At 43.3% G+C, this 144,179-nt stretch overlaps 1 protein-coding gene and 1 long non-coding RNA gene across 2 annotated transcripts; both read left to right on the top strand.

The window, feature by feature from the left end:
• The first annotated feature begins 591 nt into the window (after positions 1-591).
• On the top strand, positions 592-8,293 carry LOC132379216 (uncharacterized). The gene is made up of 3 exons (XR_009507335.1): positions 592-650; positions 5,315-5,344; positions 7,974-8,293. It is a non-coding gene; the product is annotated as an uncharacterized LOC132379216 (long non-coding RNA).
• A 60,574-nt stretch (positions 8,294-68,867) lies between these two features.
• Positions 68,868-137,904, top strand: LOC132378912 (polyunsaturated fatty acid 5-lipoxygenase-like). The gene is made up of 14 exons (XM_059946221.1): positions 68,868-69,555; positions 74,627-74,825; positions 89,947-90,028; positions 97,577-97,699; positions 108,161-108,267; positions 113,355-113,527; positions 114,210-114,356; positions 123,522-123,725; positions 126,900-126,986; positions 127,637-127,815; positions 130,780-130,901; positions 132,938-133,038; positions 134,217-134,387; positions 136,452-137,904. The coding sequence occupies exons 1-14, from the start codon at positions 69,115-69,117 to the stop codon at positions 136,629-136,631; spliced, it is 2,316 nt and encodes a 771-aa protein (XP_059802204.1). The 5' UTR covers positions 68,868-69,114; the 3' UTR covers positions 136,632-137,904.
• Positions 137,905-144,179: the final 6,275 nt, after the last annotated feature.

Here is a 144,179-nt window from a genome sequence, read left to right as displayed (position 1 = left end):
TTTCTGAACAGTCCTTGAAATCATGAACACTAAATCAGTATTGTTCTTCTGCACTATTTATTTCAGTTCTTATTGTAATTTTAAAATAATTTATTATGGTTTGCATATACTTCTGCCAAAAAAACAAGAAATTTCACAGCACACCCAAAATGCTGGTGGAACACAACAGGCCAGGCAGCATCTATAGGAAGAAGCACTGTCAACGTTTCGGGCCGAGACCCTTTGTCAGGACTAACTGAAAGAAAAGATAGTAAGAGATTTGAAAGTAGGAGGGGGAGGGGGAAATCCGAAATGATAGGAGAAGACTGGAGGGGGTGAGGTGAAGCTAAGAGCTGGAAAGGTGATTGGCCAAAGGGATACAGAGCTGGAAAAGAAAAAGGATCATGGGACAGGAGCCTTAGGGAGAAAGAAAGGGGGAGGCTTCTTCCTATAGTTGCTGCCTGGCCTGCTGCATTCCACCAGCATTTTGGGTTTCTTGAATTTCCAGCATCTGCAGATTTCCTCTTGTTTGCTTAAGAAATTTCACAACATATGTCAGTGATTATAAACCTGATTCTCATTCTGATCTGTTCATTTTTCTGTTTCTTTGATAGAATAAACAGACCACTAGAGATGACCAATTTGCACACTCCAACACTCATCCCAGTCAGGTGAGAATTGGATGGAAAGCTGTTGCTGGCTGCTGTTACTTGTCACTCCTCTCGTGGCCTCATTGCTGAATATCACACCATTTGGGTCTTTATTACCCACAGGTTTCATTCGCAGGCTGAACTGGTATCCACACTGCAGTCATGCACCAGTTCACACCTCGTAGAGATGTTGACCACATCTACTGAAACTAGTAAAGTTAGAAGAAAAGTACTAAATCACTGAAGGGTTATAGCATAGATAAAGGCCATTTGGCCTGTGGTCCAATGGCAGCCCTCTGCAAGTGTGCTCCCATTCTCATCCTCCCATCCTTCTAATTCTTCCCTTTCAAATGCTTATCCAGCTCCCTACATTTGAGCCTGTCTCCCTGCTCCCTCTGGCTGGAATGTTCCAGAGCCAGCCACTCCATCTCCATCTGGGATCTTACCAGTAAGCAGATCTTTCCCTCTCACCTCCCCCCTCCCCTACCACCACTCTCCTCTTTCTGCAGGTATCGCTCCCTATGCAAATCCCTTGTCCATTTGTCCCTCCCCACCGATCTCCCTCCTGGCACTCAACCCTGCAAGAAGGACAAAGTGGTACACCTGCCCATTCAACCCCTCCCTCACCATAAACACAAGAGATTCTGCGGATGCTGGAAATCCAGAACACCACACACTCAAAATGCTGGAGGAACTCCAAGATCAGGCAGCATCCATGAAAAAGAATACAGTTGACATTTCTGTGTGAGAGCCTTCATCGGGACTAGAAAGGAAGTGAGAAGGCGCTGTAATAAAAAGAGGGAGAGGAGAAAGAGGACAAGTTAGAAGGTGATAGGTGAAGCCAGGGGTGGGGGTGGGAAAAGTAAAGGGCTAGAGAAGAAGGAATTTGATAGAAGAGAAGGGTGGATCAAGGGAGAAAGGGAACTAGGAAGGACACTGGGGGAAGTGATAGAGAGGTGAGAAGAGGTAAGAGGCCAGACTGGGGAACAGAAGAGGAAGGAAGAGAGAGAGGAAAAGATAAAAAAAGAGAAAATGGACAAGGGAATCACAGGGAGAGAGATCACTGCAGAAAGGAAGCCAACACATAGTTCACTGCAACTTCACCATCTTCAATGGGATCCTCCCACCAAGCACATCTTTACTTGAAAAAGGATCGAGAGTTTTTCCAGCTTATGTAAAGAATAAACTCTTCTCGGGTTTCCAGCCCGATACAGATAGCGATTTTAACTGACATTTTGATTACAAACTCTTCATCAGGAATGATACCTGGGCATGTCCAGTCTGGTGGTATTTATACCCCTGTTGTCCATCCCTCCTGATTGGTTAGTCCTCATCCAATCAGGTTTCTGCTGTCCCACCTTGTTTACAATCGAATTCCATTTCTTACTTAGAGTGAGACCTTTGTCTTTGTTAAAGACAGTTATTTTATAACTGTTACTGTTATAAGTAACAGTATAATTAAATAATTAGAAACATTAACATTAATTAAAACTCTGCAAGGAGCTGAGCCCTGGTGCTCCATCACCAGAATGGTGAATAGAATGAATAGACATGTGACACACAACGCGTGTTATCCGACACTTGGAGCTGACAGATCCCTCTTCTGTCATGACTGAGCCCTGCCTCCCAGCTGGCACATCTAGCACAAAATGCGTTGCATGTGCCAGCCAACTCGACAGTGCCTACCTGAGCTAATTCCACTTATCTGCATTTGGCCCATATCCTTCTCAGCCTGTCCCATCCATGTTCCCATCCAAATATCTTTTACACCTTAGAGTTGTACCTGCCTCAGCGATTTCCTTTGGCAGCTCATCCACATACCCAACACACTCTGTGTGAATAAATTGTTCTACAGGTCCCTTCTAAATCTTTCTCCTCTCACCTTGAACCTATTGCCTCTAATTTTAGATTCTCCTGCCATAGGAAAAGGCTAACTATCTACCTTACTTGTGCCTCTCCTGGTATAATAAAGCTCTACAAGGTCCCATCCCTGCCTCCTATACTTCAGGGAAAACAGTATCAGCCTATCACATCTCCCCTTATGACTCAAGCAGTCCAATCCTGGCAAAAACACCCATGAATCCTTACTGCACCCTCTCCAGTTTTAATAACATCCTTTCTGGTCAATCAGAACCATGCACAATTGTTCAGGTGGAGTCTCACCAATGGCAGTTGCAACATGACAACCAGCTCCAGTACTGAATGCCCTGACTGATGAAGACAAGGATGCCAAACTCCTCCTTCACCACCCTCCCGACCTATGTCTCCACCTTTAGGGGAACTGTGTACCCTGTACCTCAAGATCGTTCTGCTCTACAACACTCTCCAGGGCCCTGCTATTTACCATAGAAGCCCTGCCCTGGTTTAACTGACCAAATATCAACACTTTTTACTTGTCCAAGTTAAATTCATCTGCTATATCTTGGCCTACTTCCCCAGGTCATTAAGATTCTGTTGTAATCTTAGGTAACCTGCTTCACTTTCCTTTACACTACCAGTCACCCACAAACTTACTAACCATGTAATCAACATTGTAAATCAAACAAGGCAAGGCAATTGTTAATCAAACAATTTGTTGATTACAAATCAACATTGTAATCCAAGCTGTTGATCTAGATAACAAACCACAGTGGATGCAGCACCAATCCCTGTGGCACTCCACTGGTAACAGGTCTCCAGTCTAAATAACAGCCCTCCACTACCACCCTCTGACTCACTCCACCAAGATAATTTTGTACCCAAAATTTTGGGTACAATTTTGTTCGCTCATCCTGGATCTTATGTGATCTGACCTTCTGGACAAGACTACCAGATTGACCAGTGAGGCCACGTGGGCTAAATTTAGGAGGTAGTGATATACCATTGTTGGCAGTATACGCTAAGTCATCAAAGACTCAGGAAGAAACAAAAAACAGAAGTGTGGGCAGGAAAGTTCTGAGGAAAGTCAGTGACATGGGAGATTTAGTACTGTAGTATTTAAGCTTGAGTATAACAAAGCAGAGGGCGTGCAAGGATTAGAATTCTTGAAATGCTTCAAAAGACTACTATAATCAGTCTGTAAAATGCAGCAAATGAAAGGCCAAGGCTCAGCTGTTATAGGGAATGAACAAAGACAAATTAAAGATAGCAACAAACAGAATTGGAATTAGTGTAGTTACAGAAAAGATGAAAGGTTGGGTAGGAATGAACATTCTATGCCAGGAAGGAGTTAAGTTTCACAGGGATGAAAACTTTAAAAAGCTGCAGATACTGGAAATCTGAAACAAATATTGAAGATGCGAGCACAACTCAGCCAATCAAACAGCATCTGTGGAGAGAGATGTTACTGTCAATGTTTTGGATCTAACACCCTTTGCCCCAGCTAGGAAGCAATAAAGTGAGAGAAGGAAGTGTAGAAGGAAGGTGATGTCTGTGATTGAAATGATATAACGGTTGCTGTTACCAGCACATTAAGTGTAAAGAGTTACCAACAAACAGCAGTGTGTCCTGCCTTGCAGAATAGACTTATCGGGGTAGGTTAAGGAACACTGAGCCACTGTGATATTGAACAGAAAATAGAAATTGCTGAGAAAAAACTAATTGTGTCAGGCAGTACCTGTGGAGAGCTGTGGAGAGACCTGTGGTGCTGAAAGAGCTCGGCAGGTCAGGTAGCATCTATGGAGGTGTGGTGAACTATGTGCCTGTCTGGACACGCCCCCTGCTGAATGCTCCTGTGGCTCCTCCCACAGGCCCCTGTATAAAGGCAATCTGAGGCCTGACGCTCGGCCTCAGTCTCCAGGACATTGTATGATAGACACTCACTCCTGGTTCCTTCTTCCAGTCAATAAAAGCCGATATCTCGCCTTACGTCTCAGTGTGAGTTATTGATGGTGCATCAGGAGGGGAATAAACAGTCAACCTTTCAGGTCAAGAGCTTTCAACAGGACTACAGAGGAAGGGCCGGACCTCAGATTAGGAAGGTGGGGAGAGATAGCAAGAGATAAGTAAGACCAGGTGAAAGGGAAGGTGGGTGGTTGTTAAGTAAAAAAGCTGGGAGGGGATAGGTGGAAGAGATAAAAGGCTAAAGAAAAAAGAGGAGGGGACAATGGACTGTGGAATAAAGGGAAAGAGGAGGGGAACCAGAATGAGGTGATGGGCAGGTAATCAGGACAGGGAAGAGTCACAGAATGGTTGAGAGAGTAACCAGAATGGTGAGTGGGAAAAGTGAGGAGGCAGGAGAAATGACCAGAAATGATCAGTGGAGTCTATATCTTTCACTGTTTTTCTGATAGCAGATGTGAATTCCAGAGGCAATTGATGAAAGTTCTATGGAACAGGTCAAGAATTGGAGCTAAGCTTAGGCCTGAGTAGACATTGATTGGAAGTTGGCAGATGAAAGTGTGTGATCTAACCCCCAATATCTGACCCTGGTGATTTCTAGGGATCTCAACTCTTCATCCTAACTGTTTTTAATGTGGGGGATAGATCAGAGGATTATACAGCTAGGTTTCAATGACATAAGGCAATTTATCTAATTGTCTCTCCTTGGAGGGTATAGCAGTTCTCTGTGTTAGGCTGTAACCCCACGATATACAAAGGGCATTTGCTTATTGGTGTTTGATTTAAGCCTGGATTGGTGACATGATGGCTGGGTTTTAATGTTTTGCTTCATATGTAAATATAATCGTCTGCTTTCCATCCACCAGGCTGCCATTTATGAAAATCCAAACCAGCCGGTAAGTTGATACCCAAGCAATTGTTTAATTAAATCTACGTTATTTTAATTCCTGCTGCAGTTTTCTCATTAAACACGTCTGTACAGAGATCCTATCTTTGTCTGAAACTAGATCCACGGTGAACAAGGACTGACCTGGCTCATAGCTGAGAACTCTGCAGGCAACACGGGTCAAAAACCCCACTCCACGATAGGTGATTGGGACTTTGTCAATCTGAGACTGGACCCTGGATTTGGGTGGAATCCAGAAACATTTCAACCTGCTCTGCCAGGCTTTTCTGAAATCCATTGAAACTTGCTACCTCTAACCTTGTTTCCCTTCACTGGGGAAACCTAATTTCCTTATCTACTCTCTAACCCTCCCAGATTACCTATACCCATCTCCTACATTTGTCAGCCTCTCTGCCAAGACATCCTTCCCCATCACTGTATTTCAGCCTCATATAATTTTATACATTGCAATTAAATATCTCCTCAGCCTTCCCATCCAGAAATAAACAGCCTGTCCTCCTCCAGCCCAGGCATTGTCCCAGTAAGTCTCTCTGTGTGCTTTCTGGTGTACACACATCCTTCCTGTACTGTGCTGACCACAGGGTGCTCCAGCTGTGGACAAACAAGTGTTACATCAATGATACCTCATTTACCAGATCCACCGTCGCCAGTATTTAGGAGGTTACCTCTCATCAGAAACTGAACTGATCCAGATAGATAAATACCTTGGCTTCAAGGGTAGCTCAGAGGCAAGTGCCTAATGGCCTGATACCTCCAAGATTTTTCAACATCTACATGGCACAAGTTGAGGATGTAATGGAACACAGGATGCAATGCTGAAGTTGTGTGAGATGTTGGTGAGGCAAATCTGGAATATTATGTGCAAGTTTGGTCACTTACTTACTTACATGACAGATATCAACAACCTTGAAAGAGTGCAGAGAAAAATTACGACAATGTTGCTCACGTTTGAGGACCAGAGTTCCAGGGATAGATTGGTTAGGCTAGGACTTTTTTCCCTGGAGCGCATGAGAATGAAAGCAGATAGAGCTATAGATCTAGATCAGTACTACACAGAAACAGGCTCCTTGGCCCAACTAGTCCGTGCCAAAACTGTTAGTCTGCCTAATCCCATCAACCCGCTCCTAAACCATAGCCCTCTGTGCCCCTCCCTAGAGGTCATAAGTTTAAGGTGTAAGGCAAGTTATTTAAGGGGAACCTGAACTTCACTCAGAGAGTGGTCCAATTGTGGAACAAGTGGAAGTAGTAGATGGGGGTTCAGGTGAACCATGTAAGAGAAGTCTGGTTAAGTACATGGATGAAAGGTGTATGAAGGACTTATGGGCCAGGAGCAGGTAGGTGGGAATAGGCAGGCCAGGACAGAATGGACCAGATGGGCCAAAGTGCTATAGTTCTCTATGACCGTCCATAAGACCCTGGACAAGTGTAGTGTCAACAGCTCTCAAGAAGTCCATTACAATCCAAGACAAAGCAGCCCAATTGCCTAGTACCCCATCTACTACCTCACATGTTAATTTTCTCCACCACAAGCATGCAGTGGGTGCAGTATGTACCTCCTGACAGCAACTCCCAAATGTCACGTTCGTCCTCAAGGGCTGATATAACCGGTGTGTGGGGAAGCCATTCCCTGCAGGTCACACGCCAGTCTAATGTGGAAATTTGGGGCTAGGTTCCGGGCCTCCGTTTCCAACAGCACAGTGGGAATACCTTGAGCAGCTGTATTACAGCTACTCAAGAGCCTTCTCCAGGGCAATTGGATTGACAGCAAACTTTGGTCTCACCAGTGTTACCAAGTCCAGCAAATGAATCTACACCTCTGTTGGTAACTTGGTTTTCTTGATTCCTCTGCCTTAATCAAACATATCTGACCCTGTTTGCCCCATTCTTTTCAGGGATCTGTGAATATGCATTCCAGAGAATGTTGCAAATGTTGCAGACCCAGAAATTCCTGGAGCAATGAGACATCCATATTGGACACTCAGTTGCACCTTGCTGTTGTACCACATGCCTGCAGACACCTCCTTCGACCCTTGTTGATACCTCCTACTGAGCCCTTGCCTTATATTCCATCATGTGAAGGGGTTCAGCCACACCACCACACAACTGAAGGCAAGGAGATTACCCTTGACTTTGCCTGTTGTTAAATGGTCAACAAGATTTTGAATGACAAGAATGTCAAAACCATTCAAAATATTAAAACTGTTACATGACTTTTAACCTAGATCCCCTCTAACTGTCCCTGCCCAATGGCATAAATAGACATAATGCGACACACCAGTTCAAGAGTTGTTTCCCGGTTTGGGTGAGAGGAAAGGCCTGACACTGGACAACATGAGTCCAATTGTCAATGCTATGCAGTGGCAGGTTTGAGGTCCTGTTTGCAACTGGGGACATGCACGGTGTTTGGGACATGAGGGAATTGGCCTGCACTATTCAGTATTGCAAGTATCAGCACACTTGCGCACAGAAAACAAGAAATGCCCCAAGCAAAATCAGAAATCAAACCAAGAATGTTGGGAATACTCAACAGCTCATACAGGATTTGTGGAGGGAGAACCGATAGTGGATTTCCTTTCAGCAGGCAACAGAAATTTAAAGATGGTTCTGCTGTTTTGCAGGTATATGGTAACACAATGAATGAGGCTGTGTATATGAATGTTTCAGAGGAGACATCCCAGAGTCCAGGTCAAGAACTGGATCTCAGCTGGAAAAAGGCTGGTGGCAGTAACAGCAGGAAACCCACATCTCTCCAGGGAGATCCAGAAGCCCAAATTTCATCCTCCCAAGGGAATCAGCAAATCTACGAAACTATGTCAGGTGCAGCCATCTATGAAACCTTATAAAAACATCAGTGGAAGGTTCAACTATTCCAAAATGTTCAAAAACTTCTAAAGGAACTTTATTATCAAAGTACATATATGTATATATGTAACTGTATAGTACCATGATTTCATTTTCTTGTGATTATGCATGTAGATACAAAGAGACACAAAAAAATCAAAGAAAAATCAAAGTTCAAAGAGAATTTATTATCAGAGTTCATTTACGTCAACATGTACAACACTGAGATTTATTTTCTTGTGGCATATTCAATAAATATGTAAAATAATAACCATAACAAAATCAATGAAAGACCACACCAACTTGGGCATTCAACTAGTGTGCAACAGACAACAAACTGTGAAAGTACAAAAAGAAAGAAATAATATTAAATGAGCAATAAATATCAAGAACATGGGAACATATCAATGATGGGAAAAGTGAAGTTGAGTGAAGTTATCCCCTTTGGTTCAGGAGCCAGATGACAGAGGGATAATAACTGTTTCTGAACCTGTGGTGTGAGTCCTGAGGCTCCTGTACCACCTTCCTGATGGCAGCTGCGAGAAGAGAGCATGACGGTAGAGGGGGTCCCTGATGATGGATGCTGTTTTCCTGCAATAGCATTTCATGTAGATGTGCTTAATGGTGGGGAGGGCTTTACTTGTGATGGACTGAGCCTTATCCACTACTTTTTGTAGGATTTTCCATTCAAGGACAGTGGTGTTCCCATACCAGGCTGTGATGTAGCCAGTCAATATAATCTCCACCACACATCTATAGAAATTTGTTAATGTGTTGGATATCATGCCAAATCATCACAAACTCCTACTAAATCAGAATTTCTTTGTAATTGAACTTCCATGTTGGACCTAGGATGGGTCCTCCAAAATAATAACACTGAGGAATTTGAAGTTGCTGTCCTCTCTACCTTGAATCTTCTGATGAGGACTGGCTCATGGACCTCTGGTTTCCTCTCCCTGAAGTCAATATTAATTTTTTTCATCTTGCTGAAATTGAGTAAGAGGTTTTGTAGTTGTGGCACCACTCAGCCAGATTTTCAATCTTCCTCCTATATGCTGATTTGTCACTACGTTTGATTCGACCTACAACAGTGGTGTCATCATCAAACTTGAATATGGCATTGGAGCAGTGCTTAGCCACGCAGTCATAAGTGTAAAGCAAGCAAAGCAGGGAGTTAAATATACAGCCTTGTGGTACATCCATGAGAATGGAGATTATGGAGAAGATGTTGCCAATTGGAACCGATTGGGGTCTGCAAGTGAGGAAATTGAGGATCCAGTTGCATGGGGTGGTGTTGAGGTTAAGGTCTAGGAGCTTACTGATTAGTTTAGAAAGGATGATGGCATTAATGCTGAGCATTCGTCGATGAAGAGCATCCTGACGTATGCATCTTTGCTGCTCAGTTGTTCCTTGGTTGAGTGAAGAGCCAATGAGATGACATCTGCTGTGGACCTGTTGCTCCGGTAGGAAAACTGGAGCAGATCCAACTTGATTCTCAGGCAGGAGTTGCTATGTTTCATTACCAGCCTCTCAAAACACTTTATCACTGTGAATGTAAGTGCTACTGGATGATAATCATTGAGGCAGGTCACCATAACAAACAAAGTCAGACAAACAACCAATGTGCACAAGAAGACAAATGATGCACTTACAAAAAACATAACAATAAATACATAATTAATAAATAATATTGATAAGATGAGTTGTAGGGTCTTTGAAAGTGATTCCATAGGTTATGGAATGGTTCAGCGGTGAGGTGAGTGAAGTTATCCACACTGGTTCAGGATTCTGCTGGTTGAAGGAAAACTGTTCCTGAACCTGGTTGTATGAGGCCTAAGGCTCCTGTACCTCCTTCCTGATAGCAGCAGTGAGAAGAGAGCATGGCCTGAATGGTGGGGCTCCTTGACGGATGCTGCTTTCTTGTAGCAGATCCCTTGTAGATGTGCTTCATGGTGGAGATGGCAGTTCCTATGATGGTCTGTGCTGTATTCACTACTCTTGACTTCCCTTGGGATTTGTGGTAATACAGTGTGGGTCAGTTATGTCAATTCATCAATTGTATTGCAGCACAGAATAAGCCCACTAGGCCTGATCAGTAATGCCATTCAAAGCTCTTCTCGATATCACTCACACGCCGGCTACTTCCACTCACTTCTTTCTGATGCTATTGTTTCCTAGTAAATGCTTCTGCAGTACTACTGAATATCATATTCTGGTCATTCCACAGTCAGAGAAATCGACTCATAGAGTCAGAGTGCACAGCAGCACAGACACTAGCTCTTTGGCCCATCTAGTTCATGCTGAACTGTTACACTGCCTAGTCCCATCGTACCACACCTGGACCATAGCCCTCTATACCCTTCCCATCCATGTACAGTACTTATCCAAACTTTTCACAAATGTTGAAATCCAGCCCGCATCTACCATTTCCACTGGCAGCTCATTCCACACTCTCACCTCCCTATGCGGGAAGAAGTTCCCCTCATGTTCCACTTAAATATTTCACCTTTCACCCTTAACCTGTGACCTCTATTTGTAGTCTCACCCAACCTCAGTGGAAAAATTCCACCGCATTTACTCAAGCTATGCCCCCCATAATTTTGTATACCTCTGACAAATCTCCCTCATCCTCCTATGCTCCACAGAATAAGTAGGAATCTATTTAACATGTCCTATAACTCAGGTCTTCAAGTCTTAGCAATATACTTGTAAATTTTCTCTGTACTCTTTCATTCTTATTAATAGCTTTCTGTAGGTATTTGATCATAACTGCACATAGTACTCCAATGAGGTCTCACAACGCCTTATACAACTCCAAAGTAAGATTTCAACTCCTTTACTCAATACTTTGATTTATGAACGTCAGTGTGCCAAAAACTCTCTTTACGATTCTGTCCATCTGTGATGCCAATTTCAAGGAATTATTTGAACCACAAAAAAGAAAATCTGCAGATGCTGGAAATCCAAGCAACACACACAAAATGTTGGAGGAACTCAGCAGGCCAGGCAGCATTCTACTGCATTCCTCGGTGCCCTATCATTGCTATGTATTTAAGTCCTACCCTGGTTTGTCCTCCTAAAGTGCAACAACTCTCCTTTGTTTGTATTAAATTCCATCCACCCTTCTTCAGCCAATTTGTCCAGCTGGTCCAAGTTCATCTGCAAGCGTTGGTAGACATCCTCACAGTCCACTATGCCTCAGTCTTGGTATCATCTGCAAATTTGCTGATCCAGTTTATGGCATTATCATTCAAATCAAAACAACAACAGATCCAGCATCAATTCCAGCGGCACAGGCCTCCAGTCAATGAGGCAACTGTCTACTACTGCTCTCCAGTTTTTCCCGCAAAGCCAATGTCAAATCTAGTTTACTACCTCATCCTAAGTGCCATGAGAATGAACCTTCTTGACCAACCTCTCATATGAATCCTTGAATTTTCAAAAGGCTTTTGACAAGGTCCCACACAGGAGATCAGTGTGCAAACTTAAAGCACACGGTATTGGGGGTATGGTATTGATGTGGATAGAGAATTGGTTGGCAGACAGGAAGCAAAGAGTGGGAGTAAACAGGACCTTTTCAGAATGGCAGGCAGTGACTTGTGGGGAACCGTAAGGCTCAGTGCTGGGACCCCAGTTGTTTACAATATATATGAATGATTTAGACGAGGGAATTAAATGCAGCATCTCCAAGTTTGCGGATGCCATGAAGCTGGGCGGCGGTGTTAGCTGTGAGGAGGATGCTAGGAGGATGCAGGGTGACTGGGATAGGTTAGGTGAGTGGGCAAATTCATGGCAGATGCAATTTAATGTGGATAAATGTGAGGTTATCCACTTTGGTTGCAAGAACAGGAAAACAGATTATTATCTGAACGGTGGCGGATTAGGAAAAGGGGAGGTGAAATGAGACCTGGGTGGCGTTGTACACCAGTCATTGAAGGTGGGCATGCAGGTACAGCAGGTGGTGAAAAAGGCAAATGGTATGTTGGCATTCATAGCAAAAGGATTTGAGTACAGGAGCAGGGAGGTTCTACTGCAGTTGTACAAGGCCTTGGTGAGATCACACCTAGAATATTGTGTGCAGTTTTGGTCCCCTAATTAGAGGAAAGACATTCTTGGCATAGAGGGAGTACAGAGAAGGTTCACCAGATTGATTCCTGGAATGGCAGGACTTTCATATGAAGAAAGACTGGATCGATTAGGCTTATACTCACTGGAATTTAGAAGATTGAGGGGGGATCTTATTAAAACGTATAAAATTCTAAAGGGATTGGACAGGCTAGATGTAGGAAGATTGTTTCCGATGTTGGGGAAGTCCAGAACGAGGGGTCACAGTTTAAGGATAAAGGGGAAGCCTTTTAGGACCGAGATGAGGAAAAACTTCTTCACACAGTGAGTGGTGAATCTGTGGAATTCTCTGCCACAGGAAACAGTTGAGGCTAGTTCATTGGCTGTATTTAAGACGAAGTTAGATATGGCTCCTGTGGCTAAAGGGATCAGGGGGTATGGAGAGAAAGCAGGTACAGGGTTCTGAGTTGGATGATCAGCCATGACCATACTGAATGGCGGTGCAGGTTCGAAGGGCCGAATGGCCTACTCCTGCACCTATTTTCTATGTTGTTATGCTAAAGTACATGCATACAATACAGTCCTGACGAAGGATCTTGGCCCAAAACGTCGACAGTGCTTCTCCCTATAGATGCTGCCTGGCCTGCTGCGTTCCACCAGCATTTTGTGTGTTGTTTGAATTTCCAGCATCTGCAGATTTCCTTGTACATACATACAATATCTACTGCCTTTCCTTCATCAACTTTCCTTGTTGTCCTTGTTCCTCTCCATGCCTTGCTGTGCATTAGATAGCAATCTTGCTGTTTCTTTAGCATTTGTCTGTTTTTTATGAGGTTGAGTTGCTAGCTCAACATTCAACCTAGCATGGATGGAAAGCATGCAAGGAGCCGGCTGGATTCGAACCCGGGACTGCTTGCCTTGAAGTCCACTGTGGATGCTGCTACACTACACCATAACATGGCATAACTGTTTTTGTAACTTCCTTGAAAATCTCTACAAGATTGGTTAGACATAACCTACTTTGCACAAAGCCATGTTGTCTATCCCTAATCAGGGTCTGTTTATCAAAATACTTGTATGTTCAGTCCCCTAGAATACCTTCCAATAATTACCCACTACTGATATCAGGCTCATTGGCCTATAAAATCCCAATTTATTCTTAGAGCCTCTCTTAAACAACAGAACAACATTAGCTATCCTCTAATCCTCAGGCACCTCACCCATGGCTAAGGACATTATAAATACTTTTGCTAAGGCCCCTGCAACGGTTGCACTAGCCTGCCACAAGGTCTAAGGCAATACCTCCCTAGACCCTGGGGATTCATCAACCCTAATTTGAAACAAGACATCAAGCACCTCCTCCTCTGTAATCTGTATATGGTCCATAATCTCACTTCTATAGACTGTGTTTCCATCTGCTGAGTAAATACGTATGCAAAAAAAAACTCAATTTAAGATCTCCCCCATCTCTGTTGGTTCCATGCTTAAATGACTATGTTGATCTTCAAGAGGACCAATTTTGTCCCTTGCTATCCTTTTTCTCTTAAGATGTCTGTAGAAGCCCTTGGGATACTCCTACACCTTGTCATCTAGAGCAACCCCATGCCTTTGTTTAGCTCTCCTGATTTCACTCAAGTGTCCTCTTACATTTCTTATGCTTCTAAATATTTCATTTATTCCTGGCTGTCAACACCTCCTTCTTCTTCTTCTGAACCAGGGGTTCAACATCTCTTGAAAACCAAGGTTTCCAAACCCTGTTAGCTTTTCCCTTTATTCTGGCAGGAATATATAAGCTCTGTACTCTTGAAATTAAACTGTTGAAGGACCCCGCACCACCCCCCCCCCACACTTTTAAAGCACACCTTTGTCAGAAAACAACCTGTCCCGATCCACACTTGCCAGATCCTTTCTGATACGATCAAAATTGGCCTTTCTCCAATTTAGGAGCTCAAACTAAGGAACTGACCTATTCTTCTCCATAATTATTTTGAAACTAATGAGATTATAATAACAAGATCCAAAATGTTCCCATATGCAAACTTCTGTCACCTTCCCTGTCTTGTTCCTGAATGGGAGATCCAATATCACACCCTCTCTGGTTATGATCTCTATATATTTACTAAGGAAATGTTCTTGAACATATTTGACAGATTTGGTTTCATCCAGCTCTTTCAGAGTATGGGAGTCCCAGTCAATATGTGGTAAGCTAAAATTGCCTGCTTTCACAACCCTATGTTTCTTGCAAATGTCTTCTATCTCCCTACAAATTTACTCCTCTAAATTCCACTGACTTTTGGGCGGTCTATAAAATAATCCCATTAATGTGATCATCCCTTTCTTATTCCTCAATTGCACCCCTCGAACCTCAGTAGGTGAGCTCTGCAGTCCGTCCTATCTGAGCACTACCATGACATTTTCCCTGGTGAGTAATGCCACCTCTCCCCTCTAATCTCTTCCATTCTATAATGTCTACAACAACAGAGCCACAGACACTAAGCTACCAGTCCAGCAACCAAGCCTCACATCCAAGACCACAATGTCATAATTTCATGCTCTAAAGTCATCACCTTGTCTACGTTACTCCTTGCACTGAAATAGACATATCTCACAATGTTATTCCCACCACTCTCAACCTTTCAGTTCCTGTCTGTGTGTGTAGGTGTAACATCTACGTTCCCCACAACCACGCCACTATCAGCCCTGGCACCCTGGTTCCCATCCTCCTGTATCTCCAGTTTAACCCAACAGAGTAGCACTAGCAAACTTTCCAAAAACGATATTAGTTGAGATGCAAACCTTTCCATCTATACTGGTTCCACCTTTTCTGCATGCACAATGATCCAAAAAATCTGAAGCCTTCTCTCCCTCCTGCACCATCTCCTTAGCCACATGTTAAATGTGTTCTTTTTCTGGTCTTGTGTAGAAATCCTGAGAACATAACCCTGGAGGTCCTGTCCTTTAACTTAGCACCTAACTCCCTGAACTCTCTTTGCAGGGAGTCATCACCCTTCCTGACTATGTCACTCATATCAACTTGGACCAAGCCTCTGGCTGCTCACCCTCCCACTTAAGAATGCTATCGACCCAATCTGAGATGTCCCTGACCCTGGTGCCTGAGAGACAACATATCATCTGGCATCTGGAAGGCAACATGACAGGCCTCCTGCCAATTTTCCCAACCAATGAATTCCCTGTAACTACAGCTCAACTCTTCTCCTTCCTAACTTTCTGAGCCACAAACTGGACTCAATGCCAGAGACCTGACTACACTGGCTTTCCTCTGCTTGGTCACCCCCCGCCCCCGCAACAGAATCCAAAGTAGTATCCAAATAGGACATACATAGGGCATTGAAGAATGCAGTAGAACAGAGTGACCTAGGAATAATGGTACACAGTTCCCTGAAGGAGGAATCTCATGTGGATAGGGTGGTGAAGAAAGCTTTTGCTATGCTGGCCTTTATAAATTAGAGCATTGAGTATAGGAGTTGGGATGTAATGTTAAAATTGTACAAGGCATTGGTAAGGTCGAATTTGGAGTATTGTGTACAGTTCTGGTCACCGAATTATAGGAAAGATATCAACAAAATAGAGAGAGTACAGAGAAGATTTACTAGAATGCTACCTGGATTTCAGCACCTAGGTTACAGGGAAAGGCTGAACAAGTTAGGTCTTTATTCTTTGGAGCGTAGAAAGTTGAGGGGGGACTTGATAGAGGTATTTAAAATAATGAGGGGGATAGATTGAGTTGACATGGATAGGCTTTTTCCATTGAGAGTAGGGGAGATTCAAACAAGAGGACATGATTTGAGAGTTAGGGGGCAAAAGTTTAGGGGTAACACGAGGGGGAATTTCTTTACTCAGAGTGGTAGCTGTGTGGAACGAGCTTCCAGTAGAAGTGGTAGAGGCAGGTTCAGTATTGTCATTTAAAGTAAAATTGGATAGGTATATGGACAGGAAAGGAATGGAGGGTTATGGGCTGAGTGCAGGCTAGTGGGACTAGGTGAGTGTAAGCGTTGGCATGGACTAGAAGGGCCGAGATGGCCTGTTTCCGTGCAGTAATTGTTATATGGTTATATGGTATTCTTATTATTGAGGTGAATGGCCACAGGGGTACGTTGCACTGTCTGCACTACCCCTTTCCCTCTCCTGACGGTCACCCAGTAACCTGTGTCCTGCATGTTAGGTGTAATTATCTCCCTGTACTACCTGTCAATCAACCACTCAGCCTCCTGAATGGTCTGCAGTTCATTCAGCTCAAATCTCTAACATGATCTGTAAGTAGTTACAGCTGGATGCACTTCTTGAAGATGAGGTCATTAGGGTCACTAGAAACTTCCCTGCCTTCCCACATTCTGAAAAAGGAGCTTTCCACTATCCTGCCTGGTATTTCCACTATCCTGCCTGGTATTTCCACTATCCTGCCTGGTATTTCCACTATCCTGCCTGGGTATTCCCACTGTGCTGCCTGGTATTCCCACTGCTCTAACTGTGCAATAAGAAAAAAAAACTACCAGAATGCTACCTTGACCACCCCTCTTCTTGCTGAATCGTCTTTTAGCCAAAACCTCATGGACTCCAGTCCAGCACTGTCCCACTCACACAATGGCCCTTGCTTAAACCTAACTTCTTTTATTGGTCCTTGTCTATCTACAAGCATGTCAAATGTCCCGACTGACACTACTCACTTTTTCAAATCTCGCTCCAACAATGCACAAGCCAAAAGCTCCTTGTGATCTCAACCACGCCAGATCAAGATCTCAGCTGTAATAAAATAATAAAGCTGACTTGACACTAATGTTTTCTTCATTGATTTCTAGGGTCTGTGGGCTACTTATGTTGGGCTTGAACTTTGCTCTGAGTTATTTTCACACCAGGGTGGTGATATAGCAAGCCCAGAAGCCTGGCACCTCCTGCCCCCATTTGTGAAACAATCTGCATCTCCCACATAAGCTCACCATTCATCTCTGAACCAGATGGTGTAAGAGGGAGGGAGGATGTTACTTATGACCACATTTAGAAACTGAACCAATGTGTCAGAGACTTCTCACGCAACAAGCTTCAATTCAGAGTTTTTTCACAGACTTTTTCATGTCTTTTTCCAAGGGAAGGGGAACCAAGAACCAGAGGGTACAGGTTCAAGTTTAGAGTGGAAGATTAAAAGTGGTCATGAGGATCAGCTTCTTCACACAGAAGTTGATGGTTATGTGGAACGAGATAGTGGACATGTAGTTGGACAGAAAATGCTTAGAAGGATTATGGGCCAAATGCTGGCCACTGGGACGAGTTTAGAGAGGTATCTTGTTCAGCTTCGACTTGGGCCCAAGGGTCTATTTCCATGCTGTATATTTCTATGTAATCTGGAACTTTAAAAAAATAAAAGTGGCATTATAAACAAATAGTTTTCTTGAGAAATTCACAGCTCAAGAACATCCTGGATTAAGTACCGGGGAATTTCTCTAGAAAGCCTCATGAATGTACAGCTTATAATGAAGCTGTACTTAAATAGACTTTTAATTCCAGATAACAAAGAGGCATAGAGCATGGACACAAGCCCGTTGGCCCAACTTGTCCATGCTGAGCTAGTCTTGTCATTTACACTCACAACCAAATCATTTACATAAATAATGAATAATGGAGGTCCCAATCCTGACTCCTAGGATGCCCCAGTAATCTCCAGTCAGAGTGAGGACCTTCAACCATCACACTCTGTTTCCTATCATTAAGCCGATTCTGAATCCACCTCACTAGCTCCCACCAAGTCCATTGCAATACTAACCCTCCAGAACAGCCTACCATTTGGGACCTTATTGAATATGACCCCTGGAAAGCTACCAGAGATGCTAAGACACCATACTAGTCCAAAATTGAGTCCCAATTCAGCTGTCAGCAATTGGAGAGTTTAAATACCATAACACATTACACTGCAAATTCAAGCAACATTGCCAATAGCACATCCCTTTCCAATGAGAATGTAACACATTCTATAAATGTTTTGAATGGGAGGGAATAGGTAAGTCACCACTCATCTTGACAGCCTCCAGTGAACCTGAGTCTATAGTCAACATTGTGGGCGTAAGATCAGTCTTCTAGATGGTGAACCCACAGAAAGCATTTAGCTCAGATGTTGCCCCTGGCTGTGTCCTTAGACCCTATGTGGATCAGCTGGCGGGGGTACTTGCAGACATTTTGAACATTTCACTTCTTTAAAAAGACCACTATCATCGTGGTGATAATGTACCTTAATGACCACCGCCCAGTGGCTCTGACATCTACCATGAAGTGCTTCAGGAGACTGGTCATGGCACAATCAACTCCAGCTTTCCAGACAACCTTCACCCACTGCAATTTGCTTAATCCCAAAACAGGTCTACATTGAGCACTCATCTGTGAACCACCTGGACAATAAAGGCACCTATGTCAGACTATTGTTTATTGACTGCAGCTCTGCTTTCAGTTTTATAATTCCAAGCAAATTCATTACCAAACCCTAGACTCTGGAAGTCAAGGCCTCCCTCTGCAACTGGATCCTTGATTTCCTGACCAACAGATCACAAACAATAAGGATAGACAATACCTCCGACAAGATTATTCTCAATACTGATGCTCCACAAGGTTGCATCCTTAACCCCCTACTCTACTTCCTGTGCACTCATGAATGCATGGTGAGGTTTTGCTTTAACTGCATCTCCAAGTTTGCAGATGACACCATCCTGATGGGCTTATCTTAAATAATGAAGTGTCAGAGTACAGGAAGGAGATAATGAGCTGAGTGAGATAGTGTCAGATAACCTTTTCCAGAAAGTCAGCAAAACAGAACTGCTCATTGACTTCAGTAAGGGGAGTGATGCACAGGGCCATGTCTATGTCAATGGCGTTGAGGTGGAGAGCTACAAGTTCCAACGAGTGAACATCACCAATTACCAGTCCTGGTCCAACCATGTTGATATCACAGTCAAGAAAGTTCACCAATACCTCGGCTTCCTCAGGAGGCTAAAGGAGTTTTGCATGTTCCCGTCAACCTTCCCCAATTTTTGCTGGTGCACCATAGAAAGCATTCTGTGGCTTGTTATGGTAAATGCTCTGCACGTGTCTCTGTAACTCTTACACCTTATTCTGCATTGTTATTGTTTTACCATGTTTGACCTCAGTGCACTGTGTGATGATCTGATCTGATTGGGCAATATGCAAGACAAGCTTTTCATTGTATCTTAGTACATATGACAATAATAAACCAATACCAGTACCAAGAGTCTCTCCCTAGTCACTGTAGTATTGATGGCATTCATCGTAGCATTGATGGTCAGGAGACACAGTGACTCTGTGGTGTACAAGGTGGCAGTGTTAGTCGGAGTCCAAGGTGGGAAAGATGGGAAGGTTGATGGAGATTTGTGATGGAGTGTGAAGCTGTTCTAATCAGCCTGGCACTCATTTCATCCCACTGTAAACCAACTTCTAAATAAGAGGCAGCTTCCTGTGGCTTTTGCTTCCATCTGAGAGTTCACATGTGGTTGAAACACCCCAACCTGCAACACATCACCTAGCTTGTGTGTTGTAATTAATCTTTTGGAGGGTGGGGAAGAGAGAGAAGGGGGAGAGGGAGAGAGAGGAGAGAGAAAGAGAGCAAGAGAGTAACAGAGAGAGATGCAAGAGGAAGGGATGAATGGGGACCCAGAGAGAGAGAGTATGGAGGGAGGTAAGGGGAGGATAGTGTGGAGAGAGAATTAGCAAGAGTGAGAGTATCAAGAAAGGGAGAGAGAGAGATCTTCACAGGTAATCCTTAGAACAGTCAGTTACAGTGGATCAGGAGAGTGGGGAGAACTTATTCAAAACTATGCTCCCACAGTCTTCATCCTTACCCTTTATCTCTCTGTTCTGCATCCACCTAAAATCAAAATCCTCATCCTTGAGTCATTGTCCTTCTCGTCACTTCTATAACCTCCTCCTTTCCTGCACTCACTGCAGGCACTTAGGCCCTTTCTTCATCAGGAAATTTCTTTGGTCTAGCAGTGCTTCACTGTGGTGGCACACCCTGCAATTCCATCTCCGCACCTCTCCATCTGCGAAAACCCTTCTCCTCCCCCCTGCCCAGTTCTCCTTTTTGATAAAGTTTGTAATCCCATAATATAACATCTTTGCTTGAGGTCAGTGTTTGTCAGAATTTGTGGACCATAGGATAATTTTCTACAAATGCAAGCTGCTGATAAATATCCCTGATAATTTCCCTCTTATTCACCTCCTCCCTGTTCAGGTCTTACCAGCCTTTCCTTAAGCTGTGACAGAGAATGGACTCAGTGCCTCTCTCAACTCCTATAGCACTTGGACTCCTCCTCATAGCAATAAGGAGCAATAAAGATGTGACCTGAGAGGACAAGGTAGAGAGTCAGCATCAAGCGCAGTAATAAACGCCACAAAAGAGGCAAATGCCCTCATAATTCCCACCTTCTGCATTGTTTTACAAGCCTCCTCATTCACATATCATCCTAGGAGTGTGGAAAATTTTGGCACTCCTAGGAGGAGAAAAAAGTCATAGTTTTGAATTTTGATCAGTAACATCAAAGACATCTATAACAGTTTCAGGATTTTTCCTTCCATTTTTCTGCTAGACTAACATTATTTTGCTCCCCAGTACAAATCCTCTAGTTAATTCTTTATGCTCATTTGTTTCCCCTTAATCACTAGTTGTTTCAAGCCTTTATGGCTGTACAGAATTGTGCTCGTTAGGGTTGTCAGTGAGACTGTGCTCACGATCTTCCCCTTCAGAAATTATTTTTGTTCCTCTTAGGTGCTCATTCCATAAAGGTCCCATTAAACTTTTCCAAATGATCCATACTATTTGCAATTCATCCTTAATTTTTTGCATTTATCTTAAATTTATCTTGAACGTGGGTCAAAAAAAATTGTAAGGGGCACAGATAGGCTGAATGCATCCAGTCTTTTTCCCAGGACAGGGGAACTAAGAACAAGGGTGGATGGGTTTAAGGTGAGAAAGGTCCTCAGGGTCTACTTCTCCATGCAGAGGGTGGTCATAGAGTTATAGAAATGGAGAAGTACAGCACAGAAAATGGCCCTTTGACCCATCTAATCTATGCCAAAGCCATTTAAACAGCCTACTCCTAACCCTCCATAGCTCTACTATCTATGTACCAATCCAAACTTGAATGTTGAAATTGAGCTCAGATGCAGCACTTGAACTGACAGCTCATTCCACACACTCATGACCCTCTGAGTGAAAAAGATTCCCCTCATGTACCCCTTAAATCTTTCACCTGTCACCCTTAACCCATGAGCTCTGGTTGTAGTCCCACTCAGCCTCAGTGGAAAAAGCCTGGTTGCATTTATCCTGTCAATACCCCTCATAATTTTGTACACCTCTATCAAATCTCCTCTCAATTTTCTATGTACAGAAGAATACAGTCCTAACTTATTCAATCTTTCCTCATAACTCAGATCCCCCAGTCCCAGCAGCATCCTTGTAAATTTTCTATGTACTCTTTCAACCTTGTTTACATCTTTCCTGCAGGTAGGTGACCAAAACTGCACACAATACTCCAAATTAGGGCTCACCAACATCTTATACAACTTTATCATAACATCCCATCTCCTGTACTCAATCTGCTTTATAAAGACCAATGTGCCAAATGTTTTCTTTATGACCCCATCTACCTTTGATGCCACTTTCAATGAATTATGGACAACTATTCCCAGATCCCATTGTTTTATCACACTCCTCAGTGCCTTACTGTTCACTGTGTAAGACCTACCCCAGTTGGCCCTATCAAAGTGCAACATCTCACACTTGTTTGCATTAAATTCCATCGGCCATTGTTCAGCATGTTTTTCCAGCTGATGCTGATCCCTCTACAAACTATGATAGCCTTCTGCACTGTCCACTACACCCCCAATCTTGGTGTTATCCACAAATTTGCTTACCCAGTTAACCACATTATCATCCAAATCATTGCTATAGATGACAAACAACAAAGGACCCAGCACCTATCCCCGGAGCACACCATGAGTCACAGGCCTCCAATCAGAGAGACAACCAAAACCAATGTCTAATCCAATTTACTACCTCAAACTGAAAGCTGAATCTTCCTGACCGGCCTCCCATGCGAGAACTTGTCAAATGCTTTGGTAAAGCGCATGTAGACAACATCCACTACCTTGCCTTCAATCACTTTCCTAGTAAATTCCTCAAAAATGTTTAGTTAGACATGACCTATCTTTCATGAAGCCATGTTGACTATCCTTAATCAGTCCATATCTATCTAAAAACTTGTATATCCGCTCCCTTAGGATACCTTCCAATAACTTTCCCACAACTGATGGCAGGCTCACTGGCCTATAATTTCCTGGTTTATTTTTCTGGTCAGTATACCAAATGAGCTGCTAGAGGAAGTGGTGAAGCAGGTACATTAAAATATATTTTCATAAAAAGAGGTCATTTTTTTTTTAAAAAGGGTATTTTCTTCACAAACAAGAGCAAACCTGCAGATGCTTGAATTCCAAGCAACACACACAAAATGGTGGAGGATCTCAGCAGGTCAGGCAACATCTATGGAAAAAAGTACAGTCAACATTTTGAGCTGAGACCCTTCATCAGTACTGGAGAATAAAAAGCTGAGGAGTAGATTTAAAAGGTAGGGGGAGGGGAGAGAGAAACACAAGGTGATAGGTGAAACCTAGAGTGGGGGGGGGGGGGGGATGAAGTAAAGAGCTGGGAACTTGATTGATGAAAGAGACACAGGGCTGAACGAAGAGGAGTCTGATAGAAGAGGCCATGGAAGAAAGAAACAGGGGAACAACACCAGAGGGAGGGGATGGGCAGGCAAGGAGATAAGGTGAGAGGGAAAAGGGGATGTGGAATGGTGAAGGGGGGTGGGATGCATTGCAGGAAGTTTGAGAAATCAATGTTCATGCCATCAGGTTGGAGGCTACCCAGACTGGATATAAGGAGTTGTTCCTCCAACCTAAGTATGGCCCCATCACAACAGTGGAGGAGGCCATGGTTAGACATAAAGGAATGGGAATGGGATGTGGAATTAAATTGGGTGGCCACTGGGGAATCCTGCTTTTTCTGACAGATGGGGCATGGTTGCTCAACAAAGTGGTCTCCCAATCTACTTCGGGTCTCACCGATATACAGGAGGCCACACCAGGAGCACCGGACACAGTATGTGGCCCACAACAGGCTCACAGGTGAATTATCGCCTCACCTTGAAGGCCCTTCTGGGGCCCTGAATGGTAGTGAGGGTCGAGGTGTAGGAGCAGGTATAGCACTTGTTCCAATTGCAAGGATGAATGCCAGGAGGGAGATCAGTGGGGAGGGACGAATGGACAAGGGAGCTGCATAGGGAGCGATCTCTATCTCTCTGGAAAACACGAAGTGGGGGGGGGGGGGGGGGGAATGTGTTTGGTGGTGGGATCCCGTAGGAAACGGCGGAAGTTGCGGAGAATTATGTCCTGGGCACATAGGCTGTTAGGGTGGTAGATGAGGACAAGTGGAACCCTATTCCTGGTAGGGCAGCAGGAGGATGGGGTGAGAGCAGACGTGCATGAAATGGGAGAGATATGGTTGAGGGCAGCATTGATGGTAGAGGAAGGAAAACCCTTTCTTTGAAGAAGGAGGACATCGCCTTCATTCTGGAATGAAAAGCCTCATCTTGAGAGCAGATACAGCAGAGACGGAGGAATTGAGAGAAGGGGATGGCGTTTTTACAAGTAACTGAGTGGGAGGAGGTATAGTCCTGGTAGCTGTGAGAGTCTGTGGGTTTATAACAGACATCAGTAGATAAGCTGTCTCCAGAGACAGAGACAGATTGAGAAAGGGGAGGGAAATGCTGGAAATGGACCAGGTAAATTTGAGGGCAGGGTGGAAGATGGAGGCAAATTGGAGGAAGTCAACAAGTTCAGTACGGGTGCAGGAAGCAGCACCAATGCACTAGTCAATGTAGCGTAGGAAAAATGTGGGACTGTCACTAGTGTAGGCTTGGAACATAGACTGTTCCTCATGCCCAACAAACAGGCAGGCATAGCTGGGACCCATGTGAGTGCACTTTTGTTTGAAGGGAGGAATCAAAGGAAAAATTATTTAGAGTGAGGTCAAGTTCCGCTAAGCATAGGAGAGTGGCGGTGGAGGGGAAGAGGTTGGGCCTTGTGTCCAGAAAGAAACGGAGAGCTTTTAGGCCTTTCTGGTGGGGGATGGAGATGTATAGGGACTGGACATCCATAGTAAAAATAATATGATGGGGGCAAGGGAACCTGAAATTATTGAAAAGATCCAGAGTGCATAGGAAGGGATTGAGAGTCAAGATATGCAGATATGAGTTCAGTGGGGCAAGAACAAGCTGAAACAATGGGTCTACGGATAAGCATGTACCCCATCCCCTTTTCCCTCTCTCACTTTATCTCCTTGGTCGCCCATTGTCTCCTTCTGGTGCTCCTCCCCCTTTTCTTTCTTCCATGGCCTTCTGTCCTCTTCTATCAGACTCCCCTTTCTCCAGCCCTGTATCTTTTTCACTATCAACTTCCCAGCTCTTTACTTCACCCCTCCCCCGCAGTTTCAACTATGACCTTGTGTTTCTCCCTCCCCTCCCCCCACCTTTTAACTCGACTCCTCAGCTTCTTTTCCCCAGTCCTGCCGAAGGGTCTCGGCCTGAAGCGTCGACTGTAATTTTTTCCACAGATGCAGCCTGGCCTGCTGAGTTCCTCCACCATTTTGTGTGTGTGTTCCTCCTCCATTACTTTCTTCATTTAGTACGTGGATTGCTTGCATTGTTTACCTTTTATGTCTAATTGTTAGTCTTTGGACTGGCTCTGGGTCTTCACTCTGTGTTGCAGGTGTCTCATTTGGGATCATGGGGACTGTTAAACTCTCTTTGTATTTATCACTTTTATTCAATTGGTGGTAATTAAATCAGCACGGGATTTTCAATGTCTTGCATTGTAGTTGTCGCCTTTGGGGGTTATTGCTTCGTCCAGACAACTGGCTTATCTGATTGGTCCTGAATTCCCATGTACTCCAGGGTATATTTCAGGGCAGCAAGCCAACCCCTCTGAACAGTCCTCCCAGGTGAGGAAAGGGTTCACCTGCACTTACTCTCTCCTTGTCCAGTGCACTCGATTTTCCCAATGTGGTCCTCTTTTCATTGGCAAGTTCATGCATAGACAGGGCAGCACTTAGCAAAGCACCTCTGTTCTGTCCACGACAGCCAACCCAAGCTCCTGGTTACACGCTATTTCAACTCCCCTTCCCCCTCACTTCCCCAATCACACACCAATCCCTCTGTCCTTGACCTAGATGAGGCCAAACACAAACTTTAAAAAAAAACACTTCATATTCTGCCTGGAGAGTCTACGATCCTATGGCAGAGATATTGAATTCTCCTGTTTCAGGTAACGCACACCCTCTCTGTTCCTTTCTCCCTCTGTCTGATTCACCCAGGGTCTCTCACCACCCTCAACTCCTTCCAACCCCCTTCATCAGTCAGGATTGAGTGTAGGATTTGGAACATAATGTGGCATTTGTATAAGTCCTTCTTGAGGCTGCACTTGGAGCACAGTGTACAATTTTGGTCACCCTCTTTAGGAAATATATTGTTAAACTGGAAAGAGTGTGGAAACGATTCATGAGGATATTGTTAGGACTGGAAGACCTGAGTGATAGGGAGAGGTTGGTCAGGCTTGATCTTTAATCCTTGGAATTAAGAAAACTGAAGACTAAGAGTAAGAATTGAACTTTATGCGAAGCATGGATTTAGGTTGAAAATGGCAATTTCTCTACACAGAGGGTGATGAGAATATGGAACAAGCTGCCAGAGGAGTGGTTGATACTGGTATGAGGAGGGGTGGGTCTTAGAGGGATACGGGCCAATCACAGGGAATTGGGACCAGCTGGATGAGCACTGTGGTCTGCATAGACCAGTCAGTCAAAGGGTCTGTATCTTTGCTGTATTGATCTATGTCTCCTTCCATACTTTGGCCAGACTCTGCACCTTGTTACATGGATCTCTTGCTAAAATCAGCTCATATGAAGCAAATGCTCAGATCTCATCCTTACTTTGCTGGACCTCAAGTGGTAGCAGGAAGGAACAATCCATAAACAATAGTTTAGTCTGTCACTTTGCACTTTGATAAGTTAGTTCAGACCAGTACAGATAGATTGTCCAACAGGGCACTATTCACTCACAATGCACCATGCACATAATAATTGTATTCACTGTTCCTTCAGTTAGGCAAGCAGCAGGGAGATGGCCCAGTGACCCCTGACCCATGGCATTAAGCCAGATCAGACTTCTCTGAGAGGGTTTTGGAATGGGTTTGCTCTAATCCAATTGAGGTTGAACAATTCTGCATTAAGCAGGATTGCCATAATGATTGCAACTTGGGCTGCAAGAAGTGCTTAGCAGTGTTAGTGTGGGTTCTGAACTGTAGAAATACACAGTAACATGAATTGTGTGTACAAGAACTCCCAATGTACCACAGAAGCCACCACTTCCCTTCACAGCATTCAGAGAAGGGTCTGAATTCTTAGAAGTACAATTCCCATTGCAGCCAGACAAGAACACATTTGGCCGATACTCCTTTAAACCTTTCTATGCTGTAACCTATTGAAATCCCTTTTTTACCGGGCGTCTCTAGAAACACTATCGAGCTTTTGTCCCTTGCTAACAGCCACGGGGCTCCACAGCAAGGAAACCACCTTCCTCAGGCTGTGTACATCGAGGGGGTATATGACTTTAGTCCCACCAAACCCGTGAGTTCAGGATGTCTCCCCCACCCAAACCCTAGGTTCTGTGAAAATGGTGACTTACTGCCCCATTCAATTGTCCTTTGGCATGAAATAACAAACCTCACACTGTGTATTTATGAATGGTAACTTAACCAAAGAGTTAGTAAAGAAAAGAAAGAAGAAAACTTAAAAGGCCCATTATAATTAATCAGTCAAATGTGCATATGTTGGAGCTCAAATCTTCCAAAAACCATATTCACCAATCCATGGTAGAGCCCTGTGCCTTGTGCCATCAAATCACACATTCCCACCGGACTGAATCCTACGGCTGGTTCTCTTCAGCTTCTTCTCTCCTCAGCTCCTGCTGAAAAGAAAACCTCGACTCACTTTAGTTTCCCTCACAAAACCTCTCCCCAGTGTTCTCTAGAACCTTCTCCCAGTTCCACCACCCTGACTGGATGACGCACATCCCTAAGCATCCCTTATCTTTAACAGTAACCCAAACAGGCAGAAAACAGAACAGTCTGCTCTTACAGAACTGCTAAAATGAAATACCTTCAGCATAGCAGTAGAAATGTGAATCAGGGCCTTACACTCTCATCCCATCAAAAATAGACATGTCCTCATGACACTGCAATTTATCATCCCTTCATTAATAATGCAGTTTTCAAAGGAATTTTGTGAATGGTATTTATCATTTGTAAATGGTAGTGACATATCTCACTAACGTCTTTGAAGGGGGGGTGTCCTCTGTCACTCGGATGATGTGGCAAGTACCCTTGGAACAACCCACACCAAACTCGTCAGCTGAACTTCAGCATCTTCTCTGTCAATCTCCTTTTCCAACCTCCAGGTACTGGGGAGTCTCCAAAGTTGAAAGTCAACTTTCCTTTTCCAGTAGATGGTTTATCTCCTGCTTTTCTCAGGACTAGACATCACAGTCACCGGTAAAAGCTGTGCCATCGGGTTCCCCACCCGAGGGTGAACTCCCTCTCTGGAGTGTTCCTGACCATCACTGTCATCCTGTTTACCAGCTTCTGCAGTTCGGGCTTCACCAATATCCCAGCAGGTAAGTGTGACTCCTCTTCGTGCCCTTCTGGAGCATCAACCAGAGGGCCTCAGCATCAGGCATTCCAGGAAATTTGGGGTTTCCTGTCACTCGGGCTACTTCCTCAGACAATAAAACAACAGGCTTGGACTGGGTGTACTACACAGATCCTCATCTGTGCTCATCATCCAGCCTAGAATGGGCGTGCACTTCCTCAAACACCAGGAGAACAGGCAAGGTTTTCAGAAAGCTCTCTCCAACTCTCTCCTTGCAGGCTTCCACTGGCCTTCTCACGACAGGAATATTTCTTCCCACAAGAACTGAAGCTTCACCCTTCTTGACAGGGTCTGGACAAATCAACACTAATGTATCAAGGACCAATATCTACCTCCAAAAACTCCAGCTTCAACCACAAGTAGCCATCATATGGGTAGCCATCAGTACTAAGGTCCCGGAGCTCCAGGGCACTGAGTGGTGTCAATGGAAAATGCATCAAATACTGGTTGTAGAAGGATCTGTACAGCAGAGTGATCTGAAAACCTGTGTCAAGTATGGCTCTAACATAAATACCCTTGATCAGTAGAGATACACTGGAGCTTAACCCCACTAAGCCTTCGGGTGTAGGGTTTTTCACTTTAGTCCCCCCCTCCTCCCAAGATGCCAGGCTGTTCCCTCACTGGGTCTCTCCGAGATTTCCCCGACTTCCCTTGATGTTTAAGTGGCATTTGGTTCACTTTTTGAAGGTTTTCTCGACCTTCACACACCCACTTGAAGTGTCCCTCCTCATCATAGTTGTACAGACAATACCGCTCGCTATCCTTTTCAAGCAGCCCTGTTCAGTAGCAACCCTCTGTTTAGTACGTCCCACCAGTGGGTTGGGCTCCCTATCGGCTTTGTCATGCTTGGTGGCAGCACCAGCTGATATCAACGGAGATACCTTTCACAAAATCCTGTAAAGCCCCCACCTGTGGGACATCAGGGGTTGCTTCAGCAACAAGGGCTACTCTCGTGGACTGTTCCTTACTGATGGAGGCCTCCTGCTCTTCCATCGCATTTTCCTCCTCTCTTACTTCTCTGATCAACTTAACGAATGAGGGAGGGTGGAAATTCCTACCAGACATTTGGAGGCTTAAAGCAATCTCGTCACGTGACTGCGTGCCCTTTGCCACTTGGTTTATCCTTAATTGATTCACATCAGCCAGTTGAATGGCCCCTTTACGCTGCAAACAAAGCAGACGTCTCTCTAGTTGGAAAATATAGGCAGAAAGTTTCTCCCCTTTCTTCTGAAACATGCGCCTAAATCCTGTCATAAACTCCACTGGGCTGCCCGGCATGCCAAAAATACTTTCTAATACTTGGATGTAGCCCGTGGAATTAGCAAAGGGGTTCTCTGCCTTCTTCAACACCTCAGAAACCAGACCTTTTAGACTCTCTACCAGTCGTCGTCTTTCTGAAATGTTATTATTGTATCTGTCTCGACCACTTCTTCATATACTAGCCTCCCACCCTCTACTTTTGGACTCCCTTACCCTGGGGAAAAGACTGTTGTCATCCCACCTTATCTATGCCACATCGTAACTTTACTCATTTCTATAAGGTTAGTTTTCATCTTCCTACACTCTAAGGAAAAAAGGATCATCAATGGTGTTTGTGCAAAACACTCTGAGTCCACTTGTAGGAATGGGAAATTGTTGCTAGTGTCCTTACGTAGGCCAATGTCCCCAGCATTCAAGATCTGATGAAGCCAGCCCCAAAGGGAAGACCTCCTACTTCACATAAAAACTCTAGGCTCCCAAAGCAGATTGTCCACCCTAAATCCTGTCGTGGCAAGGGATTTTCTAGAAAATGGAAAATTATCCATTGATTACCAAGTGGAGAGAGCAAATTATTCCAGAAAGCTCCCTTGGTGAATCCTTTGGTCATGAAAGCTCAGAGTGAGGAAGAGATAGCTCAATTGACTCAATTGTATAAAAAGCATCTAGAAGCAATAGGGAAGATGCAAAATATTATTCTCAACAACCAAACTGATGCAGTGATCAGGACTGAGACTAGAACTCTGAGAAGACTGAAGAAATTCTGCCAATGTTTTTCAGGACAGTAAAGAGGTTTGACACAGTAGACATAGAGAGACTATTAACCTCTGGCTGGAAGCCAGGAACTAGTTCAGGAGAAATGCCTTTAACCAGAAAGTAATTTGAATGTGGAACTCACTACCACAGGAGCACAGAGGTGAAGAGAAAGGTTGCTTTCAAAGGGAAATCTAAAGAATAATTGTTACTATTCAATGTTCCTTTTCCAATTGCTATAACTTCTCCTTTTTACTAGTTCAAATTTAAATTCTCTGATAACCTAGAAGGATGTAATTCAGTCCATCATATCCATGCTAGCTCTCAGAGCAATGCCATTTGTCCCATTCTTCACTTTACTTCCCTGTACTTGCTCTTTGCCACATGCCTATTGGCTGTAGTCTGCTTTTCCTACCATCCCAGCTACAGTCAGGGTAGTTTATAGTCACCAATTAGCTCCCCTATCAAATAGCTGCTCCACCATTCCTATAATTTTTTTCCCAGTGCCTTTATCATATTTAACACGGAGGCCTGAGCAATCTTCAGTTTAACATCTTCATATCTTTGCATGCAATTTCCCAAAAATCTGAATTCCCATGCTTGTTCTGTATGCATCTTGTTAAGCCATATTACTATATGTAATGCTTTGTGCCACAGATCTCTCAAAGTTCAAAGTATACATACTGTATGTCACCATATTCTACCCTGAGATTCACATTCACAATAGAACAAAGTAATACACCAGAATCAGTGAAAAACTACACACAAAGATTGACAAGCAACCAATATGGAAAATAAGGCAAACTGTGCTAACACAAAATAATAAATAAATAAATACATACATACATACCGAGGACACGAGTTCTAGAGTCCTTGGAAGTGAGTCCATTGGTGGTGTTTAGTGATCACTTCAGTGTTGGGGTGAGAGATGTTATCCACACTGGTTCAGGAGCCTGATGGTTAAAGCTTAGTAACTATTCCTGAATGTGGTGGTGTGAGATCTAAAGCTCCTGTACCTCCTTCCCCATGTCAGCAGTGAGAAGAGAGCATGGCCTGGATGGTGGGCGTCTTTGATGATGGATGCAGCCTTCTTGTGGCAGCACTCCTCGTGCTCAGTGGTGAGGAGGGCTATTCTGGTGGCGGATTGGACCGTATCCTTTCTGTAGGCTTTTCCGTTCTTGGGCATTGGTGTTTCCGTATCAGGCCATGACGTGACCAATCAGAATACCCTCCACTGTGCATAGAGATTTGCCAATGTTTTAGATGAAAAACTCCTAAGAAAGTAGAGACACTGTCGTGCCTTCTGTGAAATGGTTCTTGCATGCTGGTCCCTGGACAGATTCTCCAACACCAAGGAATTTAAAAAATACTTACCCTCTCCACCTTTGATTCCCCAAATGAGAACATGTTTCGTAGATCCTGGATCCTGAATCCTTCCTGCTGTAGTCAATAATCAGTTCTTTGGTTTTGCTGATGTGTTAGTGGCTGTTATGGCATTATTCAACCAGGTTTTCAATCTCTCTCCTATATCCCAATTTCTCACCACCTTTAATTCGGCCAACAACAGTGGTGTCTTCTTCTCTGCCCCAGTGCATTTGCTGCATCCTGGATTCTACTTACCAAAGCCCACCACCTCAAACCTATCAACCCTGAAATTAACTTCTCCACTTACCAATTATATGCCCGTTCTCCAATCCTTCTAATATTCTGCACAACCCGCTTCAGAATCAACAGTACGTTTATTCTTCAGACTGAGCAATCTTTGCTGTGGGCTTTGAAGACTAGGGTTCATTTAATTTAATTTTGAAGCATTCATAATATTTACACCATTGCATCTTTTGGCTCTCGTTTACAAAAGTAACATCGGGAGAGACCTTTACTATCAGATACCTACCAAAGAAGTTAAGTGCAGTTTCCATACCAACACAAGTCTCCTCAGGCTTTGGTGATTGAAAAGCAATTCAAACAACTCACGATTGGTATCAGGAGCAAGATTCCCTCGATTCCAGCTCTCTTCTGTCTCCTACTCTGACATCAGTTTGACCATGAAGTATTACAGTAGGTCAGACATATTTCTGCGCTTGCAATTAAGTGAGTGCAACTTTCAACAGTGGTGGGAGGTGAGACAAGAAGCCAGCTCTTTGGTGAGTATCTGGTTGATATCTATCATGATGAAAAGTCTAAGGTTTAAAGAAGTCTGGAACTGGTGGTCAGGTAACTAATTGCATAACACAATTAAGTGGTTAAGCTAATATGTACCAAGGATGGAAGACAGTTCATGCCTCACAGCCCTGGTGTGCGGGAGCTTCTAGGTGCAAAGTGATCTGGACATATCCTGCAGTATGTGGTCCTGGCTCAAAGGATTTCAGATCGGAGACATTGAGCTAACGACCGAGTTACGAATACATGGTACATCAGAGAAAGGGTAAACCACTGGAGCACTTTCTTACAGGAGCTGGTTGCACCCAAGAAGATAGGGTCTTCTGTATTGATCAGTTGCCAAAGGCAGGTGAAGCAGGCGCCTCAGTGCAACTGAAATATTTACTATCATCCTACATGACCTGTTATATACTTGGAAGCAATTAAGAGATCACCTACATGTTATAGGATAGCACCCTGGTTCCATGTTAGGTCAAGCTCTCCCACAGTCTTCTGCTGTGCCTTGGAAAATGGGCGGACTTTTGTGATTCTAATCTGCCCACCCATGGAGAAAGAAAACCTGGCTCAGGACTTGGGTCTAACAGCAGCCCCCAAAATCCATGTGCACTGTCTAGGTCTGGGTAGATTTTATGTTCCAGAGACAGACTGTTCAGCATCATAGCAGGACTGGCCACATTGCGATGTTTTCATGGGGTGGCCTTGTTGAAATTGGTGCAGTCTATTGTCAACCGATATGATGCATAGTTTCTTTACTAGTCTTGTGTGAGTTAGTGGCTGACCAGATGTCTTCAGAATCAGAATCAGGAAGGCATAAAAATAACAATAAGTTTAAAAACAAGACAGTGCAAAATAAGAATTCATGGGTTCATGGACTGTTCAGAAAGTTGGTGGACAGGAAGAAGCTCAAAGATCAAAATAAATTTATCATCAAGTATATTTATGTCACTATATACTACCCTAAGATACATTTTCTTGTGAGTATTCACAGTACATAAAAAGAAACAAAATAAAATCAATGAAAAACTTCACATAAATAAAGACTGATAAACAACCAATGTCCAAAAGACAAAAAGCTGTGCAATTATAAAAAGAAAAGTAAATATATGAAAAAACAGCCAAACAAATAAATAAGTAGACTGATAAATACATAGATAGAAAGATAAACACATAAATAATAGATAGATAGATGGATAGATAGATAGACAAATAATGAGAACGTGAGTTGTAGAGTAAGTGAGAGTGAGTCCATAGATTTTGGAATCAGTTCAGTGTTGAGATGAGTGAAATTATCCAAGTTAATTCAGGACACTTCCCATGATCGAGGCACGACTGTGCAAGCACAGGGCCGCCAGCCAGTTAAAACAGCGAGAAGAGTTTAAAGGAGACAGCTTTATAGAGCGGGCTGCAGAGGAGCATTGATGGAGTAGAGAGAGACAGAGTAGGAGGGCTTTGGCTCAACGGGGCTTCAGCGACAATGGGTCGAGGCGAGGTACAGCCAGGAAGATCCTGAGAGGCAGGATTTATGAACATTTGGAGAGGCATAATATGAGTAGGAATAGTCAGCATGGCTTTGTCAAAGGCAGGTCGTGCCTTACGAGCCTGATTGAATTTTTTGACGATGAAACTAAACACATTGATGAAGGTAGAGCAGTAGATGTAGTTTATATGGATTTCAGTAAGGCATTTGATAAGGTACCCCTTGCAAAGCTTAGTCAGAAGGTAAGGATGCATGGGATCCAAGGGGTCATTGCTTTGTGGATCCAGAAATGGCTTGCCCACAGAAGGCAAAGAGTGATTGTAGATGGGTCATATTCTGCATGGAAGTTGGTGACCAGTGTTGTGCCTCAGGGATCTGTTCTGGGGCCCTCACTCTTTGTGATTTGTATACATGACCTGGATGAGGAAGTGGAGGGATGGGTAAGTAAACTTACTGATGATGTAAAGGTTGGGCGTGTTGTGGATAATGTGGAGGCTGTCAGAGGTTACAGTGGGACATTGATAGATGCAAAACTGGGCTGAGAAGTAGCAGATGGAGTTCAACCCAGATAAGTGTGAGGTGGTTCATTTTGGTAAGTCAAATATGATGACAGAATATAGTATTAATGGTAAGACTCTTGGCAGTGTGGAGGATCAGAGGGATCTTGGGGTCTGAGTCCATAGGACACTCAAGGCTGCTGCGCAGGTTGACTCTGTGATTAAGAAAGCATATGGTGCTTTGGCCTTCATCAATCGCGGGATTGAGTTTAGCAGCCTAGCAATAATGTTGCAGCTTTATAGGACCCTGGTAAGACCCCACTTGCTCAGTTCTGGTCGCCTCACTACAGAAAGGATGTAGAAACCATAGAAAGGGTGCAGAGGAGATTTACAAGGATGTTGCCTGGATTGAGGAGCATGCCTTATGAGAAAAGGTTGAGTGAACTTGGCCTTTTTTCCCTGGAGCAATGAAGGATGAGAGGTGACCTGACAGAGCTGTATAAGGTGATGAGAGGCATTAATCATGTGGATAGTCAGAGGCTTTTTCCCAGGGCTAAAATGGCTAACATGAGAGGGCACAGTTTTAAGGTGCTTGGAAGTAGGTACAGAGGAGATATCAGGGATAGGTTTTTTAAACTCAGTGAATGGTGAGCGCATGGAATGGGCTGCCAGTGATGGTGGTGGAGGTGGATACGATATGGTCTTTTAAGAGACTTTTGGAAAGGTACAGGGAGCTTAGAAAAATAGAGGGCTATGGGTAACCCTAGATAATTTCTAAAGTAAGGACATGTTCAGCACAGCTTTGTGGGCCGAAGGCCCTCTATTGTGCTGTAGATTTTCTATGTTTCTATGAGTCTGTTGGGGTCATCTACTGTATTCGGTGCTCCCAGCATGGCCTCCTTCATATTCGTGAAACCCGATGTAGATTGGGAGACTGCTTCACCAAGTACCTACGCTCTATCTGCCAGAAAAAGCAGGATTTCTCAGTAATTCTACTTCCAATTACCATTCTGACATGTCAGTCCATGGCCTTCTCTACTGTTGCGATGAGGGCACACTCAGGTTGGAGGGACAACACCTTATACTTCATCTGGGTAGCCTCCAACCTAATGGCATGAACATCAAACTTCTGGTAATGGCCCTCTCCCCTCACCTTCACCATTCCCCATTTCCATCTCCTTCTCTCACCTTATCACCTTACCTTATCACATTATCTCCATCTAGAGCTCCTCCCCCTTCCTTTCCTTCCATGCCCACCACCCTTTCCAGCCTTTTATCTCTTTCACCAATTGACTTCCCAGCTCTTTGCTTCACTCCTCCTTCCACCCCCTCTGGTTTTACTGATCACCTGCTACCTTTTATTTCATCCTCCCCTCCCCCACCTTCATACTCTGACTTCTCACCTTTTTTTTCTCCAGTCCCACTGAAGGGTCTCGGCTCAAAATGTCGACTCTTTACTCTTTTCCATAGATACTGCCTAGCCTGCTGAGTTTCTCCAGCATTCCATGACTGTTGCTTTGGGTTTCAAGCATCTGCAGATTTTCTCTTGTTTGTGATTCTTGAGCTTGATAGTTGAGAGGTGATAGCTGCTTCTGAACCTGGAGGCATGGGACCTAAGCCCCTGTACCTCCTTTCTGATGACAGTGGCAAGAAGAGAGCACAGCCTGTACGGTGGGGGTGAGGGGGGTGGCTCTTTGATGTTTGATGCTGCTTCCTTGTGGCAGTGCTCCCTGTAGACATGCTCGGGGGGATGGGAGGGTTTTTCCTGTGATGAACTGGGCTGGACCCACTACATTTTGTAGGGTTTTCCATTATGGGCATTGGTATTTTCGTACCAGGCCATGATGCAACCAGTCAACTAACCATCTGTAGAAGTTTGCCAAAGTTTTAGATACTCATCCTCTTGGTCACCTGAGGTTACTGGATAACAAACATATCAAGAAGAGCCCTCAAGTATTGTGGAGACTGGAGTTGTAGCTGTAAATGTCTTCTCAGCAGAACAAGCAAGTTCTGGAGCATCCCAATCCCTCTCTCTCAGAAACTCTCCAGAGAATCTCCCCAAACGCAAAGCACATCGAGATTTTATACTCTTAAGAACAAAGACAACCGCAGGTGCTTGAATTCAATTTCAACATCTGCAAAGAAATTGTTTACTTCACTAAGTTCTGAGTGCCAGCCACTGATCCTATGATTTACATGTTGACAATGGAAGCACATTGGACATGACGAGACACTATTTTCCTGCAACACAGTAATTCACATGGAATATCTAAAAGCCTCTGAAGACTGAAACTCACCACATCCAAAATTGGTGTTGTGAGGGCTGACATTCTGTGTACACAGATAGCCCAAACATCAATCGAATGAATCTCCTTTCACCATATCTGATGTGCTAAATGACAACATCAGTCTGGTTTGCAAGCTTCCTTAAACTTTGTCACAATAGCGGAAAATAACTTATCTGAGGATACCCGATTGTTTGATGGAAGCTGACTAACATACACAATTGTGTTACATTTGGTTGACGTTTTCAATGGGATGAGGCAGCATAACAGTTAAGCACAGACTAATGCGCCAAAGGCCTGTTTCTGTGCTACAGTGCTCTATGACTCTATAACAGCTCAAGGTCATCATATTTCCTGAGTGGCATATTGCAGTAAGCCAGAGGTGTTCTGTAGATGGTACTGTTTGTTAACAGAGTTATTCTTCTAGTTTGAAAACTGATCATTGTTTTTAAATTACACTTGAACAAATTTTAATGAGGACTGGTTCTTGCTTGCATTAATGCCTGCTAACCAAATAATTATTGAAAGATATCAAGTAATTTCTAACATGCAGTATTGCATCCATTTCTGGTCACCATGCTACAGGAAGGATGTGATTGCACTTTCGAATGTGCAGAGCAGATTTACCTGGATGTTGCCTGGATTAGAGGGCATTAGATTGGATAGGCTGTGCTTGTTTCTCCTGGAGCAAATGATGTGGAGGCCTGATTGGATAAAAGTGTACAAGATTATAAGAGACATAGATGGGGCAGATAGTTAGAACCTTTTTCTTGTAGCAGCATAACAGGCTTTCGGCATTTTCCCTGCAGCTCAATTGAACTGGGAGCAAGAAAAGAAACAACTCACAGTCCATGAGTGAGGTTTTAGAAAAGGAATGCTCACGGGCTTCTGGAGTTTTCCAGCGGCCCAATCAAATAGCAATCCATTAGCAACAGCAAGTAAAAATAAAGTAGGGACAAGCAGAGCAGCCAGTGTTGCACCGGCCATTTTGTGAGTGGACCAGTGTTAGAGTGGGGAGGCTTTGGCTCAACAGGCTTGGGCGAGATAAGTATCTGGTAGGGTTCTTCTTCATTCTTCGTCTGTCATAGATCATGCAGTGAGGAAGACTCCAGTGGCTATGTTGTGTTCTTTGTGTGAGATGTGGGAAGTCTGGGAGACCTCCAGCCTCCTAGATAACTAACCTGCACCAGGTGCACTGAGCTGCAGCTCCTCAGTAAGAACGTGCCGAAGAACCAGAGCTACAACTCGATGACCTTTGGCTCATACAGGAAACTGAGGAGGTGATAGATAAGAGCTACAGGAAGGTAGTCACCTTTAAGTTGGAAGAAGCAGATAGCTAGGTGACTGTCAGGAGAGGGAAAAGAAATCAGAAGCCAGTGCAGAACATCCCTGTGGCCATAATAAGTACTGTAATACTACTTTGGATACGTTTGGAGGGGGAGGGGCTGCAGCAACTGGCTCTCAGGCACTGAGTTTGACACTGTGGCTCAGAAGGGAAGTTGGGGGGGGTGGTTTGAAGAAAACTGCAATGGTGATAGGGGATTCCATTTTAGAGGAATAGACACGAGATTCTGAGGACAGAATAGAGACACCCGGAAGGGTGCCAGGGTCAGGGTCCACGGCATTCCAAAGGGAAGAATGTGCAGCCTGAAGTCTTCAAGGGAGACTGTGCTTGAGAAGCTGAAAGGTCTGAAGACAGATGAGTCATGTATACGAGATGGACTATACCACAGGGTTCTGAAAGAGGTAGCTGAAGAGATTGTGGAGGCCCTTAGTAATGATTTTTCAAGAATCACTGGATTCTTGCATGGTTCCGGAGGACCGGAAAATTTGCTAATGTCACTCTACTTCTCAAGAAGGGAGGGATGCAGCAGAAAGGAAATTATAGACCAGTTAGCCTGACTCAGTGGTTGGGAAAATGTTGGAGTCAATTGTTAAGGATGAGCTTTCAGGGTACTTGGAGGCAGATGGTAAAATAGCCCAAAGTCAGCATGGTTTCCTCAAGGGAAAAGCTTCTCTGACAGTTCCATTAGAATTCTTTGAGGAAATAACAGGCAGGATAGACAATGGAAAATTGGTGCACGCTATGTACTTGGATTTTCAGGTCTTTGACAAGATGCTGCACATGATATTACAGAAAAGATATTAGCATACATAGAGCATTGGCTGAATGGCAGGAAGCAAGGGAATAAAGGAGGCCTTTTCTGATTGGCTACTAGTGAATGGTGGTACTCACAGAGCTCGGTGTTACTGACTCCTTCTTACATTGTATGTCAATGATGTGAATGACGGAATTGATGGCTTTGTGGCCAAATTTGTGGATGATATGAAGATAGGCGGAGGGGGCAGGTTGTGCTGGGGAAGCAGGGAGTCTGCAGATAGACAGATTGGGAGAATGGGCAAATAAGTGGCAGATTGAATACAGCATTGGGAAATACATGGTCATGCACTTTGGTTAAAAGAATAAAAGCTTAGGCTGTTAACTAAGTGGAGAGAAAATACAAAAATCTGAGATACAGATGGACTTGGGCATCTCCTTGCCGGATTTCCTCCAGGTTAACTTACAGGTTGAGCCTGTGATGAGGAAGAGAAATGCATTGTTAGCATTCATTTTGAGAGAACTAGAATATAAAAGCAAGGATGTAATGCTGAAGCTTTACAAGGCAGGAGTGAGGCCTCAGTTGGAGTATTATGAGCAGTATTTGGCTCCATTTTTAAGAAAGGATGTGCTGACGTTGGAGAGGTTTCAGCAGAGGTTCACTAAAATGGTTCTGGGAATGAAAGGCTTATCATATCAGGAATGTTTGATGGTTCTGGGCTTGTACTTGCTAGAATTTAGGAGAATCAGGGTGGATCTCATTGAAACATATTGAATATTGAAAGGCCCAGGTAGAATGGATGTGGAGAGGGTGTTTCCTATAGCGGGGGAGTCTAGGACCAGAAGACACAACCTCCAAATAGAGGTAAGTGGATTTAAAATGGTGATTAGGAGGAATATCTTTATTCAGAGGGTGGTGAATCTGTGAAATTTGTTGCCACAGGTGGCTGTGGAGGCCAGGTCATTGGGTGTATTTAAGACAGAGATTGATAGGTTCTGGATAAGTCAGGACTTGAAGGGTTACAGGGAGAAGGCAAAAGAATAAGGATGAGAGGGAATTAGATCAGCCACAATCAAATGGCAGAACAGACTCGACTGGCCAAGTTCTGCTCCTCTGCCTTATGGACTTAAAATGGAAATGAGTGGGCACAGGTTAAAGGTGAGAGGAAAGGATCTTGAGGGGAAAGTTTTTCACAGAGAGTGGCTGGTGTCGGAGGAGATGGTGGAATCAGATACAATCACTGCATTGAAGATGCATTCAGACAGCCATTCAAATAAGCAAGGCATAGAAGGATAGACATACCTAATGTGGGCAGATGGGATGGAAAAAAAGTCGACATTGACATTGTGGACTGAAAAGCCACTTTGGTTCTGTACAACTCAATGATTGGATGAGAGCAGATTAAACTGAACAGATAAAATAGGCTAAGGAATTGGTCCAGTGAGATGCAGGAACAGAAATTTAAGGCTGCACAGAATAAATAATTGCACAAGAAAGGAAATTTCCAAGGAGTATACTGGTTACACATAATATAAAACTTTAAAAATTTGTATAAAGATGGGTGGCAGGAAGATTGACTGAACATAGAAACTGAAAAATGCCTAAAAGATGAATAATAAGGGAAAATGAGGGTCTGAAGCAAAACCAGCCAAAAATTTAAAAATACTCAGAGTTTCTGTAGATACTTACAAATTAAAAGTGCAAAACAAGTGAATCTCTTGAATTAATACTGGAGAACAAGGAGACAAATTAAATCAGGACTTTGCATTTGTCTTCACACAGAGAAGATATCCCAGAAATAGATACAAGTTGATCATTGGGAAGGAAGGATAAACTTTTTTTAAAATATCATTTATTTATTACATTTTAGTAAAGACAAAGAATAAATGTAGTGATAAAATAGTAAGAAAAATAATATTAACCGTCCCCCTCCCCTTAACCCAGCCCCCCTTAACCCTTATTTAAAGAAAGAAAAAAAGGAAAGAAAAGAAAGAATGCCTGGATATCAGAGGATCCCCACATGCTCCACGGAGTTCAAAATAATTTTGATATTTATTTTTACTTTCCCCAATTACTATAATTTTATCTTCAAAGGACCTATGTATTTAATCCTATCTTTTGTATGGGAACCAAATTTTCAAAAATATATCATATTCATTTCTTAGATTATACATAATTTTTTCAAGTGGAATACAATTATGTGTTTCATTATTCCAATGATCCATAGTTAAATATAAATCAGATTTCTAAGTAACTGTGATAACTTTTTTGGCTACTGCCAATGCAATTTTTATAAATTTTTTCTGATATTTATTCAATTTAAGTTTTGTTATTGTCCCTTCAATGTCTCCTAATAAAAATAATAGTGGACTATGTGGGAGTTGTACTCCAATAATTTGTTCCAATAAAAGTCTTAAATTTATCCAAAATGGTTGAATTTTAAAACAAGACCAAGTAGAATGTAAAAAAGTACCAATTTCTTGATTACATCGAAAACATTGGTCAGACATATTTGAATTTAATCTATTTATTTTCCATGGTGTTATATATAATTGATGTAGAAAATTATATTGTATTAATCTAAGTCAAACATTTATTGTATTTCTCATACTATCAGAACATAATCTTGACCAGTTTTTTCCATCAATTTTAACATTCAGATCAGGTTCCCATTTTTGTCTTGATTTATGAATTCCTAATTTAATTGTCTATTATAATTACACGTACAAGATGTAAATTTTTTAATTTTTCCTTTCTGAATTAATATTTCTATTTCACTAGGTTTTGGCATCAACATTGTTTGTCCCACCTTTTCTTGTAAATAGGCTTTTAATTGAAAATAACAGAAAAGAGTGTTATTTGATATTTTATATTTATTTTTTAATTGATCAAATGACATCAATATACCTCCTTCAAAACAGTCACCTATATATTTAATCCTCTTTTGAAACCAATTATGTAAAAGTTTATTATCCATTGTAAAAGGAATAAGCCTATTTTGAATTAAAGTTCTTTTTGCTAAGAAAGATTTCTTTATCTCATCATCCATATTTGCCTTATTCCATAAATCAATCAAGTGTCTTAATATAGGAGATTCTTTTTTTTCAGTATCCATTTGGATTCCCATTCATATATAAAATCTTCTGATATATTTTCTCCTATCTTATCTAATTCTATTCTAATCCATGCCGGTTTTTCTTTGTCAAAAAAGACGCAATAAATCTAAGTTGATTTGCTTTATAATAATTCTTAAAATTTGGAAGTTGTAACCCTCCTAAATCAAATTTACATGTCAATTTTTCCAATGATATTCTTGACATCTTTCCTTTCCAAAGAAATTTCCTTATATATTTATTCAGTTCTTGAAAATTTTTTTGAGGTAATTGTATTGGTAAAGTTTGAAATAAATATTGCAATCTAGGAAATATATTCATTTTTACAGCATCAACTCTACCTATTAATGTTATTGGTAACATCATCCATTTATCAAGATCCTCTTTTTTTTTAAATAATGGCAAGTAATTTTGTTTATATAAATTTTTTACATCATTATCAACTCTAATACCTAAATATTTTATCCCATTTATTGACCATCGAAATTGAGTTGCTAATCGACATTGATTATAATTTCCTTTGGTAAGGGGTAAAATTTCACTTTTATCCCAATTTACTTTATAGTCTGATACTTTCCCATATTCTTCCAATCTAAAAGATAATCTTTGCAAAGATTGCAATGGGTTTGTTAAATAAATCAAAACATCATCAGCAAATAAATTAATCTTATTGTAACGTTCTCCTTCGGGTGTAACGAAACGCCGAATTTAACGTCCGGATAAACCACAGCCAATGCAAACCAGATCGCAGTAAGATTAACCATTTACTGTTCACTCTTCACATTAACATATGGTGAAAACTGTTGATAAAACAATACAAGATTGATACAGTATTTGTTCCTTCCTTAATATCACATTTCAAGTGTAAATACTTGCAAAGGTGACTATAACTACATTACACTAAGGTGCAGTATACAGGGAGAGTTTACCTGCTCCATTGACTACTTTAAATACACTTCCATGCAAACTATCCGCGATTCTCTAACTAACGAAAGCATAAACATTATCTACCGTCGTTACTTCTAACAGGATCGGCATTAACATCTTAGTTCAATATATCGATTATCTATTAACTTACAGCGTTGCTCTCACTGTGATTTCTCATGCCTGCAAACAACTTGTGCTCAGGTGAGCCTCGTGGTGAGCCCCCACCCTCGCGCTAATTTCAAACCGGTGTTTTCCCACAAGACGTGGCGAAACCGGATGTGACGTCATCGCATGCCGATATATTTTACATGCAATGAATACACTTTAAACACTTCTAATTCTAACTAGAAAATACTATTGAATGAATTACTAAGCGAAAATATTATAAACTAAATAACTGTCGTAAAGACAGCACACTTATATTCTTCTTGATTAACTCTGAAGCCCCCAATATCTGAATCTGTTCTAATTAATTCAGCTAATGATTCTATTGCCAATACAAATAAAGTAGGTGATAATGGGCAGCCTTGTCTCGTTGACCTCGTTAAGCAAAATGGTGTTGAAATCTGACCATTTGTAGCTACTTTAGCTTGAGGATTAGTATTTAAAATTTTAATCCATTGTATAAAGGATTTTCCTAACTCATATTTTCCCAATACCTTAAATAAAAAATCCCATTCCAATCTATCAAATGCTTTTTCTGAATCCAAAGCAACTGCCACACTCATTTCCTCTCTTTTTTGTGCCAAATGAATTATACTAAGTAACCGGGTTATATTATCCATTGATTGTCTATTTTTAATAAAACCTGTTTGATCCATATGTATTAATTTTGGTAAATATTTAGATATTCTATTAGATAAAATTTTTGCTAGTATTTTATAATCTGTATTCAACAAAGAAATAGGCCTCTATGATGTTGGTTTTAAAGGATCTGTATCTTTTTTTGGCAATACAGTTATGATCGCTGTTAAAAAAGATTGTGGAAGTTTATGCATTCTTTCCACTTGGTAGATTAATTCCATAAAAAGAGGAATTAATAAATCTTTAAATTTTTTATAAAACTCAGGAGGAAAACCATCTTCTCCTGGGGATTTATTACTCTGAAGTGATCCTAAAGCTTCTTCAACCTCTTTTCATGTAAAGGGCATATCTAATCCCTTCTGTTCTTCCAAATTTAATTTTGGAAGGGTTATTTGTGATAAAAATTTATCTATCTCAGCAATCTTATTTTTTGATTCTGATTGACATAGTTCAGTGTAAAATTTTTTAAAAGTTTCATAAATTTCTAAAGGCTTATAAGTAACGTTATTTACACTTGTTCTAATTGCATTTATTGTTTTAGAAACCTGTTCTGTTTTCAACTGCCAAGCAAGAATTTTATGTGATCTTTCACCTAATACATAATATTTCTGTTTAGTTCTCATAATTACTTTTTCTGTACGATATGTCTGGAGTGTATTATATTGTAGTTTTTTATTAACAAGTTGTCTTCGTTTTTCTTCTGTCATATATCTTTGAGATTCTTTTTCCAACTTTATGATATCTTTTTCCAATTGATCTATTTCTGCTGCGTGTTCCTTCTCAATTTTAGAAGTATAACTTATAATCTGACCCCTTAAATATGCTTTCATCGGTTCCCATAATACAATTTTATCCTCAACTGAATGTAGATTTGTATCCAAAAAAATTGAATTTGTTTTTTCATAAAATCACAAAAATCTTGACATTTTAATAGAATTGAATTAAATCTCCATCTATAGATCAATTCCTCCTTATCCATCATTGTCATTGTCATTATCAAGGGGGAATGATCTGACAATAGTCTTGCTTTATATTCCACACTTTTCACTCTATCTTGAATATTTTTTGATAATAAAAAAAAATCAATCCTTGAGTAAGTTTTATGTCTATTTGAATAAAATGAATAATCTCTTTCTCTTGGATTAATTTTTCTCCATATATCAATCAGGTTTAAATCTTTCATTAATGATAAAGTTAGTTTTGTTACTTTTGATTTTGTAGCAACTTTAGTTGACTATCCAAAACTGGATCTAAACAAAAATTAAAATCTCCACCTATTAATATTTTATCATTTGCATCAGCCAATTTCAAAAAAACTTCTTGTATAAATTTTGCATCATTTTCATTTGGTGCATAAATGTTCATAAAAGTCCATAATTCTAAAAAAATTTGACAATGTATAATCACATATCTCCCCCCAGAATCAATTATTACATTTTATATTTTAATTGGTAAAGATTTATTAACCAAAATTGCAACTCCTCTCGATTTTGAATTAAATGAGGCTGCAATGACATTTCCAACCCAATCTCTCTTCAATTTTTTATGTTCTGTTTCTGTTAAATGTGTTTCTTGTAAAAAAGGTATATCTCCTTTCATTTTCTTAATATATGTTAAAATTCTTTTTCTTTTCACAGGTCCATTAATTCCATTAACATTAAAACTTAATAAATTAAGTAAATTAATCATTCGTAGTACCTTGGGAACTCTTTAAAATTCTCCATGTTGCTATGAGTCTCTCCCCAACCATCCAGGCAAAAAAGAAGAAAAATAGAAGAAAGGTAACTAATATAAAAGAGAAAAAATACCCCCCCCCCACTAATGTTGCGAATAAAAAGAACACAACATTACCCCACCCATTTTACCATGATTGTACACATGAAACTCGCAGCCATCGATCAGGAGCTCCTCCAGCTCCCCCGCAAAAAAAAAAGAAAATATATTAGTGAAGAAAAAAAAAGAAAATAATTAAAGTCTCTACTCCCAATTAATACTCCTCGACTATTTTTTTCCCTATAAATGTCCATCAAGTCCAACCTTGTTTCAGTCTTCATCATTAGTCCATTTCATTTCTGTAATTCTTTACTCCTCTTCATGGACATCAGGTAATTCTTGTACAAATTTCTCCGCTTTCCGGTAGTCAACGAAAAAACTTCTTACTCCATTATCCAGGAAAATTATCAATTTTACTGGATAGCTCAATAAAAATTTATAGCCCTTTTCCCATAAAGATTTTTTCACTGGATTAAATTCAGGAAGGAGAAAATTGAGAAAATTACAATCACCAGGGCAGTGGGAATGAGCAAATTGTTGCCGTGGGCAGAGAAATCTCTAGGTTCTGATGGACTTCATCCACGGCACGAAAATAATGAGGGAGATGCTGTGCTGCATTTAATTTTTCAATGTTCCCTAGATTTCAAAAGGTCACTTTAGACTGGAAAATATCAAATGTAACTCATTTATTCAGAAAGTGAGAGAGGAGGTAAGAAACCACAGGCCAGTTATCTTAACAGGGAAGATGTTAGAAGTTATTGGAATAAGTTATTTTAACAGGACACTTAGAGGAAAAAAAATCAAGATAATTGGGCAAAATCAGCATGTTTCTATTTTAGACCAATATTGGAATACTTTGAGAAAGTAGCATGTGTGACTGATAGCGGAGAACCAATGATATATTTGCTGAAGTCATTTGATAAGAAGCCACATGAAAGGTTATTGCAGAAAATAAAAGTTAATGAAGACAAAGTAATACAACACAGAAACAAGCCCTTTGGCCCAACTTTGTGATGCTGACAAAGTTGCCTGCCTAAGCTAGTCCCATTTGCCTGGGGTTGACTCATATCTCTCTAACCAGGGGTTCCCATCCTCGGGTCCCCAGACCCCTTGGTTAGTAGTAAGGCTCCATGGCATAAAAAGGTTGGGGACCCCTGCTCAACTCACATTTATACGAGCAGTTGAAAGCACTGTATCAATGGAAACAGCAGCCAGAGACACAATTGAGTTGCAGTCAGGAATGAAAGTGAGCATGAACAAAGTTGTAGTGTCAAAACAGAAACTGACCTGGCTGAATAAATTGTGTTACCATTGTGGCAGGGGCTCACATACACCAGACCAATGCAGGTTTAAAGACGAAACTTGCAGAAAATGCAACAAATTAGGACACATACAAAGAGCATGCCCTGCAGACAAAAAAAAATGGACAGCATAGAGAAGAGAAAAAGATAAAAAGTCAAGTTGCAATTTCAAAAAGAGCAATAATCTGCATGCTGTTAATGGAAAATCTGATGAGGATGAGAGAGTTACAGTACTGGATTGCCTTGAAACATACAATGTGAAATCTAACAAGATATAAGCTATTTAGCTTAAAACCCTTGGTCTCAGTGCGAAATATCAACTGTTTACTCTTTTCCATGGATGCTACCTGACTTGCTAAGTTGCTCCAGCATTTTGTGTGTGTTGCATTGCACAGAGTAAGTTTGAACAGTATTTTAAAGAATTTGAACTGAAGGCAGCAGGAATCCAACTAAGAACTTGTACTAGAGAAAAGAAAATGCCTGTGGGATTGACATGCCTAACAGTGAAATACAACTAACAAGCCACGTTAGGCTTGTATATGGTAAATTAGGAGGACCAATATTGTGGGGATGTGAGTGGCTGAGACAACTACAACTTGATTGTAGATCCATCCACCAGATGCATGCCATATCCCCTGCAACAGAGTCAAATGGAAGTGAATTAAGGAAGGTACTAGATGGTGCAGTGTTTAAGGCATTGGAAAATTCAAACGTATCAAGGGTAAAATAGTGTCAAATGGAAAGGCCACACCCAAGTTTTATAAAGCTTGTCTAGTTCCTCAGAAGAGTGCCCCCAAAGGATAAATGACAGTTAAATGTTAGAACCCCAAAGTCCTGCCCAGCTCCCCTCCCTCCCATGCATAATTGGCAGCAAGCAACAATCCTCCTTCCCCCACCAGTAAAAAAAAGCATTGGCACCCACCACCGAGCTCTCAAGCATGCAGCAAAGCAACAGCAAAGACACAGGCTTGCGGTACCCCAAAGACTACTCCTTCACCCTGTAATTTGACATACCACAAGCTCTCTCTCTCTCTCTCTCCCTAATAAGGGGTGTCTCCGTTTCACAGCAAGAGGGGAGACATAACAAACAACTCACTGGTTTATTATGTTAAGAGTCCGTTGAACTGCCTTTTCCGAGCTCTGCACCCAGAGAGCTCAGGTCTCCGGGCACACAGTCCTAGATCTTCCGACTTCCACGACACACCAATTCCCTGCCTGGACACCAACCTTCAATCCGCCCTTCTCCAGAGCCACAAAAATCTCGGATCTCCAAAGACAGTTGAAGCTCTTGGGCCACGCCCTTGGCATGCCAAATAACAGCCAGTTGTGAAACCCCGAGAGTGGGTCCTATTCTCGCAATGAACCGTAGGCAGCATATAATTCCAGGTCAAAAGAACCCAAAAAGGGATATGAAAGATAGAAATAGAACTGTTTCTGAAGATGCAAGCAAAGGAGGCACCATTGATTCTCCTAAGCTCCATTTAGGCCACACCCTTTACACTGCTTAGAAAGGCAGGCTAAACCAGATGAGATGGCCAGTGGGCCTTATACTCTGATGAGACAGGGACATGCAAAGTCAGCTCCAGCAGATAGGGTGGATGAGATCTAGAGTGACATCCAAAGGCCAGAAGACATTTCTGCAACACTCCGTGGAGAGCAAAGGGCACGATGAGGTACAGGAGAAATCATTGTCAACCACTACAACCAGTGAACCCAGTTGTAGCGACCTTCATACCACAGGACCTGGACTTCCAAGGTCGAGAAAGAGAAAATGCCCCAGTACAATAGAATTTCCACTTTAAAAACACGTTACACAGTTTTCCTGCCATCATCGGATATGACAAATAATTACCAAACCAACTATTAGAAACTAATTTACAGTTTTATGGTACTGTAGTAGTATTGATAGTCAGAATCAGAATCAGGTTTATTATCACCAGCGTGTGACATGAAATTTGTTAACTTAGCAGCAGCAATTCAATGCAACACATAACCTAGCAGAGGGAGAAAAAATTATAATAATAAATAAAAATAAAACATATAATTTTGGAAGAGGACAGCGAGGCTTTGAGAGGAAGTGCGGCGGCGGCCATTTTCAAATTGCTTCGCAGATCGGAGTTCTGAGAGGCGGGACTGCGCAGGCACGTGAAGGAGGCCTGGGAAGGAGGGAAGATATAAAAAGAACGCAGCCTTAAGCAGCGGGCAGCTTAGTTTGCCGGCAGCGGAGTGCGCCGGGAGCAGAGTGTAGGGCTTGGGCTCAGGGGGCTTAGGCGGAAGAGGGCACAGTAGGCTTATCTTTTAGTTCTTGTTATTTTCAGTTATTCTGGAAGTATGAGTGTGAGGGCAGCTTGTTGTTCTCGGTGTCGGATGTGGGAGATCCTGGAGTCTCCGAGCCTCCCGGACGTCCACATCTGCGCCAGGTGCGCCGAACTGCAGCTCCTGAGGGACCGAGTTAGGGAACTGGAGCTGCAGCTCGATGACCTTCGCCTGGTCAGGGAGAGTGAGGAGGTGATAGAGAGGAGTTACAGGCAGGTGGTCACTCCAGGGCCATGGGAGGCAGATAGGTGGGTCAAGGTCAGGAAGGGGAAGAGGCAGGTACTAGAGAGTACCCCAGTGGCTGTACCCCTTGACAATAAGTACTCATGTTTGAGTACTGTTGTGGGGGACAGCCTACCTGGAGGAAGTGACAGTGGCCGGGCCTCCGGCACAGAGGACGGCCCTGTAGCTCAGAAGGGTAGGGATAGAAGAAAGAGGACCATAGTAATAGGGGTCTCGATAGTCAGGGGTTCAGACAGGCGGTTCTGTGGAGGTGATCGGGAGTCCCGGATGGTAGTTTGCCTCCCTGGTGCCAGGGTTCGGGACGTTTCTGATCGCGTCCAAGATATCCTGAAGTGGGAGGGTGAGGAGCCAGAGGTCGTGGTACATGTAGGTATCAATGACATAGGTAGGAAAGGGGAAGAGGTCCTGAAACGAGAGTATAGGGAGTTAGGAAGGCAGTTAAGAAGAAGGACCGCATAGGTAGTAATCTCGGGATTACTGCCTGTGCCATGCGACAGTGAGAGTAGGAATGGAATTAGGTGGAGGATGAATGCGTGGCTGAGGGATTGGAGCAGGGGGCAGGGATTCAAGTTTCTGGATCATTGGGACCTCTTCTGAGGCAGGCGTGACCTGTTCAAGAAGGACGGGTTACAATTGAATCCTGGGGGGACCAATATCCTAGCGGGGAGATTTGCTAGGGCTACAGGGCAGACTTTAAACTAGTAAGATGGGGAGGGGGTGGGAATCAATTTGAGGAAACTATGGGAGAGGAGGTTAGTTCACCAGTAGAGCAAATAAGTAGACAGTGTGTGAGGGAGGAAAGGCAGGTGATGGAGAAGAGATGCGCTCAGCCCGAAGATGAAGGGGAGAAGAAAGAAAAGGATAATAAATTTGAATGCATTGTTAGGGATGAAAAGAGAGGAGGAGGTGAAGAGTATCTTAAATGTATCTATTTTAATGCTAGGAGCATTGTAAGAAAGGTGGATGAGCTTAAAGCGTGGATTGATACCTGGTATTATGATGTTGTAGCTATTAGTGAAACATGGTTGCAGGAAGGGTGTGATTGGCAACTAAATATTCCTGGATTTAGTTGCTTCAGGTGTGATAGATTAGGAGAGGCCAGAGGAGGAGGTGTTGCATTGCTTGTCCGAGAAAATCTTATGGCGGTGCTTTGGAAGGATAGATTAGAGAGCTCCTCTAGGGAGGCTATTTGGGTGGAATTGAGGAATGGGAAAGGTGTAGTAACACTGATAGGAGTATATTATAGGCCACCTAATGGGGAGCGTGAGTTGGAAGAGCAAATGTGTAAGGAGATAGCAGATATTTGTAGTAAACACAAGGTGGTGATTGTGGGAGATTTTAATTTTCCACACGTAGATTGGGAAGCTCATTCTGTAAAAGGGCTGGATGGTTTAGAGTTTGTGAAATGTGTGCAGGATAGTTCTTTGCAACAATACATAGAAGTACCAACTAGAGATGGGGCAGTGTTGGATCTCCTTATAGGGAATGCGATAGGTCAGCTGACAGATGTATGTGTTGGGGAGCACTTTGGGTCCAGTGATCACAATAGCATTAGTTTCAATATAATTATGGAGAAGGACAGGACTGGACCTAGAGTTGAGATTTTTGATTGGAGAAAGGCTAACTTTGAGGAGATGTGAAGGGATTTAGAGAGAGTGGATTGGGTCAAATTGTTTTATGGGAAGGATGTAATAGAGAAATGGAGGTAATTTAAGGGTGAAATTATGAGGGTACAGAATCTTTATGTTCCTGTTAGGTTGAAAGGAAAGGTTAAAGGTTTGTAAGCACCATGGTTTTCAAGGGATATTAGAAACTTGGTTTGGAAAAAGAGAGATGTCTACAATAGATATAGGCAGCATGGAGTAAAGGAATTGCTCGAGGAATATAAAGAATGTAAAAGGAATCTTAAGAAAGAATTAGAAAAGCTAAAAGAAGATACGAGGTTGGTTTGGCAAATAAGGTGAAAGTAAATCCGAAAGGTTTCTACAGTTATATTAAAAGCAAGAGGATAGTGAGGGATAAAATTGGTCCCTTAGAGAATCAGGGTGGTCAGCTATGTGTGGAGCCGAGGAATATGGGAGAGATTTTGAATGATTTCTTCTCTTCAGTATTCACTAAGGAGAAGGATATTGAATTGTGTAAGGTGTGGGAAACAAGTAAGGAAGTTATGGAACCTATGACAATTAAAGAGGTGGAAGTACTGGCGCTTTTAAGAAAGTTAAAAGTGGATGAATCTCCGGGTCCTGACAGGATTTTCCCCAGGACCTTGAGGGAAGTTTGTGTAGAGATAGCAGGAGCTCTGACGGAGATCTTTCAGATGTCATTAGAAACGGGGATTGTGCCGGAGAATTGGCGTATTGCTCATGTGGTTCCATTGTTTAAAAAGGGTTCTAGAATTAAGCCTAGCAATTATAGACCTGTCAGTTTGACATCAGTGGTGGGTAATTAATGGAAAGTATTCTTAGAGATAGTATTTATAATTATCTGGATAGACAGGATCTGATTAGGAGTAGCCAGCATGGATTTGTGCGTGGAAGGTCGTGTTTGACAAACCTTATTGAATTTTTTGAAGAAGTTACGAGGAATGTTGACGAGGGTAAGGCAGTGGATGTAGTCTATATGGACTTCAGCAAAGCCTTTGACAAAGTTCCACATGGAAGGTTAGTTAAGAAGGGTCAGTCGTTAGGTATTAATGCTGGAGTAATAAAATGGATTCAACAGTGGCTAGATGGGAGATGCCAGAGAATAGTGGTGGATAATTGTTTATCGGGATGGAGGCCGGTGACTAGCGGGGTGCCTCACGGATCTGTTTTGGGCCCAATGTTGTTTGTAATATACATAAATGATCTGGATGATGGGGTGGTTAATTGGATTAGTAAGTATGTCGATGATACTAAGATAGGAGGTGTTGTGGATAATGAGGTGGGTTTTCAAAGCTTGCAGGGAGATTTATGCCGGTTAGAAGAATGGGCTGAACGTTGGCAGATGGAGTTTAATGCTGAGAAGTGTGAGGTTCTACATTTTGGCAGGAATAATCCAAATAGAACATACAGGGTAAATGGTAGGGCATTGAGGACTGCAGTGGAACAGAGAGATCTAGGAATAACAGTGCATAGTTCCCTGAAGGTGGAGTCTCATGTAAATAGGGTGGTGAAGAAGGCTTTTGGAACGCTGGCCTTTATAAATCAGAGCATTGAGTACAGAAGTTGGTACATTGTACAAGGCATTGCTAAGGCCAAATTTGGAATATTGTGTATAGTTCTGGTCACCGAATTATAGGAAAGATATCAATAAATTAGAGAGAGTGCAGAGACGATTTACTAGGATGTTACCTGGGTTTCAGCACTTAAGTTACAGAGAAAGGTTGAACAAGTTAGGTCTCTATTCATTGGAGTGTAGAAGGTTGAGGGGGGATTTGATTGAGGTATTTAAAATTTTGAGAGGGATAGATAGAGTTGACGTGAATAGGCTGTTTCCATTGACAGTAGGGGAGATTCAAACGAGAGGACATGATTTGAGAGTTAGGGGGAAAAAGTTTAAGGGAAACACGAGGGGTTATTTCTTTACTCAGAGAGTGATAGCTGTGTGGAATGAGCTTCCTGTAGAAGTAGTAGAGGCCAGTTCAGTTGTGTCATTTATGGTAAAATTGGATAGGTATATGGACAGGAAAGGAGTGGAGGGTTATGGGCTGAGTGTGGGTAGGTGGGACTAGGTGAGATTAAGAGTTTGGCACAGACTAGGAGGACCGAGATGGCCTGTTTCCATGCTGTGATTGTTATATGGTTATATGGTTAAATAAACAATTAAATTAATTACATATACACATTGAATAGATTTTTTAAAATGTGCAAAAACAGATATACTGTATATGACAAATAATTAGAAACTATTAGAAACTAATTTACAGTTTTATGGTACTGTAGTGTTCAAAGATTCAATGCTTATTTAGGAATCAGATGGCAGAAGGGAAGAAGCTGTTCCCAAATTGCTGAGTGTGTGCCTTCAGGCTTCTGTATCTCCTGCCTGATGGTAACAGTGAGAAAAGGACATGCCCTGGGTGCTGGAGGACCTTAACAATGGATGCTGCCTTTCTGAGACACTGCTCCCTAAAGATGTCCTGGGTACCTTGTAGGCTAGTGTCCAAGATGGTGCTGACTAGATTTACAACCATCTGCAGCTTCTTTCAGTCCTGTGCAGTAGCCCCTTCATACCAGACAGTAATGCAGCTTGTCAGAATGCTCTGCATGATACATCTATATAACTTTTAGAGTGTATTTGTTGACATGCCAAATCTCTTCAAACTCCTAATGAAGTATAGCTACTGTCTTGCCTTCTTTATAACTACATCGATATGTTGGGCAAACACGAGGAAATCTGCAGATGCTGTAAATTCAAACAACACACACAAAATGCTGGTGGAACACAGCAGGCCAGGCAGCGTCTATATGTTTCTCCTTATAGATGCTGCCTGGCCTGCTGTGTTCCACCAGCGTTTTCTGTGTGTTGTTTCGATATGTTGGGATCAGGTTAGATCCTCAGAGATCTTGACACCGAGGAACTTGAAGATGCTCACTCTCTCCACTTCTGATCCCTCTATAAGGATTGGTATAAGTTCCTTCGTCTTACCCTTCCTAAAGTCCACAATCAGCTCTTTTGTCTTACTGACGTTGAGTGCCAGGTTGTTGCTGTGGCACCATTCCACTATTTGGCATTTCTCACTCCTGTAGGCCCTCTCGTCACCACCTGGGATTCTATCAACAATGGTTGTATCATCAGCAAATTTATAGATGATATTTGAGCTATGCCTCATCACACAGTCATGTGTATACAGAGAGTAGAGCAGTGAGCTAAGCACACACCCCTGAGATGCGCCAGTGTTGATGGTCAGTGAGGAGGATATGTTATCGGCAATCCGCACAGACTGTGGTCTCCCGGTTAGGAAGTCAAGGGTCCAATTGTAGAGGGAGGTACAGAGGCCCAGGTTCTGCAATTTCTAAATCAGGATTGTGGGAATGATGGTATTAAATGCTGAGCTATAGTTGATGAACAGCATCCTGATGTAGGTGTTTGTGTTGTCTAGGTGGTCTAAAGCTGTGTGGAGAGCCATTGAGATTGCATCTGCCATTGACCTATTGTGGCGATAGACAAATAGCAATGTGTCCAGGTTCTTGCTGAGGCAGGAGTTCAGTCTAGTCATGACCAACCTCTCAAAGCATTTCATCACTGTCGATGTGAGTACTACTGGGTGATAGTCTTTAAGGCAGCCCACATTATTCTTCTTAGGCACTGGTATAACTGTTACCTTTTTGAAGCAAGTGGGAACTTCTGCCTGTAGCACTGAGAGGTTGAAAATGTCTTTGAATACTCCTGCTAGTTGGTTGGCACAGGTTTTCAGAGTCTTACCAGGTACTCCATCAAGTACTCCATCACCAGGTACTCCATCGGGACCTTCTGATTTGTTCTGTATTTCATTTAAATGCATAATTTGTTACTCAGTTAAATGGTAGTTTGTCTTTGTTATATCTTTTTAACTATTTCTATGAAAATTCAGCTATTTGGGGCAGCTGCTTAATTGGGCCAAAATGCACTGCTCCCAATGTGTCCCAATTAACCAGGATCTACTGTATTACAAATTAAATCAATAGTACAAAAGGAATGAAATAACAGGTAGTGTAACAGGTTCATGGACAGTTTAGAACTCTGATGGTGGAGGGGAAGAAACTTCCTGAATTGTTGAGTGTGTGTCTTCAGAGTGTGGGTCCTCCTCCCCAATAGTAGCGATGAGAAGAGGGCATGTCCCAGGTGGTGTGGATTCTTAATGATGGATGCCACCTTCCTGATGCTTTGCCTCTTGTACATGTCCTCAGTGCTAGTGAGAGTCATACCTGTGATGTTGCTGGTTAAATCTACAACACCCTGCAGCCTCTTTCAATCCTGTGCATTGGAGCCTACATACCAGGTGGTGGTGAAACCGGTCATAATTCTCCCTACTGTACATCTGTGGCATACCAAATCTCCTCAGACTCCTAAATAGGAAGAGGTGTCATCATGCCTTCTTCATGATTGCATGAGCACTTTCTGTCTGAGCGTTTCCTTTATAATTCTGGTCTAACGCTGTAGACAAGTCTGATGTAACACTACAGATGGCATGCACATGAGCACGTTTACTTTATCGCCAATTCTAATCCCCTAACCACTAGTCAGTTCCATATAAAATTACAGGAATGTGTCTGAGCAGCGGAAATGTAATTTCTTTTCTAGAATTCTGAAAAATGCTCTTCTGTTTTTTTGCACTGACTGACTTCTTCTTTTCTGGTTTCCAAATATATAAAAACTCTTTTGAGCAACAGGGACCCATGGTATTGCAACAGCTTCGACAGGCTATGTGACTTTCCACTCTGTGACCCTAATATCCTGCTCTCTGATTTCATCAGACCTGTCTCTTGGCCGTTCTCTTGTACTCTCACTGAGATGTTGTAACGGGTGTCATGCATCACCACTGATTGTGAGTGTCAGGACATCAGGTGTACGGTGACTGAAACGGTCATAACGATTGATGTTATCTTGGAGAATGGGAAATTCTGCCTGGTTCTCCCATACTTTTATTCACATTACGTTTTTGGGGGATTTTGTGTAACATTAGTTCCATATTTCGTATATCAATAGGAGGCCTGTTACCTGTCACCTCATTTCTCCCACGTGCCGACAACTCAGCAGTGACCTGCCTTCTCAATTCTAACCACTCACCTACACTGGAACCAGTTACAAAGGCCAAATAGCACCCCCCTCCCAACCTGCATGACTTTGGGATGTGAGAGGAAACCAGGGCAAAAGCCACCTGATCATAGAATGCACACCTGAGGCCAGGATCGAACCTGGATCACTGGAGAAGGGAAGAAACAGCAACCACCAGCTGCAGCACCACTGTGACACCCAAACATGGCCAGCATTAATTGCTACAACCAGTTGTGCCTCAGTTCACTGAGGCCCTTCTCCTGAAGGTGCTATTATGCATGGAGGCCAACACTGAGATCCAGCATCAATAATGTTTCAAGATCAGGGTCTCAATAGAGATATGTGATTTGTAGAGCAACTTTAAGCTTTGACTCCTTGAGCCTGCTCCTTTTGCTTCTCAGTAGTTAAGCCATGGATTTGGGATGTGCTGTTGAAGACAACTCTAAGTATTGCAAGAGCATCCGGCAGGTGGTACACACTGGCCAGTGATGAAGGGAGCAATTTTTACACTGGGTTCTGATGTCCTGGTTAGTTTCAAGGTTCTTTTTCAGAATGGCTGTGGTCAGAGCATTCATTCTGGCAAATGGGAGCACTGCTTCAAAAAAAAAAGCATTTGGACGGGCTTTTGGACAGCAGGAGTGGTTTGTAGTGAACTCGTTCTCTGGTTAATGGTTGTCCCCTGTATCTCATTGAAATCCATAAAATATTGAAAAGACTGGATTGAGTGAAAGTGGGGGGAATGCTTCCTTTAAGGGGTAAGTCTTGTACCAGAGGGAACAGCCTCAGAATAGGAGAATGTACATTTAGAATGGAAATAAGGAGGAATTTCTTTTGCCAGAAGGTAGTGAACCTGTGGAATTAATTGCCACAGGCGGCTGTGGCAAGTCATTCAGTATATTTAAAGCAGAGGTTGATAGGTTCTTGATTAGTCAGGGTGTCAGGGTGTCAAAGGTTACAGGGAGAAGGCAGGAGAATGAGAATGAGTGGGATAACAAATCAGCCATGATGGAATGGTGCAGCAGACTCAATGGCCTGAAGGGCTTAATTCTGTTCATATGGTCTTATGATCAAAATACTTCCAATCCATGTACCTGTCCAATTATCTTTACAAAGTTGTTATTGTGCCTGCCTCAACAAGTTCCTCTAGCAGCTCGTTCTACATCCTTGGCCATTCTTTGTGTGACAAAAGTTGCCATTGAAGATCCTTAGATTCTCCATGATCTTCTTTGTAATAGCTACCTCATGCCCTCTTTTTGTCTTCCTGATTTTCTTCATGAGTACACTCCTGCAGCCCCAAGTCATCCAGGGATTCATGATCCCAGCTGTCTGTACCTGACCCATGCCCTCTTTTTCCTGACTAGACGCTCAATATTCTTCATTATCCAAGGTTTACTACTCCTGCCAGCCTTGCACTTCATTCTAACATGAACATGCAGATGTTGTGCTCCCACCATCTCACTTTAAAAACCTCACACTTGCCAGACATCATTTTGCCGGCAAACAACCTACTCCATGAGGTGGAAACAGATTTGAATGGAAGATGAATCAGCACAGGAGGGAAGTAATTTACAGGGCCTTGGGAAAGATTGTTCAGTAGAGAAGAATTTACCTAGCTGGCAATGTCTCTCACACTTTGATTCTGTTAGTCTCTGACTTTTTTGTCATGGGGACAGGAAGGTTACATTTACCTGGTGGACTATAAAATTATGGATGGAGTTCCTGCCAATAGCACTGATCCCTGCACCATGCAGTACCTGCGTACACCCATCTGCCTGCTGTACAACAATTCAAAGAGCAAGCTGGTACCGATCGCAATCCAGGTAATCAAGGTGCTAACCCCGAAGAAGACAGCATTGTGCAACAGCAGAGGTTGGACAAGGACAGCCACAAATGAATTGATGCCAGACTTTTAGAGTCTGCGGGTTAATCTGGAGAGCCAGAGGGGGCAAATGATGCAACTGAAAGGTGGTATCACTAGTCTCACTGCGCTGCTCTTTCCCCATTATCCTGGAAAGTTCTTTCTATATCTCAAGTGCTTACTTTGTAAGTTACTACTGAATCTGCTTCTCCTAGTTTTACAATGCATTCAAGATCAGATCAACTCTCTGCTTCTCAGCTATCTCTTTCTTGGCATCTTTAATCTATGCTTCAGTTACCAATTGTTCCCCCACTGGAAAAATATCCCTAACTTGCTTTCAAAATTTTAACCACCTCTATTAAAATTTATTTTGCTTTCTTTTCTCTTCTCCCCACGTTAATGAATTCCTCATCCTTGATATCATGCTAATAAATCTTCCAACCCTCTGCAGAGCCTTGACATCATTCCTTCTTTGGTATAATAATTTAACCCTGATGAAATTGTGGAGCAGACACAATGGGCCAAATGCTTAATTCTGCTCCTATGTCTTATGGTCTTTTGTGTCACAGCAACATAGATGAAACAGCAGTATTTGGATTTCCAGTTTTTTGTACCCCACAAAGGAGGTTGAACAAGGGGCAGCATAGGCATCTGAGGGTTTCCTGGTGTGGACTGAGTGCTGGTTAACAGATTGACTATGAATACTATAAATTAACCTGCTTTTCGCTGGTTACTGGTTTCTGATCAGTGAGTGAGGCATGGATCGGTGCTGGGGTCCAAAAGAAGTGTTCTGCAATTGCTGTTGTCTGGTTTGTCCTTTACCCCTGTGAATGGGGTAAGATCAACCAAGACTTAAAGTAGCACAGCTCAGAAGCCATCCAAAATGTTTATTGATACACAAAACACTGTTACTAAAATAAGTTTGGTACCTGGTTTATTATCGTCACATGTAGCAAGATACAGTGAAAAGCGTTTGTTTGTTTGCCAGACAGATCATTCCATTCATAGGAAGATCAAAGTCGAATAAAAGGACAAACCACAACAGAATATAGTGTTACAGGGACAGTGCAGTACAGCAGGCAGACAATCAGATGCAAAGAACACAATAAGGGAGTTTGAGAGATCCAGAATTCGTATTTATTGTAAAGAGATCTATGCAATAGTCTTATAACTGTGGAAAGAAGTTGTCATTCAACCTGCTCTTTGGCTTTTGTATCTTTTGATGGGAGAAGAGAGGGTGTCTGGGGTGGGAGCAATAATTGATTTTGTTAGCTGCTTTCCCTCGGCAGTGAAAAGTGTAAACAAAATCAATGGAGGGGAAGTAGGTTTTTCTGAAGAACTGGGCTGTGCTTCCAACTCTCTCCAATTTCTTGTGGTTTTGGACAGAGTAATTGCTATATAAGCCATGATGTAGCAAGATAGGGTGCTTTCTATAGTACATTGATAATAATTAATGTGAGTCATTGGGGCATGTCAGATTTCTTTAGCTTTCTGAGGAAGCAGGAGAAATGAACAGTAATAAAATATAGGATACACTGCAGGGAGTTCATGTCGTGGTTAGCTCCCACAACCTGGGTTCAATCCTGACCTCTAGCCCTGCCTGTGAGGGGTTCTCCTTGTGACTGAGTCTCCTCAGTCCCTCATTTTATTATAGAAAACATTTACAGAATGCTTGTGAAAACTGACTGAAGCAAACCCCTCCTTTTACCTTTTATGATCTCTCCTTCTGTGACCAGATTATTCCACACACCTTAACCCAAACGGTCCAGCGGCATTAATTTTCACGTGTTGTAATCAGTAAGATCCACGCACCTGAGGAAGTTGTATTGAGTAGATAGCCGGGCTGTAGGATGTCTGTGGAGGGTACAACTGTTTTAATGGTGTCTTGTGGTTACCCTTGCTTTCGAAAGGGAACAATTTATCTTGGAGGCTCTTTAGCTTACATGAAAATGGTTAATGCAAAGTTGCTTGAAGAAAGGTCACTTGTACCAAGCTGAGATGGAACTTGTAATTATGGAACCACAGAATTTTACAGCACAGAATACCAGGTCCATGTAACCTCTTTGTAGATTTGCCCACATCAGATCTATATCCTTCTATTCAAGTGTCCATCTGAATGCAATTTAGATTTTGCTCAATATTTATCAGTCAGAAGATAATTACATGCTCGACTGAAGACACCTGCCAAAACCACAAATATTCATAATATTGCTGAAGGGACCAAAGTGAACATCACTAAATCCAGCCTAAATCCAGGTGCTACAGGAAGTTGGTGCTGGAATTAGTTATGTTCCCTTTGGTCCATTCAGCAAAACTGCAAATATTTGAGTGAGTGAGTCACAGAGTTAGTGAGTTAGAACAAGTACCCAGAGAAGCACCATCAGCTTTGATTAAATTCAGAAACCCCTGTAGTCACAGGGAGAATGTGCAAATTCCACACTGTCAGTGTTATTGACATATATCACAGAATGTAACTCTTTGACTCATCTGGTCCATACGTACCAAGATTCCCATATAAGCTGGTCCCATCTGTCTGTGTTTAGCCCATATCCCTCTAAACCTTTCCTTTCTGTGTACCTGTCCAAGTAGCTCCTGATGAGGGCTACATCGGTAAGGGTTGACCATGGATGTTGCATCTTAGCTAACTAGATACGCAAGCCAGGGCAGCACAATATGGAGAGTAAGCTGTTGCCCATGTAGCTAGTTTCCCCTTTCCACGCATCTGATGGCAACAGTTTGGCACCAGCAGCGTTGCAGGAGTTGCCGGTCAGCACTGAAATCCACGCAGGACTGCCTCAGGGACTCCAGCTCTGGATTCATCGCTCAGGATTTACTCCTTTGAAACCTTTCCCATGAGTGGGTATAGCTGCAAGGCAATGGAGTTTTGAGATCAGAGTTTCCTTCTCCTAGATGAGTTTCCACCTCAGCTGATGAGCCCCATCTGCCCAAAGCAATTGATTTGAAGGCACCAGTAGCCCGTTTTTGCCCCTTCTCCAGTCAGTAGAAACGGTTCCGCTGGGCTAAGCCAGACAATGTGGCCAGGAGCTGGTCTTGATTGTCAGAGGCTACTTGAGTCGCATGCCATTAAGAGCATTTAATAGGTGGTGGGAGCTTATCCCCACTACCACTTCCAGCAATAACAACCATAAGGAACAAAGTACCTTCTAAATGCTGTTAATGTACATACCTCCACCACTTTCTCTGACAGCTTGCTCCATATACTGAACATTCTCTTGGGGAGAAAGTTGCCCCAATGTTCCTATTAAATCTCTCCCCTCTCAGCTTAAATCATTGCCCTCCAATTCTTGTTTCCCAACGGTGGGAAGAAGACTGTGCTCATTGCTAGGTTGTTTGACTTCCTGAGGTGTCATCTGTCCAGGTCCCTCCACAAATGCTGCCTGATCTGCTGAGTTCCTTCAGATTTTTGTGTGTGGCTCCAGTCTGAACGTTGTGGATAGATCTGAACATTATCCAAAGATTAAGTCAAAACCAACATAAAAGCCAAAGAGAGGGCATATAATAGAGCAAAAATTAGTGGGAAGTTAGAGGATTGGGAAAGTTTTAAAAAACCAACAGAAGGCAACTAAAAAGTGATTAACAAGGTAAAGATGGAATACAAAAGCAAGCTAGCCATTAATATTAAAGAGGATACCAAAAATTTCTTCAGATGCATAAAGTATAAAAGAGAGGAGACAGCGGACATCAGCCCACTGGAAAACAACGCTGGAGAGGTAGTGATGGGAGACAAGCAAATGGTGGACAAACTGAATAACTATTTTGATCAGTTGGTGGAAGACACCAGTGGTGTGGAGGAAGTTCCAGGCGATGCGGTCATGAAGTGTATGAAGTTACCACAATTTGAAAGAAGATTCTTGGAAATCGAAAGGCCTGAAAGTAGATAAGTCAACTGTATCAGATGGCGTACACCTAGAGTTCTGAAAGAGGTGGCTAAAGAGTAATAAGCTTTTGAGAATCACTAGATTCTGGAATGGTTCCGAAGGATTAGGAAATTGCAAGGGTCACTCCACTCTTCAAGAGGAAGAGAGGAAGAAGTTGATTACTAAGAATGAAGTCTCAGGGTACTTGAAGGCACATGATAAATAGGCTGGAGTCAGCATGATCGTCTCAAGGGGAAATCTTGTCTGACAAATCTGTTGGAATTATTTGAAGAAATAACAAGCAAGATGGACAATGGAGAATTGGTTGGTGCTGTGTTCTTGGATTTTCAGAAGCCTTTGACAAGGTGCCTCACATGAGGCTTAACAACCTTTGACCACATGGTATTACAGGAAAGATTACAGCATGGATAAAGCAGAGGTTGATTGGCAGGAGGCAAAGATTGGAAATAAAGGAAGTCTTTCTGGCTGACTGCCGATGGCTAGTGTTGGATCTGATTCTTTTTACAATATATATCAACAACTTGGATGAAGGGATTGAAGGCTTTGTTGCAGTTTGCAGGCGATATGAAGATAGCTGGAGGGGTAGGGAGTTTTGAGGAAGTAGCAAGGCTACAGAAGGACTTAAACAGATTAGGAGAATGAGCAAAGAAATAGCAGATGGGATACAGCGTCGAGATGTGAATAGTCATGCACTTTGGTAGAAGAATTGAATGGAGAGAAAATACAAAAAAACTGAGGTGCAAAGGGACTTAGAAATCCTAATGCAGGGTTCCCTAAAGGTTAATTTGCAGGTTAAGTTTGTGGTGAGGAAGGCAAATGCAGTTAGCATTCATTTCAAGAAGACTAAAAGCAAGGATGTAATGTTAAGACTTTATAAAGCACTGATGAGGCCTCAATTAGAGTATTGTGAACAGTTTTGGGCTGCTTACCTGAGAAAGGATGTGCTAAAACTGGAGTGAGTTTCAAAGGAGGATCATGAATGATTCCAGGATTGAATGGCTTGTCACATGAAGAGCATTTGATAGCTCTGCTCCTGTATTCACAAGAAATCAGAAGAATGAGGGGTGACCGCATTGAAACCTATTGAATGCCAAAAAACCTTGATAGAGTGGATACAGAGGGGATATTTCCTGTGATGGGAGAGTCTAAGACCACAGGACACAGCCTCAGAATAGAGAGGCATCTATTTAGAATGGAGATGAGGAGGAATTTCTTTAACCAGAGAATTGTGAATCTATGGAATTCTTTGCTGTAGGAAGCTGTGGGGGCCAAGTCTTTATGTATATTTAAAGCAGTGATTTATAGATTCTTGATGGTTCAGGGTATGAAGAAATGCATGGAAAAGGCAGGAGATTGGGGTTGAGATGAAATTTGGATCAGCCATGATGAAATAATGGGACAAATTGCCTAATTCTGCTCCTATATCTTATGGTTTTACTCCAAGTTCAGTGAACACCTCTATTCTCACCTGAGAATGGGAGGAATGTTATTGACAAAGCCTGAATGGGACCGGGAAGCAGTTTTCAGTTTGGGCAGCTGATGATGGCTTAGATGATTAGTGGGTGGGAACCAAACTTGAACAGGAAGAAAGAAACTTTGGGGAGGTGGAGGCAGCAACTTTCACAATAGTTAAAATAAAGTTGATAGTTCATAATAAAAGTTAAATAGTTAAATAAAAACAGGCCCTTGAACCACCAAGACACAAATCACTACAGATCAAGTGGTGGTAAATGAGAATAGCACAGGTATGGTGGGTCAAAGGGCTAGACTCAGTGATTCTATTGGTTTAGTGAGAGGTTCCTGTTGATTATGAAGGTAGACCCAGTCAGTTTCAATGCTCTGCTACAGGAGGGGTGTGATGTACTTCGTCCACTGCCTCTAACTCTAGAGGTCTTTGTCTACTATAGGTTGTCAAGAGCGAGACTGGGAAAGCCTTGGGTGTGGCTTGGATTATGGCCACAGTGGCTCTGTCTGCAAAACTGACCAAGAAACGCCTACCTCTCCTGACTAAATATGGTGGCACAGCCATTATATCTGGTGTATCTGCTTCTGCCTTCTGGAGACCATCAATATCCAGCTCTCTAACATGATCGAGGACATGCGAAGCAGGTTGGTGACTTTCGTGCCTCAGTTGGGCTTGGGGTATACACAGATTAAAAACAACAATGGAAGGAGGAGTCAAATCTAGATCTGGGGTGTGGGTGGGGTGGTGAGGAGCAGTAAGTGAATTGGACTGATCTACCTCCTTACAATAAAGGCAAATTACAATGGAGAAGATCCTGAGAGGCAAGATTTATGAACATTTGGAGAGGTATAATATGATTAGGAGTAGTCAGCAAGGCTTTGTCAAGGGCAGGTCATGCCTTATGAGCCTGATTGAACTTTTGAGGATGTGACTAAACACATTGATGAAGGAAGAGCAGTAGATGTAGTGAATATGGATTTTAGCAAGGCATTTGATAAGGTATCCTATGCAAGGCTTATTGAGAAAGTAAGGAGGCATGGGATCCAAGGGAACATTGCTTTGTGGATCCAGAATTGGCTTGCCCACAGAAGGCAAAGAGTGGTTGTAGACAGTTCATATTCTGCATGGAGGTCGGTCACCAGTAGAATGCCTCAAGGATCTGTTTTGGGACCCTTACTCTTCATGATTTTTATAAATGACCTGGATGAGGAAGTGGAGGGATGGATTAGGAAGTTTGTTGATGACACGAAGGTTGGAGGTGTTGTGGATAGTGTGGAGGGCTGTCAGAGGTTACAGCGGGACATTGATAGGATGCAAAACTGGGCTGAGAAGTGGCAGATGGAGTTCAACCCAGGTAAGTGTGAAGTGGTTCACTTTGGTAGGTCAAATATGATGGCAGAATATAGTATTAATGGTAAGTCTCTTGGCAGTGTGGAGGATCAGATGGATCTTGGGGTCCAAGTCCATAGGACACTCAAAGCAGCTGCACAGGTTGACTCTGTGGCTAAGAAGGCGTATGGTGTATTGGCCTTCATCAATCGTGGGATTTAATTTAGGAGCTGAGAGGTAATGTTGCATCTATATAGGACCCTGGTCAAACCCCACTTGGAGTACTGTGCTCAGCGGTCACCTCACTACAGGAAGGATGTGGAAGCCATAGAAAGGGTGCAGAGGAGATTTCTAAGGATGTTGCCTGGATTGGGGAACATGCCTTATGAGAATCGGTTGAGTGAACTTGGCCTTTTCTCCTTGGAGTAACAAAGGATGACAGGTGACCTGATAGAGGTGTATAAGATGATGAGAGGCATTGATCTTGTGGATAATCAGAGGCTTTTCCCCAGGGCTGAAATGGTTGCCACAAGAGGACACGTTTAAGGTGCTGAGGAGTAGGTACAGAGGAGATGTCAGGGGTAAAGTTTTTTACTCAGAGAGAGGTGAATATGTGGAATGGGCTGCTGGTGACAGTGGTGGAGGCAGATACGATAGGGTCTTTTAAGAGGCTTTTGGATAGGTACATGGAGCTTAGTAAAATAGAGGGCTATAGGTAAGCCTAGTAATTTCTAAGCTAGGGATGTGTTTGGCACAGTTTTGTGGGCCAAAGGGCCTGTATTGTGCTGTAGGTTTTCTATGTTTCTAACTAAGTTAATGACATATTGTTGGGATGTGGATGAAACTGGGGAAACCCACATGGTCACAGGGAGAACTGACAAATTCCACACACACAGGACTAGCTTCAATAGGTATCTTGTTCAGCATGGACAAGTTAGGCCAAAGGGCCTATTTCAACAGTGTATGACTGCATGACTTAACCTGACAGTGCCAAAGATTGGAATTGAACTTGGGTATCTGAAGCTGAAGTGTCATTCTGTGCCACTCTTATTTAAACTCTGTGACATTGACCCTATCCATTCTGCTCATGATTTTCTACACATCACCCTTCTTTCCCATATGCTCCAATGAAAACAGTCCCTACCTACTCAACCTTTCTCCATAAATCATTCCCTCCAGTATTGACAACATCCTCAAATATCTCCTCTGAACTCTCTCCAGCTTAATGACATCTGTCCTATAGCATAGTGATTAAAACTGAACACAATATTCCAAACACGAGGAAATCTGCAGATGCTGGAAATTCAAACAACGCACACAAAATGCTGGTGGAACACAACAGGCCAGGCAGCATCTATAGGGAGAAGCACTGTCGACGTTTCGGGCTGAGACCTTTCGTCAGGACAATATTCCAAACAGCTGATTGTTTTGTTTTTTTTTTGCACACCTAGACCATAAGACAAAGGAGCAGAAGTCGGCCATTCAGCCCATCGAGTCTGCTCCGTCATTTCATCATGAGCTGATCCAATCTCCACTTTAGTTCCATTCCCCTGCCTTCTCACCATAACCTTTGATGCCCTGACTACTCAGATACCTATCAATCTCTGCCTTAAATACACCCAATGACTTGGCCTCCACTGCCACCTGTGGCAACAAATTCCATAGATTCACCACCCTCTGGCGAAAATTTTTTTTTCACATCTCTGTTCTGAATGGGCGCCCTGCAATCCTCAAGTCATGTCTTCTCATACTAGACTCCCCCACCATGGGAAACAACTTTGCCACATCCACTCTGTCCATGCCTTTCAACATTCAAAATGTTTCTATGAGGTCCCCCCTCATTCTTCTAAACTCCAAGGAATACAGTCCAAGAGCAGTCAAACGTTCCTCATATATTAACCCTCTCATTCCCAGAATCATTCTAGTGAATCTTCTCTAACCCTCTCCAATGTCAGCACATCCTTTCTTAAATAAGGAGCCCAAAACTGTACACGTTATTCCAAGTGAGGTCTTCCCAGTGCCTTATAGAGCAACAACATCACATCCCTGCTCCTATACTCTATTCCTCTAGAAATGAATGCCAACATTGCATTTGCCTTCTTCACCACCGACTCAACCTGGAGGTTAAAATTAAGGGTATCCTGCACAAGGACTCCCAAGTCCAGTTGCATCTCAGAACTTTGAATTCTCTCCCCACTTAAATAATAGTCTGCCCACTTATTTCTTCTACCAAAGTGCATGACCATACACTTTCCAATATTGTAATTCATTTGTCACTTCTTTGCCCATTCCCCCAATCTATCCAAGTCTCTCTGCAGACTCTCTGTTTCCTCAGAACTACCAGCTCCTCCATCTATCTTTGGATCATCAGCAAACTTAGCCACAAAGCCATCTATTCCATAATCCAAATCATTGATATACAACATAAAAAGAAGCGGCCCCAACACGGACCCCTGTGGAACACCACTGGTAACCGGCATGCAATCAGAATGGGATCCCTTTATTCCCACTCTGTTTCCTGCCAATCAACCAACGCTCCTTCCACGTATGTAACTTTCCCGTAATTCCATGGGCTTTTATCTTGTTTAGCAGCCTCATGTGCGGCACCTTGTTAAAGGCCTTCTGAAAATCCAAATGCACAACATCCACTGCATCTCCCTTGTATAGCCTACTTGTAATTTCCTCAAAAAATTGCACTAGGTTTGTCAGGCAGGATTTTCCTTTAAGGAAACCATGCTGAGTTCTGCCTATCTTGTCATATGCCTCCAGGTAATCCGTAACCTCATCCTTGATAATCGACTCCAACAACTTCCCAACCACCGATGTCAAACTAACAGGTCTATAATTTCCTTTTTGCTTCCTTGCCCCCTTCTGGCCCAGTTACACCCATGTTATCAATTAACCTACTAATCTGTATGTCTTTGGAACATGGGAGGAAACCGGAGCAACCAGAAGAAAGTGACATGGTCAAAGGGAGAATGTACAAACTCCTTACAGTCAGCGGTGGGAATTGAACCCAGGTCGCTGGTGCTATTGTAGCATTACACTAATCACTACACTACCACGCCTTTCCTAATTTATAACTAATCAAACTATTGGAACAATAGACACTTATCTCAAACTTGATTAATAAGATTTATTATTGCCACATATACTGAAGTACAGTGAAAAACTTGGTCCATACAGATCAATCCATTACTACAATGCATTGAGGTAGAACAAGGTGAAACAATAACAATGCAGAATAAAGTGCAACAGCTACAGAAAATGTGCGGTGAAGGTAGACAAAGAAAGGAAAATCTGCAGATGTTGCAAATCCAAACTACACACACAAAATGCTGGAGGAACTCATCAGGGCAGGCAGCATCTGTGGAAAAGAGTACAGACGGTGTTTCGGGCTGAGACCCTGCAGCAGGACTAGAGGGGAAAAAAGGAGTCAAAGTTAGAAGGTGGGAGAAGGGGAGGGAGAAACACAAGGTGATAGGTGAAACCCCGAGGGTGGAGAAGGTTGAAATAAAGAGTTGTGAAGTTGATTGATGAAAGAGATACAGGGCTGGAGAAAGGGGAATGAATAGGAGAGGACAGAAGACCATGAAAAAAAGAAAAGGGAGAAGAGCACCAGAGGGAGGAGATGGGCAGGCAAGGAGATAAGTAGAGAGAGGGGAAAGGGGAATGGGAATGGTGAAGGGGGTGGGATCACCGGAAGTTCGAGAAATCGAGCTTCATACTGTCCGGTTGGAGGCTACCCAGACGGAATAAAAAGGTGTTCATCCAACCTAAGTGTGGCCTCAACGCAACAGTAGAGGAGGCCATGGATTGACATGTCGGAATAGAAATGGGAAGTGGAATTAAAATAGGTGGCCACTGGGAGGTCTTGCTTCTACTGGCGGACGGAGCATAGGTGATCGGCAAAGCCATCTCTCAAATCTACACCGGGAGCACCGTACACAGTATATGACCCCAACAGGCTCATAGTCGAAGTGTCACCTGATCTGGGAGGGCTGTTTGGGATCCTGAATGGTGGTGAGGGAGGAGGTGTAGGAGCAGGTGTAACACTTGTTCCGCTTGTAAGGGTAAGTTCCAGGAGGGAGATCGATGCGGGGGGACGAATAGACAAGAAAGTCGCGCAGCGACCGATCCCCACGGAAAACAGATCGGGGAGGGGGCGGTGCTTGGTGGTGGGATCCCGTTGGAGATGGCGGGTTATGGAGAATTATGCGCTGGACGCGGAAGCTGGTGGGGTGGTAGGTGAGGACAACAGGAATCCTATCCCTGGTGCAGTGGTGGGATGATGGGGTGAGGCAGGCATGTACGAAAAGGAAGAAATGGAGGTGAGGACTGCGTTGATGGTGGAGGAAGGGAAGCCCCTTTCTTTGAAGAAGGAGGACATCTCCTTAGTTCTGGAAAGAAAAGCCTCATCCTGAGAGCAGATGCGACAGACGGAGGAATTGTGTAAAGGGGATGGCATTTTTTACAAGTAACAGGGTGGGAAGAGGAATAATCCAGGTAGCTGTGAGAGTCTGTGGGTTTATAATAGACATCAGTGGACAATAAGGTAGACTACAGTATAAGGTGTAAGTCAAAATTCTATCTTACCGCACTAGGGGACTGTTCAATGTTTTTATTGGAGGTCTAGACCTTAGCAGAGACGGGGACTGAGTGGAGATATATGGTGCTGTGGTAGAACAGGGTGGGCGACGGCTCCCGGGCTGCTTTACCTCGACCTCATGCTCCCGCCAGCGCCGATCCGCAGGTGGAGCTGCAGTGCCGCGCCGGTGGAGAAACGGAGCCGCCGGCACCTCCCCCCAGTTCCGCTAACCTGTTGCTTCACTCTGGGGAGAGTGGAGGGGATCCGCCCCACATGCGCCGAACAGCCACTGGGGCAGTGGAACTCCCGCACCACAACGAACGCCGGACCCGGAGCAGGACCAGATCTATTTCCAGCCACCGGGAACAGACCCGAACATAACCCACCCGGATCCTATCCTGACTCCGTACCCCGAGCCGTAGCGCGAACGATGTTTTCCTACACGGTGACGGTGGCGACTGGGCAGCAGTGGTTTGCGGGCACCGATGACTACATCTACCTGACGCTGGTGGGCAGCGAGGGCTGCAGCGAGAAGACCCTGCTGGACAAACCGCTCTATAATGACTTCGAGCGGGGGGCGGTAAGACCTCTCATTCAGATAGACCGTACTGTTCGGTTGCAAGAGGCTGCACCTCCACAATTCCCTCTTTTCCTCCTCCGCGTCCCTCTCCACTCCGGATCCTTCTTTTCCTCAGCCCCACCTCCATATACTCAGTCCTTCGTGGCCCCTCTCCGTCCACCTCCTCCGAAGCCCCAATCCTCCACCTCTTCCCTTCCTCTATTCTTCAGCTCCTCTCTCTCCCCATCCTCCACAACTCCCCAATTCTCCCTCCCCCATCCTCCACAACACTCTCCACTCTATCTTCACCCCTTTCTCTCCACAACAAGCCCTAGTCTCTCAGTCCCCATTCTCCCCTCTTCTACCGCTGTCAACCCAATATACCTCCTTGATCCTTCACCTCACCCCATCACCAGACTCAACACACACCCTGATCCTCACTCCCTCTCACACCTTCCACCATACCTCATCATCCCATCCACTGCTCCAGGTAACATTCAAATGAGACCATGTTCCTGATCTCCTGCCCTTTCAGTCAGTGCATCCACACCCCACTACTTCAAAAGAGATGCCTGAGTCTCCCCTCTCTCTCCCCATCTCCCTCTAATCCATCAGTTTCTTTAACTTTCTGGTCATGGTTTCTGAGACCCTCTGCCTCCTTTTTATCAACCCTATATTATTTCAAACACCTCAATTAAATCACTCTTTGACCTACCCAGTCTTTCTCCACAGTAGTTTTCCCGTCATGGTAACATCTTTGTAAATCTCCTCTGCATCACTCACATAATGTGATTTGTTGCAAAATCTATATCTTTTTCAGCCAGGATTACTTGTGCCTACTCTGATTCGGTATCTGCACTATCTGTTGAGACTGATATGTGATTCTTTTCCTCAGTAAATCTATACTAAGAGCAATTCTCAGTAACCGATTAACCTACCAGCAAAGTTTTGGGTTGTATGAGAAAACCCAAGTAGTTACAGAGGAAACATCAAACTCCATGCACAACTGAGGCTGTGAGGCAGCAGGCAGATGGTAACTTTTTTTTACCAGGGTAAGGGAATCTGTGATTAGAGGACTTGGGTTTAAAGTGAGAAAGGAAAGATCTAAAGGGGACCTGAGCAACATCTTTTTCACACAGAGGCTGGTGGATATGTGGACAGAGCTGTCACAAGAAGCTGTAGTGGTGGGTACAGTTTCTGCCCTTACATGACAGACCGGTACATGGACAGGAAGAGTTAGAGGCACGTAGACCAAGCACAGGCAAATGCTTAGATAGGCATCTCTTGCTTGCCATAGACACTGTGCTCCCGGTCTTTGCTTATCTGTTGATCTCTTCCGGAGATGTCATTCGGAGTAGAGTGATTTGGGATTCTGCTGTAAAGTAGGCTTATAATACGATGGGTCCACTAGCACCAACAGAATGGAATTAGGGCTTTGGTTGGGAGAGCATGCCGACTTGTTTCAGTTTTCCTTCCATTGCATCCGGAGAATTTAAGAAAACTGTGCTGATGATTTTTCTTGGAAGTAGATTTGCAGATGGCCCCCATCTATGAGAGTAGGGCCTTGCAAGAATTCTGCCCAGTAAAACAATAAGATTAAACAGTGTTTAAGATCTTTATCTTTAAACACTATTTTTCTGAGCTGTCCAAGACCATATTTGCGAACTCAAGATATTAGTGAATTTTCTTACTAATGCCTGGCTTCGTTGTGAGGTTTATAGGAGGTGGCCCATATTGTCCAGCATCCTAGTGTGGACTTTACTTGCTGGACAGTATGTTGAATAGCAGAGGCAGACTGGAAGAAGACCTTAGTTTTATGCCTATTGATATCCGTGCTCCTGTGTGCTTTGGTCTGCATCCCAGGGTACTTAAAGAGGTGGCTCTAGAAATTGTGGACACATTGGTAATCATTTTCCAAGGTTCTATAGGTTATCCACTTTGGTGGCAAGAACAGGAAGGCAGATTACTATCTAAATGGAGTCAAGTTAGGAAAAGGGGAAGTACAACGAGATCCAGGTGTTCTTGTACGTCAGTCAATGAAAGCAAGCATGCAGGTACAGCAGGCAGTGAAGAAAACTAATGGCATGCTGGCCTTTATAACAAGAGGAATTGAGTATAGGAGTAAAGAGGTCCTTCTGCAGCTGTACAGGGCCCTGGTGAGACCTCACCTGGAGTATTGTGTGCAGTTTTGGTCTCCAAATTTGAGGAAGGACATTCTTGCTATTGAGGGAGTACAGCGTAGGTTCACAAGGTTAATTCCCGGAATGGTGGGACTGTCATATGTTGAAAGATTGGAGTGACTGGGCTTGTATACACTGGAATTTAGAAGGATGAGGGGGATCTGATTGAAATATATAAGATTATTAAGGGATTGGATACACTGGAGGCAGGAAGCATGTTCCCGCTGATGGGTGAGTCCATAACTAGAGGCCACAGTTTAAGAATAAGGGGTAGGCCATTTAGAACAGAGATGTGGAAAAAATTTTTCACCCAGAGAGTGGTGGATATGTGGAATGCTCTGCCCCAGAAGGCAGTGGAGGCCAAGTCTCTGGATGCATTCAAGACAGAGTTAGATAGAGCTCTTATAGATAACGGGGTCAAGGGATATGGGGAGAGGGCAGGAACGGGGTACTGATTGTGTATGATCAGCCATGATCGCAGTGAATGGCGGTGCTGGCTAGAACGGCCGAATGGCCTACTCTTGCACCTACTGTCTATTGTCTATTGGAGAATGAGTCAATACTGGCTTGGAGCACAGCATCTGAATCTGCACAATGACAAACATCGCCTGCATGCTGCAGCTCAACTGCTGAGGTTGGCTGAGCTTGGTACTGTTGCCTTTGCTTGCACTGTTTGCTGGAGACTAACTGCATTCCTGCAGGAGCCTGTTGGAGGTGAGGTGTAGCAATGCAGGGAGGAAGACAAGCAGAGTATTGAGCAATTGCTTGACACCAGTCTTCAAGATTAGTTAATTTACTGTTTGCATGTTGTTGTGGAACAAGTGTAAAATTGAGATAACTTTCTTAGTGCAGCTGGATATGACGAGAGCATGCCGAGGCCACTCCTAACTGATTGGTGAGATTGTTATAGACCAGCAATTGATGAATAGGGGCTGATGCTGCTCACTGCCCTGCTCCTGGGGTAATTGTATGTTGAAGAACATTCCACTGTTTCCCTACATGGATGGATTATACACCATGATTGGAAGAAGTGTATGAGGTGGGTCCCAGCAATGTGCCAGGCAACAGCGAGACCCTCTCTGGTGATGACTGACAGTCTCAACTTTCTTAAAGGTGGTCACAACTAGAATGACCCCAAGGTTCCCTGGTTTATCCTACCGTTCCGGCGATGGAGGTGAGGCTGTAGATTCACGGCAAGGCTCTTCACTGCTAGGGTTTAGTTCTTCATTTGGGATGCCTTCTGCTCCCAAGGGTTTGCTTTTCATTTCCTTCCTGACTTCTCATCAGTGAGACAGAGCCAAGGATGCTCCAAGCCACAATTGAGGAGGTCTGCAGAGTGTCCCCTCCTGTGGGCTCCAGTTGCCTCACTGATTATGATATAGTCACATCCATTCCTGACCCTTAGTGTAGTGGGGTTGGAGACGGCATTGACAGCACTGAAAAGCCTGAGCATGTCATTGCTGTCAGTGAGTTACTGGGCTTCTGTGCTCTCCCTGCCCCCATCTGTTCTGTAGTGTGCAGGTTTTCTGCCTTCAGATGTTCTCAGCTGTTTCATTTGGATCTATATTACTGGGTAACTGGGATGCTGCTCTCTAGCTATGCTCACTTGCTCAACCAGCTATCCTGTAATGTGGTAGAATGTGGAAGAGTACTGCATCAGACAGGCCATTGTTATCCCGATTTATACTAAATGTCCTCCCCCTGTGTATCATCCACATCCCTCCATTCCCTTCGTAAACTCCACCAAACTCCCAGTTTAAATTACAACCAATGTCAGGGGATCGAGTTACCAGGATGCTGCCTGGATTGGAGAGCATGTCTTATGAGGGGAGGTTTTTCTCTTTGGAATGAAGGAGGATGAGAGTTGGCTTGATAGAGATGTACAGGATGATAAAAACAATAGAGTAGATAGCCAAAGGCTTTATCCCAGGGTGAAATTGAGGGGGCATGATTTTAAGATGATTGGAGATAAGTCTAGGAGGGATGATAGGGGTACGTTTTATTACACAGAGAGTGGTAGTTGCCTGGAACACATGGTAGAGGCAGATACATCAGGGACATTTAAGAGACACTGATATAGGCACATAATGATAGTAAATGGAGGACTATTGAGTGGGAAGGATTAGATTGATGTTAGAGCAGGTCAAAAGGTTGCGCACTGAGTGGTTTGCATTGTGTTCTATAAGCAACTGCTAGGTTCTGGATGGAACAGATATTACAGATTGGCGACGCTGCTGTGACCACATGCTAAGCTGAAGTGACTTGCAATGTAGTTGCAAAACTAGCTAATAGGCTGCACGTCTTGAAATAGCTGGCCGTCCAGCCAGCTGGTTCCCACTGGTCTTTTCCAGCTATTTCTACCTTTGGAGTATCAATAGTCAATAAGATTCTTGGAAATTCCCTAAAATAAAAATTTTAAATACCATCCCAGAAAATGTAATTAGTTTACAGCCGTGGAGGACATTCTGGCTGGTGACATCATTCTCTGATTGGAGTTTTCAATGCACAGGATCGCAGACGGTTGTAGGTTCAGACGTTCCCTCCTTCTAGACCAGCCAGAGAGGAGATGCAGGGCCCTGTAGATCCACAACTTGCTGTGGAAAGAATTGTGAGGATCAGTTGCTGGGCATGTTCAAATTAGAGAGCTGCGTGTAAGGAAAGTGGATCTCTTCACTTTCACCACAGCAATAATTGACTTGAAATGTGAAGAGGAACATTCAATGAACAATTCTTGTGGTTCTATGTTTCATTCTCTACAGGTGCTGAACCCTAATTCGGTAAAATAAGAACATGGAAACTGAGAGTTTATTTGTTGTAGGGAAATATGGAAATTTCCCTTCATAAACACTGGCCCAGTGTCATCTGCCTGCTACCTAATCTTTTTCCACTAACTCTCCTCTCTGCCCCTGCAGGTGGATTCATATGATATGACTGTGTCGAACGATATAGGAGAGATTCTGCTGGTGAAGATTGAGAAGCGCAAGTACTGGGTACAAGATGATTGGTACTGTAAATATATTACCATAAAAACGCCCAGCGGCGAGTATGTGGAGTTTCCCTGTTATCGTTGGATTATTGATGACAAGGAAATCGAATTGCGGGATGGGAAAGGTTAGTACCAAACTTTCTTACTAAGAATGTTAAGAAATAAAAAAGAGAGTGGGCTACTCTACCTCTCGAGCTTGCTCTGCTGTTTAATAACATGGCTGATCCAATCTTAGCTTCAACTTCTTTTCCTGTCTGTTACCCAAACCCTTGATCCACCTTTAGATCAAAACCCGTGTCTCACAACTTTAAATAATGATTACAACTCTACTGGACAGAGGATTTCAAAGCTTCAAAATGAGTTGCCTTAAATGAGCAACTATTTATTCTGAAACTATGTTCTCAATACCCACATTTCCCCTCCACCCTCAGGGGAAGCATCTGCTCCATGCCACCTTTTCTATTCTCCTCAGAATCATGGAATCGTTGTGTTTTAATAAGATCCCCTCTGATTCTTCCAAACTCAGTAAGCATAGACCTAACCTGCTCACTCTCCACATACTTCAATCTTTCCATCACAGAATCTACCCAGTGTGCTTTCTCTGCACTGACTTTGAGTCAAGTATCCCTTACCCAAATAAAGACTTGAAAATTGTATGTGATACATGAGTGATGTGTACACGTGTGAAAGAATTACATTTATATTCTATTTCCTCTGTATTAAAGGACAGTATTGCATCTATTTCCTGAATTATTATCTGAACCTAGTACTAATGTGACCTCCTGACCTGACAGACAACCAATGCTCCCTGATCCTGGACCCTGCCAGCCTGTGACACCTTGGACCTGCAGCACTGACTAAACATTATGTTAGTGCACATCAGACAGGCCGGAAGCCAGTTCCTTACAGGACAATTTTTCTGGGGCTGTTGTGATGGTTTGAGTTTCTTGGCAGGGTGGGAAACTTAGAAATCAATTAGGGAGGAGATGCAGGAGCCTGAAGACCCACAGCTTCATCCCTCTGTTACCGTGTTTCTGAATGGTCCATGGACCCATGACTCTTACCTCATTACTCCTTACTTTTGCACTATTTATTTATTTTGTAACATTTAGTAATTTTATGTATTTGCATCGTCTTGCTGCCACAAATTTTACATCATGCAAGACAGTGATAATAATAAACATTCTGAAGTGAAATCAATAACAGAAACTAAAGACAAGTGGCAAATAGTGTCACTAGAAAAAAGAAATTAAATAGGCAAAATTAAATTTGCTGTGTATAACAGCTTGCAGCGGTCACAACCAGGTAGATGAATTATTGGGACAAATAGAAACATAGGAAACAGGAGCACCAAGAGTCTGTCCCACCATTCAACATGATTATAGCTGGTCATCTAAATTCTGCCTTCTGTTCCAGCTCTCTCTCTGTATTCCTTATTCTCTAGACCACAGGCACACCCCAGATTGTGCCAACATTCTGCCCATGAACACTGTCTTGTTATTCCTCATCATTCTGGCATCTGTCCCCTTCTGTTCCAGTCCTGATGAAGAGTCTCAGCCACTGTTTACTTTCTCCCATGGAAGCTGCCTGGCTTGCTGAGTTCCTCCAGCATTTTATGTGAATTCCTCAGGACTTCCAGCCTCTGCGGGATCTCTAGTGTTTATGGCAGGGCTCTATTCCTGAGAACTGTTGTACGTCAGAAATGAACAACACATGGCTTAAGGGGAGGATTGCAGAAACAAAATGTGATGGGAGAGCGAACAGGCATGGGAAGAACGGCTGCCAGTGAGTGGGTGAGACAGGTCAGCTCTCCCAGCTCTGGCCAGCAATACCCAGCCCTTGATTGCTGCACCTCGGGGAGGGGGAAAGCATGCGGAGATGCCCCATTTCCACTCAACAGAAGATGTATGCTGCCCCAACAAAATCAACAGGTCCATCCCCATCAATCCCAAATACTCATTCATGTTTATGGTCTTTCCTTGCATTAGCTGCTGGCAACCTGGGAGGTCCTGGTTGTCAAGAGCAAGATCGTAACCCTTAAGCCGCTGAGTGAGTGGTAGAGAATTCCACATGTTCATCACCCCTGTGAGAAGTTTCCCCGTTTGCTCACTTCTTGTTATTGGACTGGGATCCTTGAACCAGTCTTCCACTATTAGGAGCATCCTTCCTGCATCTAGTCTGTCTAGGTTTGATTCTTCATAATTTTAGTGAATACAAGCTGAATCAATCTAATCTCTCCTCGTATATCAGTCTTCCCTTACCCAGAAATCAGTCTGTGAACCTTCACTACACCATCTCTGTAGCCAGAGCATCCTTCCTCCAACAAGGAGACTAATACAGCACACATTGGCTGACCATCCCTGGACCCTGCGTAATTGGGATTTTGGGGATCTCCAGCAAGGCATCCTTGCTCCTGTATTTGAATCAATTTGCCATGGTGCCAAAGTTCCATTTGCCTTCTTAAGCATCTGCTGCACCTACGTTCATTAACAGGCGCAGCCAGCGAAAACACACAAGTCCGTGGAGCTCCCTCTTTCGTAACCGTTATCATTTAGATAATAGCTTGTCTTTCTGATTTTTGAGCCAAAGATGATAACCTCACATTTATCCATAATCCAACCAATTGTATTAATCTGTCCAAATTATGCTGCATCTGCTTTAACACCCAGTTTTGTGTTACCTGCAAACCTGGAGATTCTCTCATCTAGTTCATTGATGTATCTCTTGAATATTAGGGCTCCTAAGAATTTATTAGGCATCATCTTTTCAATTCCCCTATTGATAATTTGATTTGTCCAATCGATATGCAGATTGCAGTCACATAGTTATTGTCATACCTTTATCAGAAACATCTCTAATTTGCTATTTACAGCTTCCACTGCATCTCCAGTTACTGATCAAGGATTTACATATCAACCCCCACTAACGTTATCTAGCCCTAAGTGATTTTTTAGTTCCACTCATAAAGATTCCATAGCAATCAATATTCTTAGAGCTAATATCCTTCCTCACTACTACACTGATTTCTTCTTCCTTTGACAATGTTCTGCTTCCCCTTCCTTCATCCCTTCTTGCTAAGAATATCCTAGAATATCAGTTCCCTTTCCTCAACACTGTGTAGCTATGCCTCATTAAGTGCAGTTATGTCATATATATTTGTGGGTCTAAATTTGAATCAATATGTTGAGGAGCCAACTTGTGAACAGCTCTTACTGTGGAAAAGTATTCACAATAAGCTATGTTCACGAGGTAAATCCTCAACACGTTATTGAGATGCAATGCCTCCATGTTTGCCATTGTAACATTATTTTACACTGAGTCCTGATTTATTTCTGTCCTTGAAAGGGCTGCCACAGTAGTGTAGTGGTTAGCACAATGCTTTACAGTACCAGCGACCCGGGTTCTTTTCTCGCTGCTCCCCGTAAGCAGTTTGTATATTGTCCCATTGACATGGTGGGTTTCCTCCCACAGTCCAAAGATGTGCCGGTTTGTAGGTTAATTGGTCATTGTAAATTGTTTCATCGTTAGGCTAGGGTTAAATTGGAAGGGAATTGCTAGGCAGTGTGTCTTGAAGGGCTGAAGGTCTACTTTGCATTCCCATCCTAATCAGATTCCGCTTAGATCCATCAGAACATCATTAGAAAATGCATGGAGATTGTTCAAGGATTAACTTCATCAGCCAGGGCACTGAGTATAAAAATAAGGAAGTCATGTTGCAGTTAGTTAAAATTTGATTAGGTTGCACTTATTTACAGCGTCATGTCTGAGTTCATTTCTGTTGTCCCATTACAGGAAGGATGTGGAGGCTTTGTAAAGGGTAGTTGAGGTATGTTGTTGCCTGGATTCAAAAATAGGATCTATTAGAAGTTGGACAAACTCTTCTCTGGAGTGTCAGAGATTGAGGAGAGACCTGTTTGAAGTTCACAAAATTGTGAGCGACTTAGATAGGGTAGACAGTCAGTCTTACTCAGGGTCGAAGTGTGAAGTAATGGGCGACATGGTACTTCAGCGGTTAGCACAACAATATTACAGCTCAGGGCATTTCAGACTTTGGTGTTCAATTCTGCCACTGTTCTTTAAGGAGTTGAATGTGTGGATTTTCTCCAGGTGCTCCAGTTTCCTCCCACAGACCAAAAGGCGCACTGGGTAGGTTAATCTGTCTGTAAATTGTCCCATGATTAGGTTAGTGTTAATCAGGTTTGTCAGGGGATGCTGTGGTAGCGTGATTCAAGGGGCTGGAAGGGCCTACGCTACACTGTATTGCTAAATAATTAATAGTACTGGAGAGCATATATTTAAGGTGAGAAGAGCTCAAGATGTGCGGGCAAGTTTTTTTTTACACAGGGATTCATTGATGCCTGGAATGTGCTGCCTGGGGTAGTGATAGAAGCAGAATTGATAATTTTGTTTAAAAGGCTTTTAGATAGACACGTGAATATTCAGGGAATGACAAGATATGGATCACGAGCAGGCAGAAGAGATTTATCTTAGGGTTGGACAAAGGGAGCTAAAAAGACTGTTCATGTGCTGTAGTGTTTTTTTGTTCCATACTGATTCTAGTTCTATATAGGTATAATCTCTCCTGCTTGCACAGATCATGTCCCAATGTCCCAGGACTGCAAATCCCTCTCTCCTGTACTGATTCTCCAGTCAAAGTCTTTAATTCATTCTCCTTTTGTTATGCTTACTAGTGCAAAGATTAATCCTGGGATTACTGCCTTTTGAGGTCCTGCTTTCAAGTTAATCTCTGAACTTCTTCAATTTGCATTGCAGAACCTTGTACTTTCTCTACTTCTGTCACAGTACCAATATGTTTCACAGCCTTTGCCTGCTTACCCTCCCCTTAGAGTACCCTGCAGCTACTCTGAGACATTCTTGATCGTAAGCACAAGGGAGACAACAAGTCGTCACAAGTACATATTTTACAGCCAGGAAGGCTGTGGTGATACTGGAACACATTGGGGCTATCACTGTCATGTATTTAATATTTTTGTAATATTTGAGTATTATTGTAAATGTGTTGTTTGATTAAATATTCTTTGTTGTTTATGGGATACATCATCACACCACCACATTGTAAGTGTGCGCATCCTGAAAGAAAAAATGAAGTGTACACACTCTCCCGGTCTCCCCTTGTTTTTCTATCAATTAGTTTTATCTTCTGGAGTTACAAAACATAACAGTGGCGATGAAGTTTTAAATGAACCCAAGACAACTACCTACCTGTAGAAATGAAGGGGGACATTCAAGTTAATAAAAAGCGTAGTGAGAAACGATTGAATTAAAAGAAACCAGTGCTATGCATGCTCTTTTGAAAGGAAAGAGATGGTTAAGTTAAAAAAAAGAGCTGAAAACGGATGGAATTCACGGGTGCATACGCAATGAGTACTGGGTAATCTTAATCTTAAATTTTGAAAAAGCAGAAACGGATTGCTAAATTGGAAAGATAGAATCTTTCGATTGCACAAAAGATAACTGACTGATGTATACTGAGTGAATTGAGTAGTATTTTAAAGCAAATGGAAGAGCTGATGAGAAACGAGTGCCAGTTTTGCTGAGTGCATTAGGAGGAAGAGCATACAGTTTGCTTCGAAGTTTAATGGCTCCAAACAAAACAGCCAAAATGAGCTTTATTGATATCATGAACATAATGCAGGAATATTTAGAACCATAAAACATTGTTGATTGCAGAATGTTTTAGGTTTCATAAGTGGAATCAAAAGGAAGGGGAGTCCATTTCAGCGTACCTGGCTGAACTGAAGAGATTGAGCATTATCAGCTCAGTGATGAACTTACTGATACTTTTACAAGCAAGTATCCAAAAACAGCTTCTAACTGAAGTGCAACTCACATTTAAAAGAGTAGTTGAAATTGCTGTCTCAATAAAAACAGCAGACAGACACAATTGAATTGAGGTCAGGAATGAATATGAATGAGAATAAGATCGCAATGCCCTAACTGAAATCTGGCTTGCTGAACAAATAGTGGTAGCATTGTGGCAGAGGGTTTCATACACCAAACCGATATAGGTTTAAAGGCATATCTTGCAGAAAATGCAACAAAGTTGGAGCATGTACAAAGAGCATGTCAGGCAGATAAGAATAAATGGACTGCACAGGGTAGAGAAAAAGATCAAAAGTAAGTCAAGTTTCAGTTTCAAAAAGAGCACTAATTTACATGCTGTTGATGAAAAATCTGATAACGATGAGAGTGACACAGGACTTGGGTACCCTTGAAATTCACAATGTAAAAACTAACAATGGACAGGCAATATGGCTTACACCAGATGTGATCGGCAAATTAATTGAAATGGAATTGGATACTGGCTCTCCTGTTTCGTTATTCCATAAAATGAGATTGATTGGTATTTTAAAGATACTGAACTGAAGCCGGCAGATATCCAACTAAGAACTTACACCAGAGAAAATTACCTGTGGAAATGACATACATAACAATGAAGTACAAGAACCAGCAAACCACATTGAAAAAACAGCATTGTGGGGTTGTGATTGGCTGATCAACTTGATTAGAGATCCATCCATCATTTGCATGCCAAATCCCTTGCAATAGAGCCAACTGAAAACACAATTAAGAAAGTACTGGGTGATGCCATAGCAATGTTCAAGGATGCATTGGAAAACTCAAGCGTATCAAGGCTAAAGCAGAGCTAAATGAAAATGCCACATCCAGGCTTTACAAAGCCCATCCAGTTCCTTATACCATCTGTGATAAAGGAGCCAGTGAACTCGATCCCATGAGGCTGAAGGAATTCTGTCCAAGGATGAGTGGAGGCAATCAGCAATGTTTGTGGTCCCAGTAGCTAAGAAGAACGAGTTTGCCAGAATCTGTGGCAATTTTAAGGTCACCATCAACCCAGTACTGAAAGTAGATCAATACCCTCTGTCTAGGATAGAGGATATCTTTACAAATCTTTCTGGAGGAAAACACTTCACCAAAGTGGATTTAGCTGAGGTCAACCCACGGAAGAAGAGTCCAAATTGTTTCTCACCATAAACACTCACAAAGGGTGTTATCGCTATAATAGGATTATTTTTAGAGCAGCAGAGAGCTGAGGGCCAACTGCTGCAAGGCTGCCCCAGGCACTCAGTGTTATCTGGAAGTCATCACTATTACTGGTAAAGATGTCAAGGTACATCTCCAAATTCTCAAGGCACTGTTAAAAATATTTGAAGGTTATGGGCTCAGAGCATGACACAAGAAGTGTGAATTCAAACCAAGCATCATTTACTGTGACCATACCATTGACACTTAAGAACTATGCAAGTGTGCTGAGAAAATTCAAGCAATAATAATTCAACCCCAAGGCCAAAGGATGTGTCACAGTTGCAATCCTTATTAGGATTTGTCAGTTACTATAGCAGGTCCCACCGAATATGGCTACCGTGCTTCATCCCTTGAAATCATTACTGAAGATTGGGTAGAAATGGCAGTGGAGAAAGCAGTGAGAGGTGGCTTTCCAAAAGACAAGGGAAATGATGAAGTCATACACTGTACACACACATCGTAATCCACATTGTCCAGTGAAGCTTGCCTGTAACACTTGGCCTTATGGTATAGTTCAGTCATATCACATATTATGAATGATGGAAATGAACGCCCCATGACTTGCATCCCTTACCGCTGCAGAGAAAAGCTACACATAGATTGACAGAAGGACCTTCAGTCTGGTTTGAGGCGTAAAATTTTTCAACCGGTATCTCTGGAAGAGAGTTTTTATCCTCATTATTGATCATCAACCACTAGTGTCCATTTTCACTCTACAGAAGGCTGTTCCACTAACAGCAGCAGCATGAATGCAGAGATGGGCTCTTTTTCTTGGAGGACATAATTACAAGATCAAATAGAGAGGAGAGATCATCATGGAAATGCTGATGAATTGTCCCTTTTACCTATGAAAAAGGAAATACCTGAAAAATTTACCAAAGAGATCACTCCTCTTGACAGATTCTCACTTAACGCAGATTGAAAGCCTATCATGGGTGAGATGATCCAAAGGGAAACCAGAAAAGACCCCACCTATCTCAGGACTACACGACCACCCAAAATGACTGGAATGTGCAGTGGAGAGTCCCTATTTCCCCCATTTTTACCAGCATTGGGATGAACTTGTCTTTAATGGAGGTTGCTTTGTATATAGATCGAGAGTTGTATCACCAAGTGTTGGAGGAGCTACATGCCAGTCATCAAGGTGTGGTCAGAATGAAAGGACTGGCTTGAAGCTTTTTCTGGTGGCCTGGGATAGATCTGCAGATTGAGCAGCTTGCCATGAGCTGTTCAGGATGCCAGCACGTCCATGGTAGACAGGTATCCAGAACTGTCAGAACCACTTCCTGCAATCCCAGAGTCAAATCCTACAACCACCAGGGATGGATCCCCAGAACCTGAGATTGTTTCACAGCCGCAAGTCTTGTTTGCAAAACAGAGTGACCTCCCCAGTCAGGAAAGATGTTATCCCACAAAGAATGAGAAATCCTCCACAGCAATTAAATCATTAGGCCTGAATGATGTACACACGCACACGCTCACTCATTCACATGCACAGTATCCAGCACCATTCTGTCAGGAGTCACTGTAATTCCTACCCGTGGAATGCATGGGTTCTCTCTGGGTCCTCCAGCTTCCTCCAATGGTCCAAAGAAGTACTGGATAGGCTAATTGTTCATTGTAAATTGTCCCTTGAATAGCTTAGGGTTAATTGGGTTTGACAGGGGTCACTGGGCAGAATGGCTCAAAGGGCCTACTATGCATTGTATCGCTAAAGAAATAAAATAAGTAGGTATAATAGTTGAGATGCACCTATATTGAGTTGGGGTTTATAGCTAAGCAGTGAGGAGTGTTGTGTGTTTAATATTCCAGTAATATTGTAAATATATTGTTTGATTAAGCATTCTTTGTTAACACAATTCATTACAGGTTATATGTAAAAGTAAGTGAATGGCAAATGTCATCATGCCACCATGTCATAAATGTGTAGCTCACTAAATGTAAAAATGAAGTGTAAACATTTTCCCTGTTTCTCCATGTTTTTTTTTGAACAGGTTTATGTTTTGGAGTTACAAAAAATAACAACAACCAAACCATGCTTGTAATTTTGGGTGTGACATAATTTAGGCAATTCTATAGGTTTGCACGCACATTGTACAATAATAATGGGAGGCATTAACCAAGAGGTAGATGGGGCAAGTGAAGTTCATGTTAATAACAAGATAAAGGGCAAAATCATGAAGGGTAAACAAGATCAAAGGTTTTAAAGGTACATTTAATGTCAGAAATGTATACAATATACATCCTGATACGCTTCCGCTTCGCAACCATCCACAAAAACAGAGGAGTGCCCCCAAGGAATGAATGACAGTTAAATGTTAGAACCTCAAAGTCTCCCCCAGCCCCCCTTCCTCCCACGAGTAAGCGGCAGCAAGCAACGATCCCCCCCCCCTCCTCCCCACCGGCAAAAAAAAGCATCAGCACCCACCACTGAGCACTCAACAAGGCAACAGCAAAGTCACAGACTTGCAGTACTCCAAAGACTACTTGTTCATTGGGTATTGGACGTACCACAGGCTCCCTCTCTCTAATAAGGCAGAAAGAGATGTCTTCATTTCACAGCAAGTGGAGAGACATAACAAACAACTTGCTGGTTTATGATGTTAAAAGTCTGTTGCGCCGCTTTTTCTGAGCTCTGTGCCCAAAGATCTTGGGTCTCTGGGCACACAGCCTTAGATCTTCCACCTCCCATGACACTCTGATCTGCTCGGACACCAACCTTTGATCCACCTGTCTCCAAAGCCACAAGATCTTAGCCCTCCGAAGAGAAGCTTGGCTCTTAGGCCATGCCCTTGGCATACCAAACCCCCGAGAGTGGGTCCCCTTCCCGCAAAAAGCCATAGTCAGCGTGTAACTCCAGGGCAGGGTCTTCAAAAGAACCCTGAAAGGGAAAAATAGAGATATTAAAGATGGAAATAGAGCTGTTTCCGAAGACGCAAACAAAGGAGTCGCCGTTAAGCTCCTCCTCCAGAAGATTGTTCTCTGACTCAATGTCTCCAGTTAATGAAGCAAAAGGCCATTTTGTTGTACAATCAGAAATGATGTATTCATAATCGGAACTTTCAAGGAAGAGTAGTTGTAACACAAGAGCACTGAGCGTAAAAACTTAAAACCAATGAAGTTAATTTGAAACCAAATTGTTAACTTTAAGCAAAGGAAGTTGTGAAACTGTAAGGGGACAGATGGATGTGGCTGATAAGTACACTGGCAAGTACAAATCATTAGAATTCAAATAAATAATTAATGAATTACTAAGACTGATAAATGAAATTAAAATAATACTATGTCAAAGGAAAAACTGAAATAACTGTCAAAAATTAGTTCCAGGGAAGAGTGAAATCTGACTAAATCTCTCTAACATTTGATCTACATTTCACCATTCTGAAATAGGTTGCTTTGGGGATTGTGTTGCCCTGATTATCAGCTTCAAAGTTTCTTTAGGTTCTGAAATGGTTCCTGCAGATTGGAGGGTAGTAATTCTGACTTCACTACTGAAGCAAAGAATCTGGGAGACACGGGGTTATAAAGCTGGAAAGTGAGAAATATGCCCTTCAGCCCACTACATCCATGCTGACCTTTTTGATCCATCCACACCAATCCCACTTTCCCAACCCTGTTTACTTCCTTGCCTATTTCAAGTCCCTCTTAAATGTCTCTTAATCCTAGTGATTGTTTCTGACTCCATCACCTCTGCAGTAGGTGTACTCTGTGTAAAAGGCTTTTACCTCCAAACCCGTAATTAAGCTCGGTCCTCTCACCTTAAACCTAGGATATCCATGTTGGTCCTATTCTCAGTCACCAGTCTTCCCATCCTGCTGGCAATTTTGGCACTCATCCTATCGCTAAGCAACAGTGACAAAGACTGAAAGGCCCCTGATCCCATCCACATTATTCTGCTCTTCACTTGCCCAGCCTCAGTATGGGGAAATGCCAGCCAGGGGAAATGGGAATTCCGAGACTCAATGTGGTTTATGAAGTGGACTGATCACCAAAACAGTCACTAGTGCCCTGAACTATACCTGTGTATCCCTCTGAGAGCAGAATTTTATAGAGGTACCTTGTGACGCAAGGGGTCCCACTCAAGTAGGGATGAGGATGCCAAAACATGTTATTTAAGCAATGAGCAATGTTGGTGTTCAATGGTATATATCAGGGATTCCCAACCATTTTTATGCCATGGATCATTAGCCAAGGGGCCCCTTGGACCCCAGGTTGCAAACCCCTGGGATATATGAATACTGGGAGGTGGAATGCATGCAGTTTTCATGCAGGCACACAAAGGTAATGCTTTTAGCAAGTGCAGCAAGCTTTGTTGCAATTATACCGGGTTTTGGTGATCGCCATCTTACAGTGGTTGTGTGGATTTGATTTCTAATATGCTTGTGTAGATTCTGGCACTAAAGGAATTGATATAGCAAGAGAATTAGGAGGGGCCCATACCTGCAGTGTTTAGAAGGATAAGAGAACATCTCATTTAAGCCATCCAGGATTGTGAGAAAGATTGACGGGGTGGATCTGAAACTTGTTCGCTGTAGCTGGAGAATCCAGAACAGGGGGTGTAGTCTCTTGGGGACAGCATTTCTTTAAAGAGTATTGCAATTGTTTGGAATTCTTTATCCACTCATGACTTTATCAGTATTGAGTTTGTTCTGTTTCATTGACTGTATCAAAATCCTTTCTAATTTTCAATCCTGCCATTAGGAATCCTTTCCGCCTTCAAGGACAGGTTTACTCTGGCATCCTCAGTCCTGAACCAATCCCATAAGCAGTTCCCAAAATGCTGAGGGCACTCAGCAGATCAGGCAGCATCAATGAAAAGACAAACATGTTTTAGGTTGAAACTCTCCAACGTCCATCAACTATACATTCGTCTCCATAGTTGTTGCCTGACCCACTGAGTTCCTCTAGTAGTTTGTGTGTTGCTCCAGATTTCCAGCATCTGCAGTCTCTCTTGCGTACCCAGTCCTTTAAATTTCTATTGCAGCCAAGTGACACAATGGGATAGAGACCCCGGTTCGATCCTGATCTTGGCTGCTGTCTGTGTGGAGTTTGCACGTTCTCACTGTGACTGCATGTGTTTCTTTCCTCAGTCCAAAGATGTGGAGTTCAATGACTACATAAACTATCTGGACCTGTTTCGAGTTGGATCATGCTGTGTCTCTGGTAGTCAATGGGCAGCCTGACAGTGGCTCAACAAGAATTAATTGTGCCATTCGAGGGCTATTGTGCTGATGAACTATCACACTAAATCAGTCATCTTGTTACCTTTAACTTAATCTTCACACCGTTACTCATCTTTCACAAGTTTATCTTTATCACATAGGGTGGTGTCAGAAAGCTTTAGAAGTTTGCAGAAACACTCATTTCTGCCTCTTGCAACTGAGCTTGTATATAGGACTATATGGCTGAGTGGATGAGATAGGGATCAATGACATGTACTGCTTCTGTGCCTGCAGAAACCACACGCCATCAGTCTGTGCAACTTCATATGAGATCTAGTGGGCAGGGAACATCAAAACGGGCAAAGATTTACTCAACAGGCACAGACTGGGATGGTGGGGTGCCTACTCAGCATGAGACAGCACCTTCCAGATCCTGGTGTGGACCATATTGCTTTGCCTGCTCAGGGAGTATCTAACAGGATGGTGCAGAAAGAGATTTGCTCTTCATCAAGCCCATACAACTAGTGCCCAAGAACGGTGCAAAGGGGCTATAACTACCCCTATACTGTTACCTTTAATTCCAGACTCCCATTTTGCTTTTTTTAAAAAATGATTTCAAGTATCAACAAAAAAACTTTAGATAATATATTATTCCACCAAGACATACTCCTGTCCCTGCAGAACCACGGAAAATCAGACCCCTCTTGCTCCATCTCCGCAGGCAACCACACCCCTCGGTTTCCATCTCCACAGGTAATCAGACCTCTCACTTTCCATCTCCACGGGTAATCAGACCCTCGGGCTCTGTCTCTGCAGGCAACCACACCCCTCGGTTTCCATCTCCACAGGCGATCAGACCCCTCCCTTCTGCCTTGGACCTGCGAAGGGCCTCGTTGCTTGGGCTGAGGAACAGACGGATGAGGAAGCACCCAGACTGACCCAACAGCCCTCCTACCTCTGCACAGGATGCCCAGACAACAGGAACATGGGCCTGAGGAGTAGCCAGGACCTGAGCAGTCCGTTCGAATTTTCAAGGGGCTGTGCAGTCTCTGGCAATCCATATGAGTTTGGAACGTAGACACGTGCACAAATGGCACAGCATAGGAGTCTGTAAGCTAACTGAGCAATTCAGTTCCACAGGGCAGCTTTGTACAGTGCTTTCTGCCCCAGGACCTTGATGTAAAAGGGGAGGAGGAGCACTTCCACGTACCAACCCACTCTCCCTCACTACCAGGTGTCAGACAGACCTCTGTGGTAAGTCTGGATGGCAGATGAAGGTATGGAAGTGGAATTGTGAAATCCCTCTGATTATCTGAGAGATGTTATGTGGGGCCAGATCCTAGGTATAGTTTTGGGTCTAGTGGTTAGCTTGGCTGGGATCACGGAACAATTTTGAGCTGCCTGGATACCCTTGAGTCTCCCAGAGGCTCTGGCCGCCAGTCTTGGTATCTCTCCTTCGCCATCCATCCCCAGATGTGACAGGCAGAGCACATGGCCAACCAGGGTAGACCATGTCCTGACCCAGAGAAAGTCCCAGTAAAGGTTAGACTTCTCTGAGAGGTGAGGGTGCCTGCTATTGAGAGTTGTGTGTCTTTCTGAAGGCAGAAAGTCTCAAACAGGGTATGGACACACACCAGTGATAGGCCATCTTCCTCATTCAGGACACTGTGACAAAGATCCAGCAGTTCCCTTTGTCCCAAAATAAATCAATGAAGTGCTTCTGAGCATTGGCAAAGAAGTATTCGGCTAACTGGCATCAGAAGCTGGGTCACCTGTTGGTTCCCAATCAGTGATTGTCCCTGTCGGACAGTATAGAGCAGGTCTGTCCAGTGGCCTTCCTCTGGTGACTCTTCCTTCCAAATCCTGTCATTGGGGCTTGGATAGTTTTTCCAGATGCAGGGTACTCCATGCGAAGAATCTCATCTCCTCTGGCAGGGAGTCCACCCACCACTGGCTGACCAGGGGTTCAGAGCACCTCTCCAAGTTAATCCTTCTGGAGGTCGGGACAGGATCCAGTACCACCTGCTGCACCTCATTGGTGCAGGCCAAGAAGACAACTTCTGTGCCAGGCCTACACAGACTCATCAATCAACCACCTCTTTCAAACACACAGGGTGGCTGCACAGAAATGGAATAGATTCTGTTTGTTTATTTGTTTATTTATTGATTAATTGAGATACAGCACATAATAGGTCCTCTCAGCCCATTGAGCCATGACACCCAGCAGACCCCAGTTTAACCCCAGCCTAATCGCAAGACAATTTTCCTACCAACCGGTATGTCTGTGGACTGTGGGATGAAACCAGAACACCTGGAGAAAACCCATGTGGTCACCAGGAGAACATACAAAGTCCTTACAGACAGTGGTGGGAACTTAGCCTGGGTTCCTGGTACTGTAGAGTGTTATGCTAACCACTATGCTACTATGCATTTGACTGTGTGAAGAGCTAGTTAGTGGGATTTAGATAAATCAATACATTAGGTACATTTCCATCAGAATATATGAACTATATCAAGGTAAAATGCATCCAGTCGTGTGTAGGATGTAGTTGAACCTTGCTACTCCTACCCTAGGAGGATGTGACTGGACACTGTAGAGGGAGTATTACTCTCTGACTGACTCTGAGAGTGTGACTGGGCAGTGCAGAGAGGGTTTTACTCTCTGTCTGAGAGTGTGTGACTGGACAGTGCTGAGGGACCTTCTGTGTCTGACCCCAGATGCTGTGATGGGGGAGTGCAGAGACCGTCACCTGTGCTGTCCCAGCCCCTGAAGTGCGAGGTTGCCTTTAAACATGAAAAGGGAGGCTCCCATTCATTAGATGAGTACATTCACGGTTGATAACCAAAACACAGGGGTGACTTTTAAAAAGGGAAGGTGTTTAAAGGAACAACTGCTTTCAGCAACATGTCCTGCAAAGTGCACGTTAGACTTTATTTAACTTCCACATGTGTATGAGGAAGGTGCAATTCACTCACTCAATGCTGGCAGACCACTTAACACCCTGCTTCCTTCTTACAGCAAGGTTATCCCGTGATGACCACACTCAACTTGCTAAACAACACCGACACCGAGAGCTGGAAGAGAGGCAGAAGCTTTACAGGTAAGGCCTGATGCAATGGGGCAGATTTACCGCTCGCTCGTTCTTAATCAGTAGTTTTATGTAACCGTGAAACAAACCGGTTTTATCCCCCTCCTCCCATGGGGTTTACGGGCACAGGGTGTGTTACACTTCAGAGCACAGCTGAACGTTGTCTGGTTTACTCTGCCTCAGGACACATATTCCTCGACAGAGGGGCCAGTTCCTACTTTGCTTTAGCCCACGGCCCAGTGCTGAAAACATGGTTGGCTGACTGCAGTCAGCAAGTTTAAAATGAGTGTTTCTAGCAGAGGAACAAACCACTAGACACTGACGTATTGGGAGTAGCCGCAACACCTCTGGTTTTGTGACTCGTTCCTGCAGTCTCTCAAATTTTCACCGTGAAAACAAAGGAGGTCATTTTGTAGTGTTCCTGCTGCCTTCATGGTAAATCAAATGAGCCTCATACATTTGGTTAATCTAATCTTTGTGGTTACCTGATTTGAATTGTTCACTGTGGTGATCTGCCTTTTTGCTAGGAATGGCATTTGAGAGAGAGAGAGTCAGCTTCCTTTCACTCTAAACATAATTTCCGCAGATGGTGGAAATCCAAAGCAACATACACAAAATGGCAGAGGAATTCAGCAGGTCAGCAAGCATCTATTGGAAATGAACAACCAGTTGACATTTCAGGCTGAGAACCTTTTTCAGGACAGGAAAGGAAGGGGAAAGATGCCAGAATAAAAAGGTAGGAGGAGGGCAAGGAGGCTAGCCAGTAGGAAAGATAAAGGGCTGGAGATGAAGGAATCTGATAGGAGAGCATCATGGATCATAGGAGAAAGGGAAGGTGCACTGGGAAAGGTGATAGACAGGTGAGAAGAGGAAAGAGGTCAGAGTAAGGAATAGAAGAAGGGGGGAGTAGGGAATTTTGTTTATTGGAAGGAGAAATTGATATTAATGTCATCAGGTTGGAGTCTGCCCAGTTGGAGTTTAAGGTGTTTCTCTTCCACCCTGAGGGTGGCCTCTTCATGGCACAAGGGGAAGCCATGGACTGAAATGTCAGAACAGGAATGGGAATGGGAATTAAAATGTTGGACCACTGGGAAGTTCTGCTTTTGGTGGATGGAGCAGAATTGCTCGACGAGCCTTCCTCCAGTTTACGACGTGTCTCACCAATGTAGAGGAGGCCGCATCCGGAGCTCCAGTTACAGTAGGTTTGAAGGCGAGATGTTGCCTCACCTGAAAGGACTGTTTGGGGCCCTGAATGGAGGTGAGGGAAGAGGGCTTATGGGCAGGTGTAGCACTTCAGCCTCTTGCAATGTGAAGTGCCAGGTGAGAGATTAGTGGGAAGGGATGAATGGACAAGGGAGTAATGGAGGGAGTGATACCAGCAGAAAGCAGAGAGTGTCGGGAGGTAAAGATGTGTTTAGTGATAGGATCCCTTTGCAGTTGCAGAAAATTATGCGTTGGATGCAGAGGCTGATGAAGTGGTAGTTAAGGACGAAAGGAACCATCAATGTTAAGGTCTGGGAAATGGAGGCAATGCGGGTGAGGGCAGTATCAATGGTGGAGGAAGGGAAATCCCAGTCTTTGAAGAAGGAGGACATTTCTGATGTCCTGGAAAGGAAAGCTTCATCCTGGGAACAGATGTTGTGGAGACAAAGGAACTGAGAAAAGGGAATAGCGCTTTTACAGGAGACAGGGTGGGAAGACGTATAGTCAAGAATCAATAAGTTTATAAAAATGTTGTTTGACAGTCTGGGAGACAGAGAGATTAAGAAAGGGGATGGAGATGTCAGAAATGAACCAAGTGAACTTAAGGGCGGAGGGGTAGTGAAGTTGGAGGCAGAGTTGATGAAATTGAAGAGTGCAGCATGGGTGCATGAAGCATCTCCTCCCACTTTCTCCAGACTCGGGGGTAGCCATCAACATCCATATGGGCCCTGCCTTTTCACTGGCTAGGTAGAACACTTCATGTTCCAAGCCTTCCTCAGTAATGCTCCCAACTCTTCCATCAGTACACTGACGACTGTATTGGGACTGTTTCATGTACCCACGCTGAGCTCGTCAGTTCATCAACTTTATCCCCAAGCAAGTGTGAGATGAGATCACTGCATCATAGAGACATGGAGAGAAAGTATGTGGGAAACAAGACCGTCGTACCATCAACCATTTTATTTTCTCCACCTTCCCATTCACTCCCCCCAAATTTTATCACATACTTAACACACACAGGACAGTTGACAGTAACCAATTACTCTACCAACCTGTGTGAAGAAAGTGGAGCACTCGGATGAAATCACAAGGAGAATGTTCAAACTCCACACAGACAGGCACTTGAGCTCTGAGTTGAAACCAGGTCTCTGTTACTCTGAGCCAGTAGCTCTACTAGTGTGCTACTGAGGGAATGGACTGTGGGAAGGTAAGCAGAAGGTTAGTGTTTTGTAAATGGTTGGGGGCTATGAAATGCCAAGGGATCTCAGTGGATGCCCGAAGTTCCTAGACAATAGTGGGTCAGAAACATATGTGCCTTTCATGGCTGAAGTACAAATTCAAAGGCAAGGAAATTGTGTCAGAACTGTACAAACACTTGTTGGCACTGTAAAGTAAGTTGTATATTGGATCCAGCAGCATCCAATATACACCTATTGTTCTATTAGCAATAACAGTCCCACAAGAGCTTCAAAAAAGGGCATTTATTCTAATGCAAACAACAAAGGAACAAGTGAATGTGATGCCTTTGCCTTAGTTTCATGTGATGATGTCACAATATTCGCTGACCGTTTGACTTATTTACATAGCACACACAAATACAAAACACTGGTATCTCTCTGAAATGGATAAGCATCTTTCAGAGTTGCATCCTGTAATTACAGATTCAGTCCCATTGACTGGCTTCCGCAGTCACTACTTCCCCAGTCTCTGCCTCTGTGCTTGTTCCTGAAACTGTGCAACTTGAAACCTTATTTTTGACTTGCTGCTCTTGAACAGCTATTGACTATCAACATCAAGAGTAGATAGAATCTATCTTGCATGTCACTCCTGGGTCAGTGGGTGTGCCTCTTGCTGCGAGCTCCTAACCTACAGAGAACACTTCTGTGATTGCCACTATGAACCAAGAGTCTTTTCAGACCACAGATTTGGACATTTTCATTGCTGTTGCAGAGTTTTGAAGTTGCTGTCTATTGATTCTGCTTCTCAGTCCCTGAAGCACCATTTTCTGGTTCATTTTCTGTCTGTCAGCTCTCCTCTCTTAAGCTAGGCTGTACCAACCTCAACCATACATGAAGGCGATGTTGGCTTAACACCCTACTGAGTAAAAGTAGTAGTGGTGTGCTTGATGATAGATTATCTCAGCAGAAATTAACTCCTGGGATTTAACTGAGATTTTAAATTCCTCACAGAAACCAGTGAGATTCCTATTGACACACACAAAATGCTTGTGGAATGCAGCAGGCCAGGCAGCATCTATAGGAAGAAGCACTGTCAATGTTTCGGGCTGAGACATCGACAGTGCTTCTTCCTATAGATACTGCCTGGCCTGCTGTGTTCCACCAGCATTTTGTGTGTGTTGCTTGAATTTCTAGCATCTGCAGATTTCCTCGTGTTTGAGATTCCTTTTGACCTGACCACAGAAAATGTGGTCACACTTGTCAAGAAGGGCAGTGAGGAAAAATACCTTCTAATGATAGTTCTGTGGGTCTAACACCAGTAGGAAGGAAGTAATTGGAGAAAATGCTGAGGGGCAGTATTTATGATGGAATGATGGGATCTAATCAGCAACATCTAATGTGGCTTTGTTAAGGGATAGATCCTGTCTGACCAATGTAATGGAAATTTTTGAGGTGGTAACCTAGTGTATTCATGAGATCAAAGCAATAGATGTGGTTTGCAAGGACCTCAGAAAGACTTTGGACATGGGAGACCTGCTGAAAATGTTAGGGCTCGTGCAATGCAGGGCAATTTGCAAACTTGATCCAAAATTGGCTCAGTAGTAGGCAGAGAGTGATGGAAGAAAGTTGTTTTTGTGATTGGTTGCCTGGTTACAGTGGTGTTCATCTGGAATTGGTGCTGAGGTGCATGCTATTTGTAATATATTGTATGTAAGTGCTTTGGGATGTGGATGTAGGAGGCACGGTTAGTAGGTTCACAGATGACACAAAGATTGGCAGAGTCATGAACAGTGCCATAGGACACAGAGTGGTATTGATTTGTTGGTGAAATGGTCTAATAAGTGGTGCATGGAGTTTAATTCAGATAAATGTGAGCTGATGTATTTTGTGAGACTAATGAAGCTAGGACACACATCATGAATGGTGGGGTCCCAGGGAGGACTGATGAACTGAGTAACCTTTGAGTACAAGTCTAGAGATGACTGAAGGTGACAGGAGATGTAGATAATGTGATTGGGAAGGCATATGGGATACAGGGCTTCATTAATTAGGATATTGAATGTAAAAGCAAGATATTGATACTGTAAAACTTCAGATAGTGCTCAATTAGAGTACTGCGTGTGGTTCTGGGCACAGTCTCGGATTGCAAGACCCTGCAGCGGATAGTGAGGTCAGTTGAGAAGATCATCGGGGTCTCTCTTCCCGCCATCAGGGACATTTACACTACACGCTGCATCCGCAAAGCAAACAGCATTATGGAGGACCCCACACACCTCTCATACGAACTCTTCTCCCTCTTGCCGTCTGGGAAAAGGCACCAAAGCTTTCGGGCTCTCATGACCAGACTATGTAACAACTCCTTCCCTCAAGCTATCAGACTCCTCAATACCCAGAGCCTGGACTGACTCCTTACTGCCCTATTGACTTGTTGATTATTTATTGTAATGTCTGCACTGTTTTGTGCACCTTACGCAGTCCTGGGTAGGTCTGTAGTCTAGTGTAGTTTTTTTCTGTGTTATTTTTTACATAGTTCAGTGTAGTTTTTCTACTGTGTCATGTAACACCATGGTCCTGAAAAATGTTGTCTCATTTTTACTATGTACTGTATCAGCAGTTATGGTCGAAATTACAATAAAAAGTGACTTGACTTGACAACATAAGGTGTAGAGGAGATTGACTAGGGTGTTGCCTGGGATGGGGCATTTCAGTTATGATGAGAGATGACTTACACAGTTTTTGTTTGAATGTTGGTGTTCGTCAGACTTTGTCTGTTTATATATAGTTTCTCGTAAAATTTTACCATATTTCTTTTTCCCTGTAAAGGCTTGCAAGTAAAAGAATCTCATACTTTGATAAAAGAAGTTACTTTGAACCTTGAACTAGATTGGAGAAGCTGGCTCTGTTTTCCTTGGAATGGAGAAGGCTAAGAGAGGACATCATTGAGATACATAAAACTATAAAGGGTATAGTTAGCGTAAACTGTAGGAAGCTTTTCCTCATACCAGACATCAACAAAACAGGAGGACACATTCTTAGGATAAGGAGTTCCATTGGGGATCTGAGGTGGGGCATCTTTCACCGAGAGAATGGTGAGCACGTGGAATAGACTGTGAGAGTGGTTAAAGCAGGGTTGCTGACAGCATTTGAGAGGTGCCTGCACGAGTACTTGAAGCACCCAGACAGAGAAAGTTATGGACCAGCTGCTGGGAGAATGGATTTTTGCAGATGGGAGCCCACTGACCAGCATGGATGCAATAGTCGAATGACCTGTTTTCATGCTGAGTCTCTGACTTTCGATATTAATTTCAGATTTCCAGCACAGCAGCTTTTTGCTTTCAACGTTCTTGCATTTGAGACTACTGCCTGAGGTTGTTTTACAAGCTATTAACCTGTGCCCTTTCTTGTGAAGCAAGTAGCAATTAAATCTTGAAAACTATTCCAATGTCGGGGGCTAGCTGAAGGCCCAGACACATGATACCACCCTTGCTCAATAAGCAAAGCTCATGGTGATGTCCTTCAACTGTCTGACACAGCTATGCAGTCCTCTGACATTCTTGGCTGTCAACCTAATGGAAGTCACAACCCCACAGGCAAAGTTAAATGAAAATCCTTTGTCAATGGTCCTTTTCATCTCTTAGACCACAAATGAAACTGCCTCTGTGTGAATACCTAATAACTCTCTGAAGTTACCAGAACTCAACCGAAGCGTGGTGATGTAATCACTCATAGCTTCTCCCAATTTTTAGTTACACATACAGAATTTATAACTACCCAGCATGCAAGCTACCTCTGCAAATAAGATACCTGTAGGTTTCTGGAGACCTAATAATTAGTGAATAGGATGGGTACACTTTGGAGGGTCTTCCATGAGGAATGTAGCTTTTTTTTCAGTTCCCTTATTGCTTGTGCACTGACTGCACTTATCTCCTGCCTCAGGAGTATTTCTGGCCATAATAATCATTGCCCGGGGAAAAGTTGCTTCCCATACCTAGTTATGCACCTCCAGATTTTCCCACCCACCAGTCATTGCCATAACCCATGTGTGTGGATCTTTACTCTCAGCTTGTCCCATCCGCTGCATGCTCACACTTCTCTGTATGTTCTTTTTGCTTCACAAGTTGGCGGAGCAGGTTCCAGAGGAAACACTCCTCTCATCATCAGTTCTGCCTTTGAACTGACCTATGGAATCTGGTAACAATTAAACTGATTAGAAAGACTGGCCCTGTTGTAGGAATCAAACTGGACACACCGGAGACTGTGGTAGGACAAAGGACCCTGCGGAAAATCCTGGCATTCCTGCACGATGTTTCTCACTCTCTGTATACCACCTTTGCTGAACAGAGGAGCACTCTTTAGAAATAGACTAAGACAACTGCACTGCTCCAAAGAGCGCTATACCAGGTCATTCTTACCCTCGGCTATTAGACTCTATAATGAGTCAACCTACAGCTGGAGTAGTGATAGCCTGTTAGACTGGTTGAGGTAACATTTTTTTATTCTTTCTTACTTCTCATCTAATATTTGTATATCTGTGCACTTGTAATCCTACTGTGACACAGTAATTTCCGTTGGAATCAATGAAGTATCTATCAATCTATCTAACAGTGGACTGACTTGCTTAACCTTCAGTCAGCAGCTGAGGCTCCGGGATCTGTTTTCTGTCAACACACATGAAATGCTGGAGGAGCTCAGCAGGTCAGGCAGCATCTATGGAGGGAATTAGACAGTAGACATTTCGAAGGGTCTCAACCTGAAACATAAACAGTTTATTTCCCTTCACAGACTCCAAGAGATTAGAATATTTTGCTGCTGAATATACAACACTGACTTTCTCCCCAATGTGTGTAAGTACATCATATAATTCTATACAAATCTGCGCAGATTTGATCTGTTTGCCAGCTTCCTTGTGCTGTGTTGGAGCGCTGTGTAGAGTTCATGTCCCCACAGCACAGGAAGGAAGTGAGAACACCAGGGAGGGAGCAGAAAAGATCTACAAGGATGTTGCAGGAGCTGCAGATTTGAGGGCCAAGTCATTTTGAAAGATCTGAGCACGGCACGCAAAATCCATGCATCCTTCCTCTTCCCAAACCCCCTCCCAATGTACCACCCTCTTTCTATTTGTGCTCCCCCCTCCTTTCAGTCATTTCTCCCCACTGTATGCCTGTTTTGTTTGTTACAGGTGGAAGGAATGGCATCCGGGTTTCCCGCTGAGCATTGATGCACACTTCCACAGCGATTTACCACGAGACATCCAGTTTGACACCGAGAAAGGAGTGGACTTTGTGCTGAATTACACAAAAGCGTGAGTAGGCATGGTCTTTCCACCTATCCCAGGTGGACCTCAGTGCGGGGCGCCTCACTGCCTTTTTCCAGGGGTTCCCAACATGGGGTCTGGACCCCTTGTTTAATGGTATTGGTCCATGGGATAAAAAAGCTTCGGACCCCTACTTTAGGCAGAATAACCTATTTCCATCTGCGCTGACTAAGGGAACACCATCCAGTGTAACACCGTCCCTAATTGAATGTCCTGGCTGCATTCATGGTTTTCCAGAGACAACAGATACCTTGGTGTTGTACCCAAGTTATCTCTGCATGTCATAGAGTCACAGAGAGATACATTACATTAACCAGCCCTTCAGCCCATCATGTCCATGCTAACCACCAGCCACCTATTTACACTAACCCCACATCCCATTTTATATTAGGAACTAGAACATAGAACACTACAGTACAGTGCAGGTTCTTCTGTCTAAGGTATTGTGCAGACCTTTTAACCTACTCTAAGATAAATCCACCCCTTTGTTCCTACATGGCTCTCCATTTTTCTATCATCCATGTGCCTTTCTAAGAGTTTCTTCAGTGCCCCTAATGTATCTGTCTCCTGGTAAGGATGTTCCACACACTCACACACTGGGGGCGGGGGAAAAGAAACATCCTTCTGACATCCACTGGACTTTGTTCCGATCACCTTAAAATGATGCCCCTGGTATTCGCCATTTTTGCCCTGGAAAAAAAGTCTCCGGCTATCCACACAATCTATACCTCTCAACACCTTGTACACCTCTCTCAAATCACCTGTCACCCTCCTTCACTCCAAAGAGAAAGGCCCTAGCTCACTTAATCTATCCCTGTAAGACATGTTCTCCAATCCAGGCAGCATCAGGGTAATTCTCCTCTGCATCAACTCTAAAGCTTCTGTATAATGAGGCAAACAGAGCTGAACACAGTACTCTGAAGTTTTGTTCAACCAGAGTTTTATAGATCTCCAACATTTCCTCACGGTTCTGGAACTCAGTCCCCTGACTAATGAGGACCAACACACTGTACACTTTCTTAACCACTTGATCAACTTGTGTGGCAAATTTGAGGGATGGATGGACATGGACTGCAAGATCCCTCTGTCCCTCCACACTGCTAAGAATCATGCCATTAACTCTGTATTCTGCCTCAAAATTTGACATTCCAAAGTGAATCACCACACTTCTCTGGACTGATCTCCATCTGCCACTTCTCAGCCCAGCTCTGCATCCTGTCAGTGACCTTCGTCAATCTTCTACACTATCCACAACTCCACAAACCTCCACGTCGTCTGCAGACCTACTAACCCACCTTTCCACTTTCTCACATGTCATTTATATTAAAACACACAGAGCAAGGGTCCCAGAACAGATCCTTGTGGAACACCACAGATCACTGACCTCCAGTCAAAATATGCTACAACCGCCCTCTACCTTCTATGGGCAAGCCAGTTCTGAATCCACGCAGCCAAGTCTCCCTGGATCCCATGCCTCCAGATTTTCTGAATGAGCCTGTTATGGGGAACCTTATCAAATACCTTCAGAAATGCATTTACATCACATCCACTGTTCTGCCTTCACTGTGTGTTTTGTCACCTCCTCAGTCAGGCTTGTGAGGTATGACCTGCGCCTCACAAAGCCATGCTGGCAATCCCTAATAAGACTATGCTTTTCCAAATGCTAGTAAGTCCTGTCCCTAGGAATCTTCTCCAATAATTTGCCCACCATTGAAGTAAGACCTACTGGTCTATAATTCCCAGGGTTATCCATACTCCCTTTCTTGAAGAAGGGAATAACGTTTGTCAACATCCAATCATCTGGTACTAATTCTGTGGTCAGTGACGATGCAAAGATCATAGCCAACAGCACAGCAATCTTTTTCCATGCTTCCCATAGTAAACTGGGACATATCCCGTTAGGCACCTATACTAACGTTTTTCATTTTCAAAAGTTCCAATGCATCTTCTTTCTTAACATCAAGCTGTTCAAGCATATCAGCCTGGTTTGTGCCATCCTTTCAAACGTTAAAGTCTCCCTCACTGGTGAATTCCGAAGAAAAGTACTCATTAAGGTTCTCCCCTACCTCCCTCGACTCCAGGCACGTGTTTCCTCTTCTCTCCCTGATCAGTCCTACCCTCACTCTAGTCATCCTCCCTGTACTTGACATATGTGTAGAAAGCCTTGGGGTTTTCTTCAATCCCACTCACTAAGGCTTCTCATACCTTCTTCTAGCTCTCCTAAGTCCATTCTTTAGCTCCTTCCTGGCTCTGTCTGATCTTTGCATTCTAAACCTTAAGTAAGTTTCCTTCTTCCTCTTCCACATCTCATGTCAGCTATGGTTCCTTCATCCTACTATCCTTTCTCTGCCTCAATGGGACAGATCTATCTAGTATCCAATGCAAGTGCTCCCTAGACAATGCCCACATTTTCCTGAGAACATTCATTCCCAATTTACACTCCCAAGTTCCTGCCTAATCATATCATACTTCCCTCCCCACAAGTTAAATACTTTCTCATAACGTCTGCTCCTATCCCTGTCCAAGGCTATCACCCAGCAGTGAAGCACTGGGTCAGGATGTTACTAGCATGTTAACCACAGCACCAGTCAGGTACCACTTTAGCTCACTTGCTTTGCCTGATGTGTATCCATTTAGTTTTGCCTTCTACCTCCACCACCGAGGGTACAGGCCAGGGAGTCTGAAATGTTCACCCACTGAGAGATCTGACATGAGATCTGGTTCATTTCCTAGCACCATTCACCCCACATTCCCATGAACTTCCCCAAGATTCTATCATTCACCTACACATTCAGGACAGCCAATGGACCTTCCAATCTGCATGTCTTTGGGCTGTGAGAGGAACTTCAGGCCTGTTTTGGTATGAAGAGGTAATTATTCTGTGCTGATGTTGAGTGGATAACAGTGAACGTATGGCCTGTTCACAATATTTTGTCTTGAAGGCAATGACAGTGGAATTGAAGATGGACATTTAAGGCCCACTAATTTGTCAGTGCCTATTTACGCAGTGCCTGGTCAAAATAACACCAGTTTCTGGCAGTTTGCAAAAGTTCTGGGAGGAAATAAGGTTACTGAATCTGTCTTCCAGTTCCAGGAAAATGCTGGAGGAGGTGTTGCAAAACCCCAGAGTGTTTGGGGAAAGGAGGGATGGTAAATGCTCGAAATTGGAACATTGTCCATGGGTAACTGCTGGAATCCATTGTGCTTTTCAATGCCAGAAGGTGTACTCACTGACCACCACACTGTGGGCTCAGGGGCATCTCTGGGTCAGATGAAGGAACAGTGGTTGCTGTATCCCCAAGTGTCCACAGGCGAGAACTACTATCCCATCACAGAGCATAGAACAGGCCCTTTGTTCCGCTATTTCCATACTTCTATCAAGTACCTATCTATACTCATCACATTTACTAGCAGTTTCCCTGCGGCCTTGGTGTTTTAAGGGATTGAATAAACTACTCAGATGTTGCTGGGGTCTTTGACTCAGTCACCCTCTCAGGTAGTACATTCAGTTGCCAACCACTTTCTGGGTGAAGTTCTAGCTTAGTGGTAGGGCTTTTCTCTTTGGAGTGATGGAGAATGAAAGTTGATGATAGACGTGTATAAGATTATAGATAGAGTGGAGGGCCAGTGCCTTTACCCCATGATGGCAGTGGCCAATATCAGCGAGCGCCATTATTGAAGTGAGTGGAGAAAAGTTGAGGGGAGATGTCAGAGGAAGCTTTTTTTTCACAGAGGGTAGTGGTAGAGGGAGGTACATTAGAGACATTTAAGAAACTCTTAGATAGGCACATGGATGATAGAAAAAATGGACGGTTATGATCACTGTAGGAGGGAAGGGGTAGATTGATTGTGGTGTTTGTTAAAATGTTGGTGCAACATCAATAACTAAAGGGCCCTGTATACTATGCTGTCCTGTTCTATGTATGTTCTCGGTTGCCTATCCTGCTACTTTAAACCTACGCCCTTTGGTTATAGACAGCTCTCTGAAGGAAAAAGTATTTCTCTATCTACAATCTCTGCCCTTCAGCCTCTTTACTTCATGGAACACTAACCCAGCCTCCAGAGTCTCCTCATAGCTGAAATGCTCCAATCCAGGCAGCACACTCTGTATGCTACCCAGTGCAGTCACATCCTTCCTGTTTTTTGGTGATAGAACTGCACGCAGTCCTCCAGCTGTGGTGGTATTGTACGTGATCTCTCAGTTCTTAGCTTGCTAGCTGGTGAAGGCACATATCTCCTACACATCCCACTCTGCTCACTGTGGGGCTCCTCTTGCCTCATGTGAACAGGAAGTTCACTGAAAACGCAGTAACATGGACGTGGCAAATGCTGTCCCATTACATCTCCTTCATCAGAGCCGGTGGCATCCATTAGTCCTAGCCTGCTAGAACCAGGTGGGGTTGCTCAGACTTCTTCACCACCACTCTCTGTGTCTTTGTAAGCTGATGTATTTCTGGAGGAGACTGTCTGCTGGGAAACAAGCAGAACCCAGGGTCTGGGAAGCTAGTGTGGAGCTTACTCTTGTGACGATAGATGCATTTGCTATGGTGCAGTGGTGGCGGGGGTGCAGTAGGAACGTGAGCTATTGCAGAGGCTTGGAGTGGTACTGAGCCAATCAGAGCGCTGGGTGCTGCTGTAACGATGCAACTATGTGCAAGAGTCATTTGGCTATTCTGACCATTTTACCAGCTCCTCTGAGCTTCAGGGCTCCATTAGAGCCAACGCTGAAGCACTCTGACTGTGAAGGACCAGAAAGGGAGAGGGCTTGTGAAAGGGTCTGGTTTCAGTTCTGCAAAAATGAGGCGAAGAGGGGGCAGTCTGCTTACTGTGAATAGTATTTGGATCCAGCTCTGGCGCAGGCAACTTCCCCAGTTTCAGGAATAGCAGTCAGGGCAGGAAATAGAGGGTGTTTTACTGTGGCAGGGTGCAGTCTCAGTACAAGTGTTATTAACCCTGAACGTTGGCAGTGGAAAGTCTCCAGTCACTGCCCCTGCACGCATCCCATAAAATTCCAAACATGGCATCAGCCGTAAAGTCTCTGATGACAAATAATGGGAGGCGGTGGGGTTTAGAGAGCAGCCGAGTTGTGGGAGTGTCTGCCCTAGTTGTGGATAGTCACAGTGCAGCAGAACAGGAAGAGGAGAGTGTGAGAGTCAGGCTGATGAACGAACGTTTACAGAAGTCCCAGTCAGTGCTCTGAGCTGGAGGTGATTATCGATAATGGACAGGTGGGTCACAGAGTGGGTTTCTGTGTGGAGTCAGGGTCCTAATAGTTGTGGGATCTAAATCTTCTGAGGCTTACTTTGTCAATAACTCCTTGCCAGAGCAGACTTTCAGTAGAAACTTCAGACACACATTGGGCCCACTAGCAAATTAGATCTAACCCCAGTTTCGGGCTTGGATGGTGTAGTGTTTTTCACAAATGCAATAAAACAAAGTGTTTAGAGATTAAACGAGGACCTGTTTTTTTGCAAGTCACAATTATAACCTACCCACACTCTGTGTCTCCAAGCTCCCAGTAGAACAGGGGTTCCCAATCTCTTTTATGCCGTGAACCAATGCCGTTAAACATTCCCATAACTAGAGCCTGATTCAATCGGCATTACAGAGCGTCAAGTATATAACTCTCCCATCATCATCTCACAGGAGACCCACATACAAAGTATACGATATCAGCAGGATTGTGATGTTTTTCACAAGTTTATTGTCATCTGACTGTACAAACAATGAAACCACATTCCTCCAGATCATGGTGCACCCACACAACGTACATCGCACGAACTAAAAGGCGGAGTACAGGCTGTAAAAGCTGTTAACAGTACAGTTAACAACTTGCTATCCTGCTGACAAGACCTCAGTGGTGGCAGGGTATTCTTTAGTCTCAGAGCCTGAAGGAAGAAGCTGTTACCCAGTCTTTTTAATTTATATCTCTCCTACACATTTCGGCAAGGTACAAGTGACATCAATAGATACACTTCACATTGTTATAATTGGCATTTTTTTTTATAAATTGAGTCCAGTAATTTGATTCCCCCAGGTTTGTTGTTGAATCAACTTTGGGACTGTTTCGTTCTCGACCTGACCAAGTCTGTTTCAAGTCCAACCATGTCTGTTTCTTTGCCAGACTTAGTAGGATTTGATGCTTTTCTGAAGTCTACACGGGATCCAAGTTGAACACAACTGTAGAATGGAGTGGGTCACCACCCAAGCCCAGCGAGAATGCTGCACAGTTAAAGCCCACCTCCTGTGCCCAGCTGGGGGAAGGGGTGAAGCAAAGGGCAAACAGAAAGGAGCAGGAGGGCAGGAGGAAGTTGGCAGTGTTCAACTGGGGCTTCAACTGTGATGTCCCATCTTCCTCCTCCTCCACCCCACCCCCTTCCTCTCCTCAGTCTGTGCCTCGTACCCCGATTCTTCCTAGCCTGCATGCTGCCCTTCCACTAGTGTCAGTCACCATTTGCTGTTGGCGAGGCTGTGTAACACGTGGCATCTGATGGGGGTTAAGTGGTGGGGTGAGTGATGAAAGACGAGGGGTGGATTAGTGGTGGGGAGGGTTATAGCACATGTTGGGACTTTGAAAGGTGACTGATATGTTGCAGTGAACTTAGATCCATGAGATAGCAGAGGGTGTACTTGAATAGCTTACTAATGGTCTGACTGCACCCAAATTTAGGAAGGAGTTGTGCACATAAGTGCACCGTTCCTGGTGACACCCCTCTCTGCTTTGTCTTCAATGCTCAGTGTCTCAGCTTTTTCTCCTTCAGCTGTAGCACCCTAGCAGCCATCTTGCAATCAAGGGCTTCTATGTGTTGATGCACAAACAAATAACTGCATTGCTTCAGCTTCACGCTGTGCATTTGACTACTATACTCGTGGTATTCCACAGATCATCCTGGTTATACAAATATCAATCCATTTCTTGCAAGATTTTATCCATTGTGGACTTTGGTAAAGCTTTCAAAAAGGTCCCGCATGGCAGGCTGATCCAGAGGGTTAAGATCTATGGACACTTGATGCATTGAATTCAAAGTAGTCAAAGGGTAGATCAGTTGGAATTGTGGGCAGAGCAATGGCATATGGAGTTTGGACAAGGATAAGGTGTTGCACATTGGGAAGTGAAATGTACACAGTTGATAGCAGGACCCTTGGCAGCGTTGGTGTACAATGGGAGTTTGGGAAGTAAGTGGATAAAGAAGGTGTATCACATACTTGCCTTCATTGGTTGTGGAACTGAATATAGAAGTTGGAAGTCATGCTGTAGCCTAATAGAAGTTCTGTTAGGAGAAAGGTTCTGCTGAGTATTTTTGTTGAGTTCAGTAGACATTCCAATTTTGTGAATATCTCTACAGCAAAGCACAGTGAATATTATCCACTGAGACTTATCCACACAGCTGCATGGTTCTGTTTGTGCCAATGACCCATTCACTCTGAGCAGTCTTCACAAATTCATGCATGCTTTTCCAATTCCTTCTCAGCCGTGATCTTCAGAATGAATGGTAGTGACCTGGGCCTGTGACAGACATGTCTGCTGTGAGTGTGCAGATTGCACCTTTCTCCTGTGACGGTGTAGATTGTACCCTCCTCCTGTGAGAGTGTAGGTGCCCTGGTTGATAAATCTGGGATAACACTAAAATTGGTGGTTTAGTGGACATGAAGTGGACATCTAAGGTTACAAGAAGATCTAGATGAACTGTAAAAGTGGGCCAAGGAATGACTGTGAAATGTAACGCAGACATATGTGTAATAATGTATATGGGGAAGTCATAACAGTGCAGGACATATACAGTGAATGACAAAGCACAGGAGAGTGATGTAGAACAGAGACCTGGAGATAAAAGAAAATAGTCCCTAAAAGTGGTGACACAGGTGGACAGGGCAGTGAAGATGGCCTTTGGGACTCGAGCCTTCTTTGGTCAGGGCTTTGCATACAAGAGTTGGGACATCATGTTGCAACTGTACAGGGCAATAGTAAGATTACAGCTGGAGTATTGTACTACATTCTGCTCTGATGAGATTAGAAGGATAGGACTAAGCTAGAGAGAGTGCAGGAAAAAAATCACAAGCACTTTGCCAGGACTGGAGCATTTGGGTAAAAAGAGGGATTGAACTGACTAGGATTGTTTTCCAGAAGTGAGGGTGGCTGAGATGTGATGTATAGAGGTTTATAAAATCAAGTGAGCCATAAATAAGATTTGTAGAGTTAGTCTATTTCCTAGGTTGGGGTATTCTATAGTCAGAGGAGTGGTCTATGTGAGAGGAGAAATATTTAAAGGGATCATTAGAAGCCACTTTTTCCACACAGAACAGTGGATACATGGAAAAAGCTGACGGGGAGCTATACAATTACAACCTATGGACTCACTTTGAAGAACTCTTCAGTTCATGTTCTCAATAGTTATTGCATTTATGTATTTTTATTATTTCGGTTTTCTTTTGTATTTGCAGTTTGTGATCTTTTGCATATTAGTTGTTTATCTGCCCTGTCGGTGTCTTCTACTGATTTACTGATATGCTTGCAAGAAATTGTATCTCAGAGTTGTATGTGGTGACATATACTGTATGTACTTTGATAATAAATCTACCTCGAACTTTTGAACCTTGAACATTTAAAAGAGATTTGGACAGGCATGTGGATAGGAAAGGTTTAGGGGGATAGAGGCCTAATACAGGCAGATGGGCCTAACCTAGGTCAGTATTCTGATTGTCATGGATGAGTTGGGCCAAAGAGCTTGTGTCCATGCTGTACAACTAAGACTCTGAAGTCATTCAGGGTTGTTGGGAGTAGCTCCATGGTGTCAAAGCCACCCAATGAAAATTGTATGTCTCCTTTGTGCTTCCCGTTCAAAAAATAAACCAGCCGCAGTGTGTCAAAACAACAACTTTGCACTCAATGTCAGTAAGACCAAGGAATTGATTGTGGAAGGGGATGTCGAGGGAACACCCACCAGTCCTCACCTAGCGATCAGAAGTGGAAAGTGTGAGCAGCTTCAGTTTCCTGGGGGGAGGGGGTCAGCATCTCTGAAGATTTATCCTGAGCCCAACAAATTGTCACTATTACAAAGAAAGCACGACAGTGGCTAAATGTCATTAAGCATTTGAGATTTGGTATGTCGCCGAATACGCTGACAAATTTCCGCAGACGTACTGTGGAGAGCAGAGAGTTTCATCACTGTCTGGTGAGGAGGGGCCATTGCACAGGACTGGAAAAAATTGTAAACCCAGCCAGATCCATCATGAACACTAGCCTTCCCAGCATGAGGACATCTTCAAGGGCGTGATGTATCAAAAACGCAGCATCCATTGTTAAGGACGCCCATCACCCAGGACGTGCCCTCTTCTCAATGATACTCGTCTGCCAAGTGATGTTCTACCACACTGGAGTGAAAAATATTAGGTCCTGTTCACTCACACTGCACAGAATGTTGGGGAAACTCAGACAACTTCCAGGGAGAAAGAAACACAACTAGTGTTTTGAATTAATGATCATTAATCAGAATTCTTTAAAAATTTCATTCAAAAGTAACATTAATTGATTGGGCCAGTTGTTACTGATGCTATTTCCTGTTATTTAAAAAGCCAACTCTCAATCTGAGTTATCTGTCAGCTGCTCCTCTGTACTTATTCATTCACCACCAACTTCCTTCTAATACTGAAACTTTGATTAAAGAATTGTCCACACCTCACTCTTCTCTCACTAAATTATTCAGAGATAGATCATGAGCTTCAGAGAATCACTCAATACTTTGAGGACCATTTGGGAGGAGATAGTGATCCTTAACCATCCAGAGCCTCTCATGTTTACTACCCAGAAGTCTAAACATTCTCCTACCCAGGAGAAGTCTTATGGTTATTTACTAATCTTTTGGGATATAAGCATCTTTGGTAAGACCGGCATATATTGGTAGTGGTGGTGCTGGTGATCTCTTTTGAAACACTCTAGTCATGTGGTGAAGCTGCTTCTCCAGTTCTACGAGAGAGAAGTTCCAGGATTTAGATATGTGACGGTGAAGGATTGGTGATATATTTCCAAGCCAGAATGATGTGGGTCTTGGAAGGTAACTTGCAAGTGGTAGTGTTCTCATGGTAGACCTTGTCTTCATTTGTATCTCCCATGATCGTCCAGGTCACAGGCTTGAATGAGCAAGTGCAGTGCATTTTGAAGATATTCTACACTGCAGCTGCTGTGATGAAGGAACTGAGCATTTAGGGTGGTGAATGGGGAGCTAATCTCCTGGGTTTCTGAGCTCCTTGGAGAGCTGTTGTACAATATTTCAACAGCTGCAAAAAGTAGGTAAGGACCTTTCAAGCTGTGTCCTTACAATAGAATAACTTCAAGGAATTAATTCTTACTCCCATCCTCCATCTCTCCTATGTCTGTGCCAGGTAGATAGAACATATTAGAAAATGCCATATTATGTAAGCTGCTAATCGAAAGCAAAATTCTTTCTCTAGGATGGAGAATCTGTATGTGAATCGGTTCATGCACATGTTTCAATCTTCGTGGAGTGATTTTGCTGATTTTGAGAAGATCTTTGTCAGAATTAGCAATACAATTTCAGGTAAGTAATATTCCCTCTATTCACCAGGCTCCACACTATCAAGGGAAATATTGACCAAGAAATTCGTCCTCTGCTAAGCGCGCAATGAACAGCTTGGGTTACTTTGAAAGGAATGTAGTTAGTCCCTCTCCAATGGAGTCAGAGTGGCCCTTCATCTCTCCATGTCCTTACTGACCTGCTTGCCCATTGAACACTAAGCTTACTTCCCTGCAGTGCTGTTTGCTTCTAATGCCTTTCCTATCCATGTGCCTGTTGACATGCCTCCTAAACATTGTAATTGGATCTGATTCCACCACTGATTCTATGTACTCGATTTGTTTTTCTCCAAGTATTCCTTTTGAAGGCTGCTCTTCAGGCTGTATCCACCACACCTTCATAGCCAGGCATTCTAGACCTTGTCCTTGGTTCTGGAGGCAACAGAAGTCGAAGCTTCGATTAGGTCCTCTGTACAGGCTGGCACCTGCAAACAAACCCAACAGGGTGTGTTGTTGCACCAATCCTCTTCTCAGTCTTCAAGTCAGGTTTATTGTCATATCCACCAGTACCTATATGCACAGGTGTAATGAAAAACTTGCTTGTAGCTGCATCCTCTTAACCAGCATTCATAAGAAAAACATAAATAATTACATTTATGGATTTGCAAGCATTTGGACAAGCATAGTCTGATTAGGGATAGCCATCTTTGTGAGGGCCAGGCTGTGCCTCAAGAGTCCGATTGAATTATTCGTTGGTGTCGCAAAGCACATTGATGAAGGTAGAACAGTGGATTTGGTGTTTATTGATTTCATTAAAGCACTTCATAAGGTTCCCTCATGATAGGCTCATTCAGAAAGTCAGGAGGCATGGGATCCAGGGAAACTTGGCTGCATGGATTCAGAATTGGCTTTCTCACAGAAGGCAGAGGGTGGGAGTGGATGAAACATCTCTGCCTGGAGGTAAGTGACCAGTGGTGCTCCGTGGGGATCTGTTTGGGAGACATTCTTTGTGAGCTTTCTAAATGAGTTGGATGAGGATGTAGAAGGGTGGGTTAGTAATTTTGCAGATGACATGAGGGTTTCTGGTGTTGTGAATAGTGTAGAAGGTAGTCATTGCTTACAACATTGACACAGAGCTGGGCAGAGAAGTAGCAGATGAAGCTCAATCCAAAAGGCGTGAGGTGATACACTTTGGAAAGCCGAACATGGAGGCAGAGGACAGGGTTAATGGCAAGATTTTTAACAGTGTGGAAGAATCTGGGGGTACAAGTCCATAGAACCCTCAAAAAACACAAGAAATTCCACAGATGCTGGAAATCCAAAGCAACACACACAAAATGGAAGAACTCAGTACGTAGGCAGCATCAATTAAAATGTACAAACAGTCAATGTGTTGGGCCAAGACCCTTGTTCAGGACTGGAAAGGAAGGGGGAAAATGCCAGAACAAGAAGGTGGGAGGAAGGGGATAGAGGGTAGCTGGAAGGTGATAGGTTGAAGCCCAGAGGTTAGGAAAGGTACAAGGCTGGACAGGAAGGAATCTGAAAGGAGAGGAGAATGGACCATGGGAGAAAGAGAAGGAGGAGGGGTATCAGGGTAAGTGATAGACAGGTGAGTAGAGGCAAGAGGCCAGAATGGGGAATACAAAAATAGGGGATGCTGGGGGGAGATATATTTTTTACCATTCATGCCATCAGGGTGGAGATGACCAAGATGGAATATAGGGTGTTGCTCCTTCACACTGAAGGTGACCTCATTATGACACAGGAGGAGGCCATGGACCAACATGTTAGAATGGAAATGGGAATGGAAATTGGAATTAAAATGTTTGTCCATTGGTAAGTTCCACTTTTGGTGCATGGAGCAGTGGTGCTCATCGAAATGATGCTCATATTTCCCATAAGTCTTGCCTATACAGAGGGGGACACATCGGAAGCACCGGATGCAATATACCAATGTAGAGGAGCGCAGTGGGTCGCATTCCACCATTGATGTTGCCCTCATCTGTATTTCCTCCATTTCTTGATCTTCTGCGCTCACCTGCCAATTCACCTTCTTCCTCGCCTCGATTCACAGTCCCAAACAGTCTTCCTAGGTAATGCAAAACTTAACATACAAATCTGCTGGGGCCATCTGTTGCATCCAGTGCCCCTGATGCAGCCTCCTCTATATTGGTGAGATCTGTCTTAAATTGGGTGGCCGCTTTGTTGAGCACCTCCACTCCATCTGCCAATAGCAGAACTGTTCAGTGGCCAAACATTTTAATTCCCGTTCCAACATGTCGGTCCATGGCCTCCTCTTGTGCCATGATGAGGCAAACCTCAGGATGAAGGAGCAACACCTTTTATTCCGTCTGGGTTGCCTCCTAGTTGATGGCATGAATATCAATTTCTCCTTCTGGTAAAAAAAATATATCCCTACCCCTCCCCTCTTCTTCCATACCCCACTCTGGCCTCCTACCACTTCTCAGCTGCCTATAACCTCCCCTGGGTCCTCTCCTTCCCTCTCTCCATTGGTCCAATTTCCTCTCCTGTCAGATTTCTTTCTCTCCAGCCCATTTCCTTTCTTACCCACTTGGCTTCACCTATCACCTCCTAGATACCCTCCTCCCCTCCCCCCACATTTTTATTCCTGCATCTTCCCCCTTCCTTCTTAGTCCTGAAGAAGGGTCCCAACCCAAAACATCGACTATCTGTTCATTTCTATTGATGCTGCCTGACCTGCTGGGTTCCTTCAGCATTTTGTGTCTGTTGCTTTAAATCCCTCGAAGTTGCCCTGCAAGTTGGTAGGGTGGTTAAGGAGGCATATGGTGTGCTGGTCTTCATTAGTTAGGAGACTGAGCTCAAGCGCCATGAGGTAATATATTTCTTTAAAGCTCTGGTCATACCACATTTGTAGTGTTGTGTTCAGTTCTGGCCACCTTGTTAGAGGGTGAGTTTGGAAGATTTTGAGTGTGTGCAGTGGAGATTTACCAGGCTGCTGCTTGTTTTAGAGAGCTTGTCTTCGGAGAATAGGTTGAGCAAGCTCAGGCTTTTCTCTTTCAAGCAAAGGAGAATGAGTTTCATCCTCAAACTTGGAATTACAGTACACGGGCAGTGCTTGTTTAGGGTCTACTCAGCCTCTCTGACTCCTCCACTAATGTGGAAAATATGATGCCTGTTACACTCAACCTCTGTAAGTCTGAGATCATCTTGTTCTCATAACAGAATTATTGCAACCCCCCCCCCCCCCCTCCACACCCCGGACCAACAATCGAGAACCACACCAAGATCCCAGACAATATGGATCACCTTTCATACATTGAGAAGAAAATGGCACAGTCCAGCATCACCTTCAGTCCAATTCAGCAACACCGACAACTGAGGAATCAAGATCAGAAATCTGCACCGTCTAGGATCTACCATCCGTGGTGATCTCACTCCCCCATACACTTTGCAGTTAATAAATAAGCTGCAGCAATGGTTCCACTGGTTGGACAGACCCAATGCCGCTACACTCTCCCAGGCCAACACCACCCCTGCCCAGTGTCGACCAGCTTTCACAGCAGGACCCATTCATTGCGCACCTTTCCTCGGACTGCCAAAGAAGCATTCAGTTCTGACCTTGACCACCCCAGGAGTTTCCAGTGACAGATGAAATGTTTTGAGTATGTCCCCTTGAAGGAGTGTGGTATTCTCAGCAGCTTGGGAACTCCTGGTATATGACATCTCAAGCTGTTGAAGAGGCATTGGAAAGACTTCAGGTTCTTTTTGCAGTATGTAGACGCTAAGTGTAAATGTTGGAAGCAGCTACCGCCAATAGTGTGGTCACACCTGCCCCTCCTATCGAAGATACAAGATAAAACTCATTAGCCACCTCAGAACTGCAGTGGAGCAAGTAATCCATGATTCCATTAGAGCAGAATTGGCCTTTTAGGCCATTGAGTCCACAACACCATTTGATCTTAGCTGATTTATTTTACTTCTCAGCCCCATTCTCCTAACTTGTCCCTTTAACATTACTAATGCCCTTACTAATCAAGAAACTGTGAGCCTCTGCTTTAAATATACCCAATGACTTGTGCTCCACAGCCAAATGTGGCAATAACTTCCACAGATTCAGCACCTCTGGCTAAAGAAATTCCTCCTCATCACTGTTCCAAAGGGATGCTCTTCTATTCTGAGGCTGTGCCCTCTGGTCCTACACTCCCATTATTTGAAACATCCTCTCTGCATTCACTTTATCTAGGCTATTCAATAATCAGGGGGAATATCTGACATGCTTCCGAGACTGTCAAATACTGAATATAAGTCTTGGAAGTAATTTCCTCATGTGAAACCAATGCTCCCTCCTTTTGATTCATTATTTACTTTATCTCAGCCCTTCATCATCAATACACCTCCATCAAATCTCCTCTCACCTCACTACACTCTACAATCTCAGCTCCTGCAGCCCAGATTGGAATCTTTCTCTCATCTCCTTTCCCTTCCTGATGATGCTCAGACCTGGGCCCAGATCTCCCAGCTGAGGTAGAACTGTTTTACTGTTTTGTTTAACTAATGCTTTGTTCACGATATGTATTAATGAATCACAGGATCCATGCATGGTGAACCTCTCCTTCAACCATCAAAGATCTTCCTGCACTCCCTACAACATTCCATTTCATCTGCATTTCCCTGGCTCTTGGCACAAAAATGTATGTTTCCAGATCTTTAAATTTGATAAACACCACCCTTCCTGCTCACCACTTTCGGTCTGTAGATTCCATTGCTGTCAGATCAGTTTGCTGAGGGCTGGAGTGTGGATATGGTGGGAGTTGGCATCATTCAGTCCCTTGAAGGGAGGTAGCCATGATTAACCAGAGTGACACCAAGGCTCATGGGCCAGTTATACAGCCACAAGTTGACTGAGGCTCAGTGCAACAGGAGTAAAGCCTGGAGGGAGGGTTGCGTGTACCAGGTAGTAGAACCTTGGAATTGTTCCCCTACACCCTGTGGATGATGGAGCTCTGGAGAGAGATGGATGGATTAGGAATGGCAAGTGAGCAGTGCTCCAGCAACACTGCATTCAGTGAACTCAGAAGGAGAGTGCTGAAGTGATGAATTAATGACATCCTGTACTTCTATCACATACAGAGTATGTCATGCAGCACTGGCAGGAGGACTTCATGTTTGGCTACCAGTTCCTCAATGGGTGCAATCCTGTCATTTTTGAGAAGTGTAACAAGCTCCCAGACAACTTTCCAGTCACAAATGAAATGGTGGAAATCTGCCTGGAACGGGGCCTCACGCTAGAGGAAGAGGTTAAGGTAAATAAATACAAGTCACTAGGACACTGCGTAGGATAACAAATGTTAGATACCACCCCGGGGGCTTCACAGGGCGACTAATGTTGGACGCCATCCCATGGACTGCAGGGGAGTAACTAACCACAGACACCACCCCGGGGACTGCAGGGGGTAACTAACCACAGACACCACCCTGGGGACTGCAGGGGATAATTAACCACAGACACCATTCTGTCCATTTAGATTAATGATGACATGCCCCCTGCTGGACTTGGGGGTGATATTGCCATTGAATGTCAAAGGTAGGTGTCTCTCTTATTGGAGATGATTTCTACCCGGCACTGTTGTGGCATGAATGTTGTTTGGCTGCTCCTGGAGTAAAGAAGATCAATGATGAAGTGTCTGAAGATCGTTGGGCTGAGATCACCACTCTGAAGAACTCCCATTGTGACATCTTGGGGCTTGGGTAACGAAGGTCATTGGGAATGAAGGAAGGAAATTTGAGAAAATAGAGCTTCTGCAAAAAGTGGTTATGAGGTGGAAACAGATTTGAATCAGCGCAGGAGGGAAGCAATTTATAGCACCTTGGGCAGGATTGCTCTGTAGAGTAGTATTAAGGTGGCTGCCCATGCAATCAATGTCTCTCACACTTTGATTCTGTTATTCTCTGACTTTCTTGTGTTTTATTTTGTCATGGGGACAGGAAGGTAACATTTACCTGGCGGACTATAAAATTATGGATGGAGTTCCTGCCAATAGCACTGATCCCTGCACCATGCAGTACCTGAGTGCTCCCATCTGCCTGCTGTACAACAATTCAAAGAGCAAGCTGGTACCGATCGCAATCCAGGTAATCAAGGAGCAAACCCAGGAGAAAAAAGGCAACAAAGGCTGGACAGGGACAGCCACGAATGAATTGATGCCAGGCTTTTCAAAGGTTCAAAAGTCCAATTTAATGGCAGAGAAATGTATACAATGTACAGCCTGAAATGATTTTTTCTTCGCAAAACATCCACAAAATCAGAGAAGTGCCCCCAAAGAATGAACTACAGTTAAACGTGAGAACCCCAAAATCCCTCCCCAGCTCCCCCCTCCCGCACGTAAGTGGCAGCAAGGCAACAATAACCCCCTCCCCAGCCGGGCAAAAAAGCGCACTCGCTACAGAGCACAAGCGTGAGCTAGGCAATAGCAAAGACACAGACTTTGCAGTTACCCCACAGACTATCGCATTTCATCCAGCATTCAACAGCCCACAGGTTCTCTCTCTCTCTAATAAGGGAGAGGAAGGTGTCCCCCATTTTCACAGCGAGCGGGAGACATAACAACAACCCGCTGGTTTACGATATTAAAAAGTCCATTCCGTCGCTTTCTACGAGCTTTGTGCTGGAAGATCACAAAGATCTCGGGTCTTCGGGCCCACAGCAAAAGATTTTACAGCCTCACCGACAACATTTGAGGCTCCTACCATGACACCGACCCTCGATCCACCTGTCTCCAGAGCCCTAAGATCTTATGCTTCCAACCACTAGACCGACTCTCAGGCCAAATCCTTGGCGTGCTGAGCAACAATGGCCAGTCCAGAAACCCCGAGAATGGGTCCCATTCACGCAAAGAACTGAAGTCTGTGTTTAACTCCAGGTCAGGGTCTTCAAAAGAACCTTGAAAGGGAAAAATAAAGATATTCAAGATGGAAATAGAGCTGTTTCCAAAGATGCGAGTAAAGGAGTCGCCATTTAGCACCATCTTAACTCTGCCTCCAACTTCTAAAGTCCAGGTTCATCTGGAGAACCGGAGGGGGTAAATGATGCAACTGAAAGGTGGTATGAGAGGACAATTTGTGCCAGGCCCAAATTATTCACTAATGGTGAAGGAACCATTGTACCTCCACTGTTTTCTTGGAAGAGCCCTCCAACTAGTCTCACTGCACTGCTCTTTCCACATTGTCCTGGAAAGTTCTCTCTATCTCAAATGTTTAAGCAGTCCCACTTTGTAAGTTACTATTGAATCTGCTTCTCCTAGTTTTACAATGCATTCAAGATCATACCATCTCTCTGCTCCTCAGCTATCTCTCTCTTGGCATCTTCAATCTATGCCTCAGTTTACCAATTGGAAAAATATCCCTCTAATTTGCTTTCAAAATTTTAACCACCTCTGCTAAAATTTGTTTTGATTTCTTTTCTCCAGAGTTCAGACTTTTGCATAGTACTGTAGTAATATATGTATATATTGCTTTGTACTGCAAAAAAAACCACATTTCATGACACATGTGAGTGATGATAAATCTGATTCTGAAACGCGTCTCTTTTGTGGACTGAGAGTGGAAGGGGAGCAGGGAGAGGGGATTGATGGTTAGGAAAAGGGGAGAGGAGTGGGAAGCACCAGAGAGATATTCTGTGATGATCAATAAGCTAATTGTTCGGTATCAAGTAGGCATGCCTGGAGTCGCAGGGCTAAGTGTGTCTGCACCTGCACCACTCCCTGCCCTGGCACTCCTTCTCTGCCATCTTTCCCACACCCCTCCCCTGGTGCTCCAACCTCACCACTTCCAACATCCTTTGCTCCAGCAAGATTTACAAACTCGCTCTCCACTCCACATTGACAAATACAGTACTGCGCAAAGGTCTTAGGCACCCCACTTATGTATATTTTGCCCAGTCCTGTAACACATTTACAGTCCAAGTATAATACAAAGTTCTTTAACATCTATACTTTTAGAAGTATGGTCACTTGTCAGTCAGAGAATGTGGAAGTCAGATTGCAAATACTATTGATATAATAGATGTTTCTTCTAAGGACAGAGTGATTTTTAATAGAGGATTTCTGTATGGATTGGGATAAACTGGCCAGTGGTTGTCTGAAATGTACCGAATTTCCAAAATGGTGTACAACAGCTGAGGGAATCTGATAGAGGGACAAGATTTATGTGGGTTAGACATTAAGAAACATTTCCCCTATGGCAGTGGTGTCTAAGGTCAAAGAGCAAAATGTGAATAAGAGGATGTGAGGAAGAATTTTTATCATTCAAAAAGTGGCAGGAATTCGGATGCACTGGACAAGAGGGTGGTAGATGTAGAAACACCCAAAACCTATAACAAGACTTGGCAGAACAGAATTGGGATTGCTGTAGGATCAGTGTAAATAGGTGGTTGATGGTCAGCACTGACTTTGTGGGCCGAAAGGCCTGCTTCTATACTTTGAGACTCTGTGACTGGCTAAATACCTTCCAAACCAAGACCTGGAAAGCTAGAAAGACGAGGGCAGCAAACACTTGGGGAACATCAACACTTAGGAGCTGCCCTTCAAGTCACACACCAACCTGTGATGGGAAGATATCACCATTCCTTCACCAATGATGAGTTAAAGTCTTGGAAATCCCTCCTTAATGGCATTCCTCAAGGAAGGCAGCTCATCATCTCCTTCTCAAGGACAACAAAGGATGGGTACTTTAATGCTTGTTCAGCTCTTGAATGAATGTATTAAAAAATAGAAATAATGGATTTGAACTTGAATCACCAAGGCATAGCATGTTACGGTCTAAGTGATAGTTAATGAAATTTAGTATAGATAGGCCAGCGTGGACATATTGGGCCAAAGGGCTTGTTTCTGTGTTGTGGCTCTGATATGTCTTTCTTTCTTTTTCAATCTTTTTATTATTGTTATTAATATCAACAAAATACAATTGATACATAGATAATGGGATTACAAATATACACATTTCAACTGCACATGAAAGAATACATAAGCAATGATTATAGTATAAATGAGTATTCCCAAATCATGAACGATACAATATATAAATAAACAGGGCAAATCTAGGGATATCATAATAAGTAATTTAAAAAAAAACAGAAAAAAGAAAAAGAAAAAAAAATGCAAAAAAAAACTAATCTAATAGCTAATAAGGAGGGAAAAAAAGGAAAAAAGAAAAACTGAAAAAAGAAAAAAAAGGCTGTTTATAATGTCTCACAAAAATACAGAATCATCAGTGTCGTCAACTCCAACCCTCTCAACATATATAAAATCAAAACTGGAAAATCAAATAGGCTTGAAACAGGGTCACATTACATCATATGAAAATATTGAATAATGGTCTCCATATCTTTTCAAATTTAATAGAAGTATCAAATGCACCAGTTCTATTTTTTTCTAAATTTAGACATAACATAGTTTGAGAAAACCAATGAAATACAGTAGGAGGATTAATTTCCTTCCAGTTCAACAAAATAGATCTTCTAGCCATTAGTGTAAGAAACGCAATCATTCGACAGGCGGAAGAAGATAAATGAAGTGAGTCCATCATTGGTAAACCAAAAATTGCGGTAATAGGATGGGGTTGTAAATCAATGTTCAATACCACAGAAATAATATCAAAAATATCTTTTCAATATTTTTTCAAAAGCAGACACGACCAAAACATATGAGTTAAAGACGCTATTTCAGATTGACATCTATCACAAATAGGATTTATATAGGGATAAAAATGAGCCAATTTATCCTTGGACATATGGGCCCTATGTAAGACCTTAAACTGTATTAATGAATGTTTGGCACATATAGATGATGTATTAACTAATTGAAGAATTCTATCCCAATTCTCAATAGGAATAATAAGGTTAAGCTCTCTTTCCCAATCATTTTTTGTCTTATAAAGGGGCTCTGAACGTATCTTCATAATTATATTATAATGTTTTGATATAAGCCCTTCTTGAAAGGGGTTTAATTCAAACAAACTCTCCAAAATACCTGAAGACACAAAATTTGGAAAAGTAGGAAGTACAGTATTTAAAAAATTCTTAATCTGTAAGTATCTAAAAAAAAATGAAATCTAGGCAAATTATATTTGTTAGATAATTGCTCAAAAGACATAAAACAATTATCCAAAAATAAATCAGAAAATTGTAGTAATCCCTTAGACTTCCAAGCCGAATAAGCTTGGTCTATAATTGAAGGGTGGAAAAAACAATCGGATACAATAGGAATATTTAAAACAAACTGAGTCAACCCAAAAAATTTCTGAAATTGAAACCATATACGTAAAGTATGTTTAACTATCGGGTTGTCAATTCGTTTCGGCAATTTAGAAAGAGCAAAAGGGAGAGAAGTCCCCAAAATAGAACCCAGTGCAAAACCTGGTACTGATTTAATTTCCAGGCTCACCCAATGAGGGCTAAAAGATCCATCCCAATCTTTCAACCAACATATCAAATATCTAATATTAACTGCCCAATAATAAAATCTGAAATTAGGCAATGCTAGTCCACCTTCCTTCTTTGCCTTCTGTAAGTATATTTGACCTAACCTGGGATTTTTATTCTGCCATATATATGAGGAAATTTTTGAATCAACATTAGTAAAAAAAGATTTCAGAATAAAAATTGGTACCACTTGAAAAATATATAAAAACTTAGGTAAAATAACCACCTTGATAGCATTAATCCTACCTATCAAAGATAAAGATAATGGTGACCACTTAGTAAACAAGCATTTAATCTGATCAATTAAGGGTACAAAATTAACCTTAAATAAGTCTTTATGTTTTTTTGTAATTTTAATCCCTAAGTAAATAAAAGAATCATTAACTAATTTAAAAGGTAAGTTTCCATAGATTGGGACCTGTCTATTTAAAGGAAACAATTCACTCTTATTAAGATTTAATTTATACCCAGAAAAGTCACTAAATTGAGCCAACAATGATAAAACTACAGGAATAGATTTCTCAGGATTAGAAATAAATAATAATAAATCATCTGCATACAAAGATAACTTATGAGTATCTGTCCCACGATTAATACCAAAAATATCCTGTGACTCTCTGATAGCAATTGCCAAGGGTTCTAACTGATATGTCTTATAGTGAAAATCGTTTTGGTCTCAGTGGAGTGTAATGAATGCTGGTTTTTAAACAACAGAACGGTGTTTGACTATTGGTGTAATAGTGATGGGAATTGACTGAGTTCAATATAAAATTCAAAAGGGAGGAGCAAGCAGCAGCCATGTGGATTCCAAAACAAAACAGAAAATGCCGGAAGCACTCAGCAAGTCAAGTGGGGAGAGGAACAGAGTCAACATTTGGATGAGGGTGTTTTAAATTGTAGAGGGGGGGAAAGAACAGAGGGGATTTTATCTCAACAGCTTGGGTTTGCACCCTGTGAGATTACACCAGGTGTTAGTCTCCACAATTCACCTATTCTGATTAAGTGTCCTCAGTCAAAACCATCAAATCTGTTTCTCACTTCGCAGGTCAGTGGGAGAATCTGCTAAGTGGTTTCAGTAGCTCCTGTACTAAGTGGCACAACTTTTTCTCCAGGTGATATTCTGGAGATGAGTAAGGCTGACTTCGCAAGGTACTGAGCAAACCTAGCAGCAGTAAAATGACAGGACAGGTGGGGGTTGTGCTCAGAGAACCAAGAGAGAACCAGTTCCTATCCCCAAGGGGAAGGATCATAGATAGCTGAGGAAGTAATGAACAATGTAAAGCACATAGAAGGGCAGAAACCAGCACGGATCCTGGCAATTGAGAAAGATAAACAGCAGCAGGATATGACAATGTGTAATAAAGCTGCACAGCGCGAGGACAATAACTTATAAAGAATATGCAAACCAGTACAAAGGGAAGGTAACTGGAACACTGAGATCCCTTGACAAAGTTGTTTTGATTGGAGATGAAAATAAGATAAGAGTCTTGAGGTATTACTTCCTGTGGGGACAACAAGCCAAGCAACTCTAAACAACTAATGCTGACAAGAGCTCATCATAATTAATGTAAATCAATAAGAAGCTTTGAAGAAGGATAGCGTGACAAACCACCAGAATCAGATCATTTCCATACTAGGAACAGTATAGTGTAGATCATTATGAGGAGGTAGCGGAAATGATCCATGATATATGGGTTATGGGCTTTATACTAAAGAACAGAATTTCAAAAGGTTCAAAGTTATTCCAAAACTACCACTGACAGAGCATAGGAATCAGATTGTGAGCTGATCAGGTCACCTCTCTTCAGAAAGACCTTGGCATGACTGCAGCATGGATTATGGAAAAGCGATGCATTATGGAGAGATTTTTCCATGGACTGTATACATGGTTAAAGGATTATTTAATTGACAGTTTCTGGGAATAAGGAGGAAGTAGCAAGTGGAAAGAAACTTCTTCTACTGATTGATAAGTCTAAGATCAAATGACCAAGCTTAAACATTCGAGCCAGACCTTCCCAGACAGATTTAAAGAACATACAGAAAGTGGTTAAAGATTTAGAACTACCTGGAACAGATACTATTCTGGAGATAGAAAGGTAGAAACCAGCACAAATGACTGGGCAGAATGTAAACAATCACACAGAACTCTTCCTCTGTCTCGCCCTTTGCTTAATATTTTCTTTTTAAATAATTTCTATGTGCCAGTGCTGTGGACTTCTTTTAAGTGTCTCCTAGGGTTCAGATTTCTCTGTTACATCTCAATCAGAAGAATCTTTGTTTTGTGGTTTGGATTCTTGTGAAGAATACAGTTCTGCACCACTTCTATTTCCGTTTCTCAAACTGAACATACTTCGACTTCTTATCTGAATGTAAAAGTCCTCAATTTACATCTTTCCTAGAAGTTTGTATAGTTTCAAGCCTCTCTGTTGCTTGCCAAAGGGGGACAGGCGTAGCCTCCCAGACGTGTCTAGGAGTGAAAGAACCTGGATGAAGTGGGTGTCAGGAAAGGAATAATGCAGGGAATTTGGCAGAATTGAAGATGGATAAATCCCCAGAGGGAGTGTAATGAATGTGTTGTTGTGCAAGTTCTATAGGCTATGGATTGGTTCTTTTCAGATTGGAAATATCTAATGTTAGGCAAAAGTTTTAAAAAGGTTGTGCATAAACGGGAACTATGAACTGGTTATTCCTCCATCAGTGAAGGGGAGAATGCTGGATTTCATTATAAAAGCTGGGATAACAAAGCATTTGGAAAATAGTCACAGGATCAGAGGAAGGGAAGTTGAGCATGGCCAAACTAGCAGAATAAATGAGACAGAACCAGTAAGATTTGGTGAATTTTTGGGGTTTGGGAAAGCTCTTGTTAAGGGATATGCTACTGCAGCTGTGTGGGGTCTTGGTCTTGAGTACTATGCACAATGCTCATTTCTCTGTCTGAGGAAGGATGTCTTGTGGAAAGAGGCAATGATTCCAGGGATGAAAGTGCTGATGTGTGAAGAGAGATTGGGTTAATTAGGTTTATATTCACTAACTGTTTAGATATCAGCAGAATGAGAGGGGACTTCATAGAAATCTATAAAGCTCCAATAGGACTGGACAGATCAGATGCTGCTGACAGTGGGGCAGTCTGGCACCAGGGGTTGCATTCTAGGGTTTCGGGGTAACTCGTGCACACTGAGGGGAAGCATCTTGTTCCTCCAGAGAGGAGTGAACCTGTACTTTTCCCTGCCAGAGGACAGTTGGAGTCAAATCACTGCATGTATCAAAGAAGGTGTTCTTGGAGCTGGAAGAATCGAGGAATGTAAAGAGAAATTAGAAACAGGAGACTGAGTTTGTATAATCAGCCATGATCATATTGAGCCATGGGACAGGCTCCAAGGATCAAATGACTTGCTCCTTTTCCTGTTCACAACTTTGTTCACATACAAGTCAATCCTCTTTACACTCCTGCATAATGAAACAAACTCTGCCTCAGTCTTTAGATGTATCTTGAGTTGTTCTGTAACCTTGCATTTTGACTATGGTAATTTAGTTCTACTCCTATTAATCAAAACTTACTTTATTTCTCCTAGCATTCAGTGCACTGGCCTACTAATTACCTCATGCCTCTTTGATTAATCTTAATATCCCATTAAAACTTTTCTTCCATTCACCATTGATTATTTTTCCCCAACTAATTAATCTTCCTCCATCTTTTGTAATCCATAGTTTTCACACAGCCCAAATTACATTTAATACAAACAGCCTTCCATAAGACCATAAGACACAGGAGCAGAATTAGGCCATTCAGACCATCGAGTCTGCTCTGCCATTCCATCATGGCCCATACACCTGCCTTTTTGCCTTTGATGCCCTGACTGATCAGGAAACGATCACCTTCCGCCTCAAGTATATGCACGATCTTGGCCTCCACTGCAGTTTGTGACAGGTGTTCCACAGATTTACTACTCTCTGGCAAAAAAATATCCTTACTCTGTTCGAAAGGGTTGCTCCTCAATTTTGAGGCTGTGCCCTCTAATTCTGGATACCCCCACCATAGGAGACATACTCTCCACATCCACCCTATCTAGTCCTTTCAACATTTGGTAGGTTTCAATAAGATCCTCCCCCCCCCAGCCCCATATTCTTCTAAATTCCAGTGAGTACAGGCCCAAAGCTGCCAGACAGTCCTCATATGTTAACCCCTGCATTCCCGGAATCATCCTCATGAACCTCTTCTGGACTCCCTCCAATGACAACACATCCTTTCTGAGATATAGGACCCAAAACTGTTGACAATACGCGAAGTACGGCCTGACTAGTGTCTTATAAAGGCCCAGCAAGATCTCTTTGCTTCTATATCCTATTCCCTTGAAATAACTGCCAACATTGCATTTGCCTTCTTTACCTCAGATTCAACCTGTAAATTAACCTTCTGGGGGTCGTGCATGAGGACTCCTAAGTCTCTTTGCATCTCTGATGTTTGAACCTTCTCCCTAATTAGATAATAGTCCTCACTATTGTTCCTTTTACCAAGATACAGCTAAGGCCAATGCTTTCTCTGGACCTCCCTCAGCACCAGGAATTGTTCTAGTACTTTTGTAATCCAAACATCTGTATTTAATCACTGTGAAGCAGCCTCTCCTTTTCCTGTCAACATCCTATACATCACTCCTCAGTCCCAGCTCTCACATTTATTCTCCCCTATTTTGTTTTCACAATTTCTGCAAAGCTGCTTCCCTTCCCCTCATTAATTTGTGATTTTCCACATTTAATTTTTGTGTTTAGAAAATTCTGATTAAATTTCTGACCACTAGTAATGCAAGAACCTTTCTCCGCAGCTGAAACAGGAACCTGGTCCAGAAAACCCCATATTCCTTCCCACTGATTCAAAGTATGATTGGTTACTGGCAAAGATATGGGTGAGATCATCGGACTTCCAAGTACACCAGACTGTCACCCACCTCCTGCGGACACATCTTATCTCTGAGGTGTTTGGTATCGCTCTGTATCGCCAGCTCCCAGCCGTGCACCCACTCTTTAAGGTATGTCCTCTTCCCGGTCCCTGGAGCCAGTGTTGCACAGTGACTGCTCTGCATGTTAACCATGGAATAAGATGGAGGTCTGTGTCACACGTCAGTTTGATTTTCCCCTCGGCCAAGTGTAAGCCTGTAATGTGTTTGGTTCATCTTGATTCATTCTTGGGGTGTTTGGGTGGTCTCGGTGCTGGTGATGAGTTTCTCTGGATCTCATCCCTGGTGGTTTCAGGCACTCAGACTGATTGCTGCTCTAGTTCCAGCTCCAGCACCATTCCTATCAGTGATCACCTTCAGTGATTAGTCTCCGTGCAGTTCATACTTACTATCTTATTCACCATGAACTTAGCCAGTGCGTTGGATGGCCCCTGTCCCAGAGAAATTCCTCATGCCTGACTATATCCCGTCCTTATGTTGGATAGTCTCAGTACCTGTGTGTTTCAGCCCCATCAATCCCCAGTGACGTTGGTCCATCTCAGTCCCAGAACTTCAGACTCTGATTGACCCACGTCAGTGTGCCCAGCAGGCATAGTGCCACACCTAACCAAGCCAGTCTTGTTCCCTGCAATTTTATGTTCCCCCAGTTCCCAATCCCAATCCCATTCCCAGTGTCCCATTCTCCTACCTTAAACATCTGGATAGTGTCCATCCTTGTCCCAAACTCATTCCTAATGTATTTGAACAATCTTTATTTCATTCCGGACCCAGTCATAATCCTACTGCCATCTGAGGCCCTTTGTTTCAGTCCCCTCTCCTTGCCAGTTATATTGTTCAGTCTGAGTCCCATGGAATTTAGGAAGGATGTTGGGATGTATCATCATCACTACCCTGGGAATACCAATGGGACAGTGCAGAGGGAAAGCTTCCTTCCTGTGGGGTTAATTCAAGTAGAGTTTATTCTCCTATGTATAAGTACACAGAGGGCTGGATCTGTGGCATTCAGGATCACTGATCCAGAGCTACACAAGAAGTCCAGACGTGACCTATAGAAGGCTATTTTAAGGGCAAAAAACTATTTCAATTGAGGTTAGAAACAGAACTGGATGCATGTCTGCTCTGGCAGGGTTTGCAGGAAAATATCTTCCCACAACACAAAACTTAATATCATGAATGGCTGTGATTCTTCACTCCCAGATGAGCTCAACTGCTTTTATGCAGCTTTGAAAAGGAAACTAAAGCTAAAGCTGGACAAATCCCTGCAGCTTCTGGTGACCCTGTGATCTCTGTCTGAGAAGCTGATGTCAGAGCATCTTTCAAAAGGGTGAACCCTCGCAAAGCGTCAGACCCTAATGGTGTACCCGATAGGGCTCTGAAAACCTGTGCCAACCAACTGGCAGGGCTGTTCAAGGACATCTTCAATCTCACTGCTGCAGTTGGAGATTCTCACCTGCTTAAAAAGAGTGACAATCGTACAAGTACCCAAGAAAAACAGGGTGAGCTGCCTCAGCGAATATTGCCCAGTAGCACTCACATCTACTATAATGAAGTGCTTTGTGACGTTGGTCATGGCTAGAATAAAACTCCTGCCTAAGAAAGGACCTGAACCTGCTGCAATTTGCCGATCACCACAAGAGATCTACAGCAGATGCAATCTCACTGGCTCTCCACTCGGCCTTGGATCACCTGGACAATAGCAATGCCTACATCAAGCTGGTGTTTATTGACTGCAGATCAGTGCTCAGTGCAATCATACCCTCAGTTCTAATCAGTGAGCTCCAAAAACTGAGCCTCTTTTTCCCTCTGGATCCTTGACTTCCTTCTGGGAGGCCACTGTCTCTGCAGATCGGAAGTAACATCTCCTCCTCGCTGACAATCAACACTGGTGCACCTCAGGGATGTGTGCTTAGCTCACTGCTCTACTCTGTCTGCACCCATGATGCACAGCTCAAATGCCATCTATAAAATTGTCGGCAACACAACTATTGTTGGCAGAATTTCAGATGGTGATGAGGGGGTGTACAGGAGTGAGATAGATCAGCTGGTTGAGTGGTGTCGCAACAGCAACCTTGCACTCAATATCAGTAAGACCAAGGAACTGATTGTGGTGAGGATTGATAACACACACTAGTCCTCATCAAGGGATCAACAGTGGGAAGGATGAGCAGGTCAAGTTCCTGGGTGTTCACATCTCTGAGGATCTATTACGGGCCCAACATATTGATGCAATTACATAGAAAGCACTACAGTGGCTATATTTCAATAGGAGTTTGAGGAGAATTGGTATGCTACCAAAGACACTCGCAACTTTCTAGAAATGTGCCATGGAGAGGATTGTAGCTGGTTGCATTACCATTTGGCATTGTTGGAAACTGCCAGCTCCATCATGGGCTCTAGCATCCCCCCTCCAACATCCAGGGCACCTTTAAAAGGAGATGCCTCAAAAAGGTGTCATCCATTATTAAAGACCTCCATCACCCAGAACATGCCCTCTTCTCATTTCTACCATCAAGAAGGAGGTACAGGAGCCAGAAGACACGCACTCAACATTTCAGGAACAGCTTCATCCCCTCTGCCATCAGATTTCTGAACAAACAATGAATGTATGAACACTACCTCACTACTTTTGTCCTCTCTTTTTGCTCTACTTATTTGTTTATATATACTTAATGTTGTAATTTATAGTTTTTATTATGTATTGCAATGTTCTCTATCGCAAGACAACAAATTTCATGACATATGCCAGTGATATAAAACCTAATTCAGATTATACATGTATGCACAAATGCAATGAAAAACTTAGTTAAAAGCAAAATTCACAAGTAAAAATGTCGATCATAAATTACAGTTTTACAAGAGTGAATATAATTAGAAAGAAAAACACAAAGTCCTTTTTAGTACAAAGTGATCAGGGTAGTCTTAGTGTTGCTAAAGGGTAGTGATTAAAGCTTTGCAGATCGGTTCATGAACTGAACGATTGAAGGGCAGCTGCTGTTTCTGAACTGGTGATGTGGGACCTGAGGTTCCTGTGCCTCCTGCCCGATGGTATCGGCAAGAAGATGGTATGGCCCAGATGGTGAAGGTCTTTGATGACAGACGTTGCCTTCTTGAGGAAGAGCCGGGTGGCTGATCACTTTGAATTTGGAACATTTAGAGCGGTGGAATTAGTGTGGAATATTTCATTCATTCTTTCTAACCTGCCAGTTGTTGCCAAGTTCAAATTTTTCCCACTGTGTTTGTCACCAGCTGTTGCTGCCTCACATCCGGTTTACAATTGCAATCAACACCAAAGCAAGGGAACAGCTGATCTGCGAATGTGGGCTCTTCGACAAGGTGAGTGTGTGAACCTCTGGGCACTAGGACCCTGTTTGCTAGTAGAATCTGAAATAATAATGTAAAATGGTGGAAATACTCAGCAGGTCAGACTGCATCTGTGAGTAAAAGACCTTTTCAGGGCCAAAACCCTTTGTCACATCTGGAAAAGAGGGAAAAGTTGGTTTCAGGTACAGAGAATGTGGGGAGAATCAGTAATGGGCCAAGGGTTGCAGAGGTAATCAGCAATGGCTAATTGTGTCAGTTGGTGAGTGAGAACACAGTGTGAGGACTGCAAGCATTGGACATCTCCACAGGTCAGTTTGTGCTACTAGAGGGAGAAAAGCTGAGCCAATATTAGATGGATGACTTAAGACAGAATGGCCAGCTCTGATACAGGCAGAGAAAAGGACTTGAGAAAGATGAGATGCTGTTCCTCCAGTTTATAGTTACTGATTTTTCCATTGTGTCTATTCGCCGGATTAATGGAAAGGAGGAGGTGTGGTAGTGACAGGGCAAAGGATTTGAGTGCACTGTTGTACTGACACAGCAAATGCACCACCCAGCACTTGAGGTCCAGCTGATAATAAACGTGCCTGGTGGTGGAGCTTGCATGTGTTGAGTCCCCCACACCTGGGAACACCCATCTGATGTCCTCTCATTGTCTACAGGCGAACGGCACGGGAGGCGGTGGCCATGTCCGCCTGGTGCAGCGTGCCATGCGTGACCTCACATACAAATCTCTCTGCTTTCCTGAGGCCATCAAGATACGGGGAGTTGAGAGCACAGAGAAGCTGCCATATTACTACTACAGGGACGATTCACTGAAGGTCTGGGACGCTGTCCAGGGGTAAGTTAACGCCTGGATGATTTTGCCCACAGCTTGCTGTATTCCGAGTTCTTACCAACCAGTCTCACCTCAGTGACAGGGTACGTCCAGAAATAATAACCAGGAATGGAAGTTGCAATCATCTGGTCAAGTGTGGATTGTCAGTAAAAGGCAGCATTTATTCATTACTTCATCAAAAGGTTGTTGTCAAGTTCAAAGTGGTTTTACTTCAATCGTTGATGCATTAGTGAAGAATTGTGGTTAAAGTGGCCAAGGTGGACTTCCAGGAAGCCTTTGTTGAAGAGCCACATCAAATGGCAGCCGTCAAGATAAAAGGTCTTAGAATAAAGAGGTTTGTGGCAGAATGGATAGAGAACTGGTTAAGTACTGGGCAGTCATGGTTAGAAGAAAACAACTATCCTTTTTTCTGGAGGCAGAACGGAGACTGGATGAAGACTTTTCCTGGTCAATATGATTTCCTGGACTTGGGTGGACCAGACATGATTTCCAAGTTTCCAAATGACACAAAACTTTGAGAGAAATGGCCTGTAGGGAGGATGGACAATTCCCGGATCAGTCACAGCTGGAGGGCTACATATCCTCCCAACAACCTTCTTCAGGCTTTAGAGACTGTGCAGGGAGCTCCACCATGATGAACTGGAATTGGAATTGGTTTATTATTGTCACATGTACAAGGTGCAGTGGAAAGCTCGTCTTGCATGCTGTTCATACAGACCAATTCTTTACACAGTGTGTTGAGGTAGAGCAAGATAAAACAATAACAGAATGTAGAATGAAGGTTAACAGCTACAGCGAAAGTGCAGTGCAGCTAGATATTAAGGTACAAGGTAGATTATCAGATCAAGAGTCCAGCTTATTGTACATATTCAATATTCTTACAACAGCAGGGTAGAAGCTGTCCTGGAGCCTGGTGGTATGTGCTTTCAGAATTTCGTTTCATCTGTCCAATTGGGGGGGGTGTAAGAAGAGGGTGGGTGGGGTCTTTGATTAAGCTGGCTACAGAGACAGCAAGGACTATTTCAGGGATGAGAGATGGTTGCTTTGCAGATAGATTGCAGAAATGCAGCGTTGTTCCCTTTGGAACAGAGAAGATTGTGAAGAAATCTGTTGGAGGGATTAAAATCATTAAGACTACAAAGTAAAGAGGAACAAACTTTACCCAGCGAGGTAGGGATGTAGAATGTAGGGAATTGGAAAATATAAGCTAAAGTGATGTGAAGAAAGTTTCTGCATTAAATGATAGAATCAAATCAGATTTAATATCATTGGCATATGGTTTGTTGTTTTGTAGCAGCAGTACATTGCAATACATAATAAAACTAAATTATATTAAGTATATTGTTATTAGAAAGTTAAATAAATAGTAAAAAGAGAAAAAATAGTATTAGTGTTCTTGGGTTCAATGTCCATTCAGGAATCACATGGCAGAGGAGAAGAAGCTGTTTCTGAATTGTTGAGTGTGTGCCTTTAGGCTCCTGTACCTCTTCCCTGATGATAGGAATTAAAAGAGGGCACATCCTGGGTGATGGAAGTCCTTAATGATGGATGCCGCCTTTTTGAGGCATCGCTCCTTGAAGATGTCCTGGATACTGGGGAGGCTAGTGTCCATGCTGGAGCTGACTGGAGTTTACAACTTTCTGCAGCTTATTTCGATCCTGTGCAGTGGCCCCTCCATAGCAGAGGGTGATACAGACAGAAGTCATTGGGAAGTGAGTATACTGCTGGGCAGTAATGGCAGATCTAATGTAGAATTCAAAAGGGAGCTAGATAAATATCTAAAGGACAGGGGTTTTCAGGGCTGCAGGGAGTGGGACTGTGGATTTCTCCAACAGAGGCAGTGGAGATAAGGTGTGAGAGTGAGGACTGAGTGAGGCTAAGTAGGAGTCTGGGATGGAGGAGTTCAGGAGTAAGGAGGGGAGGGGGAGATCGGGACTGCGAGTAGATTGGAAGTGAGGCAGTGGTGGATTAAGGCTACATCCACACCAGACGGGATAATTTTGAGAACGCCGATTTCGCATAAAAACGATAGGTGTCCGCTTTAGCCGTTTTTAAAAATATCTGTCCACATTGAAACGGATATTTTGGTGAATCTCCTCCTGCTGCGCATGGCAGGACACGTCTACCGAAAACAAACGACATGTTTGGTGTCAAATATTGCTGTGAAAGATGGTGTGTGTTTGTTCAGTTATAAATGACGGGCAGCTGTTGGCCCTCGCACAGGAGGACTTAAAACTAAAAAAAAATACTGGAGCATATGGAGGCAACCGATAGGGAGTTCACGGACAATATAACCTAGCTGATGATGAACATTGAAAAACTGATGAACTCTGTTACATTAATAAAGCCCCTTGTTCAATGTCTAAAACATGTCTGCATCAGTATTATCTTGTATTTCCACACAATGTTACATTAGGCTGTTACACATCAATTGTCAGAGAAGTATTTGCATAAGTAGGTAAACCACCTTCATACAAGGACAGAAAACAGGGCAAAGTGAGTATAATTATTTATTCAGTAGGTTATGGGTCAGAGTATTTGGTGAGTACTTTTCTAACTCTTCTGGCTTCAGTCTCGTTGCCATCTGTTCTGAAATTGTTAGGTTGCGTTAAAGAAAACAATGAAGTGGCGCGCTGCCGCCAGCATCTGTTCTGGCACATCATGACAGCGTTTTCAGATTTCTCTGGTTACCCCATCCACACTGATCTGCCCAAGCGGCGTTTTCAAAATTACACACCCTGGAGAGTGTTTCTGAAAAACTCGGGGGACGAAAACACTGTTTTAGTGTGGACGGAGGGTAAAAAACGAAGAGAAAAGGCTTTGGTTATGGATTTATCTGGTGTAGTGTGAACGTAGCCTGAGTGTGTGCAAGTGGAGATAATGGATAAGGAATGGGGTGAAGTGTGTCTCTCAAATGTTCTCAGATTACTGTTGTGCATTTCAGGAATACTAATTTCTCTTCAACAGCTTTGTCACAGAGGTGGTAAACATATATTATGATGATGATGAGGCTGTCCAAACAGACAATGAATTACAGGCCTTTGTGAAGGACGTGTTTGTCTATGGACTGAAGGACAATAAAAGTACAGGTAACTCTTGCTGTATGTCACATACCAGTATTTGTGGCTCAGGAACCTGTTCTGTTTTACTTCTAGCTTAAAAATAGTGGCCCCTAATTGGCCTGAATCTGGTGACTGCATGTATGATTTTGATGTGGAGTGTCAGGGAGCTGTTCAAATGCAGTAGATCTCCCAGCTGAGCCAAGTCCCTGCAGTGATTACTGCCAACATGCACACTGACCAGGCCAGGACTGTCCCATCACTCTGTTGGAGTTCAGTCAGGTCTCAAGAAATAATTGCAGATTCACTTCCCTTTGGCAAAGTTGCCAGTTGCTTTTCCTGGGGAAGAGTAAACAAAACCCCTCTGGTCACTGAATGCCAGTGGTCAGTGTGTGTGGCTACAGCCAGGAGGACTCCTAGCCATAGAACACAACAGCAGCACCCAAAACCTCCATCACTGTCCACAGAGAGCACGCCAGACGCCCAGGATCAGTGTGTGCCACAGTAGTGAGTGGGACGTTCAGCCCAAAGTGTTTCTGCTGTCCTCTTAGAACACCCATCAACTGCCTTCATTACTTGCCATTCAAAATATTTTTTCACCTTCCAAGTTATTGCTGAAACTCCATCCACTACTCTGTCAAGTAGTGCATTCCAGATCATAATTCACCATTTAAAAGTTCTAGTTCCCAGTTATTGATCCCTCTTCCAGTAGAAACACTAAAACCTTCCCTGATTTCATACAATTTTTTTTAACCTTTTCACTCCTGTTTCACTCCACCATTCAGGGTTGCTCCTTCACCTAGCCTCTGGAATTATATCCCCAAGGGGGTTCCTTAATTACCCAGCTCTTGGCCAATTCATTGATCTTCTGGCCAAGTATTTTCTATGTAGCTGGGCAATATCACCCTTGTGGGGTGCATTGGGATATTTAGTTTTGGAATGGGTCCTACAGCCAATCATGTCCACACTGACCACCAAACATCCAAACAGAAACCCCGTTCTTCCTCTGGGATCTCCATCAACTCCCCGACTCCACCCGTCTGAGGTCCTCTGACACCCACTTCTACCAGAGGCAATCGACATGGACGGTTAACCTCCTCACCTGTCTTTGGGATGTGGGAGGAGATCAAAGGTAGGCTTCAGAAATTCAAGGTCACTGGGTTCTCCACCTTCCCAAGACCTTCTGGCTGGATGAGCCCTGCTACCTCAGTCAGTATGCGGCCTGGTCCTGTCTCAGGGCTGCTACTTCCTACTCCAACACTGAGTGACTGCAGCAGTCTCCATACCAGGCCTACAAAAAAGCTGGATGAACTCAGCAGGTCGGGCAGCATCCGTTGAAATGAGCAGTCAACGTTTCGGGTCAAAACCCTTCATCAGGACTAAAGAAGGAGGGGAGAGGGTGGAAAACCAATCAGAGGAAAGATCAAGGGGTGGGGGAGGGGAATAGGCCGGAGAGGTGAAGAAGGATTCTAAGGGGAAAGCACTGTGGGTAGCAGAAGGCAGAGGTGATAGGCAGCTAGAAGAGGAGACAGAGTATAGGACGTTGACTGCTCATTTCAACGGATGCTACCTGACCTGCTGAGTTCATCCAGCTTTTTTGTACGTCTTGATTTGACCACAACGTCTGCAGTGCACTTTGAGTTTACAGTAACTGACCTGCCCTGTGTTGGTGACCCCATAATCCCCTGCTTTTAGAGGGAATCCACATCCAAGAGTGGGGGTTGGACCCTTGGGTTTGACCTGCTTGTGACCTTATTTTGATTTATGGAGTGTAGCCAGCTCCCCCTGATCGTGTCGATGCAGAGGTGGAGAGAGTAAAAGCTTAGGGACTGGTGGCGGGGAATACGGGTCGCTGTAACTCAACAGACTTCAACCAGCTGAGTCAGCAGCAAATGAATCTCAATCCCTGGTCTCCAGAAACTACTCTGTTCAAAAATATTCATTCAGAATAACCTCAGGGATTTAACTGAATAGATTAGCCATCCCATCACTAATATCACATGACAAAAATGTAAATGTCTTTACATTTTTGGTAATTAGAAAAATATATTTTTTCCCTCATGCAGGATTCCCTAAATCAGTGAAGACAATCCAGAAGCTAATCGAATACCTGACCGTCATAATATTCACCACCTCCTGTCAACATGCTGCAGTCAATTTTGGACAGGTACTGAATCAATTCCCAGATTCCTGGTTGTATTGTCCTGATTTGGACAACTGAGATGGAGAACCCCTGCATTTTGTGTTGGTATCAGGCGTGACTCCAGCTGCAGTCGGAGACAAGGTCAAAGTTGAAGTTAACGAACATGACTCAAGGAACAAGTAGCTCAGTGTTGCTTCTGTCACGTAGGGCATTGGGTAATAGTCCTTCAGAACAGCAGGCTCACTCCATGCCCAATGGAAAAGAGCTTAATCAGTTGTGGAATGAGCAGTTAAATTGTAATTCCAGCCCTTTGTTAGCATCTGGGGCCATTTTAATCTCCTTTGTGTGGAGTTCTAGTCCCATCAGTAGATGTCCACAAAGAAATTGTCCTACATTTAAGGCTTGTGGCTCCCAGAACTGAAGGGTGAGTGTGGTATTTCTACAGCTAAAGGGAAGTGGTGGGGGAGATGGGGTGACATTTCTCTCTGTAGGGAGAAACAGAACAAGAGGGTTGGGAACAAGTAAAAGCAGGAGTGGGGGGGCGGGGTCGGTGCCAGTCTGGAGTTCAAGCACGTCCCAGGTCTTACCAGGGGGAGGAGGGGTGGCACCTGATGTGGGCCTCTCTGCTAAAGGAGACTGAGAGGTTAGTTTCTATTCCAGCTTTGTCTCCAGTGGGTAACTTCAGCAGACTGCCTACTGCAGCCTAGCTGCCCCTGTTCATCATTTCCTGCCCAGAATTATGCATGGAAGTAGTTGTCACAGGAACACCAGGCAGTCTGAAATGTAGAAAGAGAATGGCTGGAAGCCCAGAGTGACCGTCGTCAGAGTTTCTTCACATCATAGTCCTCCTAGGCTAGATGGAGACTCAACAGAGTTGACACTGCAGCATAGTTGTTCCACAGTTTGATCATGGGACCCCAACAGTCAGGTGAGGTGGCACATCTGCTTCTCCCCAAATGCTAGTAATTCATATCGGGAGGTCACCAGTGAATCCAGACTCCTGGCCTTAGATGTTAAACCCAGCACACTGAGGTAGAATGAATGGTGCATGAAAAAGGGAGACCGGACAGTGCAGATCACGATTGTGAAAACGTTTGGTGGGAATTCGTCAGGGCTCCTGGGGCAGGGAAGTGCCCCCCTTTAGAAAGGGCAACCAAAACTGAGGTCAAGTTCCTCAACATGCATGTGTTCTGTGTTCGCAGTATGACTGGTGTTCATGGATCCCCAATGCTCCTCCCACAATGCGATGCCCTGCACCCTCCAAGAAGGGGGTTGTCACTGTGGAATACATCATCGAGAGTTTACCGGACAGGGGGCGATCGTGCTGGCATTTGGGTGCAGTGTGGGCACTCAGCCAGTTCCAGGACAATGAGGTAACCCATTATAAGTACATGCCAGAGACATGACTCCAGACCTCCATGGTGCCTCACAGCCTGGACTCCTCACTACACTTCAGGTCACTACCAATTAGACCATTGTTAGGCAATACAGCCCATTGAATCTGCCACACCATTTAATCATGTTTGACTCATTATCCCTCTCAACACCACTCTCCTGCCTTCTCCCAGTAACCTGTCCTTACAAATCAAGAACGCATCACCCTCTTCTTTAAGTATACCCAATCACTCGGCCTCCACAGCAGCTTGAGACAATGAATTCCACAGATTCACCAGCACCAAAGTTCTCAAGATCAAGTTCAAGTTCAGATTATTGTCATTCAACCAAACACAAGGGTACTGCAAATGGAACAACATGCTCAGCACAGTACTTAGAACTCACACAGAACACAAAATTATATTAACAAATCATAATATATGACACAAAGTAAAAGGTAAACAGTACAAAGCTTCTGGTGCTTCATACGTGATGAGACCTGGGAGGTGGTAGGGAGTTCAGTAGTCTTACAGGCGGGGGGAAGGAGCTGTTTCCTATCCTCACAGTTCTGTCCCAATGCTACCATATCTCCCGTGTGATGGAAGGGGTTCAAAGAGATTGTTGGACAGATGGGAGGAATCATTTTCAATGCTAAGGGCCCTGCGTACATACTTCTCCCGATGAATATCTCTAGTGAGTGGGAGAGAGACTCTGATCATCCTCTCAGCAGTCCCTGCAATCATTAGCAGGGCTTGCAGTCAGATGCCTTGCAATTCCCAAACCAGATGGTGAATCAGCTAGTTAGGGTTCTCTTGATGGGGCTCATTTAAAAATAGGTTAAGATGGAGGGAGGGGAGACTCACTCACCTCAATCTCCTCGAGAAGTGGAGATGCTGCAGTGCTTCCTTGACCAAAGAGGTAGTGCTGAGGGATGACGTGACATCGTCCATTATGTGCACTCCCAAAAACGTGGTTCTTTTAACTCCATCTGGTGTCAGCTGAATCCCGCAGCAGAATCTCAGTCACCTCAGGATCCCATCACTCCCATCCTCCTTGGGCTGTCCATTATCCGTACACATACTGTCCATAGCTCAACCTCCAACATCCGATAGATTTTCTCCCTAACAGCATGCTGGGTCCCTCCTCCCCGTCACACCAAAAACATGTTATGCTCTGGGCTAGTTTTGTACATACAACTGACACGGCAGGCTGCAGTGCAAAGTGAATCCAATAGTCGATAAACAAGAAAATAAAAATCAATCTTTCTCCCTTTCCTTATTCCAGTTCTTCAGTTTCCCTTCTCTCCTTTCTCTTCCCTCACCTCCATTCTCCCTCAACCTTTCTCTCTCTATCCTCCACTTCCTAACTCAGCTACACCTCAACTATTCATCCTTTTTGTTGAGAGGACCCTCTGTTCCTCGCACGCTGTACTGTCTCTGGATCTCCAGTCCCTTCCCTCTTCCAGCAGCTCTCCCCTCCCTCAATATTCTTTCCCCTAAAAAGCTGAGGTATTTTTCTGCTCTAAGGGTGAAGTGGATGGGTCCACCGCCTGTTTATTCCTGACCCCAGTGTCAAAATTGTGCATGGATCCTAATCAGAGATTCCTGCGCAGTATTTAAATATGAAGAGTATTTGAATATTGATCATGATTAAACAATAACTTGATCATAATGTTATCACATTTGTTATCAAATCTCTCCATGATTTGTCCATCCAATCTCTGCGATCTTTTCCAACCCTATAATCCTCAGAACTGTATGCACTCCCTTACAATCCAGTCTTAAAAGTTTTCTCAGGGAGGTCATTCCCCCCCCCCCCCCCCAACCTTTACAGGCTTTACCACCAGTTGCCTGGCCAGTCTCTGGAAATTTTCTATAAATTCTTTGTCTTTCTCACTTTGCTTAAAGCCCGCTCTCTGACCAAACCTCGCCCACCTGCCTGCTTACTTATCTCCTCAGTTAACTTCCCTGTGCAGTGCTTCGAGTAAATTTTGCTGCGAGTAAGTACTTTCTGGTGATAATCAGTGACCCGAGTTCAAATGTTTATGATCTTTATTTCTTCAGCTGTTTCTTGGAATGTATCCTGACGAGCACTTCACAGAGAAACCAGTCAAGGAGGCCATGGAAAACTTCCGGAGGCATCTGCAGGAAATTTCACAGCGCATTGCAGAACGTAACAAGGATAAGAAATTGCCGTATTACTATGCATCTCCAGACAGAATCCCCAACAGCGTGGCAGTGTAGGGGTGGGTCAGAGTGGGACTGGCATACTGCCTGCTGTTAGATGTCTGTTGCCTGCTTTGTTCTCTTTCAGTCAGCAACCTGTAAGAAAGGTCCCCGTCTAGACCTTTGAACAGCCTTCTGCTTAAACCCCGGTGAAAAGGTGTGAAGTGGAACCCACAGCACTGCCGGACTTCAATGCTCAGGACCCCGGGTGTTCCCTGTCAAACTTGTAACCAGTGTGAGCCTCTCCTCATTGCTGACCGACAACCATGGCAAGTTTCACACCTCTGGCCAGCGACATCTGAAAATGTAAAAGATTGCCTTTACCTGTCACATATACATCAAAACATAACAGTGAAACATGTCGCTTACGTCGGCTGCCCACAAGTGCGGCAGTGCTTTTGGCACCAACATGGCGTGCCCACAGCTTACTGACACTAACTTGTACGTGTCTGGAAATGTGGGAGGAAGCCAGAGCACCCGGACGAAAAGGGGAGTACGTACAAACTCCTGACAGGTGGCGGCAGGATTTGAACCCCGATCTTGTAGCTGGATCTGTAAAGCATGAGGCTGACTACTGTGCTGCCCCTGGGCCTTGTTATTCCAATCTTGTTGATGCTTAGCAATTCTTCTAAATTTGATTTACATGTAAAGGGAATTTAAATTTCATTATTATTGGTATTGGTTTATTATTGTCACACATACTGGGATTCAGTGAAAATCTTCTCTTGCAAGCTGTTCAGACAGATCAGATCATTACACACAATGCATTGAGGCAGAACTAGATAAACCAGCAACATGCAGAATAAAGTCAAGTCAAGCCAAGTTTATTATCACTGAACTATACACATGTGTACCGTCGAACAAAACACTGTTTCTCTAGACCAGGGTGTAAAGCACAGTAACACACAATAATTTAGGAAAGTAAGAGCAAAGTCTACAGATGAATTACACATAAATAAACAAAGTGCATAAATTAAATATTATTGGGTACAGAACAAATTATCCAGTGACACTTCAAATAGGATGCGGGCGGGGTTGTGTGTGTGTGTGTCTGTGTCTATGTGGTAGCAGTAGTAGGAAAGGGGTTTGTTATTGCCTGCTGCGTGTTGGATGTTCGTTGGTGCATTGTTCTGCATCTTCTGGGCATGTTATATTGGCACTGGAATGTGAGGCAACACTTGTGGGCTTGGACCCCAGAACATCCTCAGCTTGTATTGGTTTACTTCACTGTCTATTTTGCTGTAAATGTGATTAATAAATAATCTGATCTCTTATTTCTTCAACAAACTGACTTCAAACTGAGTTTGCAATTAATGCACCAACCAACTATACAAAAGACTGAAATTGCTCAGCATGTGTACTGTCCAGCCATTCCAGGCTGCTTGTGGCGGAAGGTGGCAGAGTGGGAGAAAGTTGAGAAGCTCCAGATTTCTGTCTCTTTTATGTGAAAGATGTTTACTGGTGTTTGACCAGTCTGCCAGTAATTTTTAGTTATGCCTCCTTATTTAAAAATCCTTCTTCAACCACTCAGTTCAATTGACCTCCATCTTTAGGACCCAATGTTACACAGAGCTGGTCTTCACAAGCCAAAGATTCACCGCAGACTGAACGATTGCAAAGAGAAAATGCTGGGCCCAGCAGCTCATGCAGCCTTTGTGGACAGTGAAACAATTTCCCTCTTCACACACTGACTGACCTGCTAAATCTTTGCAAAATGTTCTCTTTTTATTTTGAGATTTCCAGCATCGATTACACCAGGAGGAGCTGCACTATTACCTCTTTCTGATAGGTATACCCACCCCATGTTCCAGCGCCTAGACCAATGCTGACTCTGACCAGCTGCAACATAACTTACAGCATCTGCCCATCTCATCAGGGTGGGAAAGATATTCTGGAAAGCACTTCTGGTTAAAATCACAGATGTGCAATATATGGCAGGCCCCTCTGTGTTAACTCTATGAGCTGGGAGATTGAGAGACTGTAATTCTGTGGTACCGTGGGAGACCTCTGCCAGTCAGTTCAGGGGGATGGGTTTTTTTGAAGAAGCCCATTACCTTTCATCAGTTATTGATGAACACCCAGCAGCACAACATTGTCCCAGTGGCATCTCTGGGAATAGTCTATTGATTAGGGTCCTCTGTTTTAAACAATTGCTCAGGATTAATCTCAATTGAGATTGATGCAGCAGTTCCCAGACCTTTGCAAGCACATAGTCCATGAAGAGGGGGCTGACAATCTTTTCCCATCACAGCCATCCTGAGGGCAGAGGGCACTGTGGGTGAGACTCTAAAGTGTGCAGGAAGGATCTGAAATGGAGGGACTCTCTGACTGCTGGTCTTAAGTCTTCCTGCTTGTTGGTGAGTTCTGGTCATGGGGCATTCCATAGAACATTACAGCACAGAAACAGGCCTTTTGGCCCTTCTTGGCTGTGCCGAACCATTTTTCTGTCTAGTCCCACTGACTTGCACCTGGCCCATATCCCTCCATACATCTCTCATCCATGTACCTGTCGAAGTTTTTCTTAAATGTTAAAAGTGAGCCCGTATTTACCACTTCATGTGGCAGCTCATTCCACACTCCCACCAATCTGTGTGGAAAAGCCCCCCCCCCCATGTTCCCTTTAAACTTTTCCCCCTTCACCCTTAACCCATGCCCTCTGGTATTTTTTTCCTCCCCTATCCTCAGTGGAGAAAGCCTGCTTGCATTCACTCTATCTATACCTATTGTAATTTTATATATCTCTGTCAAATCTCCCCTCATTCTTCTATGCTCCAGGGAATAAAGTCCTAACCTATTCAATCTTACCCTGTAACTCAGTTTCTCAAGTCCCGGCAACATCCTTATAAACCTCCTCTGCTCTCTTTCAATCTTGTTAATATCCTTCCAGTAATTCGGCTAAGTGGTTCTCACAGAACATTCCGAAAGTATTCATTGTGTCATGCAGAGCCTACAGGACTCATCATGCTTACAATGGCCTGATGGACGAGATCCAAGGGGGTTTCCTGAAAGAGGATAGTGAGTGTAGAAAGCTCCGACTGAATGTATCCCCTTGGGAAAACACTTTGTAATCTAGTTGGAAATATTAATGTTTAGAAGGAGCAGATGAACTGTCCAGAAGATCCATCCACCCTTTAATTAGGAGCGAATACAGGGCTAATTCTTTAACAATGTGTGTGTGGATGGGCATGAAGCAGCCTGGGACCTCACATCACAAGGATCATTTACAGCGAGTGGCAGCAGTGTAGGGAGGAAGGTGTGCAGTAACAGTGAGAGACACAAGTTTTGGGAGGAGGGGTGAGGAACATGAGAGAGTGTTCAAAAGAAGTGAGTGGGGCAGTCTGGACATCCTGTGCACCACAATTCCTGAGGAGACTTCGAACTTTACATAATCAGGTACTTAGAAAGGGAAAATAAAAAAGTCAGTTTTAAGTGGAGCGGTCATTGTAGGAATGGACTACTGGTAGAGTGGGGAGCTTAGGCTTTGGCGAGGAGAAGTGAAGGCTGTAGGTAGATTTTTTCATTTAATTTTTCTCTCTCTCTCATTGCACAGAGCAATGGGAACGCCGGGCAGGCTAGTGGGATGCACCTCTTATGGGATGTGTCCCTGATGACTACGTCTGTGAGAAGTGCAGCCAGATGCAGCTTCTTACAGACTGTTAGGGAATTATAGCTGAAATTAGCCGAACACTGTATCATTCGGGAGGCTGAGCAGTTGATCAACTGGACATACAGGGAGGCAGTTACACCCAAGGTGCAGGACAAAGAGAACTGGGTGACCATCAAGTAGGGAAAGGGATAGGCAGTCAGTGCAGAGTATCCCTGAGGCCATTCCCCTCAACAACAGGTGTATAGCTTTAGATACTGTTGGGGATGACCAAGAAAAGGAAAGCCACAGCTGTCAGGTCTCTGTGGCTCAGAAGGGAGGGAGAAGAAGATAAGTCAGTAGCAATAGGGGATTTCCTAGTTAGAGGAGCAGACAGTAGATTATGTGGACATGAAAAAGACACCCAGATGGCATGTTATGTCCCTGTTGCTTGGGTCAGGGATGTCTCAGATTGGTTCCACAGCCTTATATAGGGGGAGAGTGGTATATATTGGCACCAATGACATAAGTAAGAAAAGGGAGGAGATCCTGAAGAAAGAACATAGGGAATTAGGTAGAAATCTGAAAAGCAGGACTTCCAGGGTAGTAATGTCTAGATAGCTGCTAGTGCCACATGCCAGTGAGGGTAGGAATAGGATGAATTTACAGATGAATGTGTGCCTGAGGAATTAGTGCAGGGGGCATGGTTTCAGATGACCTACAAAAAAGGACACATTATGTGAACTCAAGGGAGACCAATGTCCTTGCAGGCAGGTTTTGCTGGAGTTGTTGGTGAGGGTTTAAACTAATTTGGCAGAGTGACCAGAGTGATAGGATAGAGGATGTGGCAGTTGGCGGGCAAGCAGATGCAGTGTTTAGTGAGACTATGAGGAAGGACAGCAGATGATAGAGCAAAACTCCAGTCAGTAGGATAAATTGAAGTGTAACATGGGAGCAAAATTAAAAAGAGCAATGAATACAGGAGATCAGATGTTATGTTGGAGTGCACGTAGTATATAGAATAAGGTAGATGATCTTGTAGGGCAGTTAGAGACTGGCAAGTATGACGTTGTGTGACACACTGAGCAGTGGCTGAAAGAAGATCAGAGTTGGGAGCTTAGCATCCAAGCACAGATATTGTGTTGAAAGGATAAGCAGGTAGGCAAAGAGTGTGGATGGCTCTGTTGGTAAAAAAAAATTCTTAGAAAATGGTGACAGAGGTGTAGAATTCTTATGGGTAGAGTTAAGAAACTGCAGGGGTAAAAAGAGCTTGATGGGGGTTATATACAATCCTCCAAACAGTAGATACAAATCACAATGGGAGATGGAAAAGGTATGTAAAAAGTGCAATGTTAAGATAGTAATATGGGGAATTTCATTATGCAATAGATGGTAACATCAGGTCAGTGCTGGATCCCAAGAGGGTGTATTTGTAGAATGCCAAAGACATGGCCTTTTAGAGCAGCTTGTAGTTGAGCTCTCAGGGAAAGGCAATTCTGGACTGGGTGTTGTTCAGGGAGCTTAAGATAAAGGAACCCTTTGGAGGCAGTGATCATTATATGGTGGAAAACCTCAGCGGGTAGGCAGGATCTGTGGTGAGAAAAGTCCCACCACTCTGTAAGGTGTATGTACTTTATCCCTGTGACTGTGGGGGTTTCCTCCCACAATCCAAAGATATTAATAGGTTGATAAGTTGACTGGCCATTGTAAATTGGCCCGTGGTTAGTCTAGGGTTAAAATCGGGGTTGCTGGGCAGCTCAAAGGGCCTGTTCCACACTGCAGCTCAATAAATAAATTATATTTACATCAAAATTGAGTTCTCATATCTATCCCGAGTTATCAACCTGCAGGAATTACCACCTGTTTGGAAGAGCTTTCATATCAGGTCAGTCCGAATTAAGGTTCTTGGCTCAAAATGACAATTGTGCATCTTCCTCCAGTGATACTGCTTGTCTCATTGAGTTCCTCCAGTGCCTTGTGTTGATCCAGATGCCAGCATCTGCAGTATCTTGTGTCTGTTTTCATCTTATGACATGGAATGCAACCATTTGGCCCTTCAAAGCAAACATTCTCCATTTATTTCCCAGTAACCATTTCTCTCTCACATGCCCACCAATCCTCCATTATTTCTTCCACCACCATATGTATGGAGTAATTACAGCAGACAACCTACCCAACTGCATGTTTTTTTGGAACATGGGAGGAGCTGGAGCACCCAGGGGAAACCCACAGAGACACACGGAGAACATGGCCCTCACGTGGTTAGCACTGGCGGTCTTTGCTGAACGTGGATTGTTGAACTCTACCTTCTGCATAACTCTGCTGTCCTTTGCCGCTTATGATTAACAGTGGCTTAAATTAGAAACAGAGAATGCTGACAAAGGAAAGGATCTGAACCTGAAACAAAATGTCTCCCTCTCTCCCTCCCCCCCCCCCCCCAACCACTCTCTCCCTGTTTCGATGTCAGAGTACCTGCAACTTCTTCATTGTCAATGGCTGATTTTGCTGGTAAATACTGGACTTAAGAATGGATTTACTGGCATCTCCCCTTTCAGATGGAAGCAAATCCAGGGCATGTTTACATTATCTTGAACTTCTGATTGTTTGGGGACTGTTTGTTCTGCTGGTTCTACTTGCTTCTCCATCCACTCCTACATGTTTCTCTGGGGACTGCAGAATGTTTAATGTTTTTAATTTATAAATACAGTTCTGCAAAACTCTTAGGTTTATGTGTATGTATGTGTGTGTGTGTGTGTGTGTGTGTGTGTGTGTGTGTGTGTGTGTGTGTGTATGTATGTGTATATATATATATATATATATATATATATAGATAGATAGATATAGGTATGTGACTTTGATCACAGTCATAAGAAAAATGTAAGAGATGTTTTTTTAATGCAGAGAGTGGTGGGTGTGTGGTAGGTGATGTAAAAGCAGATACATTAGGGATATTTAAGAATCTCTTAGATGGGCATATGGATGATAGAAAAATGGAGGGCTGTGTAGGAGGGAACGGTTATATTGTTCGTAGAGTGGGTCAAAACTTCGGCTCTGCATTGTGGGCTGAAGAACCTGTACTGTGCTGTAATATTCTGTGTGTTCTATATGATAGAATTCGCATCGCAGTTTGAGCGGGAGAAGCTAAAAGACAAATGTATCAATATTGCAGTGGAGTAAAGGGGATTACAGAGCCACGACAGAGGAGCTGGCCAAAGTTGATTAGCGGGGATAACAGCAGAACAGCAATGGCTGGAGTTTCTGGGAGCAAATGTGGAGGTGGTCACATTTCAAAAACATGACCTGCTTATGGAAAGTCCTGCAATGATTGTGGGAAGAAGAATCATTTTGCAAATTGCTGCAAAGCTGGGGCTACCAAGAGAAAGATGCACACAGCTGATGAGGAAATAAAAAATTTCTTTGTGGATTTGGTCTTACGAGCAAGAAGAGTGTTCTCATTAAAAAAAAAACTCATTAGCTGAAGAGCCTGTGCTATCCGGAAAGGTACTAGGATCTTGGCTGATGTATTCAGGCACTGCCTTGGAGCAATACTACTGGAGTAGCATGATAACACATGGCAATCTGTGGCCTATACATCAAGGGCTTTAACAAGTGTGGAAACTAACTACACACAGATAGAGAAAGAGCTTCTTGTCAGCATATATGCACATAGAAGTTCCATCAGTACATCTATGGACAAACTTTTGAAGCGGAGACAAACCATAAACCATTGGACTCAATTATGTCCAAACTACGGAATGATTGTCCCTTGAGGATATAGCACATGTTGTTAAAGTGCAGAAATACAATGTGTAGATGATCTACAGACTGGAAAAATATATGTTTGCTGCTGATGCGTTGTCTTGAGCAGTCAACAAGAAAGAGAAGAGTGACCAAGAGGTTAATGCAGATATACAGGCCTACGTTGACATAATTGTCACCTTTCTTCCAGTATCTCCTGGTAGAACAGAGCATTTTGGAACAGC

Source organism: Hypanus sabinus, chromosome 21 (assembly GCF_030144855.1).
Source record: "Hypanus sabinus isolate sHypSab1 chromosome 21, sHypSab1.hap1, whole genome shotgun sequence".
In the NCBI taxonomy this organism is placed as follows: Eukaryota; Metazoa; Chordata; class Chondrichthyes; order Myliobatiformes; family Dasyatidae; genus Hypanus; species Hypanus sabinus.
The sequence above is the reverse complement of the archived record's forward strand: the minus strand, read 5'-3'. Positions and strand labels throughout refer to the sequence as shown.

Bases quoted from the DNA above. Each gene is read 5' to 3' on its own strand.
- LOC132378912 (XM_059946221.1), top strand. From the start codon at position 69,115: ATGCTCCCGCCAGCGCCGATCCGCAGGTGGAGCTGCAGTGCCGCGCCG. The intron at 69,556-74,626 runs GTAAGACCTCTC...CTGCCCCTGCAG, and splicing joins ATGACTTCGAGCGGGGGGCG to GTGGATTCATATGATATGAC. The intron at 113,528-114,209 runs GTAAATAAATAC...TCATGGGGACAG, and splicing joins CGCTAGAGGAAGAGGTTAAG to GAAGGTAACATTTACCTGGC.